The sequence below is a fragment of the Xyrauchen texanus genome, chromosome 32, assembly GCF_025860055.1.
Source record: "Xyrauchen texanus isolate HMW12.3.18 chromosome 32, RBS_HiC_50CHRs, whole genome shotgun sequence".
NCBI lineage: Eukaryota > Metazoa > Chordata > Actinopteri > Cypriniformes > Catostomidae > Xyrauchen > Xyrauchen texanus.
Window position 1 is genome coordinate 3,937,975 of NC_068307.1, and position 144,179 is coordinate 4,082,153.

The window sequence follows — 144,179 nt, forward strand, 5'->3', positions numbered from 1 at the left end:
AGCTCAATTTAAAATTTATTTCACTAGTGAAACCCTCAGTGATGTTGACTTCAATCAAACCACTTAATCTAAGTGTAACTACATTTTTAGGTTAATTTAGTGTAGTAAATATGAAATGAAACTAATTGAAAATGTTTGTATAAGCTAGTCAACAATGTTTAGAATTTTAAAAGATTTCTGGAGCACACTAAACGAAGGATATATATATATATATTATTTTTTTATTTATTTTTTTTTTTTTAACGAAATTAATTGTTAGGCTACCTGTCCGCTGCCAGCGCCGTCAGCGTGAACACCGACACTCCGACCGACGTCAACTGGATGAACGGGATGAGTTTACAACCCAGCCGCCCGAAGAGCCACTCATCCGAGAGAAACTTGCTGGCGTCCACGGGCGCGCAGGTGACCAGGAGCAGCACGTCCCCGAGAGCGAGGTTCGACATAAACAGATTGGGGACACTGCGCATGGATTTCACGGTGCAAAACGTCCTAATGAGCGTCACGTTACCAATTAGTCCAACAGTAATAATGAGCGCGTAAACGGTGGCGATAATGATGCCCGAACGCAAGTGCTGATGCTCCGGAGCGGCGCTGACGTTGTTGCGCTCCGGAGAGTCGCTCAGAGACAGAAACTTTAAACCATCAGGTGTCGGTGTTTCGTCGAAAGACATGTTACCATGAGTGCATGTTGTATCTCAATAGTCCGATGAAGGCGATTATGACCATAAACACAGATAGTTCACACTTCGATCCTTTTTCTGCTCCTTCCGTGATATCGCTCTCTAGCGCGTCTGCTGTGAACTCTGTGCGCAAATGGAGAGTCCATATGAGGTTTCGTTCGTATATGTCAAACTGGTGCGCCTGCGCTCTCGTGCTCAGGTTCACATATTAAAAAGTGTGTTTTCAAAAGATACATTTAATGATTTAGTTGTTTTGTTGTAAAGATGGAGCACACTCTAAAAAATGCTGGGTGCATTGTTCTACACAAATGCGGGGTTGAGGCTGTTGGGTGAAGAAGTGGGTTGATTGACCCAATCTGTGTTCAGAGACAAGATTCTGCACTTTGCCAACCGACAGAAGTGGCTATTCGTGTGCTTCCCATTGTGGAAACTATCACAGCATGTATTGGGGACAAAGAACCTTATACATATTTGAGAACAGGAAGACAGTGCTGTCATTTAGGTTTAACTATTTCAATGATATTAAGGAAACAGATCGCACAGTGACCAGTCTGTCAAGCTCCAAATGGTTATAAATGCACCAATAAAGTCTTTATGTTTTGTGCACTATATTCCAAGACTTCTGAAGACACAAGATAGCTTTGTGTGAGGCACAGACCAAAATGATGCAGCTTTAACTATGCAAATAGGCATTATGCTGTTCTCAAATAAATGATGCTGCAGGTTAGATGTCAATACCATCAAATGTCATTTATTTTTTTGTCTCACGATCAACCGTTGTGACCTCAAATCTGTGACATTGTTATTGTCATCATGTTCCTCATACTGTACAAATGTATTATTCAGCTCCAGAAGACTTGAAATATAGTGCATATAAAACATAGGCGCGCACATGCTCACACAAACTCAACACACAATGCTGGTGCTTCATTTTCATGCAGTGTGTTTTGAGTATAACACCCCCCGTAATCAATCACACTGTGTCGGATCTTAATGGTTTTCAGCATTGCATGACATAGTTGATGTGTTTAAGATGCTTTATCATGTTAAAAGCACTTTGAAACTAAAAAACACATCTGGAGACCCTTCTGTTGTGCTCTTTCCAGCGGTCAAAAAGCTCCCTATTCTTTTCATGCTGCCATCAACAGACATTATTTAAACAATTGTAAATTAGTAGTACTAGTAGTTCAGTAGTAGTCCTGTTCTTAACATGGGCATGAAAATGGGCCTTAGGTTTGCCTTGGGCTGGTGTCATGGGGGGTGTTTGGTTAGGATAGCCTTCAGAAAGAAATACAGTAACACTACAATAAGGTTCAAGGCCTATTTGTTAATGTTAGTAAATGCATTCCTTGCACTTGACTCATGTGCAGAGCGCTGTATAAATGATGAGAAAATGTTATCATTTTTTAGGTGAACGATTTTAACAATATTCGTTAACATTAGAAAATGCATCGTGAACTAACAATGGTGCTTTTGATGACCAAGAATTCTAGTATAAATTTTCAACCCAATTTGCTTATATTTGAACCCAGCAGAATAGTAGTTTTTAACTAATAGTTGGGTTAAAAAACTAAAAAAAAAAAACGTATGCTGTGTCAAACGTCCAACCCAACCCCAACCCCAAGCGCTGGGTTGATAAAATTACCCAATTTCAGCATGGCATGATAGTTGGTGACTAATACTATTTTTTATTTTATATATATATATATATATATATATGGAATTATATTTGGCCAATTGTTTTGAACATAACTTTTCAAGAAACTAATAAAAATATTAAATAAAATGAATTAAAGCAATCAGAAATGACTCTCTGTGGTCACTAAAAATCCCAAATTCCCCCCATTGGCCCCTATCTATCATGGCCTTGTATTACTCTCCATCCCTGAATTGGCTACATCACTCTACTCTCTCCTCCCCACCAATAGCTGGTGTTTGGTGGGCGTTCTGGCGCACTATGGCTGCCGTCGCATCATCCAGGTGGATGCTGCACACTGGTGGCGGTTGAGGAGATTCCCCCTATGCTATGTAAAACGCTTTGAGTGCCTAGAAAAGCGCTATATAAATGTAAGGAATTAGAAATGTAAAAAAAGGCCCAATTTTAAACTCAGTCTTCAAATAAACAGCATCCTTTGTTAATGATATTCTCCGCTTGCGTTTGCTGATCAGGATTTACGAATGCGCTGCTAAAGTTTTCAGTTTCGCTCCCTGAATTTCTATTTGCAGTTCTGGCAAAAAAAAACTCACATATGGGCGGAGCTAACTGAGCTGAGTTCTCATTGGCTAGTGAGTTTTTGATTGACAGCTCTTTGACCTGGAAGAAGAGGTCACTGATGCAGCACTGACGAATGCTGTCACCATGAAAACACACTTAATTACCCCATTGTCAGCGCATGCACTCAAACCATCACAATTCCCACTTTATTATTATTAATATTAATTCTGAAGAATTTAAACAGATTATGAAAATCGCAATCAAGTATGGAGTTTGTTTTCACAGGATGTAGACCTTCAAGGGTATTGAATAGCACGGGTATTCAATCCAGATGTTTTTGTTGAAAGACATTTTAAATAAAGCTTCAAAATGTGAACTTTTAACAAACCAGCTTAGTGATTGATTTTAAAGTTTGTTAAATTTGATTAAAATTGATGTGGGAATCAAATCACTTTATTAGTGTAGATACAAGATATACAGAATACACAACACTCACTGAACAACATATTACATAATACACACATTGTACACAATATACAGACATATATACATATTTTTTAATGGGTAACACCATTTATAATTTCACATTCATGAGGAACACACTAGGGGCTTGTTTCTTTTTATTTATTCAGTGTTCCTGTACTGTAGATCTATTAATTAAATTGTAATGTTACTGTACATTTTAATTAATCTGGACAAGAACTCATTTTATATGTCTTCACCTCAAGTATCGATTAGTGCACAATCAAGCTAGAGAATGATTATTCATGTTCATTTTCAGACATCAGATATACAATCTATAAAACTCACCTGTTTCTGGTCTAGAGATAAAGTTCTGTACAAATACACTATTATAATTGGTCTATAATCTTCAAGTGGTCTCAGATATGTTTTATAAGCATAAAGGATGTTAATATAATGTAGCCTGAAATCGAATGTGCCTGATGCAAAGGTCCTTTCTAGTGGTGTATCTGTAACATAAGATTTCCTTTCCGAGTATGCATTCTAAAGTATGTGGTAATGAGTGCAATATCAGGCATTAATATTCATTTCTTTGTCAGAATGCTAGTCAGAGACTTCTGCATGTAAAGTGTCTAATGTAGTCTAATAAAGTGTAACTGTTTGTGTACTTGTGAATTGTGTTTGTTTGAATCTAGAACGTAAAACAAATTTAGTAGAACATAGTCTGCATAATATCCCAGTATACACATGTCTGGAGCTCCAGGTCATTCAAAGGGTATGTCAGGGAATGTAACAAATGGCTGATCTAAATTATTACTGCATTTGTTTTATATTATTATATATATATATATATTTTACTAAATATACTAAAACGATCTTCTAGAATGTGGCTACTCTTAAGACATTGTTAAAGAAATGGCTTATGTCATTACTCACAGCCTCATTTTATTTCAAGCCCATATGTATGATTTCGATAAAGTACTTAAACTGAATTATAACATTCTGACTCATGGAAGAAAGTCATACAAGTCAATAATGACAGAACTCTCATTTGCAAAATCCATACAAATAGAAGTCATTCCTTAAATGTCCTTACAACTAATGTACAAATACACATAATGTAATCAAAGAACGGGCTAAACCAAGATCAAACTGCCTTATACTGTTCTGCTCACTAATGAGCCTCTTATAAGACAGGGAGGGATTTATATAGTTGAAATAGTCTGAAATAGTTTTTTTCCCCCTTGCAATTCATTAACAATGGTTTTACAACCGTAACCAAGGTATTTGTAGTAAAAACCATATTAATCACAATATTTACCAAGGTTTTACTATAGTAACCATATTTTAACCATTATATTAATAGTCAAACCATAGTAATAATATAGGGGGAAAACTATATGGTAATAAAAATCATAATTTTGTGGTTACTGTGGTTTTACAACAAATACCATAAAAATGGCTGTCGTTTATTTATTTTTGTTTTATTTTTTTTATTGCAATATAACAAGAACAAAAATAATTTACATACAAGAGTACATATAACCATACATGTCAAGGTTTTTTTTAAAAAAAGGCATTTTACAGAAAAAACATATACCTATTAAATAGCTGTAAAGTTTTCCTTGCTTTCAAGTTTGTACTTTTAGATATTCTTTCTAAACAGATTTTAACATCGATTTTAAATTGTTCAAAATTTGGCATTTTTCCATTCCATTTGACTTTATGAATATAATAATGGGCAATTGTAATAATTAAATCAAATATAAACAGAATATTTTTATCACTATCAAATGAGAAACATTTTAGCATAACATCAACTTCTTCAAAGTTAACAAGAATCATAGCTTTTCTTTGTAAATAATTATTGAGTTCTTTCCAAAACATTTGGATCTTGGGACACTCCCAAAATAAATTAACCATAGACTCAGGGGAAATTTTACAAAAAACACAAATATCTTCCATGTTCACTTTAAAACGCTGCACCACAAGTGATTTGCTGTGTGTCGTTTATAAGGCTGCGTCCTCCGGAGGTCGCATTAGTCGGGCGCATACGTCATCGAGGCTATCTCGTTTAATTATATTTTTTGTCTTTCTTTTTCTTATTTTTTATCTATTGCCAATTACTTTTATGCATATGCACTTACATTTATACAAGTATTAACCTTTTTTGCATTCCCGTTAAAAAAATTAAATTAAATAAAAATGAAACGAGACAGCCTCGATGACGTAGACATATGCGACCTCCAGAGGACGCATCCTTCCAAACGAGACACAGCCGTGGTTACTACATTCTTTGTTGCTACAATATTACTACAGTAAAACCATGGTTTCCGTCCAAAAAAAAAAAAAATCCCTCCCTGTCTCTAAGGGACTCGGCCTAGTTTTTTGTCTGAAAAGGCAATAACTTTTATTAGACTTTAAGATAATTACACTTAATTATACTGACTTACCTAAGCTAAACTCGAGTGTCCTGTTGATGACGACGACGATGCATTCGTCAGTCCTGCTCCTGAAAGCTTATTGCAACAAAGTATTACATACAAATTACAGATATAATACAAAAGATAATACAAACGCCTAAATATACATCACTAAACATTAATTAATTATGAAGACGCTTGCAGATTCTCGCACTTTTACACACAAAACTGAACCAGAGACCCTTCCACTGTCTGACCTCTTCATCCAGGTCAAAGAGCTGTCAATCAAAAACTCACTAGCCAATGAGAACTCATCTCAGTTAGCCCCGCCCATATGATAGTTTTGTGCCAGAACTATGCCAGATTAGCAAACGCAAGCACACAATATCATTAACAAAGGATGCTGTTTATTTGAAGACTGTTTAAAATTTTGCCATTGGTTAATTTTTTTTTCCATTTCAGATTATTTTTATTCATTCTTATTTTATATTTTTATTTTTTCTTGAAAAGTTAAGTTCAAAACAATTGGCACAAATGTAAACCCATATATATATATATATATATATATATATATATATATATATATATATATATATAATTTGTAATTATTTAAATATAACTATTTATAATGATTTCATCATTATATATTGAACTATTATTATTTGAGGTGCTTTCTCAGCAAATATTTACATATGCGATTAAGTAGATTAATTAATCGGCACACCAAGTAAAGCATTCGATTAAAAATGTTAAACGAATGACAGCCCTAGTTTTGACATGTGCCAACCAACCACACAATCTTTTGGCACAAATGCACAACATAACTTTAATAATTAATTAACAAAATTCAATAAATATTTGGTGATGTTAAAGGTGCAGTATGAAAGATTCAGAAACCCTTGTTATTAGTGACACCTGTGGTCATTAAGTGAACTGCAGCAGCTGCCTGTTGCTGGCGCTCGTGCACACACTCCATAGGGACGCGAGCATCGACCAAAACAATGACGTAATGTGCAAAGAGACTGAACGTGATTCACAGGCATCATGCTGACAGATGAGGTAGCATAATTGGCACAAATGTGAGTGGTGGTGGTGTAGTGGCTAAAGCACAGGGCTGGTAATCAGAAGGTCACAGGTTCTAACCCCACGGCCACCACCATTGTGTCCTTGAGCAAGGCACTTAACTCCAGGTTGCTCTGGGGGGGATTGTCCCTGTAATAATTGCACTGTAAGTCGCTTTGGATAAAAGTGTCTGCCAAATGCATAAATGTAAATAATTAAAGATTGTTTTACAACAAACTTTGGGACTAAACTAAAACTACTTATCAGCTAACATAGCATACTGATACACACATACAGCTACATACTAGCGAACTATACCAGACAGTTTACAGCTATGTTGCACTATTGTATGTTTTGTATGTCATATGTTGTACTATGATCAAGAAACCAGCGAATTTGCTTAAATTTATCCTGTATACCTGACATTTGTTATAAAGAGAGGATCGTTGAAATTATTTGAAAGTTACGAAGCAGGTAGCTTGCGATTCGTCAGCGTTAGCAGGCAAGATCAAGTTAGCTAAAATGACACCGATCAATCCTTATGACACTATATTTCACATGCTTTGCAGTTATGTAAGCTTACCTGTCCAATAAGAAGAACACCAATTCAGGGTCGGTTTTGATCCCCAAAACCGAACGAAGGTCCCTCCAGGAATCAAATGCCCTGCCGATGTTCACTCTAGTTTTTCGCTCGATCACGATCACGTACCCGCTTAACCAGACGGGATTCAGTAGATAAATGTTTTTGGTTTTTTGGCTTCCTCAGAGTTCGTGTAGGAGTCTGTGCTGTACTGGGAGCTGGACATTTGCTGGATTCATCTCTAAGATAACGTTACCTAGTGTTGCAGTTTGTTGTTGCTTTTGAATAGAGGAAGAGAAGCAATGTCTCGTTTTAAAATTTTTTACCTAAGAACTTAAGCTTCCCTTAGAGATAGGGTGAGGAGCTCAGTCATCCGTGAGGATCTCGGAGTAGAGCCGCTGCTCCTTTGCGTCGAAAGGAGTCAGTTGAGGTGGTTTGGGCATCTGGTAAGGATGCCCCCTTGCCGCCTCCCTAGGGAGGTGTTTCAGGCACGTCCAGCTGGGAGGAGGCCTCGAGGAAAGACCCAGGACATGGTGGAGAGATTACATCTCCACACTGGCCTGGGAACGCCTCGGGGTCCCCCAGTCAGAGCTGGTTAATGTGGCTCGGGATAGGGAAGTTTGGGGCCCCCTGCTGGAGCTGCTGCCCCCACGACCCGACTTCGGATAAGCGGTTGAAGATGGATGGATGGATGGAACTTAAGCTTCATTTGTACCTATTTGTGGTTTATTAAGGTTTGTTCCACCATAGATATTCAACAAAGAATGCAAAGTGTGCCAACCAACCCCAGTCTCCCCTACTGTACTTTAATTGTCAATCTCGTTGAAAGATCAAGTCAGCTATATTTGAAAAACTAGTGAACCTACAGCATTTTTCAGGCATGTAGATTTGACAATGATCTTTGACCTCTAAAAAGTTAATAGAACAATGAATCACATCACATCAGTGTAACATTACTTTAGACTGACCTCCTGTCAATACTGGTAATGTCAAATGATATTATTTAGATAGTAGTAATACTGTATATTCTGCAGCAGTGTAGCCTGGCATTAAAGGTCAGCGAGATCCCCTGGCGACTGCGAATCATTATGTTCACAAAGACTTTAAAATCAAAAGGGCTTATGATGCAGATAACAGACTAAAAATTTAGAGAATATCACCAAATGTTGTTTCGGTGAAGTTTGTTACATTATTACTCTTATATCAAAACTTCAAAGATAGACCTGCACTCTGAAATCTGCCGTAAACATGGATAGTCTCTGTTTAAGTGAACTGTTGAAGCTTGCTTATAGCCATCTACCCAAGTGCTCTGGAAGGAAGCAAAGCACATCGACTACTACCACAGATTGACCAAAGATACATCCAGTCTCCATAGAAACAGAGTTAGAATGGTTCATTGCGAACAAGAAAGCCAGATAGTTTTAATGGAGTGCAGATATTAGCGCACCAAACAAAACAGGTCCCAAGTGATTTATGGATGGAAGAAAAGCTTCGATTTTACACCAAGCACAACATTACACTTACATTTATTAAATAAGCGACTTTACAACAGAGACATGGCAAAGTTTAGTTCATTAGATAAAAAAATACAAGTACATATAAATGAATTTAAATTGGCAGACGGCAACACCACACGTTAATTAGCTGAACCCAAATGAAATTAATCAGTATCAGGGATGCAATCTTGCACTACTACAATTAAACCGTGATTCCATATAATGAAAGCCAGTGTGCATTTATTATAAAACCACTCCATAATACACCAGATACCAGGGCATATCAACACTAGACATAGCTGTGCGTGTAAAGAGGCTTCAAGTGCAGCTACTGGATGAATGATCTGCCTATAGTGGCACGGTGTTGCTTGGTAAGAAAACAGTCAACAGCTCTGCCCCTGAAACTATTAATGCCACCGTCATATAACTTCCTTCAGCGTTATGAGGTACCTGTGAGCACCACTGAAGAAAGATTACAGCGAGGTATGAGTGAGTGGGTTTTTCAATTGGATGATGATAATGGAGTCCCCCTGTTGTGTGAGCAAATAATCCTCCATTACATGAAGAAAGAGGATGACACACAATTGTACTTTCTTCAGGCCTCTTGCACTTTTTCTTTGATTTGGCCATCAAAGGGTATGGCTAGACTGTGGTGTTGTTTGCAACAGCTTTATGATTACCAATGAATCCAAATAAACATGTGAAAAACATGTTATATGCAGTTCTTACCTCATTTTAGGCCTGTCTTTTTTTCAAGTGCCTTTTTGACAGTGTTTATCATAGTCCTCTTAACATTCCAGTGTCTATTAAAACTATTAAGAAAATTGTAAGATTTAAAGTTGTAATCAAACAGTAAGTTTACAAACTGTAATCAAAAATTTTTAAATGAGAGATCTTTAAAATTGTGTTTGTTGTTTTATTTAGTACTGCCCTGAAGAAGCTGCATAACAAATTTAAAAGAATATTTAGGGTTCACGTTAAAGGGACAGTTCACCCAAAAAATGAAAATTCTCTCATCATTTACTCACCCTCATGCCATCCCAGATGTGTAAGAATTTCTTTCTTCTGCAGAATACAGATGAAGATTTTTAGAAAAACATCTCAGCTCTGTAGGTCCATACAAGTGAATGGGTGCCATCAGGCTGCTGGTGGTTTGATGCAAGTGAATGGGTGCCATCAGGCTGCTGGTGGTTTGATGCAAGTGAATGGGTGCCATCAAGCTGCTGGTGGTTTGATGCAAGTGAATGGGTGCCATCAGGCTGCTGATGGTTTGATGCAAGTGAATGGGTGCCATCAGGCTGCTGGTGGTTTGATGCAAGTGAATGGGTGCCATCAAGCTGCTGGTGGTTTGATGCAAGTGAATGGGTGCCATCAGGCTGCTGGTGGTTTGATGCAAGTGAATGGGTGCCATCAGGCTGCTGGTGGTTTGATGCAAGTGAATGGGTGCCATCAAGCTGCTGGTGGTTTGATGCAAGTGAATGGGTGCCATCAGGCTGCTGGTGGTTTGATGCAAGTGAATGGGTGCCATCAGGCTGCTGGTGGTTTGATGCAAGTGAATGGGTGCCATCAAGCTGCTGGTGGTTTGATGCAAGTGAATGGGTGCCATCAGGCTGCTGGTGGTTTGATGCAAGTGAATGGGTGCCATCAGGCTGCTGGTGGTTTGATGCAAGTGAATGGCTGCCATCAAGCTGCTGGTGGTTTGATGTAAGTGAATGGGTGCCATCAGGCTGCTGGTGGTTTGATGCAAGTGAATGGGTGCCATCAGGCTGCTGGTGGTTTGATGCAAGTGAATGGCTGCCATCATGGCTGCTGGTGGTTTGATGCAAGTGAATGGGTGCCATCAGGCTGCTGGTGGTTTGATGCAAGTGAATGGGTGCCATCAGGCTGGTGGTGGTTTTATGGTCCAAAAGTCATATTAATGCAGCATAAAAGTATTTTGCTATGTAAAATCCCTGGGCGATTTATCTTCCCAGTCCAGTCCTGCTCTGAAGGTCCATTCAATGTAAGTTAATGGGTGACAAAATGTTGACGCTCCACAAAGCACATAAAAGCAGCATAAAAGTAATACATGCAACTCCAGTGATTTAATACATGACTTTTGAATTGATATGACAGGTGTGGGTGAGAAACAGATCAATATTTAAGAAATTCTTCTCTCTGTCCAGTAGGTGGCAATATGCATGAAGAATGTGAATCACCAAAAACACAAGAAGAAAGGGAAAGTTAAAGTGGAGAATTAAACATTAATCATATTGCTTCTGAAGACATGGATTAAACCACTGTAGGCACATGGCTTATGCTACTCTTATGCTGATTTATGTGATTTGTGGAGCGTCAATATTTTAGCACCGATTCACTTTCATTGTATGGACCAAAAGAGCTGAGATATTCTTCTAAAAATCTTAATTTTTTATTAATTTGTGAAAGTCACACACATCCAGGATGGCATGAGGGTGAGTAAATGATGAGAGAATTTTCATTTTTGGGTGAATTATTCCTTTTTAAGCGTGATGTAGCCCCTGTACCAAACAACTTTTCCCATGCCTGCTCTACTTCCTCTATTGTGCAGGACATGACGTGCCAAGTGACCCTGTTTATTTAGCATTTTTTTGCATTCCTTGCATTGTTTGAACATGTTTTATGCATAACAATAACACTCTGTCGGCATTAAGGGAAATTTAGACCCTACACATAAACTGATTTTAATGTAATTGTTTCATACATTACGATTTAAAATGGTGATCAGTGTATTGAAAATAACTTACTGTTATCATGTTTCCTTTTTATTTTTTTGGAATCAGGTTCATGTTTATCATAAGTGATGTAGTTTAAAGGTTGGCATAAAGTGTTCATTATAAAGGGGTATAGATTTCGCAACTCAGCACTCAATACTCACTACTCACGAGTAGCCTACTTTTAAAGGAGCTACTCTTTTACTCTTACTCGAGTAGTTTTTAGGACAGCTACTTTTACACTACTCACACTACATTTTTGGGGAAGTAACAGTACTTCTACTTGAGTATGATTTTTCAGTACTCTTTCCACCCCTGGTTCTGAGTTGTCGCTACCGGCAATCCTTCAGGGTCAGACATCCGCAGTAGCATTTCAATTATTTATTTTATTGTTTGACCTCCTTGAAATGGTCTGTATACCTCCAACCTAATCCAAAAGGAGGTTTTATCAGAGGATATCTTTTCCAAATGAATCCACACAATACAGCACATTATGAGGGTCTGAAAAATACTTTTGAATGATTAATGGGAGTCTCAAAATAGTATATTTCATTATGAGTGCAATATGTGATTATATTTCAGACATTACAGATACAGGGGTTGAATCAGAATACCATGGTTAAAATTAATGAAGGAAAATATAGTTCTATGGAATGAAGGAACGGAAGGTTATGCAAAAAAGTATTATAATATTACATTTTACCCAATGAGTGCAAAGGCACGAATAATAAGGAGGAACCTTTTGAGACAAGAAGGAGTATTTGTGTTGTACAAAGTTTTGAACTTTGTACAAAGTTTCTGCTGGAATTTAATCAAAAGTTATAAAGAATTCGATTTAAAGAGCTGGTATATTGTGAACTGAATATATTTTCTTTATTTTTTTCCCCCGTGAAGAACAAGCTATTTTTTTGTTATAATATTGATTCATTTTACAGCCACCCTAGGCTGTGAATACCTTTTCAATGGCCTGTTATTCAACAGAATGTGTTTGTTTTTCTTCAATAACGCCATTCCACTTCAACGTGGGAATTTTATTGGTTTCCCTAAATGTCACACCAGCTGAACGTCTCATCTTTTGGACATTATCTTGAATACGCACCGCTCCTTATTAACAGGATTGGAAAAAATAAACTCCAGCGCAATTTTGCTGCAATTATTGTGCTGGATTAAATGTTGATTAAATGTCATTCCTTGATGTAATTCATAAGCAAGCAGATAAAAGGCTAATTATCTGGCTGTGAATCCATAATTACATTATTGTCAATCGTTTGAGAAATTATGGAGAAAAAAAAAAAGGAAATTTGCTGGCTGAATAAAAGAACACATAAATTATTTTCAAGTAGGCTATAATTTCAGATTCGGCTGTGACATAGGACAACTTCCAGGCAACTTGTTACCTAGTAACAATGAACTCTGGAAGGGAGAAAGATGAATCATGGACCGTGAGCAACAGAAATTCATGTCAAAGGTCATCAGACATGCAGAAAACTACTGCAACCTTTTCAGAGTGACTAAAGATGAAAAGGTTTCCATGAGACCTTTTCTTATCAACTATAGTGATAACCACATAATCCCAGTGCTGCGTTATCAAAGCTAAAATGTATATTGAAGCTTAGAGCCGTGTCCAAACAAAACCTCAATATGGGTTCATGATAATGATGCTTTATTTCTCGACACATTTAACCTGGACACTTTTTAAAAAATATGGGTAACTTGTGAATGTTGTTCCAAAACCTGCATGACTCTCCTGTGGCTGTGCACTGAAAAAATGACAAGAAAGATTTACAGCGTGAAACATTTACCCATTACCAACATCCGTTTCCATTGATTGATCATGGTACAAAAAATGGGGGTTGTAGTTGCTTTTTTTCTTGGGGGTGGGGGGCACACACATACTCAACACTTGGACAAAAAATAATAATAGTAATAGTTAACAGATACATTTTTTGATCGTGAATGGGTTATTCTGAGTAGAAAATTATGTAAAGTTACTCACTTGGCAGATGCTTTTATCCAAAGTGACTTATAAAAATAAAGAGGAATAATGCACCTTATTCTTATTCCTATTCATCTTTAGGAGACAGTAGTACAAAAGTGCTGCATTACAAAGTTTAAATACCATCAGGATAATAGTATCCAAGCCAGACTAGTGTGTAACAAGAATAATATATATATATTTTGTGTGTATGTCAAGTTCTTATAAAAAGTTGTGTTTTTTAACCATTTTTGAAGACAGAGATGTCTACTTCACAGATGGGGGTTGGGAAGGTCACACAGTAAAGCCAAAAATGTCAGGTTCTTGCCAGAAGAACCCAAGTGCAGGCAGTCAGAGCTCTTAAAAGTCTATATTTAGGTAAAAACATAAAACCGGATACAATCTAAACAAAAAGACCTGGACAGTGGTCAACAGGTACAAATAGAAAACTCCCATGAGAGGGCAAACAAGAACAAAACAACAAATGAATCTAAAACACAAATTAAAATCACTGAAGCAGAATCTAAATACAGAGAGCTGGATAAGAACACGAGGCAAAACCAAGACAGACAGACCGACCGACAGACAGACAGACCGACCGAACGAACGACCGACCGAACGACCGACTGACAGACAGACCGACCGACAGACCCACCGACCGACAGACCGACCGATCGTCCGACAGACCAACAGACCGACCGACTGACAGACCGACCGACCCACAGACAGACCCACCGACCAACAGACAGACCAATCGACAGACCGACTGACAGACCAACAGACCGACCGACTGACAGACAGACCCACAGACAGACCGACCGACAGACCGACCGACAGACCGACCGACAGACCGACCGACTGACAGACCGACCGACCGACCGACCGACAGACCGACCGACAGACCGACCGACCTACCGACCGAGAAAGGAGAGTCCGACACAAGACAGAGCACACAAGGGAAATATAAAGGGGGAGAAATCAGAAGGGTAACAAGGGAACATAGGTGGGGACCATAAACTAATAATAACAGGGCAAACGAGGGGGAGGGGTTATCAATTAATAGCTATTATTATCCAAAACAAAACCACGCACTCACACAAACTATAGACATCAGTTCATGCTGCCAGAATGACATAAGAGAACACATTACAAAACCAAAAGGCAAGCCATGTATTCTCCACACAAGACACAGAGCAGACAAAACATGAAATCACATCACAAAAGTCAGGAAGACTAAACTAAGGGCAGAACCTTGACAGAAAGTCCAGGAAAATTATTTGGTGCCTGATGAGACTTGCAAGTTCACAAAACAGCAATTTACCAAATGTAAAAAAAAAAACGGTCTTAATTAACTTGCAAAATGTGAAACCACGCAAGCTTATGAATAATTCATGCCTGGTGCAAGTGAATCAATATGACAAGGATTTCTACTTTAGTATTGATGCACTGTAACAAATAACAAATAGTCATAAATAATAATAAATAATAAATCAGTTTTACATATTTTAATTAAAAGCAAATGTAGAATTTACTTAATATTTTCAAGTTCATGCTTATACGAACTTATTCAATGTAGAAAGTACTTAAAGGTGCCGTAAGCTATTTTTTGCATTGAAAAGTATGTAAAAAAAAAAGGTAACACTCCCTGAAAGACAAAAATGAAATAAGTGTCGTGAGATATCTCACAGACCAGACAAAACATGAAATCATATCACAAAAGTCAGGAAGACTAAACTAAGGGCAGTCTCTGTGACAGCTCTAGACTTTTATCGGTGCAGTGTTTTGAAAAGAGGGGGCGTGGCTAAATCAACGGTTCAGTCTAGTGGAAGTTAAAATGGCTGAAATCGTTCAGCATGGAACACAAAATGAGGTGAAAAAACTACAGCTACAAAGAAAGTATCAGCTCCAAAAAGGACAAAAAAAAGCATGCACTTGTTACCAAGTCTTCTGAAGTGACTTTGTGTGATGTACTGACTATTTAAGTTGAGATACTTTTAAATGGAGGTAAATGTTTGACATGTTTTTGCTCCTCATTCAATATTTAAAACAGCAAGATAATGCAGTTCCTTGATTCAAGATCCATAAAGATGACTTCAGGTAAATCTACTGTATGAAATGAAGTCTCACACATGTTTCGACAGAACATATATTTCTATCAGGAAGACTCGCAGACTTGAGTGAAATTTAAGATGACATTTATTTGATGAATATAAAACAGAAAAGTAATGTCTCTCTTTGGCGTAAGCCCCTTCTGGCGGTCCGAAGAAGTCCTTCATATCCTGCTGGAGATAGGAGGCAGGGGCGAGGAGCCTACCCCCGTGCAGGACGGGGCTCAACAGGTGGTGGTGGGGTGGAGGAGGTTCCCTGTGTTAGCACACTGAAACAGCAGTGTGATAGATTGTGAGCAGACTTATAAAGCAACGGCTTACATGTGATTGGCTGGGAATTACCTAGCTAATGGTGCGATGATGTACAGCTGCGAGTCTTCCCGCTAGAACTACGCTGCGTTTACATGTCTACTTGTTCACACTGTGCAGAAATAGACTGAGGTGCTGTTGATTATGTTCTGTTCTCAGTACCGATAGAAAACATTGGAGGGATCTCTGCTATGTGGTTTTATGCTGCTCATGTTACTCATCGATTTTCAGTAAGTCTGCTAATAAATGCATTGAGCTTTTGTCATGCTGTGAAACAGTGAATTGTACTTGAGCAAAGATCAGATATGTCTAAATGTCTCTCTTTCTTATATAGACAAACACAAATGTGCACACACTCACACAGTGACATGGTAAGGGAACTATAGCAACCTCACAACCAATTTTTCATGCCAGTAATTCAGTTTCTTAATCAAACTTATTCATGTCAGCCCGACTCACACTCAAAGACTAGGTGTAGGCTGCCTATTTATCTTATTTGTAATTACATATGTGAATTATGGAACCAAGTAGGCAAAGTACAAGAATAGCAGTAATATTCTGGGAAATACAGTTCATTTTCTCAATGAGAGGTCAACAGTGTTGGATGATGAAAAGACAGCGGACACCTTAAAGAAATATTCCGGGTTCAATACGAGTTAAGGTCAATCAACAGCATCTGTGGCATAATGTTGATTACCACAAAAGTGTATTTCAACTTGTCTGTCTTTTTCTATAAAAAAAACTACAATTTGGGATACAGTGAGGCACTTACAATGGAAGTGAATGGGCTAATCAGCAAACACAAGCCACAAGACGTAAAGTTGTGTGTTAAAGGGGTCATGAAATGTTCTTTTTTAATATGTATATATATATATATATATATGTTTTACCTTCCCTGAGGTCCACTGATAATGTTAGTAAAGTTTTTTGGCATTAAAATGTAATAATTTGTTTTTGGCCCTCTGTCTGAAACGCTCAGTTTTGGCCTAAGCGCCTCTTTAAAACTTAAACGTAAACGTCCACCGTTATGATTAGCCAACATCATGCGGCCCCTCGAATAGAGCCATTTTTGGCTATTTGGTCCTTGTGACTTCACAAGTTCCACGAATTCCAAACGAGCTGTTTTTGCAGCTTGGTTTAAATAAATGCTCTTTTTCTTTATTTTTCTCCCCAGTTTGGAAAGCCCAATTCCAAATGCGCTCAAAGTCCTAGTGGTGGCGTAGTGACTCGCCTCAAACCGGGTGGTGGAGGATGAATCTCATTTGCCTCCGCGTCTGAGACTGTCAACCCGCGCATCTTATCACGTGGCTCGTTGAGCGCATTGCCGCAAAGACATAGTGCGTGTGGAGGCTTCACGCACAACTCTCCACGCACCCCACCGAGAGCGAGAACCACATTATAGTGATCATAAGGAGGTTACCCCAAGTGACTCTACCCTCCCTATCAACCGGGTCAATTTGGTTACTTAGGAGACCTGACTGGTGTCATTCAGCACGGCCTGGGATTCAAACTCGCACCTCCAGGGGTAGAATTCAGCATTTTTACAACTGGGCTACCCAGGCTACCCTATGTTTTTATAGTACAATGACCTCTTATATGCCAAAAGATCAAGGACAATTTCATTCCTCATGTCATAACCCCTTTAACATGATTTTAGTGTGTAAAATCTGTGTAAAGTTAAAGCCAATTTTACAGTTTCTCTGCCAAGACGATGGTAACGCTGCCAAACCCTCCAAAAATTGGCCCCATTCTCTTCCATTGTAAGTGCCTCAATTATTTTTGTGGTTATCAACATTATGCTACAAAAGCTGTTGATTGAGCTTAACTTGTATTGGACACACTGTATGTAAAACACATACTGATATGTCGTATAGCTTAAATGCACTGCACGACACTTCGGATAAAAGCATCTGCCAAATGGAAATGCACAAATTTAGTCAAATGATGATTGCCATAATCTATCCAAAGGTTAATGTGCACATTATGTACATACTTTTATACTTCAACCACAGTTGCAATATATGCAGTAAATATTATTTTCTATCCAGTTGGGTTCAAACATTGCATTGCTTTGAGCAAAAAAGCCTTTTTAGTGAGGAAAAAAAAATCCATTCAATTTGTTTTAATACAGTCTTTCTTAATAAGCTGGTTAATTACAATGGCAGCTGTAGCTAACAAAGCGTAAAATCTATCTAATATTTGGTTGGGTACCAATTGTCGACAATGATTAATATGACAGAGTTCTGCAGTTCCACATTAATGTGAACTATAAAGATCTGATAAACTGAATCACACTGACGATGGCGTATATTGTAAAGCCTGTGCTGTACTGTGTAATTTAACACTTGGATTATCAAACTTGTGTTCAATGTGTGCTCTATTTTTGTCCTTTTTTTGCTCTGTTTTGTTCTCAATATGAAAAAAAAGCATGTTTCCAAGCACCCATCTTCTGGGTTTGTCCTAAAAGTTCCCATTTCTTTTCCATCTGTGTTCTTTACCAAGGCCAATTAAGGAAGATTCGGGACCATTTGATTTCGCCTGGAAACCTTGACAAACATGACTGCAGACAGGAGTGTAAAGTAACTTGAGTAAAAATACTTAAGTATTATACTTGAGTATTATTTTGGGGATTTGTACTTTACGCATGTGCAGTTTAAAAAGAATACTTGTACTTTTACTTAATTACATTTCCAAAGAAAATATTTAACTTTTACTCCTTACAATTTTATGTAAACTCGCAAAGGACTCATTCAATTTTTGCAGATCATCTCACGCTTTCTCACTGCATCCGACAAACGAAAGATTGACAAATGAGTGTCGCATGGCAGCTGCGGTGGCGGATTCAGGCATGGACGACATGTGGCAGCTCCCCCATGTTGCCCACATGTGACTGTGGCAACATAAATAATTGGGCAACATTATGCCCAACACACACACACACACACACAAATATATTTCAGATTTTGATTTGCTCATTTCAATTTCATAAAAAATTTCCATCAAATTGAATTTTGTGATTTTTAACTTAATTAAATTAGACAAAAAAAAATGTTTCAATTAATTTTTATTTTTATTTTTTTTATATTATGTTATTCAATTGAAATATGTAAATCTTGAAATACGTAATGTACACCTTTTACTCAATTTATTGACTAAATTTTCATGTATTTATTTGATTTCCTTTGGTTTAAATGTGCAAACATATACATAACTTTATACATACAGCTTATACATGTTTATACATTTGAAAACATTTAAGTGTTAGTCTTAACCATAAACTAAAGAAATTTGCTTATAGCACCAGAATAAGTAAATAATATGTTAAATCTGTACACACACAAACACAAATACACACGCACACAAACACACACACACACACAAACACACACACACACACAAACACACACGCTCACAAAAACACACATACAAACACACACATAAACACACACACAAACAAACTCACACACAAACACACACGCACACAAACACACACACACACACACACACACACACAAACACACACACACACACACAACACACACACACACTCACAAAAACACACACATACAACACACACACACATAAACACACACACACAAACAACACACACATACACACACAACACACAAACACACACGCACACAAAAACACACACACACATAAACACACACACAAAAAAAGTCACACACAAACACACACATACACACACACACACAAAAAAAACTCACACACAAACACACACACACAAACACACACACACACGCACACAAACACACACACACACACACACACACACAACACACATGCAAACACACACACACACACACACACACAAACACACTCAAACACACATGCAAACACGCACACAAACAAACACACACACACACACACACACACGGAAACAAACACACACGCACACAAAAACACACATACAAACACACACATAAACACACACACAAACAAACTCACACACAAACACACACGCAAACACACATGCAAACACACACACACACAAACAAACAAACAATTCAATTTATTGACAAATTTTAGCAAATTGAATTGAGTAATCTTTCACAAAATAACATTGTATTTAATTTTGTTAAAAATTACACAATTCATTTAAATTGAAATATCTTAAAAACTGGCTAAAGTATTTATTGAGTGTATTGATGTTATTGTTTGATTTAATTATATGCTAATACGTAATTTACATATCAAACAAGGAATAAATATAAAAAATAAAAAAAAGTTGTGTGATGGCCAGCAAAACGTTTTTTTGGTCATTAATCAGGTGTCCAAGAATTGTACAGGGCCAAGATGGCAACTCAACCATCATCACTTCTGTAGACTAAAGCTAAATGTGACTCGGCAGAGTGACAACGTCAGTCAGTTAATAAAGGGGGAGGTTGTAAAATGAAGGGGTGTGTTATGATTTACAGGTAACATGTTCAGAATAAGAGTGATTCTTAGAGTGGTTCTGTGTTCCACACAAGCAAGAATGTACAGACCATTAACTGCCCCTGAAATATTTGCTTTGACAATTGATGATTAATTATGACCTCAGCTAAAGAAGTGAACCTCTTTTCCATCCTGTTCCACGCAGGGCACAATTTCAGTGGATGAATCACACTGAGCAGGTTTGACAGCATTTCATTTTCTTTAGCACTTCTGTAGAATATCAAACTCCAGCAGGATTACTGCTGGGTTTTATCACATGCCGCTCAAGTTAACGCATTGCCTGAACTCACCAAATGGAAATTCAAGTTATTTTAGCATGAAAACGTTAGATAATTATTTGTTAGATAATTGCATGCTCAAAATTGAAACAATCGATACCTAATTTCCAAATATTCCCTTTACCGAGTCCATCAATTGAAGACTGTATAGGCTTGGAAATTCATAATTTCTCCCTCACTCCTGGTGCCTTAATGATAGAGGGATTCAGATTAACCCTTTAAGAAACCATTTCTTTAAAAATTCAGTGTTATTGCCTTAAATTGGTGAAATGTTTTCAGGTGGTTTCTCCTTGTGACCTTGTGCAAAGCATTACAATGCACTTAGCATACATTTATTTTGTGCATTATTAGCAAAAACTTGAATATCTTGTAGGAGACTGAACTGGAGTCTTTAATAAAAGAAATGGCACACAGATTAGAATGGTTTGATGTACTGCATGTAACACCATGTATACAATGAAGATCCCTAATTTTCACCAAACATAGAACGATTACCACTTTGTTTTTTGCCACATCATTTGGTATTTGTGCCTGCACAAGGGTCACTGTACGCAACCACCACATTTCTTTGTATACACAGTACGTTGTGGTTGATGTGATAAACCACCTAATGTTCCTTATAAAATCTTTATATTATAGTGACACATGGTCGCTATCATTTTACCCATATATATATATATTATTTTTTTTTTTAGATTTACAATTTCATAACAAATTTCTGTATAATTTAATTGTGTAATATTTAAGCAAAAATTACATTAATAAAACTAAAAGAAAAGTGTATTTTTTTTTATTTACTTCTAAATATTACTTAATTAAATTTGAAAGAATTTTGTAATTAAAAGGCTTTTTTTTTTTTTACTGTAAAAGGGTAAAAAATGATATTGATGTTTTATTCAACATATTTCAACTTTTTTCCTTTTGTATTATGAAGGTCTCCAAAAAACCCTAAATGGTAAATATTTTACTAGGCTTTCATCATTCATTTTCTGTACTTTCAAATGCCTTGGATGTATAGCGTTTATTGTTTTAGCCTTGTGACAGGCCCAGACTTTTAATATTAAACTATTAAAATCCTATAAAAAAAATCAAACATATTACATATTTAAAACTATGATCATCTAAACAAAGAGAAATAAACAAATAAACATTAAACCATTTCAATTTCTATTGTGTGAAGAAGAAACGTCTCGTAACTTCAAAACTTACGACTGTCCCACAGTTGTGGCGTCATTTCCACCCCACCGAACAATTTTACCCATAATAACGTTTTTTAAAAGTTAGTGTACTTGTACTTAAAGTCAACAAAAGTGTCAGAGACGAGCATACTTGATAAGAAAACTGAAAAATCAACGTTTATTTTAATTGTTGTTAATTGGGTATTATTTCCAATAAAAAAGGGTGAAAATTTAAATTAAATTGTGATTAAATATTATACATAAAATGTTGAAATTAGACTTTGCAAATGAAGCAATTTCAATTTTAATAGCTATTTAATTTCAAAAACATTACAATTGCAATTTCCATTATTATCATTTTCACTACAGAATTAAACACAATAACTGAACAAAACATAATACAGAATTTGAGTAGTGCCGGAAATGGCACTGTGTTGGGAATTGTCATGACTTTCAGGAAAAATGAAGAATAAAAAAAAACGTTTTCACAATTTGAGATTTTACTTTTTAGAAAGTGCTATATTGTCTATTTATGGCCCCTGTATCGAAACAGTATATCTCTATAGATCTATGTAGATGTTGATATAAAGTATTTGTGATTTTACTCCAATTGCCATTTTGCCACTTTTCTGCCCACATCCCCACAACTCTCCTCTTGCACATCCCTCTCTCTCTCTTGAGGCTAAAACTGTGTGTGTGTTAGTGTTTGATGGTATTTTCTATCACACTCAAACAAGCGCCAATACTAATCTCATTCTGAGAGCTCGGAGGAATGTAACAGGGCAAAGTGAAATGGGGTTCCGTAATCATCGCAGAAATCAGTGCCTGAAAAACTGTCAATATACACAGAAAGGGGATCCTATTACGGTGCATTTTATAGATTGCCCCCCTCACAGCTTTCATAGCACTCATGAATGTGCAACAGATGTCAAGATTTGCACTTTAAAATCACGTGCGTACATACACCAAAACCTGTCATATGTCTTCAGAAGACTTGGAATATGTGGACTTGGAGTTGTTTTGAAACTGTAACCCTTGTGTTGTCTTCGTTTGTGCCAACACATTGTGTGTTCCTGGTCAAAAATGACCGGCCCACTAAGGTTGTTTATAAATCTCTCATATTGTATATACATTATCACAAGATATTGCATTAGATCTTTTTATCAACTTCTTTTTAAGTAATTATGACAGGTTTTGTATTCCTTTCTTGAACATATGTAATATATTGATAGAAGGATTCATTGAACTGAGTTCATAATGGGGTAGTGGGGGGCACTCAACAAAAAAGTCGTTGAGCGGTGGGGTTGAGCCAAATGTTGAGCGGGGGTGTTCGCTGTCATTTTCTGCATATCGCTGCACCGTTTTGTTGTCCATTCTGCATAATGCTTCAGCTCATTTGCGCTTATAGTGGCCCATTCGGCCCCGTTCGCGCTCGGTTTTCCCAATGGCCAGTCCGCCCCTGATCGGCCCCAAAGTGCATCGGCCCACCGGGAAAATGCCCGGTATGCCAGATTACCAGTCCAGACCTGTTTACTATGCATACTGTATAGCTGATCCTACCAATTATTAAATAATGCTTTTTAATGTGCTAACCAATAAGAACATTTTCATTGTCATCGTTTACAAATTTGTTATCACAACAATTATATTCAGAGTTGGTCAAAACGTTAAAAAGATGATATAGCCATGTGTTATATATCGCTGGAAAGCTCTCAATTTGTAGAATGCAATGTGCAAATTTGTTTCACTCAGAGTCCAAACTGCAGTGAGATTTAGTGGATGAACATTCCCACTAACACACATAAATTAGTCTTTTTGTTAAATGTTTCCAGATTACTTCCTGAAACATACATATAACATATAACGTAGAAAATGACATAGTAACTTACAGCAGACTATTCTGATTAAAATGAGCCCAAACTCAACATAATATGATGTAGATCTTGAACTGTTCCTCAAAGAGTGAAATATGATGCACAAAAGGGCCCTAAACACACATTGGGTGTGTGTGTGTGTGTGTGTGTGTGTGTGTGTGTGTGTGTGTGTGTGTGTGTGTGTGTGTGTGTGTGTGTGTGTGTGTGTGTGTGTGTGTGTGTGTGTGCGCGTGTATGCGTGCGTGTGTGTTGGTTTCTGTGGATATTTTTCAAGTAATTACAGGAGTATTATGCTATAAATGTGGTTTATGAGGACACCTCCACTGTCCCTGTAATTCAAACTGCTTAAAATAACGTACTAAACTATGTTTTTTTGAAAATGTAAAAATGCCAAAAGGTTTCACACATGCACACATGTGCTCGTCTAAAGGATTGGGATGCTCCTGAACACTTAATATTTCTGTATTTTGTAGTCTAATCTATTCACTTCCAATGGCGGGTCATTTTTGACCGGGAACACAACAAGTGTAACAAAGTGAATTAAAACCAAAAAAAATTTAAGAAAATGGTCAAAACAATTTTTGTATATTTTCAGATACCAAATGTGAACGAAGTCAAGGAATTGTATTCCAGTTGGATTAAAAAAAAAAAAATAAGAATAAAATGAATAAGAAAAAAAAGATGTCCGTGTCAAAATGACCAGAACACAACATAAGGGTTAAAGTGAGTTGTACACAAATGGCATTGTATTGAGAAGATGGACATGATATTTCTGTGTTCTGCATAAGAAAGAAAGTCACCTGGAGACCAGGGCTAGTTGTCACCAGAGCAGGCACCCTCTTTGTTTTTTAAAAACAGCATCAAAGCATTTAATGCTGGTGACGTTGGGATCAGCATTTACATTTGACTATTGTGCTTCATTGACATGCAGACTATGGGCTACAGAGCATTGATTACCGTATTCATGTAAATTGGAAAGCCATAGACCTAAATACTATGCTACTAAGTACAGAAACATAATGCTGTGGTACTTTATGTATTTAAGTGCTTTCAGGTACGGTAAGTGTTTTGATACTCTTTTAGCTTGGAAATGTCTTTGCAGAGTCCTCAAAAGCTGCACATGCAGGAGTTGAACTTAAAGGGACAGTTCACCCAAAAATAAAAATTCAAGCATAATTTTCTCACCCTCCTGCTATCACAGATGTGTATGACTTTCAGTCTTTTGCTGAACACAAATGAACATTCAGCTCCAGTGGTTAAACCCATGTCTTCAGAAGTGATATGATAGGTGCAGGTGAGAAACAGATCAATATTTTAGTCTTTTTTTACTATAACTCTCCACTTTATCTGTCACATACTTCTTATTTTGTTTTTGGCTATTCGCATTCTTCATGCATATCGCCACCTACTGGTCAGGAAGGAGAATTAATAGTGAAAAAGGACTTACATATTGATCTGTTTCTCAACCACACCTATCATGTCACTTCTGAAAACATGGATTTAACCACTGGAGTCGTGTGGATTACTTTTACGCTGCCTTTATGTGCTTTTTGGACCATCAAAGTTCTGGCCACCATTCACATGCATTGTATGGACCTACAGAGCTGAGATACTCTTCTAAAAATCATTAGAAGAAGGAAAAATCTGTTTTCAGACGGTCCCTTGCCACACCCTCCACAGTTTTAGCATTTTTTTAGCACAATGTGTAGCCTTTTTAGACGGTCCCTAACACACAGTTGGCAAAATGTCCAACTAATTTCAAAGTTAAATTAACGATCTTGAAAGATTTCACTGTGGCGCCTTTGGACCAGCTTTGATATGGGCTAAAACTTGTCCCGTATTGATTCAAACCGGAACGCATCATTTCATTTTTAAATACGGGATGGGTGGCAAACCGTTGCAGATGCCTTTTTAGAAATTCACTATTCGCTTGAAAAAGAAAACGCAATCTACAGAATGTGATGCGTGAGTAATTACACAATGGTTTCCCACCAAACAAAACTTATTTTGGGGGTTTCTGTACTTCAGTAATGCGGTAAGTTAATTTTCAGTAAATTACTCTAATATACCGTTTGTAGATATTCTTCGGTTTTGTTTATTTTTATAACTTTACAGTGTTTATTATAGAAAGTAACAATATTCTGAATAAATATTAGCTGGCTAGCTTCAATCATATTAACAACTTTAAAAACAAAACACTATCTATATCTATTCAATATAATGGATACATTATGTAAATATGCACAGCTTTTAGTGCCATTGGGGGCTGAGCCCTCCTAAAACTGAAACCCTAGACTCGCCCTTGGAATGGCTTCTTTTTTTTCTTCTTCTCATGACCACATCAGGTTTAATGAGTAAAACAGTCCTCCATGACCACAGAAATAGAGATGATTGATAAAGTAATAAACATTTTTATTTTGAAATAGAAATGACATGTAAATGACACGTGAAGACGTACTACTGTCGCTGGCGAGAGATGACTACATGTTAAAAATATTTAAGTACACAAAATAATGTTAAGAATAAAACTATAAAGGCCAGAACAAAACTTAAAAGAACGACGCAATCGTGAAACTTTTGTAGTGGCCACATTTTTTTTAAAAACACTGAACAATTATCAGTGCCTCTATTGTAGGTAAGGCCTAATTATGCAGGACTCTGAAACATTTTTTTTAAATATATTTAAAAAAAATAAAAAATCTGAATGAAAAATAAAACCTAAAAATAACTATTAATAACAATAATAATAATAAACATTATAAAAATAATAATAAAAATATTAGAAATTGTTCTGTATCCATTATTTTTTCTACTGTCCCACAAAAACCTCCCTGCAACGTTATGGGAAGGTTAGTTTATGGTTATATATATATATATATACATATATATATATATATATATATATATTGTTTATGGTTAGATAAGTGTTCAGTAAACGTTATTTGTAGGTTGTCACACAAAAACCTCATTGCAACATTCTTGGAATGTCTAAAGTTATAAAAAATAGAACCTAAAGAGAACATTCCGAGAACGTTAGGGGTTAGGAATTGGTTCCCCCAAAAATAACTAGTAATGGTTACGTTTCTAAAAAAAAAAGTTATCTACTACAAATGACTAACTACTTCTCTAAAATCATTTACTGATAACTTCATTGAAAAAGTAATCGCATTACTAAATAATTTACTCTTAAGTTACTTTCTAAAACATGAATGAATGTCTATTTTCTCCTTGTTCATTGTTGCACAGAAATGCAAACAGACGGATTTGGATTCGCATTTTAATTGTATTAAAAATAAATAATATTTTTTATAAATATTTGTAACCCAAGTAATGCTCTTAAAAGTACTTGCATTGAAAGTCAGTAACTGTAATCTAATTACAATAATTTAAAATGTAACGTTTTACACTACTTTTTGTGCCTATAAGTAATTAGAGTACAGTAACTAAGTAACCTGTAATCCAATTACACCCAACACTGAAAATAACCAAACGGGAACCATACTGTAACGTTAGGGAAACGTTATGAGTTTTTTGCTGGGTATTAAGTGTATGCATATTCGACATGCATCATTTTATAATTGATTGACATGTTTGTATATCAAGTAGAAGTGGCTACATAATGTAAACAAGCTGCTTGCTGCTGACGAGTCAAGAATTGATCTTGGGCGCCTCCTGCCGGTTGCAGTTGCCACACCGTTATTCGCCTCGATCAGCTGTGAGGCTGCGTCTGGTGGTTGATGCTGCCACTGGAACTTCCGAATGTATGCATACGAGAACGCATAGCAGAAAACAAAGATGGATGAGTGAGGATGAGACTCCCCAGCTCAGTCCTAGTGTCGGTCTCTTTTTTTACGGCCGAGACGACGGCTGCTATTTATCTGAGCACCACTTATCGCTCCGATGGTGATAAGATTTGGCAGTGTTTGACGCTCCTCTTCACGCTTGTGCCATCCGTGCTGGTCCAGCTCACACTGATCTTTATTCACAGAGACCTGAGCAGAGACAAACCTCTAGTGCTGCTGCTTCATATATTACAACTAGGGCCAATAATCCGGTAAGTAGCCAACGAATTAAAATGTATTATTCTGATTTAATGCGTTATAGGATGCGTTTCTAGTTGTTATAGCGATTCCAAACAATACATATGGATATGAATGACTGATCTATGCACATAACTGCCACGAACAGCAAAATAATGTGTTTAGTGGTTAAATTTAGGAGCTGCTCCTGTCGCGTAATTACGCACTCGCATATGCTCGTTTTCAAAGGCGCGCTGCAAATGAGCAAACTGCTATTTATTTTGCACGCGAGCGTCAAACCAGTTTGTATCCTCAAATTGTACTCAAATTATTTGCAAATGCTTGCAATAGTTATTGGTGTTATCGACAGCTTCTATTTCAGTCAAGGCCTCACAGTGAACTGTTCCATCTCCATCTGTCTGTATGTTGTTGCATTGACCGTGTGCATTAATGATGCATCGATTTTGCCTTCTCTAATAGTACAATTTAGCAACGTGACCTGAGCCAGCTCATTTAGTTAAAGCACTGTTTCAGCCCCGAGTGCATCATGCATAATGCAGATGTTTATTTCACTGAATTTGTGCGAATGGCCTGTGGAAGATCTCTTAACACACTGCCATCCATCACATTATCATTGGGGCTGTTTGACGCCATACTGTGCAATGACACTTGTTTTGAGGGGAAACCAAGCTTGCTCAGTGCTTGGCACTACAGAACAGCCCACCATTTGAGACCTAGCATCTGCATTTGAAATGAATGAGATGGACAGATTTCCCAAAAAGGCCTCACAGAAGCTAGAACTATCCTGGTGTAATGTGCAATGCTCTGAACTCTGGCATGTTCAAATGTGACTAAATGTGGATTAATACAATTCGGATGCAGATTTCATAGGACGTCTGTGTCAGTAGTTTTCAGTAGGGTTTGTCAAAGGCTTTTAGTAATATTTAGTAATATTAACAAGTGAGCTCAGATGACAGTATTTGTAGCATAATGTTGATTACCAAAAAAGAATAATAATTCTGACTCGTCCCTCCATTTCTTTAAAAAAAAAAGTTAAAATTGAGGTTGCAGTTAGGCACATACAATAGAAGTGAATGGGGCCAATCAGTAAACGTTAGAATACTTACTGTTTCAAAAGTAGAGACAAAAGGCATAAACAATATGCCTGTTAACATGATTTTAGTGTGATAAAACTGCTCATTATACAGGTTTCTGGAATAGTCGATTCTGATTAGTCAATGGCGCCATCTAGTGGTCTGATATTTCTAAGTAACAACCGCACATCAGGGGATTAAAACATATTGCGAGTCATCATTCCTACTTCTTGTTTCACTCTGTAATCGCTATAAGTAAGGTAATAACATAAATTCAACACAAATCAATACCTCATATCTTTTTACTTGTTTATTTGGCAGGCAGTCTTGTAATAAGCTGGATAACGAGCAGTCAGACGGTCATTATTCAGATTAACATTTTTATTGGTTGCTCCTCAACATGACACATAACAAAGCAAAACATTCATATTCAGTGTCAACAATTAAACCCCATTGTTTCCCTTCCCCCCCTCCCAATCCCCAACCTCACCCGACCCCCAACAAACATCCCTGTGGCCAAAGTCTGAGTACACACACAGATAAATAAAAAAACATATATATATTAGGGCTGTCAATCGATTAACATTTTTAATCGAATTAATTACATGGTGTCCCGATTGATTAATCGCATATACAAATATTTGAGAGAAAGCCCCTCATATAACAATAACTCAATATATAATGATTATATATATATATATATATATATATATATATATATATATATATATATATATATATATATATATATATATATATATATAATTATACATAGTTATCTTTAAATATTTAAAAATTATATATATACTGTATATTCACATAATTAAAATGCATTACATTCCTGTAGCAGAAGAGTTAATCATTGAAAAGTCAATACAAAAATTTGCTTTAGAATACAATGTATTGTTTACTACCATATTATTGATCATAAGTCAATCATTGGCACACAGTTCACAGCAATCCATTACACAAGTGAATTTATCAATCAGTTGGAGATTTATTATGAGGGACTGTTTAAGGACCCGTCAATGTACACCTGCGTCAGACATGCTTGTGTCTCGGGTGTGTTGCGTCATAAACATAAAATGTTTAGGTCACTGTGTCAAGTTAAATATAGTTTAATACTCAATCTTTAAACACATCTTTAAATCCCTTAGATCGCATTTGCACTGTGTGTTGCGCATAGAGCTGAAATTTCACTTACTGTCCCCTGGAGTAAACAGGAGGTACTACAAGCTTGCTTTTCTCAGGAATCTTCCTTATTATGGTCCGGGGGGCATGCGATTAATTGTTTTAAAGCGTTATTTTTTGTCAAATTAATCGAACTGAATTAACACATTAAATCGACAGCCCTAATATATATATATATATATATATATATATATATATATATATATATATATATATATATATATATATATATATATTATATATATTATATATCCATCCATCCATCTTCAACCGCTTATCCGAAGTCGGGTCGCGGGGGCAGCTGCTCCAGCAGGGGGCCCCAAACTTCCCTATATAAATAAAATAAATAAAAATAATAATATTAAATATTTACTTATCAGTGTAATGACTCACCTGCTGTTACTTGAGCCAGCACTAAAGAAAACATGTCCACCCTATATCTTCCCAAATGTTCAGCTTCATATGGGGAAAGATGCATTTCATGAAGAAACACAATATCATATTTCCTACATTTAAGAAAATAAATAACCTTACTTTTTATGGGGTGCCCATAACATAGAACTGGCACAAAAAGAAACAGAAAAGGTGCCCAGTTTCCTCGAACAGTCAAGTGTTTGTTTAATGAGCTGGTTTTCTAGGCGGCAACAAGAAAATCACCAAATGGCTTTCTCACTCCAATGTTTTTATGAAGGACAGTGCTTGCTGTGGGCATGTAAATACTTTACAGCCATCCTTAGTATCTATTCTCAGTTTGGACGGAAACATCAGAGCAAAAGCAATCTTCCGTTGATGTAAGAGTTTCTTGCATTCCTTGAATCGATCACATTTCTCTCTTGTCGAATTCGCAAAGTCTGGGAACAAGAAAATGCTGTGGTTATTCCAAGTAAGTTTTATCGGATGATCTCAGAAATGTGCCGACCCTTAGCCGATCTCCGAGGCCGGGACTCACGAGCTCGCTCGATTTCCAGCTTATGGCCTGTTATGTCGAGCAGACGCGGAAAGAGCTGATCTAGGAATTTTACCACATCTCTGCCTTTCTCATGCTCAGGAATTCCAACAATTCTGACATTATTTCGTCAATTACGGTTTTCCAAAGCCTCCAGGTTTCCCAAACGCATTGCAAGTCTGTCTTGGTCGCTAGCAAATGATTTCCTCTCCGATGACTCCAGATATTCGATCCGTTTCTCGACCTCCTACAGTCTTGTAACCAACTCAGAGAACTTCGTCTCCATGGAAGTAATCGGTCGACGTATTACAGCCAAATCCTCCAAGTCTGCAACAACCTTCGTCAGCATTGCCGACACATTCATCAATTCATGCCGGATTTCTTTCAGCTCACCATCCAAATTGAGTCCGGGGCTTCCGTCCTGTTTCTCAAGGGAACATTTAATCTCCTACAAATTAAAATTGAGTGAATCATGATCATGCATTATTCAGCATTGTTGATTATCGATGTCATTTTCAATGTCACAAAAGACAATAGCTCATCCTCACTGTTGTCATTCAGAAGAGCTAACTGTGCACTCTTATTGGTGTTTCCAACCTTGTCCATTTTATCTGAAAATAATACAAATCAAAACCCAGGAGACAAAATCAAATGTCAAATGCGAATTTTACTTCCAACAATGCATTATGTTGTGTTTTTTTTCTGAATGGGAGAAATTTAAAGAAAATAAATAGTTGCCAAATGGCTACACCACACCATATGAACTGTATACTGTATAGGTAACATGTAACTGGTTATTGGTAGTGCAATCGTTACTGAAAAGTCAATGACAGATGCAAAACCTGTGTTATATTTGATGATTTTCGTGAAAAACCGAAAAGTGTACTCTTTGTTAAATCGATTCAAACTGCTATTTTACTCTTCATGTGTCTTATATTAACATAATTACATCAAAACATGAACTTCTCCAAACTATAAAACTCAATGTTTTTCCTCAGGTGCCTAGATGCCTTCTGTATCTATGGCAGTGCTGGAAAGGTGGAGGAGCCATATGTCACCATCACCCGAAAGAAGCAGATGCCCCAGGAAGGGCAGACAGAGGAGGTGGAACAGGAAGTGGGGCAGGTAGAGGGGAAGCTAGTCACTCACCGCGCAGCTTTCGCCAGGACCTCCGTCATACAGGCCTTTCTGGGTTCTGCACCCCAGCTCACACTGCAGCTGTATATCTGCGTGCTGCTGAAAGGGGTTTCTATTGGTAGAGGTGAGACAGAGAGAACACACACTCACACACACACACACTCACATACACACACATACAAACACACACTCACATACACACACACAGACTCACATACACACACACACACACACACACTCACATACACACACATACTCAAATACACACACACATACACACTCACATACACACACATGCACACACAATCACATACACAAACACACACTCACACTAACACACACGCACATGCACGCACAAACACACTCACACACAAACACACACACACTCACTCACACACACACACACACACAGACTCACACACACAATCACATACACACACACACTCACACACTAACACACACACACACACACACACGCACATGCACGCACAAACACACTCACACACACACACAGACTCTCACACACACACACACATGCTATTTAAAATGTTCTATTTATAGAATAGTTTTGGGTCGCTTGTGTACAGGAATACAGTGGCAAATCAGAGGCGATAAAATTAATCTAAATGCATAAAAGTAATGCTCACTTTCAGTGTATAAATTATAAACAAATTTGAATTACACTTGTGTTTTTCATGCAGTTAGAATAAGTAACACAGTTTTAATGGTTCAATGAAATGAGGAAGCGGGAGACGGCGATTCCAACTCAGGAATGTCACTTTTTATTGATGCAAAATAAAATATGTTCGCTTAGAGCGTAACGTTGAAGCTTCAATTTAATGGCAGCGGCCAACACACAAACAGCTTCTCAGCTGGGCTCTCTCTGCACACTCTCTGGGCCCCTTTTATCACCCCCGTCTCTCACTGCGAACACAGAAACAATTACCAGCAATTCATCTCAGTTGAGAACCCTTACTGCCTTCTCTCTTTCCAGACGAATGCTTGACCATGCCCTCGCCTCCACAACAGGATAAATAAATAGAAATTAAGAATTGCAATTACAATAACAAGAATAATTGACAATTAGGATTTCCGTCATAATCTTGCTGCCCTATTCTCTATGAAAACATGTGCTAGATTGGTCAAATTTTTTTGAAAACCCCACAAAAAAAGAAAATAATCTAATTATTCATTAATTATATTGTATGTGTTTATAATGTTATGATAAACAGATAGTATTTTTGAGAGATTTTTTTTTTTATTCTAATTTCTTATTTTAAATAAAGTCTTATTTTATTCCACTAGATGGCAGTAAGCACTAGAAAATAAAAATCTCAATCACATTCCATCACAATATACAGATCTGAAATGTAGGTGGCGCTGTAACGCATTTTAGCCCTCACAGATATGCTCGTCCGTAGACATTCAGTCTAATTTTCAGTTCAAGCACTACCCCCGTTGTTTCATTGAATTTCTCGGCCTCTGAGTGGACTAGAAGCTCAATCTAGATGTCATCAGAAAGATGAGATGATATATATCCTTTTATTATGAATAGTCAAAAACATATTTATCTGATGATTTGTTTAGCATGCTTTACCTGCTGAATGTCATATTTTACATCTGAAGATATAACAAGATATAACATTGGATTATTAAGCCAAGCAAGTTCACAGACAAGTAAAAAAATGGCAATTGTTTTTAGAAAACTGCCTATTTGGCTACTTGGGGCATACAGCAGCAGATATTGGAGCATAAAGGAGATGTTTGTATTTGATGACTTACAGAAATCATATTTCACTTTGAAATGTGGTATTAGGGCAACAAAATACTATAAATAACTATAAAGTCCCCCCTCAAGACACCTGCATCCTGTGTGAACGGCCCCTAGACCCTAACATGCCGTTATCTGGGCGTTTAATGTACTTCTTTTCAATTGTATGTCATTGAGGCATGTCGTGTTTTCGACCTTATATATACACCTTCTATTTTGCGCATATTCTACGCATACTCATGTATAGAATATTTTGATCCCTCTTTGTAAAGATGGAGCAGCTCCTCACTGTCACCCATCTAAATTTAACAAGGTCTCCTCAGTGATACATTCTACACACGAGTCTGAGTTGCATACTAGTGCCTTGGGAATGCATGTTTCCTCTTGTTATCTCAAGGACGCACACTTTGTTTCAGAGACTAATAGCTAGAATAGATAGTGCTGAAGTGTCAGGCAGTTAGATACTGAGAGAACATTTTACAAACCGGCCCAAAGATCACTGGTTAAAGTACATTTTTGTGCAGCGTAAGAAGCTGTTTATATGCTATGTTTAACCTAATAAAGTCAGGTTGATTCAGTCATATTAAATAATATTTTATAAATGTCACCACATGAAGCAAGACTTAGAAAAGCAAATAAACACAATATCCTGAGGCATGTGGGTTTGCAAGCTGTCATTTGGTTTAATGACAGTTTTACTATATGAGTCATACGGTATCTACTAGTCACAATAGACTGAATATGTACTCTTGTATGCTGCCGTACAAATGTGTAGTCATTCACAATGCATGAGGAATGTGTTGCCAGCCTTGCGGTCTGTCCTTGAAAGCAGCATTGCAGATCATATTGGACAGTGAATCAGTCTGACCCGAATAATAACAGATAATATCAGAAATAAGGCTGACGGAGGCCATTTGTTTGAGCTGCTGGTGGATTTAAGCCTTCAGGGTGTCTGCATTTGCTATTCTTTTATTACTTAACAATAACAGTAAACAAAATAGTAAATGATGCAACTGTTTTTGCATCACAGTAGAGTTGTATTATGAAGGGATGGATGAGGCTGGTGGGGATTGTTTGATTGTGTTTTTACCATTTATAATTTTTTGTAGGATTTATAGGATGGCTTCCAGTCTTGGGGACGCTACTTTGATACTGTAGTTTTTCAAGCTACTAATAGATGAAGTTCCAAACTTAAGTTCAGGAGGAGCTTGTTCATCTAGGCCTGCCAATTATATTCCAAGTACATATTAGCGCCTACTTCCCTTACAACGGTAAAGGCCAACGTATACTTCAATACACAGTATGCATAAGGCAAATTTCGTCATCATCACAGTGCGTCCTCATCCGTGCGCATCACAAAGCAGTTGTATCACAAAGCAGTTGTAGTGCGCTCGCCGTCAAAAGAGTATACTTTGAAAGGCATGCAACTTTTTCAGTGGTAAAATACTTTCTCCCATCCCAGCTTAATATGCAGAGACAGCCATAAGTAAGCCATTCATCGGTTCATTTGGGGGTCCAAGCACAGAAGGTGCTGGAGCCCTATTGTACTTGTACTGATTTACTTATTATTATTATTCTTTTTCTGCCCTAAGAGTGTCTTGGCGTCAGAGACCGTAAGTCATAGAAATACCATATTTGGCAGGGTGGTCCCAAATTGTCTGGGTTTGAACTGTAACTTCTACTATGCCTTTATTTGTGTGCACAAGGTCCAAACATGACAAAATGTAAAAAATATAGTCACCAGAATATTCTGAGGATATGTGCTAAATTTAATAAATTTCCTCTCATCAGCTACAAATAAAAATATTCTTTATTTAAACGGGAATTGACAGATGAAGGGTACACTACTTATTTTGTCCACTAGGCAGAGCAGTGAGTTTAGATATTCCGTTTAATCCTCTGACTTTGAGTTATTGCTCTTGTAATTTAATATGTGTGCTGTAAAAATAGCAACAGCTATCCAACAAATGAAGAGCCCTATGAAATCTGTTTAAGTTTTTCCTGATTTAATTGTCCAACAATCCAAAATCGAATTTATGCATGGGAAATCAAGGATGTATTACCAAGTTTGTCCACTAGATGGAGCGCCAAGATTCAAAATCCTTGAAAATCTTATTTTACTTTATTTTTTGCTCGTTTAATGTGCTGTTGTCCAGCAATCCAAATCTATTCATCATCATGAATTGTCATTCTGTTGTCATTCTAATAAAATTCTAATTTTGCAACTGATCTACAGGATCTGTTGTGTCCAATTTAATTATTTTGGCCATGTCCTGGCCGTATGTGCTTGGACCCCGATGACTGCCACTTGCGGCTATATTTTTCTTGAAAAAGGGAAACCCTTTTTTTTTCTGTGGTGGTATGAAAATTCCTTTGTTTTGAACGATCCGTCTCGAGAGACAATAACATTGGCTCGACCAGTGGCGTGAGTTGGGGGCGGAAATATCTGTTTGTTTGATCAATGGCTGAAGGGGGGCGTATTCAGAACGCTGTTTTGAAAACATTTGTATCAGAGAATATTTGTTGTTGTTACGACAAAGCAATCAACAGTTATAGCATTACAAAAATAATTGATCATAGTGTCCAAAAGCCAATAAAACTTTATAAATGTACATAAGAACTAATTACACACACAAACACAACATTGACTAAAGGTTTGCATAGCATGGAGACATGACTATAGTAATGAGATTTCACAGAATGAGTGCCTTTTGACTCTATTGAATGCATATGACTGCCTTGTGTGTGGGCTCGTTTGAAAGATAATCGCCTCCTCTAAGTAATGGTGTATGATATTTTGACAACCCCCCCCCCCCACCCCACCCCACCCCCATCCGAGCTTAAACAGTTAACATGCATAACAATGAGCAATTCTTTTACAGAATTTTTAAATGTTTCGGTTATTTTTTTATGTCTAATTTAATGCGTCGAAAGGAGTCAGTTGAGGTGGTTTGGGTATCTGGTAAGGATGCCCCCTGGGGGCCTCCCTAGGGAAGTGTTTCAGGCACGTCCAGCTGGGAGGAGGCCTCGGACTAGGTGGAGAGATTACATCTCCACACTGGCCTGGGAATGCCTCGGGGTCCCCCAGTCAGAGTTGGTTAATGTTGCTCAGGTTAGGGAAGTTTGTGGCCCCCTGCTGGAGCTGCTGCCCCCGCAACCCAACTTCAGATAAGCGGTTGAAGATGGATGGATGGATGGATATTAGTAGTATACAATAACATTTTTGGAGTGTAAAGTTAACAAATGGAACCTTATGTTAAATTTCTAAAGTTGATGTTATAAAGTCAGAGACATAGTGATGACTGCAGCTATGCACTGAATATTACAGCTTCTTCTATGTTGTCCAAATGTACCAATTCTCTCGAGTGCTTTTTTTTAATTCTATGGTTGACTCATGTTTTCTCTTTCTCTCTCTTGTTCTCTTCCTTCCAGGGACATTGATGGTCATTTCCCTTCTCTCTATTGTATACGGAGCCTTGCGTTGCAACATTCTGGCTATAAAGATACGCTACGACGATTATGAAGTCTCCGTCCGGCCGTTGGCGTACGTGTGTGTGTTCCTGTGGCGAGGGTTTGAGATCGCAACACGTGTGGCCGTGCTGGTCCTCTTCAGCTCCGTGTTGAAGGTGTGGGTGCTTCCGGTAGTTGCAGCCAATTTCATCCTGTTCTTCCTGTTCCCGTGGGTCCTCTTCTGGAGCAGTCGTTCTCCATTTCCGGAGAACATCGAGAAGACGTTGACGCGCGTGGGCACCACTATCGTACTCTGCATGCTTACCTTCCTGTATGCGGGCATCAACGTGTTCTGCTGGTCCGCCGTTCAGCTCAAACTGGATGATCCTGAACTGATTGATAAAGGCCAGGTGTGGAGGCGGGTTGCAGCGTACTACTCCCTCCGTTTCGTGGAGAACACGGGGCTGATGGTGATGTGGTATGTCCACCGGACTGAGTTCTACCAATGGGTGGACGCCCCTGTGTTGGAACTTCTGCTGCTGTTGGGTTATGCCATGGCTCTATTCTTCATGTTGCTGTTTTACCAGTTTTGCCACCCATGCCGGCAGCTGTTTTCATCCAATCCAGCCCAAGGTTTCTGGAAGTGCTGTGGATCCCTTTGCCTGCTCTGTGGACCACTTTCCCAGTCCAGCTCCATGAGGACCAAGCCAGGGAAAGACGTTGGAGACGACCCACCCTGTTTGACAGTCTGAGTAAACAATTTAAGCACATTGAAAAGCCAATGAAAATTTGTTGAATTCTTTGCCTTGTACTTGATGATAGAATGTAGGAGGCAACATTTGTTGAACTTGGAGATTAATATATTTTTCTCTTCTTTGGTTTACAAGGCAGACAAGCCAGCATGGTCCATTGAAGTGCATGTGAAAATCCTTAACATGATGAGAATGAAATTGCTGCTTTCGTCATGTGATGTGGGAGCGAACTTTCTCTCCTTCTCTCTGTGCCTGCATTATTTGTCAACCTGGTCTCGTTGAATCACATTTTTGCAAAATAATTTTTATGTGGCTCGTTCTATGTATCATCGTGCAACGACAACAACTTTTATTTACTTTCATACAAATCACAAGGAAAATGGCAGATTATCAGTTCATAAACGCTAACTCTTCACCCTCTTCCTTAAACAATGCTTTCTTATGACGTCTAAACGCTATAATGCGTGACTTGAAAAGCGACGTATTACAAAATTTACATTCCATTCCATCCATTACAAAACTGCAATTACAAGCTTATTCAAATGCAATAAAGTTTCTCGAAAGCTCAATTTATAGAGTCATGTACTTGCAATGCAAAAGATCGGGGTACGAGTCCAGCAAAGCACACGAGTCAAGGCAACTGTCATAGATGTGTCACAAAATTATTGCTTTTTACATTTCACATTTGCTCTTTATTACACTATCTGTTAGATTTAGGTTAACCTTTTAGCAAGGTTCGGTCATTTTTGACCGAAATCAATTTAGTTTCTGTAATAAAAATGGTATCCTCCTTCTGATTGGCTCGAGGCTTGGTTACTTTTCCAACATTTGCCATATGAACACGAATAAATATTTCCATTTGGACTGGATTTGATGAGTTTAGGCCACGTGACAAAAAAGTGACACTTGTGTTGTTTGTGGTCAAATTTGACTGACCATAGGAAATTAATTGGGTGAGAGTACAACACAGAGCAATCATTCAGCCACAATGCAGAACACACACACACACACACACACACACACATGTTGTGTTTCCATGTTTTATGGGGACTTTCCATAGACATAATGGTTTTTATACTGTACAAACTTTATATTCTATCCCCTAAACCTAACCCTACCCCTAAACCTAACCCTCACAGAAAACTTTCTGCATTTTTACATTTTCAAAAAACATAACTTAGTATGATTTATAAGCTGTTTTCCTCATGGGGACCGACAAAATGTCCCCACAAGGTCAAAAATTTCGGGTTTTACTATCCTTATGGGGACATTTGGTCCCCACAAAGTGATAAATACACGCACACACACACACACACACACACACACACACACACACACACACACACAAATGAATGGGTGAGACCACAGCACAATCACAATGCAGAACACACACACACACACACACAAATGAATAGGTTAGACCATAACACAATCACAATGCAGAACACACACACACACACACACACACACAAATGAATAGGTTAGACCATAACACAATCACAATGCAGAACACACACACACACACACACACACACACAAATGAATAGGTTAGACCATAACACAATCACAATGCAGAACACACACACATTAATAGGTTAGACCATAACACAATCACAATGCAGAACACACACACATTAATAGGTTAGACCATAACACAATCACAATGCAGAACACACACACACACACACACACACAACTGAATAGGTTAGACCATAACACAATCACAATGCAGAACACACACACACACACACACACACACACAAATGAATAGGTTAGACCATAACACAATCACAATGCAGAACACACACACACACACACACACACACACACACAAATGAATAGGTTAGACCATAACACAATCACAATGCAGAACACACACACACACACACACACACACACACACACACACAAATGAATAGGTTAGACCATAACACAATCACAATGCAGAACACACACACACACACACACACACACACACACACACACACACACACACACACACACACACACATACACAAATGAATAGGTTAGACCATAACACAATCACAATGCAGAACGCACACACACACACTCACACACACACACACACACACACACACACACACACACACACACACAAATGAATAGGTTAGACCATAACACAATCACAATGCAGAACACACACACACACACACACACACACACACACACACACGCATGAATAGGTTAGACCATAACACAATCACAATGCAGAACACACACACACACACACACACACACACACACACACACACACACACACACACACACACAAATGAATAGGTTAGACCATAACACAATCACAATGCAGAACACACACACACACACACACACACACACACACACACACACACACACACAATCATCTTGGTACAACCAGGAATTAATTAGTGGATCTTTTCTGCCATCTGACGGTTATTTTTGTCATTACATGATTTTCAAGTCACGTAAATGTTCTTTTTTTTTTTTTTGCACCAGATGGCAGCAATCTGCCCCAGTACATGACACGTCTTCATATTTTCTTTATGTATCATCGTATAGAAGTGTAGATTTTTACTGTATTCACATGTATTATATACAAATATATATAATATATTTATTTTTATAAGCAAATTAATGGTGTAATTGAGAAATTTAAAGGTAGATACGTTCTAGATAGCATAAAATTCCCCCAAAATGCACAACGTTAGTGTTTTTACATTATTGAAGTTGTTATTGTTGTTGTTATTTTATTATTGTGTTATTATTGTATTTCTTTCATAAAATATAAAAACAAAACTAAACATTTTTTTTTATACATTTATTGTTTTTGGTCAAATCTGACAGCAAACAATACAAGTGTGAGTCTAAAACAAACAGTTCTCTAAGGGATCTCAGCAGTTTGGAAAAGTGGAGAAAATGACCATATCTGCCAAATTAGGAAATAATCTGTCAGGGGCAAAGTAATTTCATTGCTAAGTACTTAAGTAGGTATTCTATCAAGAGAAAATGTAACTAATATTTAGTACCAAACACGGGACTTTTCACCTTGAAACTGCTGCGATACATGTGATGAACCACGTAATGTCATTTGCAAAAATGTTGCCACATTCACAGTAATCTTCCTTAGATTGGGCTGTTATTTTAGGAACTGATTTGTTTAAAAGATTGTATTTGTTTAAAGGTGCTCTCAGTAACTTTTGTCTTTGTGTCATCTTGGATTTACACCAGAGCCGGACTGGCCATCGGGAGAACCGGGACTTTTCCCAGTGAGCCAGCCACGAAACGGTGTCGCGATATGTCAAAGTGAGCCACGATATGATGAAGGGAACATTAAAACACATTGCTCCAGGGCTGATTTTTGTTCCTAGTCCACCCCTGACTTACACTGACACCTAGTGGCTTGGATGAAGCATAATTTAAAATCAATAGTTTCAGTTTCAGATGCCATTGTAGATATGTAGTATTCACAGTGAGCCATGATTACTTTAATCAACGAGTGAAAGTGTCAAATAACAGGACGGTTACTGAGATTAAGCAAGTCCTATTCAACTGGTCATGTGATTCCAACATGGCCGCCCCCATGTGCGGACCCTCTCCATATAGAATAAAACAGCTTTTAAGAGGTTACTGATAAGACCAGAGTCTTCATTTATTGTGATTGTTCATGATTTCCTACATATATTGCAAAATTACACTTCATGTCGTTAGAAGTTAAACTTTTTGAATGAGTAAAAATTTCCTGAGAGCACCTTTAAGTTATAAGCCTTTTGTTTTCAATCTTTTCTTCACTTTTTAAGGGAGTTGCCCTCTGGATTATTTTGACAGCTTCTGAGGTTCATTTTTAATGCTTCCTTTAAGTTCATCTTGTTATTGTTGCCACACTCATACACACAGAATACCGATATAGTATGATTATTGTCATATGATACACACAAACTTGTTGCCTAAATGTAAGTAATTGCCTCAAATGCTTTTAAAATGTGATATATTGTGGAAATTTTTTTAGTTCATTACTGGTTATTTTTTCCTGTGGAGTGCAAAAGGAGAATTTTCCTTTATGTAATTTTTTTACTTTTTGTTTACAATCACATTTTGTATTCTTTTCTACAAGGAGTACGAAGAAAATCTTATTTGTTTTCACAGCGGGAAGTATATGATTGTATCCAGGGCTGGACTGGCAATCTGGCATACCGGGCATTTTCCCGGTGGGCCGATGCACTTTGGGGCCGATCAGGGGCGGACTTGCCATCGGGAGAACTGAGGGGTCTGGCGGGTCGACCGTGAAACATGCCGAATGGTCCGCGATAAGAGTGAGCCGCCACGTTATGCAGAACGGACCACAAAACGGTGCCGCGATATGCAGAAAATGACAGCGAACAATTTTGCCCCCCCCCCTTCCCGCTCAACAGTTGGGCCGGTTACCATGTAAAATCCCAGGCCGATTTCTCTTCCCAGTCCAGCCCTGATTGTATCCTAACTTGGGAGCTGAATGGCTTGAGTTTATAAATTTTGCACGACTTTGTGATCAGGGTTTGTTCTGGAAACCCCCTCAAAACATCTCCATGAGCACTGTATAGAGCACATCACTGCTTCTGATATGTGCAGCTGTGGGCAACATCCATACTAAATAAAAGGAGAATGATGTTTTATCCATGATATTCCTCACAGTTTCTTTGTATTCTTTTATTTCGTGTTGACGTGAGACAATAGGAACTACATTTCCAAACCCACTTTTATAAATGTATAGTTAAATGTACAGTTAAAGATGAAAAAGGAAACATAACCATGACAGATCTCCAAAACGTGTGTAGAATTAAACAGAAAGAAACTCTGATAGTCGTGTCTCTTGTCACACACCAGACCCACCCTCTTTAAATTGAGGAAATTTGCTGGTTTCTAAATGGCTTAAATTTGTGAGGGACATTTCCTGGCTTGCTTCTCTATTTTATAAACCAAATCTGTTTTTAGTAACTTTCTTCAAACTGTCTCTTTCTCCTTCTACACAAAGAGCTCAACATCATGGGAAATTTTGCTGCCAATGAAGGACTATCCATTTTTGTCATTGTAAGCTTCTCAATTGCACTGTAGTTCAATTCAATAATATTGTTATTATCTTTAGATTATGAAGTTTTTAATTTGACACAATTACCTGTGCTGAAAATGCCCATCTTGTGATTTACACCTTACTCTGTTCCTCCTTTCTGTTTTTTTCAGCTGGTATGGCTTGGCATCAATATCTTTCTTTTTGTGCATTTCTACATGGCATTTTTAGTTGACAGATACTACTACACTAGAGTTATCCTTGGGGTGAGTGCTGAAGCATTTATACTGTTGTATCATATTCAGTAATTGTTTATGAGTTACATTTGAATGTATATTTTATCATATGTGTAGTTCTTGAATACAACACTCTACAAATTACTGATATATTTGTAGTACACAACAATAACTTAAGTCTTATTTATATAATCATGTGTGCTAATATTGTTAAATTATACGCTTTATTTCTAAGTTTACTGTAAATTGTAAGTTTATATATATATATTTAGAATGAAAATATACAATATAAACAAAGATCTTAAGAGTAAACTTAACAAATTAAACAATATTAGCTATAAATATATGCAAAATAAGTGTACATCTAAGTGTTAAACTAGAAATAAAGAAAATAATCTAATAATATGTTACAATAAATATATACAATATAACAAATATTACTCTAAGATGCATGTTTATATTGCATATATTTATAGTAATATATCATTAGATTATACTGTTTAGGTTTACTTTAAATTTTATTTTTATATTGTTGATTTAGGGTAATAGAACATTACAAATATTTTAGCGTATTTTTAAGATTCATAACAAAATCCATCAAATTTAATTGTGTAATGTTTAACTAAATTAAAATAATAAAACTTAAAATATTTAGTTTATTATTTATTAAAGATTATTCAATTGGGGTCTGGGTAGCTCAGCGATTATTGACACTGACCACCACCCCTAGAGTTTGCAAGTTAGTATCCAGGGTGTGCTGAGTGACTCCAGCCAGGTCTCCTAAGCAACCAGATTTGCCCGGTTGCTAGGGAGGGTAGAGTCACATGGGGTAACCTCCTCTTGGTCGCTATAATGTGGTTCTCGCTCTCGGTGGGGCGTGTGGTGAGTTGTGCGTGGATGCCATGGAGAATAGAGTGGGCCTCCACACGCGGTATGTCTCCACGGTAACGCGCTCAACAAGCCGCGCGATAAGATGCGCGGATTGACAGTCACATACACGGAGGCAACTGAGATTCGTCCTCCGCCACCTGGATTGGGGCGAGTCACTACACCACCACGAGGACTTAAGAGCTCATTGGGAATTCCAAATTGGGGAGAGAAAAAAAATAATAAAATAAAAAGATTGCTCAATTAAATTTGATGGAATTTTGTTTTGTAAATGAAATGTGAAAAATAGGCTAAAATATTTGTAATGGTATATTAGCTTAAATATAAACTATATAAAAATACAAGTTAAAGTAAACCTAAAAATAAAGAGGATAATTTTATTATGAAATTTATATGCGTTAATTTTTTAATATTGTTTTAGTGTATTGTTAGATTATAATCTTTAGTACAGTACAGTACTGTGAAATTGTATCTCTAACTATTGCATCATTGGATATGTTCTTCATATTTCTGAGCCAAAAAAAGGAAATGAAACTCATTTTCTTTCTCCTGTCTGTCTGTCTGTCTCTCTCTCTCTCTCTCCTCAGCATGCTCTCTCATGGGCCAGAGCTCCAGCTGCATGTCTCAATTTTAACTGCATGCTGATTCTGCTGCCCGTCTGCAGAAACCTGCTGTCATTCCTGCGAGGATCCATACAGGTCAGTAAAAGAGCAACAGAGTGACAGAAAAACATTTATCATCTTCAGATAATGAGAAGTAAACAATTATTCGATGTGTTTTGACAGTGCTGTAGCCGCACCGCAGCTCGTCAGCTGGACAGAAACATCACTTTCCACAAACTTGTAGCCTACATGATTGCTTTCCACACAGGTAAGAGAGACACTCACTCAAATGTCACATTTTTAAAATCTATTTGAAGGTGAAGTGTGTCATTTTTTGCACCACAAGCTTCCCCAAATGTAATTGCAAAAATAAGTACAATTATATGCACAGCAATACTCTCAGACGATTTTATTACAAGTATTATAATTGGTGTACGGTTGTTTCAGTGAATACACCCCCTGTCTTCCATTGGTCATCCTAAACAGATGGTCCCGCCCCAAACTCACACTGTTGGTTGAGCCAATGTTGTTGTGTTGGGCTGGTTGGGATGCTCAAACAAACCGAGCAATGTTTTGATCACAGGGTGTGTCACAATCAGCTCCTTAGCACCCTATGTCATGAATCAGTGTATCGTGAACACAAATTTGGGCACTAGCAAGGGTGTTCATCCGCTGAACATTGGGACACTTATGACTCAATCACCTCCGACACGATAACGAGCTTGACATTCAAGCGCAGCTGTTATTAATCAGCACCATCACTGTATAAATGACTCTGTCGTTCATTTTCGTTAAAGATATTTAACCGCGCTGAGTGACTCCAGCCAGGTCTCCTAAGCAACCAAATTGGCCCGGTTGCTAGGGAGGGTAGAGTCACATGGGGTAACCTCCTTGTGGCCGTTATAATGTGGTTCGCTCTCGGTGGGGCATGTGGTGAGTTGAGCATGGATGCCGCGGTGTGTATGGCGTGAAGCTTTCACACGTGCTATGTCTCCATGGCAACGCCCTCAACAAGCCACATTATAAGATTGACATCGTTGCCTTCAGAAGACATGATTATGTTCCCGGTAGGCGAACATAGTGAGCAACGATGCTGGAATGATTTTGCGATTGAATAGCCCTTAAAACTCCCTGATCAGTGCCCTAGGGAGCTGACTGAGACCCACAGTGTTCACACTTTTCGGGGGAAATCAACCTACAAATAGCTTATTTACAGTATACTGTAAAAAAAATAAAAATAAAGAAGTGGCCTGTCACAAAGATTTCCAATGGTAACTGAGTTTTGACCACATCTTGTATATTCGCACAGCGATCCACATCATAGCTCACCTGTTTAACTTTGAGAGATTCATGGATTCCCAGCTCATGGTCAACAGTAGCCACCTGCCGTACGTGCTCTCTCAGATTGGTAACAGTGGCAACACATCCTACCTGAACCCCATCAGAACCAATGAGACGGTGAGACTGTCCCGCCTATCAACATTACACATTATTGTTTAAATATTCTATGTCATGCAAAAAAAGGAAGTTTATAGTGTTTTTAGCAATCTCTGTCATGCTGGATTTCATGTAGGAGTTACACAGAAACAGTATTTTCTGAAGTTTCCAGTAAAACACTGATGCTGAACCAGAATCCCTTGAGCAAACTAAAGGAAGCCGAATATTACAAAAGGAACCTCTAACTGATTTCAGTTCAGTCCCGTAGGATACCACCCAGTTTCATCACATGGCAACCGTGCTGCTGTCTGTGGAGTGATCACTTCATTTTAAAATTCTGTTGCCATGGTGTTGACATGATGACCCTCTGGACAGTGGCCAGAAATAGCACACTGAGAGGAAGACCCATGATTAAAATAAAAACATTTATAGTGCCATGTTGAAACAATCATCATGCATCTGTGTAATCCACCGTATTTATGACTACTATTGAGAAGGTTTAGCAACTAAAAATTCTAGGAATTTGGGCTTTTGATGTGCAATATTGATTTAGATCTGATTTTGGTATGGGATTGTTCCCCGGGCAACTCCTCTATTCAACAGTATCTGAAAATCTGAAAATTTCACAGCATTTGATTTTTGAAATCTTGTCAAATTTGTGGGGTTTTTTTTGGTCACGCCCCCTTTGAAACAAACAAACAAAAAAACATTTGTTTGAATTGAACAAAGTGTTTAAACAATATATCGCGCCTCCTGATCCATATTTAAATTCCACTTTTTATTTTGTATAATCAATTCTTTACTCGTCTGCTGCAATAATGGAATATATTTCAATATGAATATCTAAATACATGTATTAATTATGTATACTGTAGTTATCATTTCAATTATTGTTTATTATATTAAATTATCTTTATTTGGGAGCCTTTTTTCAGCAAATATTGATATATATATATGTGATAAATTCGATTAATGAACTGGTGTATCATACAAATAACACATATATATATTTCTATTGGGAAGACTCGCAGACTTGAGTGAAAGTCTGAAGACATTTATTTGATGAATATAAAACAGAAAAGTAATCTCTCTTTGCCATAGGCCCCGTCTGGCAGTCCGAGGAAGTTGTACTTGGAACTGTCATTTCCTGCTGGAGATAGGAGGCAGGGGCGAGGAGCCTACCCCCGTGCAGGACGGGACTCAACTGGTGGTGGTGGGGTGGTGGTGGTTGCGTGTTAGCACACTGAAACAGCAATGTGATAGATTGTGAGCAGACTTATAAAGCTATGGCTTACATGTGATTGGCTGGGAATTACCCAGCTAATGGTGCAATGATGTACAGCTGCTAGTCTTCCCGCTAGAACTATATACATATATATGTATGTGTGCCAGGATTAGACTGACATTTTATTCTTAATTCACTGAAAATCTTTCCATTCAGCCATCTAATCTTGCTAGCACTTTGATTACATACTGTAATCAAGCAATTGAGTTAGTGTACCTGACACCATATAAGGAGATGGAGAAAAAATAATTGGACAAAAATGTCATTGGTTCTTGTGTGCATTGTCGCTGGGGCAAATTCGAATAAGTGAATGTGAGACCTGAGAACAAGGGCAGTCTTTCGCGCCCCACAATATAAGAACCACTGTTTAAGAACCACATGTTTCTTTTGCCATTAATGTTGAATCGCTTTTGTGTTTTGGATCCCTCTATAGAACCCAACGATAGTGATGTTCACAACAATAGCAGGACTGACGGGGGTGGTCATCACCCTTGCCCTTATCCTCATCATCACCTCCTCTATGGAGGTCATCAGAAGGTCATACTTCGAGGTGTTCTGGTTTACTCACCACCTGTTCATCGTATTTTTCATTGGTTTGGTGCTGCATGGAGTCGGGTGAGGTTTTTATTTTAATCAGTGCTTCTACATTTGGGTAACCAAAAGTCAAATCAAATCTGTCATTTAGAAAATATTAAATGTAATGTACCTTTTTAAACTCAACTAATGCAGTGTTTGTCATTCAGCTAAAGAAATACTGATTTCAGACAACTATTGTATATTTTAAAGGTGAAGTGTGTAATTTCATCAGCACTAGACAGAAATGGATTTGAAAAAGTATTGACTGTTTTCAAGCAGGTTTCCCTGAACAATCTGCCCAACAATCTTCCATTAGTCAGCAAACAGATAGCTCATTGGGGGCCTGGGTAGCTCAGTGATAAAGACACTTGCTACCACCCCTGGAGTTCACTAGTTCGAATCCAGGGCGTGCTGAGTGACTCAAGCCAGGTCTCTTAAGCAACCAAATTGGCCCGGTTGCTAGGGAGTGTAGAGTCACATGGGGTAACCTCCTCGAGGTCGCAATAATGTTCGTGGTGAGTTGAGCATGTATGGCGTGAAGCCTTCACACGTGCTATGTCTCCGTGGCAACGCACTCAACAAACCACGTGATAAAATGTGCGCGTTGGGATTCATCCTCCGCCACCCGGATTGAGGCGAGTCACTATGTTACCACAAGGACTTAAAAGCACATTGGGAATTCCAAATTGGGTCCCCAAAAAACAAACAGATAGCCCCGCCCTAAACTCACATCACTGGTTGAGTCAATGATAGCATTTACATGCATTATATAACACCGATTATACTTAATAAACCACCACCGACAACATGTAAGGTCATGTTAATTAAACAGCTTTCATTTATCAGGGTAAACTCATAAACGGTTTAGGCATAATCTGATTTCATGTTGCATGTAAACACCTTTTTTTTGCTGAATGAAACACATTATTCATGGAAGTAAACATTGTTTTCAAGCAACATTTGATTGATCATATGTGTAGAATTCTATCATTTTATGACACATCTCAGTCATAACATAATTACGTGTTAATGCAGGAAACACTTATGCAATATGTATGCAATAACACTGCATATGTGTGTGTGTGTGTGTGTGTGTGTGTGTGTGTGTGTGTGTGTGTGTGTAAAGGCGTATTGTGCGAGGCCAAACGCTTGAGAGTATGAATGTGCACGACCCAATAAAATGTCAGAGCCACTTTGATACCTGGGGTGAGAAAGGCACACACTGTCCTGAACCGGAATTTGCTGGGAACCCTCCAATGGTAAATCATATTATCATCTTTTGAAAAACTGTTGAAGAAAATGTCAAATTAATATTAACAAAATATGAAATTATATTTTGCATTAAGAAAATAAAGTCTGCCATTAGAACCATTAAGATTTTTTGCATTGTGACATTATTTTCTGGACATTCAAGCACATTTTACCCCTATTTTCATTAAAATAATTAAACATCCGGACGTTTTACTTTCACTATTCCCATTGTTTACAGTGATGATTCTTATTACTGTAACACAGTAAACTTTTTTGACAGTTTCACATAATCATGCATGTTTCCCCATGTGCTTTGCTTACAGACATGGAAGTGGGTAGTTGGCCCCATGTTTCTGTATGTCTGCGAGAGACTGGTGCGATTCTACCGCTCACAGCAGAAGGTGGTCATTACCAAGGTTAGTGATTATATCATGTTTTCAAGCTTCACCATGGTCTCTTGATCCAGTCCTGGTTAACCGAAGTCTTCCCCTCTCTCAATGTCACTTTACAGGTTGTCACGCACCCTTCCAAGACTCTTGAGCTGCAGATGAAGAAGAAGGGCTTTAAAATGGAGGTCGGTCAGTATGTGTTCATCCAGTGCCCGTCTATCTCTCAGTTAGAGTGGCATCCCTTCACCCTGACCTCTGCCCCCGAGGAGGACCACTTTAGCGTGCACATCCGTATCGCAGGGGATTGGACGGAAGCCCTCTACACGGCCTGTGGAGCTGACAAGACCGCGGTGCTGGATGCTTGGACCCTTCCGAAGTAAGGTTCTAACGGTATACTCTGTACACATGTTTTATCAGGTAACCTCAAAATGAGTTTCATGTGGGAACATCTAAATCACTATGTGGTTGTTCATATTATACATTTATACATATACATTTTATTTTTTTGTAGCTTATATTTTAACTGTTTTTGAACTCACGTTACTGCGTTAATTCAAACACCATGAACGCATTAGGTTACACCAACAAAAGTAATTTGTAAAGGTTAGATCAGGCAGAAATGGATCATTAAGGTAACATTTGCACTTAATCGATTATTAAAATCATGCTGATGTTGTGCGTAAACTCAGTCAAATCAAATGTCATATTTTGTATAGTGCTGGTAAGAGCCTTTTGTAAAGTGGGAAAATACGTGTGTAAAAAGGGGATGTGGAGGTGCAACTTCAGTTGAAAAAAAGAGAAGTGTGCATCAGAGACCAGCACAGATTAAGGTTCCAGTTTGAGAGGATGCTTAGCAATCATCTATTTCAACATTAGTGAATTTCCTATTTTGTTACATTTTCTAATGACTACAGCACAGAACTGAAAGAATAGAAATCACTATGATCGAGCACAATGCTCAGTTATTTCTTCAATGAAAACAGCTTGTTTGTGCCTATGCGTGCAGGATGGCGGTGGATGGGCCGTTTGGGACGGCCAGTGAAGACGTGTTTCGTTATGAGGTTGTGATGCTGATTGGAGCCGGTATTGGAGTGACACCTTTTGCCTCTGTTTTAAAGTCTGTGTGGTACAAACATGTCCAAGAGAACAAAAATGTCTTCACTAAAAAGGTGATCAACAGCATCAAGTTTAGCAATTTAAGCTCTGAGTGAAAGGTTGTAATATGATATACAACACCAAATGCTAATAAAAACAAAAAGGAGTGATTTGTAAATTATTTTCACCCTTTGCTATATTGAAAGCACTACAACTACACATTATATGATGTTTTAACTTGTGAATTTCATCGTTTTTTTTGAAAATGTACAGTAATTTCAAATCAGAGGATTTCAACACACTCCAAAGCAGTTGAGACAGGGGTAATTTAAGACTAATAACAATTTGACGAGTTGATATATCAAGGCGAAGTGAAACAGGAGATGTTAAACAGGGGAGGCAATCGTGTCATAGTACTGTATACTGTATAAGGAGACTCCAAAAACAGCCTACTCCTTCAAGAGCAAGGATCATTCAAGACTTGTCAATTTGCAAGCAGATGCTTCAGCAAATAATCCAGCACTTTGAGAACAATGTTCCTCCTCTTCAGTGTACATATATTTAAAATGGTCAAATCTCGGTGCGTAAAGGGCAAGACGAAAACCACTTCTGAATGCACGTGATCTCTGATCCCTAAGACATCACTGTCTTAAAAAACATCATTCATCTGTAATGGATATCATGAACATGGGTTTGGGATTACTTTAGTGAACCTTTGTTAGTCAACACAACTCGCCACTGCATCCACAGATGTGAGTTAAGACTTTACTGTGTAAAGGAGAAGCCGTACATCATCACTGTCCAAAAGCGCTGCCGACTTCTGGTCTCATCTTAGATGGAAAGTAGAACAGTGGAACTGTGTTTTTTGGTCCGAAGAGTCCACATTTCAAATAGCCAATTCAATTAGCCGTCGTGTTCTCCAAGCCAAATAGGAAAAGGATCATCCAAGCTGTGATCAGCTTCAGGTCCAAAAGCCAGTGTCTGTATGGGCCAGGGGTGTGTCAGTGTTCATGGCGTGCGTAACTCGCACATCTGTTAGGGTACCATTAATGCAGACAGATATTTAAAATTTTGGAGCAACACATACTTTCATCCAGCATCTTTTCCAGGGATGTCCGGGCATGTTCTATCAGGACAACTTAGAACCGCATACTGCCTGGATTACAAGTGCATGTTTCACAGTGGTAAACACTTGACTGTCCCAACTTTTTTGGAGCGTGTTGCAATCATCTGATTTGAAATTACTGTACATTTATTTAAAAAAAAACTATGAAATACTAGGGAACTAGGGAAGGAGGTATTGCCCCAAGTCAAGGAGTTCAAGTACCTCGGGGTCTTGTTCACGAGTGAGGGGACAATGGAGCGGGAGTTTGGCCGGAGAATCGGGGCAGCGGGGGCGGTATTGCACTTGCTCTATCGCACCGTTGTAACGAAAAGAGAGCTGAGCCGGAAGGCAAAGCTCTCGATCTACCGGTCAATTTTTGTTCCTACCCTCACCTATGGTCATGAAGGCTGGGTCATGATCCGAAAGAACTAGGTCGCGAGTACAAGCGGCCGAAATGGACTTCCTCAAAAGGGTGGAGGGCTTCTCCCTTAGAGATAGGGTGAGGAGCTCAGTCATCCGTGAGGAGCTCGGAGTAGAGCCGCTGCTCCTTTGCGTCGAAAGGAGTCAGTTGAGGTGGTTTTGGAGGGAGGTGTTTCCCTAGGGAGGTGTTTCAGACACATCCAGCTGGTAGGAGGCCTCGGGGAAGACCCAGGATTAGTTGGAGAGATTACATCTCAACACTGGCCTGGGAATGCCTCAGGGTCCCCCAGTCAGAGCTGGTTAATGTGGCTTGGGATAGGGACGTTTGGGGCCCCCTGCTGGAGCAGCTGCCCCCTGCGACCCGACTTCGGATAAGCGGTTGAAGATGGATGGATATGAGATTCACAAGGTAAAACATCATATAATGTGTAGTTGTAGTGCTTTCAATAAAGCAAAGGGTGAATATAATTTACAAATCACTCTTTCGGGTAATTTTATTCTTCTCTCCTTATCTCTTCCAATTTGGAATGCCCAATTCCCAATGAGCTCTTAAGTCCTCGTGGTGGTGTAGTGACTCGCCTCAATCCGGGTGGCGGAGGATGAATCTCAGTTGCCTCCATGTCTGAGACCGTCAATCCGCGCATCTTATCACGTGACTTGTTGAGTGCGTTACTGCGGAGACGTAGCGCGTGTGGAGGCCCACGCTATTCTCTGCGGCATCCACGCACAACTCACAACACGCCCCACCGAGAGCGAGAACCACATTATAGTTACCACGAGGAGGTCATCACATGTGACTCTACCCTCCGTAGCAACCAGGCCAATTTGGTTGCTTAGGAGACCTGGCTGGAGTCACTCAGCACACCCTGGATTTGGGGTTGTATTACACTTTGGTTACTCTTCATACATCCACTAAAAATCACCTTGGGACCAGTTGGTTAAACTTAAAAGTCATTGCAAATTATTTCCAAGGTCATAATAACTTCATTTGATACCTTTTATCTATTGAAATGAAATGATAGGTGTTCAAATACTGCAATGACTCTGTGAAACATTTCAGCTTTGGCACTCTTCTGAATGCACATTTTAGCTGAGAGGCAGCATTGGTGCAGGGTTACTAATGTTATGTTCTGACCTCTGCAGATCTATTTCTATTGGCTGTGTCCTGAGACTCAGGCATTCGAGTGGTTTGCAGACCTGCTGCAGAGTTTGGAAAGAGAGATGACAGAGAAAGACATGAGTGACTTCCTCAGTTACAACATCTATCTTACGCGCTGGAAAGACACTGAGGTGAGACTGAGAGAAAAGATGTATTTGTTTATTTTCAACCCATGAATTGACCTCTTAAAACAGCTTTGAAATAGCAAAAGTGTGTTTACATCTGGTGATACGTGCATGGTAGTGTCTGACACTCGGCTTGTTTTGTTGAATGCAGGCCGCCCACATCAGAGTTCAATATGAGGCAGAGAATGACCCCATCACCGGGCTAAAGCAGAAGACTTGCTACGGAAAACCCAACTGGGACAATGAATTCACTGCCATTGCTACCCAACACCCAGGGTAAGTAATAGTCTCTGTTTAATATGATCAGTAAAATGCTCATTTCGCAGGCTTTATTGACTATTATTTCTGTCCACGTCTTTCTCTTAGTTCAAAAGTAGGAGTGTTTCTATGTGGTCCAACGGCACTGGCTAAAACTCTGGGGAAACAGTGCCGTACACACACCGAGTCTGAGTTTATATTCAACAAGGAAAACTTCTGATCGACACCATTTCGACAACATTACAATGTGTAATGTCATGATACATAATACAAGTCATTATGTTGTGTTATAGGTCTCGCTATATCATGTCTATGAGCATATTGCTTGGAACGAAGTGTAATTTTACAGTTAGGATGTGAAAATTCCCTACTTGCTAAATGGTCTTCCTCTTTTTCAAGTGGAACTTAAATAAACCTTTTGAAATCCATTGTTGAGTAACACAATCAAGAATCAAAGACATTTATTTTAAAGGCATATTCCAGGTTCAAACATGCATAATGTGTCATAATGCTGATTAGCACAAAAAATAATTGTAACTCATCCCTTGTTTTCTTAAAAAAAGCAAAAATCGAAGTAGCGAGGCCCTTATAATAGAAGCCAATGGGGCCAGTCTTTGGAGGGTTTAAAGGCGGAAATGTGACGCTTGTAATTTTATAAAAGCACTTGCATTAATTCTTGTTAAAACTTGTGTATTATTTGAGCTATAACGTTTTTTAAATAATCTGGGATTGTTGACATTACATCATCATGGCAACGAAGTTGTAAAGTTGGCTATAGCTTTACACAGAAAAGGTTAGTAAGCTATTATATCACACTAAAATCATGTTAACACAAACAGTATATTGTTTGTGTCTTGTGGATATACTTTTGAGTCTTTTAATGTTTACAGATCGTAATTGCCTCACTGTAACCCAGACTTTAGCTTTTTTTAAATAACAGGAGGGACAAGTCAAAATGAATTGTTGTGGTATTCAACATTACGCCACACATGCAGTCGATGGCGCTTAACTTGTATTGAACCCGGAATGATCATTTATTAATTGCTCGTCAATTAAATGTTCCAATGCAAAACAAAGTCAGCTATTGAATTCAACAAAGCATTCAATTTCAGTGCTTTTTATTAATGTTAATAAGGTGTAATGGATAGTGAAATTTCCATGTAATACTGTTCAGACCAGCTTTGTTTGTGCGTCTTTAAAAACGTAATCTTCTGATATCTTATTGTTTCTATTTTCTTTCTGTTAGCAATTTACTAAAACCAGTTTAAGTGTTGTTTGATTTCAGAGGTTAATGGAGGGAAATAAACCTATTTCAGTTCCTAGAAAAACTGCTTAACATGTTATTATGTGTACTGTTTGTCAGTTTCTCCTAATATTGTGGTTTTGAATATGCTTTTACTTTTTCAGGCTTTGAATATTGTATGTGTAAATCCTCAAAAGACAGAAGACTAAACTAAAGGGGTTCCTGTAGCTCAACTGGTAAAGCATGGCGCTAGCAATGCCAAGGTTATAGGTTCGATTCCAAGGGAACATAAACTGATGCAATGTATACCTTCAATGCACTGTAAGTCTGCCAAATGCATAAATAAATATAAACCATGATACATTTACTTAACACTGGAATATTAAATCCAAATCCGACAACTTTAATAATTAAGCATCAACACATGTGCAAGAGCAAAAAAATAAATAAAATGGCAACTACAGGTACAATGTGTGTATGATTGAAAAGCACTTGCAATACAGTCGAATCTTTGTGAATTGGGCGTAAACAAAAATGAACCTGGTTTTAGTCATTTCTCATGAGGTGTGTTGCAGCAGACAGCTTTAAAACAGACTTTAGGACGTAAACGTCAGGGTGAAGATGGCGTTGCCCTTCTATGCCAGCGTTTGTGCATGTATCAGGCTTGGTTCCTTCATAGCCCATTAGCCACAGCAAACACACTGACCACACAGTACATGGTGCGGTTCTCCCACCGGACTGTGCAACTTCCTGTTAGAAGACACACATATTTAGTTAAATATCTGTCCCAGTCGTGTGATGTGCCACCATGTTGCCATACTATATTGAAAACAGGTTTAAAAGGGCTAGGAAGAACAAAATGTAACTGCATTACAAATTCGATGAACATATTTAAAGAGGCAAACAAAACTGACATGTTAAAGCTGATGTATGTTCTGCTATAGACTTATATTGAATGCATCTAATTAAACCTTGGCAAATAAAGTATGTGCACTGTGTCTCATTACAGAACCAAAGGATCCTTTTCACAGACTGTGATGATGCAAAAGCAAACGTTTTATATTTTAATTATTATTATTTTATGTAAATTATAAAATTACTCTTTGAATTTTACCCTGGCATTAAAAAATAAATAAAGTCAACATTGCTGCGATGGGGTTTCTAATACTGCGTAACGTTCAATTTAGTATCTTTCTCGACACTTTTTCCATTAATTTATTTTTTTCTTCATTTGGAAAACTGTGGAAACATAATAGTGGATCATTTATTTAGCTCCTGAAGCAAAAATCTATGCAAACATATTTGCAAATAAAAGAGTACACCACTATAGTTTAAGTGATCACAACATATATATATATATATATATATATAAAAAATGGACATTTATTTAATAAAAGAAATAAGAAATGGCACAGCTGCTTTCTCACGTTTGAGATGATATAAAAATAACACAAAGTTTTACCGTCAGTGGTAGTGTCCCAGTAACACGAGTTTGCTGTGTGAAGACCTGCACCGCTTTTCTGCATCACGGCACAGTTAACTGAAAAAAAAAAAATACATAACATATACAATCAACAACAACAATTTAACTGTAATCTTTCAGGCTTGTGCAATACAACAAATAAAATATAACATATATAAACATATACAATTTATATAAGAAGGGCTGTCTTTTTAACGCTTTAATTCACTGCAAGTAATTGTATAAAAAATAGCGTAATTAATCATGTCCCCGGACCGTAATAAGGAATATTCCTTTCATTGGCGCAATTTAAGTACCAAGTGTTTTCAGCAGGGGGCAGTAAGCGGAACTCCAGCTGTATTGACAACAAACCACACTTGTGACAGCACAAGATGAGAACGTGTTCAAACACACCTGGACAGAGCGCAAATTTAAATGCAGGGATCCCGAGACATGTTTTTCTAAGTTTATGATGCGACTCATCCAAACTGAGATGCTCCAAAAGCGCCTGTCTGATGCATGTGTACGCCTTCTGGCAGCTCCAAAAGCTATTGGCTATCTGGCAGCTATTTTGCGAGATGAGTTTACGCTTAAAACGTTAAACTCTCTTTAAAACTTAAAGTCATGTGTACGGGTATCATTTGAAAGCTTAGAATCTGAGCTTTTCAAAGATACCATCAATTCTGCATTTATGTTACATAAAATAACAAAATAATGCCAGAAAACATCTGTATCGCAAATAAGCACCACCTAGAGGTAATGAGGTACAAATATCAATATTAATATAAAAGTCTTTCAAATAGCACCTAAGTTGACAAGCCTATTGTTTATTTTGTTGCCCTTATGCTACAGTTTGAAATATTTTAAAAAGAATCACAAAGTCAAATATTATTTCTGTAAGACATCAAATACAAATGTCACTTTTACCGATCAATGTTGCTGTCAGCCCCAGATATCTAAAATGTATATCTATTCTTACCTTTCTACAAAATTAGCCATTTTTTCCTAGTCTGTGAGCTTATTTGTGTGAATAAGCCAATGTTATATAATAAATGTCCAGAACAAAATATGCAATCTTACAGGAAAAGCATGCTAAACAAATCATCAGAGAAATATGTTATTGACAGAGCTTTCTAATGACACCTAGATTGAGCTTCTAGTCCACTCAGATGTTGAGATATTCGATGAAACAATGGGGAATTAGACTCAGTGTCTATGGACCAGCACATCTGTGAGGGCTGAGAGGCATTAGAGCACCACGTACATTTTAGATCTGTATATTGTGATGGAATATTTTTTCTAGTACTTGCTGCCATCTAGTGGAATAAAATGAGACCTTGCATGTAGATAGAGTGAACAGAACCAGAATTACACTGGTGGCCAAAAGTTTGGAATAATGTGCAGATTTTGGTCTTATGGAAAGAAATTGGTCCTTTTATTCACCAAAGTGGCATTCAACTGATCACAATGTTTAGTCAGGACATTAATAACATGAAAAATTACTATAACAATTTGAAAAAAAAAATCAGAACAGATGGCCGCCTCGGTGTGGAGCTCTCCAATTCTTTTTTTTTTTTTTGTTATATAGTCCTGTGTTTAGTAATCTTTTTCCAGTCAGTTTTACCAGGGACGAACTGCTGAACATTCGGCAGCACATACCAGATAATCTTTTCCCGGTTCTTGAATATTCTGACGTTTTGCAAAGGGAATGTTGGATAATTACAGTCAGGACCATAAATATTGGGACATCGACACAATTCTAATCTTTTTGGCTCTATACACCACCACAATGGATTTGAAATGAAACGAACAAGATGTGCTTTAACTGCAGACTTTCAGCTTTAATTTGAGGGTATTTACATCCAAATCAGGTGACCGGTGTAGGAATTACACCAGTTAGTATATGTGCCTCCCACTTTTTAAGGGACCAAATGTAATAGGACAGATTAACAATCATAAATCAAACTTTCACTTTTTAATACTTGGCTGCAAATCCTTTGCAGTCAATTACAGCCTGAAGTCTGGAACGCATAGACATCACCAGACGCTGGGTTTCATCAACCGCAACTGTCTTCAGTTCCTGCTTGTTCTTGGGCATTTTCCCTTCAGTTATCATCTTCAGCAAGTGAAATGCATGCTCAATCGGATTCAGGTCAGGTGATTGACTTGGCCATTGCATAACATTCCACTTCTTTCCCTTAAAGAACTCTTTGGTTGCTTTCACAGTATGCTTCGGGTCATTGTCCATCTGTACTGTGAAGCGCTGTCCAATGAGTTCTGAAGCATTTGGCTGAATATGAGCAGATAATATTGCCCGAAACACTTCAGAATTCATCCTGCTGCTTTTGTCAGCAGTCACATCATCAATAAATACAAGAGAACCAGTTCCATTGGCAGCCATACATGCCCACGCCATGACACTACCACCACCACGCTTCACTGATGAGGTGGTATGCTTTGGATCATGAGCAGTTCCTTTCCTTCTCCATACTCTTCTCTTCCCATCACTCTGGTACAAGTTGATCTTTGTCTCATCTGTCCATAGGATGTTGTTCCAGAACTGTGAAGGCTTTTTTAGATGTTGTTTGGCAAACTCTAATCTGGCCTTCCTGTTTTTGAGGCTCACCAATGGTTTACATCTTGTGGTGAACCCTCTGTATTCACTCTGGTGAAGTCTTCTCTTGATTGTTGACTTTGACACACATACACCTACCTCCTGGAGAGTGTTCTTGATCTGGCCATCTGTTGTGAAGGGTGTTTTCTTCACCAGGGATCCACCACAGTTGTTTTCCGTGGTCTTCTGGGTCTCTTGGTGCTGCTGAGCGGTGCGTTCTTACTTTTTAAGAATGTTCCAAACAGTTGATTTGGCCACACCTAATGTTTTTGCTATCTCTCTGATGGGTTTGTTTAGATTTTTCAGCCTAATGATGGCTTGCTTCACTGATAGTGACAGCTCTTTGGATCTCATATTGAGAGTTGACAGCAACAGATTCCAAATGCAAATAGCACACTTGAAATTAACTCTGGACCTTTTATCTGCTCCTTGTAAATGGGATAATGAGGGAATAACACACACCTGGCCATGGAACAGCTGAGCAGCCAATTGTCCCATTACTTTTGGTCCCTTAAAAAGTGGGAGGCACATATACAAACCGTTGTAATTCCTACACCGGTCACCTGATTTGGATGTAAATACCCTCAAATTAAAGCTGAAAGTCTGCAGTTAAAGCACATCTTGTTCATTTCAAATCCATTGTGGTGGTAGAATTGTGTCGATGTCCCAATATTTATGGACCTGACTGTAAAAAGACTTAAACTGTGTACTGCACATAATTATTGCTCAATGGGGCAATTTAACTGTTCATGAGATGGATAGCCTGAGGGAAAAACTGTTCCTGTGCCTGACGATTCTGGTGCTCAGAGCTCTGAAGCGTCGGCCAGAAGGCAACAGTTCAAAAAGGTAGTGGGCTGAGTGAGTGGGGTCCAGAGTGATTTTACCAGCCTTTTTCCTCAATCTGGAAGTGTATAGTTCTTGAAGGGGGGCAGGGGGCAACCAATAATCCTCTCAGCAGTCCGAACTGTCCTCTGTAGTCTTCTGATGTCTGATTTCATAGCTGCACCAAACCAGACAGTTACTGAAGTGCAGAGGACAGACTCAATGACTGCTGAGTAGAACTGTTTCAGCAGCGTCTGTGCAGGTTGAACTTCCTCAGCTGGTGAAGGAAGTACAACCTCTGCTGGGCCTTTTTCCACAATGGAGTCAATGTGTGTCTCCCACTTCAGGAGTTCTTGAGCCGGTGCATATTCTCAAACTGTTTCAAGCAATTCCACTGCTGAAAAGGCTGCTCCGAGGCCATAAACCTGGTTCTGCACCGGCCCCAAAAGCTTGCTGGTCTCTAGGCAGGAACCGATTACATCAGGGGATGGAAGGCGGGATAATGTTTCATCATCATGGTAAAGTTTTCCCAAACAACAACAGTAGCTACCGTCTGCAGCAAGGAGTACTTTTTCGCTTTTTTTTGGAGCATGTTATGGGACACCGACCAGCCTGCTAAATAACCGAGGCATTGAATCCAGTAACGCTAGAGATAAAAAGTTAATCGCCGGTGTCCTCTGCAGCTGATCTCAGTAAATTGTTATATTTGCCAACTTTGTCAACTTTTCTTACACAGTTGTCATCTTATTTTGTGTAAAGCTTTTTTCTGTAAGGGGATTTTTGACCAGCAACTCACTAAGTCTGGAAGATCACAGCTATGCTTTAAGTAAAACTGTGGGATTCTCAATCAATAATATTATATGCTATGGCAAAAATCCAAATACAACCATCTGCTACACCAATTATAATAATGATTCCACTGTAACAGTTTACAGAACTTAGCAATTTTATACAAACACATGATGCACCATGTTTGTTTATGTTTGTGGTAGTCACATGAAACTACCACGTAGACAGTAACCCGTTATGCCACCGTTTGGAAAGCACGGCCGGTTTACAATAGGTTCCAGATTGCACCGACAGCGAATCAGCAGAGCACAGGCTCGGCATGAGACCATTGCAATTTCGGTGGAAATATATATATACACACGTCTCTAAAAAGTCAGTAAACACACCTTTTAAAATAATTGTATTAAATGTTTTTCAGATATTTTTGGAAATTAAATTAATAGTGAGCTTTTAAATTAGAGTGTGAAAAATTGCAAAAATGTTGCCCAAAAATGCCCCAGTTGAAGAGGTTAATTTGATTAAAAAATATTGTATAGATTGACAGCCCTAGTTTTAAAATTACACAGGTCATTGACAAATAAGGTTGTCCGAGGTGATATAAAATGTTAAATATTTTTAAAAATCTAGTTTAAAACATGTGTCAGGTCTGTAGACACGTAATCTTTGAGTTCATGTTGTTTTTACAAACATGAAAATGTTAAACATTTATAACATTTTGGACAAAAAAAAATTATAAAAATATGTAATTACTTTAAAAATTGCATGTGGTGCAAGCATCAATTAAAAGGTATTAAAACAGATTCCTTACACCTTGAAAACATGAGTGCGCACACAACTTCCTCATTCATTTAAAAAAGTTTTCAAACATATGTTTCAAGGTGAAAAATATATTTTTTTACATATATTATGCATTATTCAGTAAAGAATATCAAGAAATGTTCTCATGGTTGCACCAAATGTGTCTTGATATTTAATGATATGATCAAATAATGATTCATTATTAAATCTTCACACTCAGTCTCCATAAATAATTGTGATAAACAATATTATTGTCATTATAAGTCAATAACGTAATTATCGTGACAGGCCTTCTCATGACAACGTTTATTTTTATCAAGAATTTCTGCTTTTAATGAGACTCCGGACAGTTGCACCACATGACATTATTTTAATTTAAGCCCCACAACAAATAACAAAATGACTTTTTAATGTCATTTAAAACATGTTCATCATATAAGAGGTGTATTCAAGTCATTGTTATGTGTGAATTGCATTTGCACAGTTTTTTTTTTTTTTTTTTAATTAATTTTTTAATTAATTAGACCATGACAAACACCCATAATCTATTTGTTTATAGGATGAATATAAGATGCAATCTAATATGCAAACGTCATACCAATGTACTTAAATGGCTTTCCCTGCTTGACTAGCTGAGTGAGAGCATGTTCGACTATGCTGGCTGTCCACTGGTTCACTTTGTTCTGGCTGTAGTCCACACCTCCAATTATACCCTCGATGCACTGTCAAATAAACACACAAACAGATTTAACCCTTGTGCATCAATAAAACAAAAAGACAAAAATGTCCACGGCAAAAAACTGCCATAATATTATATATTTATATTATTTTCTACTATCAATGAGTCCATTTTTTAAACCAACATCAGTCCTGATCATAACTACCAAATATTCATTCATTTTCAGGATGTTAACCCTTTGAATGCCAGTTTGTTTATATAATGCCACTGTTGTTTTTCACACACACACACACACACGCACACAATTTTAGCTCCATTGTTTATTCAACTGGCCTGCAGTGCTCTATAATACAGCAAACAGAAAATAGGAGAAAAGCAAGTATTTGCTCCATAGGCTAAACATGTAAATTTTGAAGCCAGGGCTCCAGAATGAAAGCATAATATCAGATGTCATGCTTTAATGGCACTGGGATCAATACTGCAATTTCAATGGGTTTCAATGGGGACATTTGTGTCCTGAAGGTCCAGAGTGTATCCCAGAGTGCATATTTGATCCCATTGGCATCAAAAAAATTAAAAAGACAAAAATGTCCCGAAGGTCGCACAAGGGTTAATAAAGCATGCTTACACCCAAAAGAAAATAGGCTAGCATTAATCCTGGAGGCATCAGCAGCAACAAAGCAATTAATTCATGTGAAACATCAATAGAAATTTATGCTTCTATGTGCGTGATCATACAGTCATTGGTTTTATACCTCTTTCACGACATTACTTGATTCATCTGGGCTGAAAGACACCTAAATGGAAATATGAGAAGAGATGAATTAGCTGTCAAACCATTTAGTTTCCCAAATCAACATTTCAGAGATAGAACTTTGGCAAAACCCTCAAAACATTGATAAACAAGAGCTTGATAACGATATTGACATATTTAGGCCTGATTTGTGTTTTGCTTATGAATTTTATAATTTAGCCACACCCAGAAATATGGCATGCACAAAATAAAAACACAATAATGTAAAACACAAAGTGAAATGCAGTTTTAGCTGATCTATGTAGATGTACAGGATAGTATAAGGATGTAAAACTGGTGTTTGATGAATTAAAGCTTTTGTTGTTGTCTGGATGAAGCGGTTAGCAAGCTAGCAATAAAAGCCGGTCTGTAGTTTCCCAGCACTAAACATAATACACAGATAACACGTTGTAACCATTTGCATCATGTCATGCCTAATGTAACACACTTCTTCTCCAGAATGGTACTCCTCCATCTTTTCTTCTTAAACGCGAAAAACCTGGACACAAGAAACTCCTCAGTTCTGATAGAAGTAGCGCTTTTCTCACTGACAGTTTAAAGAGCGAATAACAGTGAGTGCTGCCATCTAATGATCCTCCTCCGAGTCACATCTATCTATCTATCTATCTATCTATCTATCTATCTATCTATCTATCTATCTATCTATCTATCTATCTATCTATCTATCTGTCTGTCTGTCTATCTATCTGTCTTCCTTTCCTTTCTATCATCAGTCTTTCTTTTCTATCTATCTATCATTATTTTCTTTCTATCTGTCTATCATCAGTCTTTTCTATCTATCTATCATTCTTTTCTTTCTATCTATCTATCTGTCTATCATCAGTCTTTCTTTTCTATCTATCTATCTATCTATCTATCTATCAATCTATCTATCACTTTTCTTTATATCTGTCTAACATCAGTCTTTATTTTCTTTCTATCTGTCTATCATCAGTCTTTCTTTTCTATCTATCTATCTATCTATCTATCTATCTATCTATCTATCTATCATTCTTTTCTTTCTATCTGTCTATCATCAGTCTTTCTTATCTATCTATCTATCTATCATTCTTTTCTTTCTATCTGTCTATCATCAGTCTTTCTTATCTATCTATCTATCATTCTTTTCTTTCTATCTGTCTATCATCAGTCTTTCTTATCTATCTATGGAAACAGCAAAGACAAAATGTTTGTGTGTTGATGTTTTACTTGTATCATGTCAAATACAAAGGTTGTGAGATGATTCTCATAAAAATGCCATTAACAAAGACATTTTACATCACTGAAACAGTACAAGATGTTCAATATATAAAGTGCACAGGTGCCTTGAAATTGTTTAAAGGAATATTCCAGGTTCAATACAAGTTAAGCTCAATCAACAGCGTTTGTGGCATAATGATAATTACCACAAAAAATTATTTTGTCTCGTCCCTATTTTTCTTTAAAAAAAGCAAAAAATCAGTGTTACAATGAGGCACTTACAATGGAAGTGAATGGGGCAAATCCATAAACATTAAAATACTCACTGTTTCAAAAGTATAGCCACAAGACGTAAACAATATCCATGTTAACATGATTTAAATGTGATACATTTGCTTACTAACCTTTTCTGTGTTACATCATATCCAGTTTTAAAACTTTACTGCATGATGACGTAACACCTAAACACTAAAATGACCATAAAAACATGATTTAAAAAACTTTACCGCTAAAATACTACACAAGTTTTAAACTGATACTTTTATAAAATTATAAGCTTTACATTTCTCAATTTAAACCCTTCAAACATTGGCCCCATTCACTTCCATTGTAAGTGCCTCAATGTAACCTCAATTTTGGCCTTTTTTAAGAAAATGAGGGATGAGTTGAAATGACTTTTTGTGGTAATCAACATTATGCCACAAATTGAGCTTAACTTGTTTTTAACTCAAAATATTATTTTAATAAAATAAAATAAATAGGTTTTAAAACACACACACACACACACACACACTCACGCACACAAACACAATTATATTTAAGATATACGGCACATATCAGTAATTTAACTCCTAAGTAATGACATTGAAATAAAAATTTCATAGAAAAGTTGTACAAAACTCACACACAACATACATGAGGGAAATAGCATTATATAATGTAATACCAAGATCTATGTTAAAGCTACTTATTTTGAGGCACAGTCCCATTAACACCAACAATATGCTGCAGTTTAAACCATTGCCTAATTCCAGTTTTTGTTCCAGTCCCAGTTTAATATTCAGTCAAGGTTGTCAACATACACAGCAAGTCCAACCTGAGGGTCCGTACACTAAACCAGCTGGAATGTGTCAAAGCAGACTGCATGTGGCTGAGCGTGACCGACTGGCCCCTGTGGTCCGGGTTCCTGTCTGGGGTTCACTCTCTGACCCTCGAATCTCTGATCTTACAACTGGGTCTTCAGCTGTCGGTCTGCCTGTTGAGGTGCTCTCTGCTAGACTTTCAGCATTCTCTGCTGCCTTGTTGCCTTTGTTGGAAGATCTCATCTTGAAAATAGAAAGCTGAAGGTAGCATAGAAGATATGGATCAATTAATAGCCATCCAAATATGCACACAAATATATTTATGTGGTGCTCGCCCATGAGCCAAACTCATGAGCCAATAGCAAACATAACACTCTTTGTATATATAAACTATGTTTAGTACAATGAGTAAAGAGTTGGAGAGTTCAGATACCCTGGTTTTAGAGTCAGAAAGAGTCTTTGTTTTGTCTTGTTTGACTCCATTCTTGTCTAACTGTGTTTCTTCCTTTAAAGGAGTAGCAGGATCTGTTTGTTCTTCAGAATCCAACAGAATAAAGAGAGAGAAAAAAACAAAACAAGCTTTTTATAATCACTGTACATTACCGGTACATTAATGTACAAAGTAGACGCTTATGGCAACGTACAATACAGCGCACAACCACTCTACTAAATAATGCACTTAACTGGACCACAACAGGAATGAATGGTTGCTAAAATGAGAAACACCAACCTATTATTGGTCCATCAGGGACAGATCTCTCTTTTATGGTCTCGTTTTTCTGCATGGTGAGATAATTATGTCAATCAAACAAATCAAAACACTGTGTAAAACTGCAGAACTTTATTGGCATGATGCTAAATTAGTTTGTTCATTATAAATGATCATTAAATAAATATTCGGGGTTCAATGCTCAATCGACAGCACAAGTCGAGGTTATGGCACTTTTCCACTGCACGTTACGATTCGACTCGCCTCAAGTCTACTCGCTTTACATTTCTCAACTTGCATTTCCACTGCAGTTTAGTGTCATCTCAACGTGGGTGGGATTATAGGCTGATCGTAATAGCTGCGCCGCCTCTACTGCCGTGACATCATCTTAAATACGACACAAACTGACCAAAACAATAACACAGCCGCTAGCTGTTAGCTACTAGCTCATTGTGCTGCATAAAGCAGTTGTTGCATTGTGATCTTACACAAGGGTAACAGTTAAATGGGCCTGGTTGTTTTAGAAGCTTTTCAGTAGCTTGTCAACTAAATAAAGTGAAGCTTTCAAGCAGAGTATAGAGTAACAAAACGTACCATCCTCCATCGTGGATCAACGGTTGTCCAGGGCACTCTCCCTCCCATTGCACACTGGTTTAGATGGCGTCCATTTGGTCGAATCACTTCCACTTTTCCTTGATGGTTCTGTAGTCACTTTTAAGCTTTTATAACTTTTCCCTACACAGTTGGTAGGTCCGGTGGTAGCCGTGTGCTGCCAACAGCTGAGACACTTCCTGAGAGACTTTTTCATTTTGCTCATCGCTAACACCTCGTCAGCACCTCGTTTATTGACCACGGCGTGGTTTTGCGCACAGCCATTTCTTTTTTCACAATTCTAATGTCGCGTGAACAAATGATACTGTTATCATCATCGGAAATCCAGTGACGCTGGTAGTGACGATTCTCCCTGACCAATCAGTGATCTGCAGGATTTTGAAGTCACATTTAATATCGGTTCGGCTCGCTTGGAACCTCGACCGAGGTGGTACTAAAAAAATTTATCAGGTACCAGGTACTATCCACAGTGGAAGACCTAAAAAAGCGAGCAGAGTTGAGTCGAGTTGTACCGTGTAGTGGAAAAGCCCCATTACAGTGAGGCACTTACAATAGAAGTCAATGGGGCCATTATTTGGAGGGTTTAAAGGCAGAAATGTGAAGCTTATAATTTTATAAAAGCACTTACATTAATTCTTCTGTGAAAACATGTTTATTATTTGAGCTGTAAAGTTGTTTAAATCGTTGTATTTACGGTCATTTTAGTGTTTGCGCCGTTAAGTCGTCAATGCAATGAAGTTGTAAAATTGGACATAACTTTACACAGAAAAGGTTAGTAAGTGATTTAATCCCACTAAAATCATGTCAACAACGCATTTTTATTCACGTCTTGTGGCTATAGTTTTGAAACAGCGAGTATATGTTTAATGTTTACGAATTGGCTCCATTGACCAAAAAAAGTTTTAAAAAAAGTCCCAAAAATTTTTTTTGTGGTAATCAACATTATGACACAAATGCTGTTGATTGAGCTTAACTTGTTTTGAACCCGGAATATTCCTTTAACACAGGTACATTCCTAAAAAGCAATAATAACATCAGAGGCACTGTATTTCAAAGAATTATTCACCCAAAAATGTTTTTTCATGAAACAAAAAAAAACATTTTTTTTATTTGAAGAATCTATTTGCAGCTTTTGCCATAAAACTCTCAATTTTCACTTGTGTGTGATTTATTCCATAAATAAATGGTTCGTTTCAGGATACCTGTAAATCTGGCTCTATAATCCTTTGCTCCTGCTTTTCCGTTTGCTTTCTCCTCTCATCTAAAACATCCTCATTCTCCTCCAACTTTCCCCCTTCTTCTACATCAGCCTCCTGTTCCTCATCCTCCACATCATCATCGTCGTCGTCATCATCATCCGCTTCTTCCTCCTCATCTTCTTTCTCTATGTTTCCTTCCTTTCCATTGGTCTCATCTGTGCAAAACTCGAGAGTTTGGTGACCTTTATCCTGCAAGAAGTGTGAAAAGAGGTAATCATTTAGTAACTAATGCAGACAGGCTCCTGTATGTCAAAGTAAGGTTTGAAGAACTCAAACTACACACATAAACACAAGCACTTGGATACAGGAACTATGGCTCTATTTAGGAGGACTAGAGAACCACAAGTAGACCTGGTGTCTAGATAGGGAGTATCCAGTAAGGCCTCACCTGTACGGTGAAGGGTTTTCTGTGATCTGCATAATTGCATCTGCCTGACTTTCTATATTTGCATATTACAATGCATACAGTATGTACCATGGATCTGGTTATTCTGCTGCGGAAGTTCTCTGGTACTTCTTGAGATCATACATAGTATCTTTCATGTCAGTATGTATTGTTCTTCATTTAATGCACATGCCATTTTATCATGGATAATCTGTGCTTTTGTAAAAAAAAAAAATGTAAAAGACAAAAATACTAAATAGGAAAAAATAAAACACCAAAGTATTAGCTTGAAAACAAATGGGGATGAAAGTTTTATTGACTTCTTTTAACATAAAAAACATCGTAGACCATATAACAAGTACATGTCGCAAAGTTTTATTTAAATGCTACTTTTTTGACAAACCTTGAACTCTTTTTTGTTTTCTTAAAATATTTTCTTCTAGTCATGCAGATCATCAGAACTGCTATTTTACTTGACAGTTCTGACTTAAAGGGACAGTTCACCCAAAAATTAAAATTCTCATCATCATTTACTCACCCTCATGCCATGCCATCCCAGATGTGTACGACTTTCTTTCTTTCTTCTGCTGAAAACAAACAAAGATTTTAAAAGAATATTTCGGCTCTGTAGGTCCATACAATGCAAGTGAATGGTGACAAAAATTTTAATGCTCCAAAATGCACAAAAATGCAGCATAAAAGTAATCCACTGGTTCCAAAAATATCTCCAGTGGTGATATATAATATTGATCTGTTTCTCACCCACACTTAAGTCCTTTTTTTTACTATAAATTCTTCTTCCTGCCCAGTAGATATGCACCAAGAATTTTAATCGCCACCAAAATCAAAAGAAGAAGAATGTGAAAGTGAAAGTGGAGATTTATCTTAAAACAAAAACAAAAAATATTGATCTGTTTCTCACCCACACCTATCATACTGCTTCTGAAGATATAGATTTAACCACTGGAGTCTTATGGATTACTTTTATGCTGCCTTTTTCAACCTTCACAATTTCGGTCACCATTCACTTGCATTGTATGGATCTACAGAGCTGAAATATTCTTCTAAAATCTCATACACATCTGGGATGGCATAAGAGGGAGTAAATGATTATATAATTTTCATTTTTGGGTGAACTATCTCTTAAAAGACATCTTCAAATATGCCTGTTTTATTGCAAAAACATTTTAGTGTTGATTCAAGGTCACTTTAAATCGAGCACAAATGGTAGTTAAAGAACATAGTTGTCCATAAGATCCATACATCCCAAGGCACATCATGAGGTCCTCATAATGCAAGAGCAGATTATTACTTTTGAAAGCGTTACAAAAAAAAAAAATATGAATGAAATAAAGTTAAAAAATCTAAAACATTTCCGTAAAAATGTAAAATAATATTTTTTTTAAATGAAATGCAAGAATATTATTGGTGAAATAAATATTAAAAAACAATAAATACATGAAAAAACATAATCAAAGTTGTGAAAAGGCCTTTAGCACAAAATAAAAAGCAAAACATCCACATAATGCTGTTGTTCGTACTGTAGCTATAGAAGCAGACAAGAGGTTTGAGCTTGCAGATTTATTTCAAATTGAGGTACTGAGGCAGCACATCATCCCAAAACTGCTGAGACTCATGGGATTCATTGTCTGACATGTCGCCTTTTGTTGTGGGCCGTTTCATTTTCGTTGGCTGCTTTGTCGTTTTCACATTTAGCTTTGGTTTTCTACTCAGCTTTCTTTTATTCTTATCTTCTTTCTCCTCCTCTTCTTCTTCCTCATCACTCTCTTCTTCCTCTTTTTGGTCCTCCTCTTCTCCCTCATCCTCTGCTTCTTCCTTCTCCTCCTCTTCTTCTTCTTCTTCCTCCTCCTCCTCATCATCTTTTTCTTCATCTTCATTTCCATCTTTGCTTTCCTCCTCTTCCTCTCTTCCCTCATCACTCTCCTCTTCCTCTTTTTGGTCCTCCTCTTCTCCCTCCTCATCCTCTGCTTCTTCTTTCTCCCCCTCTTCTTCTTCTTCTTCCTCCTCCTCTTCTTCTTCTTCATCTTCATTTCCATCTTTGCTTTCCTCCTCTTCCTCTCCTCCCTCATCACTCTCCTCTTCCTCTTTTCGGTCCTCCTCTTCTCCCTCCTCATCCTCAGCTTCTTCTTTCTCCTCTCTTTCTTCTTCTTCCTCCTCCTCCTCTGCGTCCTCTTCCTCATTACCTTCTTCTTCTGACTCTTCCTCCTCATCTTTGCTCTCCTCTTCGCCTTCCTCTTCATTTTCACTCTCATCTTCTTCCTCATCATTCACAATTGTCGCTTCATCGTCTTCAGTGTCATCACAACTTTTGTCTTCTTCTGTTTCATTCTCCTCTTCCTCCTCCCCTTTATCTTCCTCACTCTCCTCCTCATCATCATCTACCTCTCCTTCATTTTCACTGTCCACTTCTTTATCTTCATCTTTCGATGAATCTTCTGTCTCAATCTCCTGCTTCTCTGAATCTTCCTCCTCTCCTTCACTACTTTCATCTTCCTCTGCCTCACTCTCACTTTCTTCCTCCTCTGATTCCTCATCCTCCTCATCTGATTGCTCACTCTTGCTTTCTGTCTTTGCATCTGATTCTTCTCCACTCTCCTCCTCTTCTTCATCAACACTCATTTTGCTTTCATCCTCTTCTTCTTCTTCACTCTTTTCAACTTTTCTATGCGTCTCACTGGTTTCATCTTCCTCCTCATCTGTTTGTTCACTCTTGCTTTCGGTCTTTGCAACTGATTCTTTTCCATTCTGCTCCTCCTCCTCCTCCTCCTCCTCCTCTTCCTCTTCCTCTTCTTCTTCTTCTTCACTCTTTTCAACTTTTCTATGCATCTCACTGGTTTCATCTTCCTCATCTGTTTGTTCACTCTTGCTTTCGGTCTTTGCAACTGATTCTTTTCCACTCTCCTCCTCTTCTTCTTCATTCTCTTCAACTTTTCTATGCATTTTACTGGTTTTGTCTTCCACCTCATCTTCTATGCTCTCACTCTCTTCTTCCTCAGACTTGGCCTCACTCTCTATATCTTGAGTTCCTTCACTTTTATCCTTACTTTCTTCATCCTCACTAGAGGCTTTGATTGTTGTATCATTGTTATCTTTGTCCGAATCACTATCATTTTCTACCTTGTCAACGGTCTTGCTTTCACTTTCATCCTCTTCCTCAGTTTCATGCCTTCTGTTCACTTTGCCCTCGCTTTCTGTGATAGCAGAACTCCCCTCCACCCCTTCATCTGTCATCCTACTTCTCTCATCACTCCATTCCTCCTCTACTTTCTCAATCCTCGCTCTGTATGTTTCCCCCTCAGTTTGAGCCTCTGTTTTGGACTCAGAACTGCTTCTTTCCATTTCCCCATCTGAAGACCCTACTTCTGGTTTAACGTTGATGGTGACATCTGTTCTTTTAGCCTGTCTTGTCATCTCTTGTCTTGGAACTTCATAAGACTCACTAATGGAAGAGGAATCAGATAGAGTTCTCTGTTTTTGAGGAGGTTTGGGTATCTTCTGAGGTGTGGATTGGGAGAGAAACTGACCGACTGCTGCATCTCTAAGACGACGAGCAGGACTTCTGATTCCCACATCCTGGATTAGAGATGCCACCATGGTGAGAGGATTTTCCTGCATTTGCTCTGATGTGGACTCTGATTCAGATTTGGAAGCAGCTTCAGAGACCATGGTTGGTCCCTTAGATATGTCTTTTGAGTTTTTTTCTGTCCTAATGTTATCCTCTAAGAGCGACTGGCTTTGTTCTGGTCTGGATGTTGTCTTAATACTTTTAGAGTCTTTTTTTGGAACTGATTTCTTCTCTGTTGTAACAGAACTTTTGCTTTGTGTTTCAGCAGTGTTGGTTTCAACTTTTACCCTCTGAGCTTTGGGTGGGACCTCTTTTGAGACCTTTTTACTTGTGTGGACTAGGTCCTTAAGTGCAATCTGTTCGAGATTTTGTTCAGCAACAGCCATTAGTTTCATTTTTGCTTCATTTTCCTTCCCTTCAACCTTTTGAGGCTGGCTTCTGACTTCTCGTAACTGATCTTTGGATTTTGCTTTACCTCCTTCTTCTTGGTTTGGTTTTGTACTTGCTTTTGATTTGTGGGTGGCCTCTACCTTCGAACGTTTCTCCTCAACCAATTTTGGTTTATTGGCAGCTTTGGTTATGCGGTCTTGACTCAATTGGACCTTTCCTTTTGACTGTTTAGCATCTGATTTAGCTTTGGCCCTGGACTCTATCAGCTGTGTTTGATGTGTAGTGTGTTTGGAACCAGCTCCAGTTCTGGTTTCACCATCCCCAGGTTTGTGATGTCCAGGCTTTCTGTCCTCTAAAGCAATAAGTACATTCTCCTTGTCATGACCCCAAATTTTAGGGATCCTTTGGGGACTGCTCGACCCAAGACTCTCCCCAAGCAATGAGCTACTACTCGAGCCTCTAAGTAGCTCAGTGGGAAGAGCTTTGCAGGGGGAAAGCTCCGCCCTCTTACTATAAGGGGCGGAGTCTTCTCTTGGCTTGCCCATTTCCTTACCATGCTTTTTCACAACCTTAACTTTCTTCTATCCCAGGAAGCAGAGGATAAAAAGAGGGAAAGTGTTAGAGAGAAACGAATGAACATGCAGAGCAGGATGAGCGTTAAGGCTGCAATGCAAATGAGAAAAATGATAGTCAATGAAGAAAAGAGAGAGACAAGCAAAAGGGAGACGTCTAAAAGAAGGCTGCACCCACCACACAATGGAGTTTTCTAAATGAGCTCTTACCTTCTGCATTGGAGACAATGTGAGGGTCTTATCCAAAGGATCCATTTTCATTACATGAGTCTGAAATAAAATACATTTGGGAGGTTTTTAGCTTAGCTCACACTGAAAACAATAATATCTCATGAACAAATTTCAATAAGCCAAACCATTAAATATCTTATACCACATACGTGTGTCCAGTAGATATTATAAAAATGTATGGCAAGCTTCTCCTACCAGGTTTAATAAATCAGTGGTTTCTCCAAGATCTTTTACACTTTCATTATCCTCCGTACTGCTTCTGTCATGGAGAGACGTCTTTCTCTTACCAGGAACTTATTAGGAAAGACAGACATAACAATTTGAGCATTCTTCTTAGACTCAATGATGAGTGAATGATGTCCTTTTTTAAATGACAGCTCGGTTTTCATTTTGGTTTTCATGGAAAGACCCATAAGTTAATAAAATCTCCAAAATGCACTAAAAATACAAGACCGTTACTCTGGAGGCTGTTGCAAGGGATCTTTCCGGGTTGGTCACTCTGGGGGTGCCAGGTCTGGTTTGGAACGGTTAATGATGCACTAAGCTGATTGCCACTCAGACTTGGAAGAGTTTGGAACATCGGTCCAAACTGATCTGGTGAACGCTCCTGCAGATCAGAAAAAACACATCACATCCACATTTACTCTGTTTATACTAGCAAAGCTTTATTTAATAAACATAACCGTAATGTCTTAACTTTTAACTTGTTGAAAAGAATATACATCGAAAACAGGGTTTGAAATTCACCTTTTCTCTTATGAGACAAAGTGGCTATTTTTAAGTTACCAACCATTCTGGAATTCTTCTAGCCAAAACTAAAATATCAGAAATGTATCTAAATTTGATTAGTCTATCACTTTGCACTCTGTGCTTTTTTTGCTAACTGCTAAACTTTTAAACAGGAAGAAATCACTAGTATCTTTGAAAAATATGTTTAAATTGATGTACACTCACATGAGATGAAGACTTGTCAGTCTTAGAGAAAAAGCTGATTTATTCTACATATGGTGCTGGGCGCACATTCATGACCACCACCATGTTGAGATCACATGACCACAGGAATATTACTCACTTTATCACAATACTGATGCGTTCCTGGTTCGATACAAGTTAAGCTAAATTGACAGAATTTGTGGCATAATGTTGATTTCCACAAAAGATAATTTCGACTCGTCTCTCCTTTAGAGTTTAGAGTAAGGCCGTTTTTACACCTGGCTCGTTTGGAGCATTTGTTTTGGAACCTGGTGAGTTTTCTCCATTAGTTTGGTTAGTTTATGCATATATGAACACGGTGACCACACTCGGATCAGCACCAAAACAATCGGTCCAATTGCAAATGGAATGTTTTGCTTGTGTTGAGAATGCAATCCAACCCAACGGACAAATATTATCTGTATAAAAACCTGATGGATCTTTGAAGACATTTGGTGACTATATTATATATAGTTGCGTGTTTACATTTTCTTTGTTTTATTATTGGAGGTAATTTTAGAACGATCGCTTCTCTTGGATAGCGGCAGAATACAGGTAGGACGGCGTCAGCAACTTTTTGATAGATAAAAAATAATAATAATAATTACGTGGCTTCTCACTGCTGTTTGTGTGTGTGCGTGTGTGAGTGTGTGTGTGTGTGTGTGCGAGAGCCAGAACGGGCCATAAAAACAGGCACCTCTCAATGCAGAAATAATGTAAAAGCAACTAATGACGGATAAAAACAGCCATGACGCAAATTTTACATCGCATATCATTTGTGTGTCGGATAAAGATTCTTTGCCGAGCAACCTCTGACTGGAAAGCACATTCTGTCCCATGGAGTGACATTTTGCATAAGCGTGACATAAACAACACTTGAAAATGTGTTACGGTTGAGACCATTTTACAGGTATATAATTTTAACAGGTATATCAATGGATTCTGACCAATAAGGGGACAGTTTGCTTTCATGTGACTTTTATTGACACCGTTTTGGTCTGTTTTGAAAAGTTGCCTGGTGAAAGTGAACCAAACCAAGAAGAAAATGCAACATTGTAACAATATTAGTTTCGGAACAAATCAAATGAGCTACAGGTCTGAAAACGCCCTAAGACAGTTACAATAGCAGTGAATGGGGCCATCCGATAAACATTAAAATACTCATCGTTTCAAAAGTATAGCCACAAGACATCAAATTTATATGTGTTAACATGCTTGTAGTTTGATAAAATCACTTATAATCCTTATATGTGTAAAGTTACATCAATATAACAACTTTGCTTGGTTGTCATGACAACGTAATGCTAGTAAAACCTGTTAAAACACTCTAGTAAAATGCACTTATGACGGTAAATAACTGCTTTGGTCTAAATAAAATCATGTCGACACATATAATGTTTACATCTTGTGGCTTTAATTGTGAAACAGTGTATGTTTTAATGTTTCTGGACTGGCCCCATTCACTTCCATTGTAAGTGCCTTATGAACCCAGTTTTTGCTTCTTCTATTTGCACTAATATTGATATCAACAGTTCAATTTAATGCAGCATAAAATCATTAATGAAAGTAGACTTTGAAGTGTATTTTCACTAGGCGTCAGGAATTACCCACCCGTTCTCTGCGTCTAGACCGAGCTGAGAGACTTCTCTTTAGAGTGGTCTGATTGTTTGTGTCACCCTGTATCACAGAATAGGACTTCTCAAAGTAGTCTTCTGTCACATCATCTTCCTCCAGGAACAAATCCTCTGAGGCTTCAACCCTGGGCTTGGCCAACACAAGCATGTGACATCCACCACAGGTCACCTGGAAATAAATAAAAACCTAATCAAATTAGAGTTTTGCGACTTTAGCCCATGTCTGTGGACATCTAAATGCTAGTGTACTCCTAAATGTTTACTATATAAACTATAAGCATTTACAGTCTTTCTGTTCTGGGATGATGGACCTAAAATAATGATGACATCATCTTCTTAGGGGCATTTACACATTTATGTCCCATGAAATGTTCTCTAGAATGAGAATGTCACCACCTCCTGATACCACCGACCAGCAAATAGCAAATCACGGTCCTGCCGGGCAGCAATAAGGTAAACGCTATTGGCAATTTAAAAATGTCCTACCCCAACTTCCTGTTTCAATAAGAAATATGGAAATACAGGAAAGAAATGTATTTTCCTCAAACCATTTCATTGGGGCTTTAGGTTTACATATGTAGATATTATAAGATGTAGATTGTGTGGCAATAATACATACAGACTCTACGTGGTAGTTGAGAAATCTTGGACACAGAGTTGGCTTGAACTGGTTGGTGAAATTCTCTTCTCCAAGACCTAGTTTGCCATGGCGACCATCGCCAAAAGTGTACAAAAGGCCACTGTCTGAAACCAGAAAAGTTATATATATATATATATATATATATATATATATATATATATACACACAGAGGCAAGAAAAGTATGTGAACCATTTGGAATTAGCTTGTTTTCTGCATTATTTGGTCATAAAACGTGATCTCATCTTCATCCAAGTCACAAGTATACTGTAGACGAGGCACAATGTGCATAAACTAACAACACACAAACGTTCTAATCTTTCATGTCTTTATTAAACACATCCCATTAAAAATTCAAAGTGCAGTGGAAAAACTATGTGATTTAATGACTGGTCGATCCTCCTCTGGCAGCAATAACCTCAACCAAATGTTTCCGGTAGCAGCGGATTAGACCTGCACAACGTTCAGAAGAGATTTTGGACCATTCTCCCTTACAGAACTGCTTCAGCTCAGCCATATTCTTAGTATGACTGGTGTGAACGGCTCTCATGAGGTCATTCCACAGCATCTCTCTTGGGTTAAGGTCCACTTTCCCTCCAGAATTACCTCCACAAAGATTTTCAGTTGTTAAAGGTTTGTTAAACCGTTTAACCATGATTTTTTTCATACAACAACTTACATTTATATAGCGCTTTTCTCAAATTCAAAGCACTTTACATAGTATAGGGGGGAATCTCCTCAACCACCACCAGTGTGCAGCATCCACCTGGATGATGCAACGGCAGCCATAGTGCACCAGAACACCCACCACACACCAGCTATTGGTGGAGAGGAGATGGTAGAGTGATGTAGCCAATTCAGGGATGGAGATTATTAGGAGGCCATGATAGATAGGGGCCAATGGGGGAATTTGGCCAGGACACTGGGGTTAAACCCCTACTCTTTACGAGAAAGTGCCCTAGGGATTTTTAATGACCACAGAGAGTCAGCACCTCGGTTTAACGTCCCATCCGAAAGACGATACTTTTTTTTTTTTTTTACAGTATAGTGTCCCCGTCACTATACTGGGGCATTAGGACCCACACAGACCGTAGGGTGAGCACCCCCTGCTGGCCTCCCTAATACCACTTCCAGCAGCAACCTTGTTTTTCCCCAGGAGGTCTCCCATCCAGGTACTAGCCAGGCTCAACCCTGCTTAGCTTTAGTGGGCAACCAGTCAATAGCTGCAGGGTGATATGGCAGCAGCAATCTCTCCATCAAAAACTCACACGCTTACTACTTGTGAATAGCAAACTCAAAATGTTTGAGTGCTTTTTATAAGTCAAAGAAGCTCTAACTCACTGCTCCAATTTTATTTCATTAATTGGATGCCAGGTTTGCCAACTCTTGACTCTAATTAGCTTTTGTTGATGTCTTTAGACTAGGGGTGTGTCTCGTTTCGAAGGCTGCGTGCTAGGTAGGACACGTCCTTTGAAGGCTGCAGTAAACTGAGTGTCCTCCTTTAAACAAGTATCATTTAAACAAGACGGCATTCCTAGGACAAACGGAAACGGAATGTAACATGGTTGCTATGACAGCACGCCACTCTTTAACATGCGCAACGCTTTGAGTGAGAAGGGATCAAAGTCCCTTTAGAAGGTAATGTATGAGGTATATTTTAAGAGAGTTATAATGATGTAAAGAGAAAAGAAAATAGATTTTACAGGTGTACTTTTAGTCTAGTACTTAATTGTAATTATATATTAATATAATTATACGTAGTATATACAGCCATGGCCAAAAGTATTGGCAGTGACATACATTTTGAGTTTTGCAAATTATTCTGCTTCAGTTGTTGTGGTGTTGATTCACATTGTTTCTAGATTATTGTGCAGAGTGATCAGATGCATTTTAAATAATTGTAAAAAGCTTAATTGGCCAAAAAAGTTACTTTATCACAAAAACCCAAATGTCACTGTTTTTTGGCCCTGGTACAAAATGACCAGCTAACATCATTTCACTAATCATATCAGCAGCACCTGGGAAAGTGTGGACGAGTACTAGTCCGGTGAAATCACTCTATCATTCTGATTGGATTATAAAAGCAGACTGATTGCTATAAAAGGAGGGAAGAAGTGCTTACAAACATTGTGTTCTTGTTTGCAATGGTTACCTCTAAAGAAAGACGTGCAGCCATCATCGCTTTGCATCAAGATGGCCTCACATGCAAGGAAATTGCTGCAAAGAATATTGCACCTGAAAGAACCATTTAAGGGATCATCAAGACCTTCAAGGAGAGAGGTTCAACTGCAGTGAAGAAGGCTTCAGGATGTCCCAGAATGTCCAGCAAGCGCCAGGATCGTATCCTCCTGAGGAGTCAGCTACGGAATCGTGTCACCACCGGTGCAGAGCTTGCTCAATATTGGTAGCAGGTTGGTGTGAGTGCATCTGCACGCATAGTACTTTTGTACTATGTCTTGGTGTCAAGAAGGGCAGCAAAGAAGCCACTTCTCTCCAAGAAAAACATCAAGGACAGACTGAAATTCTGCAGGAAGTACAAGGATTGGACAGCAGAAGACTGGTGCAAAGTTATTTTCTCTGATGAAGCCCACTTCCGACTCTTTGGGACATTTTGGGACAAGGTACTGAGAAGAAAAGGTGAACGCTACCATGAGTCCTGTGTTGTGCCAACAGTGAAGCATCCTGAGACCATCCATGTGTGGAGTTTCTTTTCATCGAAGGGAGTGGGCTCTCTCACAATCCTGCACAAATACACTGCCATGAATAAAGAATGGTATCAAAACGTCCTGCAAGAGCAACTTCTCCCAACGAACCAGGAGCAATCTGTTGATGATCCGTGCAATTTCCAGCATGATTGAGCACCATGTCACAAGGCAAGAGTGATAATGAAGTGGCTCAGAGATCATAACATTTAAATTTTAGATCCGTGGCCAGGCAACTCTCCGGATCTTAATCCCTTAGAGAACCTGTTGTCAATCCTCAAAAGGCGAGTGGACAAACAGAAGCACTCCGAGCACTAATAAGTCAAGAATGGATCGCCATCAGTCAGGATTTGTCCCAGAAGCTGATATCCAGCATGCCAGAGCAAATTGCAGAGGTTATGAAGAACAAGGGTTGACACTGTAAATATTGGCTCTTTGCATAAATTGAGTTTTTTTTGCAAATAAAAGCCTTTAAAACTTATAATTGTTTTCCAGTATACCATAGAAACATGTGAAAAAATTATATACAAATACTGAAGCAGCAAACTTTGCAAAACACAAAATGTATGTCACTGCCAATACTTTTGGCCACGTCTGTACTCTGCATCCGTCTACTTAGGTACTTCAACTTGGGAATTACCAATACTTACATTTGAACATCATATTTACGGGCAAATCGGCATCATTTTCTTTAGACATTTCCATTTAAGCAACGAATTGTGGGTTATGAGTGCCCACGAAGTATACGCCTCATGCATCCTTCATATTCCCACGAAAGAAGGTTGCATTCAAAGGCTGCATTCGAAGTGTCCTACTCACTTTTCTGAAACAAGACGCCTCGATGACATAAGCGGCCGACAAATGTGACCTCTGGAGGACGCAGCCTTCCAGGCGAGACACAGTCATACTTTTGTTGTTAGCTTAAGCACATTGTGTTTGTCTGAAGATAAGATCACATTTTATGACCAATTAGTGCAGAAATCAAGCTAATTCCAAAGGGTTCACATACTTTTCCTTGCCACTGTATATTCTGTATATATATTTATAAATATTCATGTATATGCTGTATATCTACATATAAATATGAAACCAAGAATATTTGTGAGAGACAAGACAAAGACAAGGAAATACATCAGAAGCATATAATACATTAAAGGAGATTGTTAGGTGATGTATTGTGTGTGTTACCAGTTATAACCGCTGTATGATTCTCTCCACACTCCACATGTTTAACTCTGCCCCTTCTGAAATGCTCCACCTCTTTGGGTAAACAAGACTCGAATATGAAGGTTCCATGACCAAGCTGCCCAAACTGACCCAGGCCAAACGAATACAGTGTGCGCTCTGCATTAACAGACATGCACAACATGAAGTCTTCTCCAAGCAGGATGGCATGGAAAGGAAATGGGGAAGCAATGGATGCTCAACTACCTGTAAGTGCCACAGTGTGACCTCCTCCACAGGCCACCTGCACCACCCTATCAGAGATGCCTGTCACCTGTTGAGGCACTTTATGATTGGCCAGCTTCTTGGTGGACAACCCGAGCTTCCCACTGTCCCTTTCTCCAAATGTGAACAAGGCCCCATCCACTGGAACAAATAAAACAAGCAGCACATAGCATCAAAGCAAAATTAGGAAAATGTCATGAATTCAATGCCACCATACTGTACATTAAGGATAAAGAGGTAATGGGAAAGTCATGGATAAAAGGACTTCAAATGTCCATTCCAAAGGGATCACTGTTCTAAGAATCACCCTTCTTAAAGGGATAGTTCACCCAAAAATTTTAATTCTCTCATTGTTTACTCACCCTCATGACATCCCAGATGTTTATGACTTTCTTTCTTCTGCAGAACACAAACTAAGATTTTTTGAAGAATATTTCAGCTCTGTAGGGCCATAGAATGCAAGTGAATGGTGGCCAGAACACTGAAGCTCCAAAAAGCACATAAAGGCAGCATAAAAGTAATCCATAAGTCTCCAGTGGTTTAATCCATGTCTTCAGAAGCGATATGATAGATGTGGGTGAGGAACAGATCAATATTTATAAATTCTCCTCCTTGCCCAATAGGTGGCGATATGCCCGAAGAATGCGAATAGACAAAAACATAAGAAGGATGTGAAAGTGGAGATTAATAGTAAAAAGGACTTACATATTGATCTGTTTCTCACCTGCGCCTATCATATCGCTTCTGAAGACATGGATTAAACCACTGGAATAATATGGATTACTTTTATGCTGCCTTTATGTGCTTTTTGGACCTTTAAAGATTAAGACCCTGTTGACTTGCATTTTATGGACCTACAGAGCTGAGATGTTCTTAGAAAACTCTTTGTTTGTGTTCTGCAGAGGAAAGAAAGTCATACATCTGGGATAGCGTGAGGGTGAATAAATGATGAGAGAATTAAAAAAAAATATATATAGATAATAATTTTTTTTAAAAATGTACTCGCCCAAAATATGAATTAATTAAGTAATATATTAATAAATAAATAGAAATATTATACCATTATACCACTATAATAATGTAATATTGCATCATTAAAATTGTATTAAACAATAATACTATAATTAATATATGTAATTTATTATAAGTTGTAATATTAATATTAATAATATACTATAATATGTAACATAACAAACATTAATAATATATAAATGTGTAACAGACATAGAACTGAAATATTTTAAGATCATTTTAAGATTGTAACTGACCATAGTATTACATGAGGTTGCAATGCCATACATACCAGTGACAAAGGCAGAATGATAATAGCCACAGGACACCCAGGACACCCGTTTCCCCACAGAAACTTCACACGGAGTCAGTGCATTACTCTCCTTTCCCAAACCAATCTGTCCCTCGGAGTTATCGCCCCACATATAGAGCCTTCCATCCTCTGAGACAACAAAAAATTCATATATGCATTTATACAGTTTCAAATATGATAAATGCCACTACAGACAATATAAATATTAAGTAATGGTATACTTTAAAATATACACGCAGGGCAACATCCAAACTAAATTGTATAGAATCTGATTCATTTAAATCTCATGAAAGCAATAGACACTGTTGGACCCGGAGGGACAGGACACCCTTACGTGTGAGGGCAGCAGAGGTATTGGAACCAGCAGCGAGCATTTTGATTGGTCCAGCCTTGCTGAAGAAGTCCACCAGGTGGAAGGAGGTTCTGTCATCACAGTCACCAAGACCGAGCTGCCCCTCATTATTCCCTCCAGAGGCATACAGGTTACCACGGTCTGCAAAGTGAACACAGCCAAGAAAACTATTTATAAATACATACATTATACATTTCTAGATTAACAATGTTAATGTTTCACAGTGCACACATCTAATGGCAACTGTGCATTTAAAACCAAAATGAACTATGGAAGAGAATGAGTGAGGCCAAAGGAATGGTACGAGAGTTAATAAAACCATTTTAAAAACAATCATTATTTTTGCCATTGTGTTTGGTTGCCATGGTCTTAAAGGGATTTAAAGGGACAGTTCACCCAAAAGTGACAATTATGTCATCACTTATTTTCCTTTGTTTTGTTCCAAACCCTTATGACTTTCTATCCTCTGTGGAACACAACATAAGATGTTAGGCAGTATGTAAGCATCAGTCACCATTCACTTTCATTACTTCATTTTGTCAGACAATAAAAGTGAATGGTGACTGAGGCTTTCAGTCCCTAAGCTTCTGCCTAACATCTCCTTTTATGCTCCATGGAGTAAAGCAAGTCATACAGGTTTGGAACAACTTGAGAGTGAGTAAATGATGACAGAATTTTAATTTTGGGGTGAACTATCCCTTTAAAAGCAACTCCTTTCATGTCTGCATATACTTACACGTGTAAACAAGTGTGTGAGTTCTTCCACAGGCCGCAAGCTTCACCCTCTCTGACTTCAGACCTTTAAGAAAACAAATATTATCACTTAATGTCTGAAAAACGTGGCCTGAAATGTATTCAGCATATAATAAACAGATTTATACATGCTGATTATTTTTTGTTTGTTTGTTTGTTTTGTTTGCAAGCTCATTTACACACAAATCCTGTATTTTTTTTCTAGTCCCCACAGACACTTCCCCTCTGGTCTCTAATGCGGATTATGGACCACTCCAGATTGGGATTAAGAAGATTTTGCTTAGAAAAAAAACTCATTTTCTTATTGTTACTTAAAAACATTAGCCAATATATTGCAACTAAATTCATGGTTGTCAATCGTACAATTTTGTATTTAACCTAACTACATGATATGTCATTTATTTCATTATTTTAATCAGATATTTAAATACTTGTTGCCCTCATGAAAGGCCCTCAAATAACAATAAATTAATCTACTGTATAATGATTAAAAATGGCACATAATTACATTTAAATAGCTATATATAACATATAAAATAAGTATAATAATTCCGAAAATTAAAATGCATTACATTATTGAGGCAGACGAGTAAAGCATTGAAAAGACAATACAAAAATTGTCTTTTATGGCAATATATTGTTTATTTTACCGAAAATAAGCCTATCATTGGCCAACAGTTCGCAGCAATGCATTTTGCAATTGAACTCATCAATCTGGCCGAGATAGATTTATCATAAGGTCTTTTCTTTGGACGCGCCAATGTACACATGCATCAGACGGACTTTGGTTGCATCGCTTCATAAACACAGCATATTTGGGTCGCGGTGTCAAGTTAAACGTAGTGTGAAACTTAGAAAACACATTTCGAGATCACTGCATTCGGCATTGTGCTCCGTAGAGCTGTGTTTGAATGTAACATCGCGTTTTCATTCTGAGCTGTCGCTAGTGTGGCTTGTTGCCTATACAGCTGGAGTTTCGCTTACTGCCCCCTGCAGAAAACAGATGGTGCTTCAAAAGCTAGAATTGCTCTGATGGTAGAAATATTCCTTATTACAGTCCAGGGACATGATTAATTGAGTAAATTTTTTATATACTCAATTGCACCAAATTAACGAGTTAAATCAACAGCCCTAAATAATACAAATATATATATTCCTAAAAACAGCTAAAATGGCATGTAAATGGTCTTTATTGTGTAAAACTGTGTGTGTCTGATTCAACAGCTGTCAATGGCAGAAAGCATACACTCAGTATTGCTGAAAATCTGTAATACCTTTCACACGAGTGGGTTTATTAACAGTGGTCTTTGTTCCGAGGCTCAGCTGTCCCCAGTTATTGCTGCCAAACATAAACAGCTTCCCATTTTCTGAACAGAACAGGAATAAATAACGACAGTGTAAACACATGAAATCATGGCGTAAAGTATGCCTGATAAAAATTAAATTATTATTTACAGTTAGCTAGCCAAAAAAGCCCATAAATCATACCTGTTACCAATGCTGTGTGCTCATCACCACAGGATATTCTCAAAGGAACGTCATTTTTTAGCCAAAATTTACTGGGGATGTTATCTGCAAATTTACTCTTCCCAAAAGTGAAGACGGCTCCCGTTTCTAAAATATAACAGAATTTTTATGAGCTCATATTAATTGAGAGTCTACATGGAATATGGGTATTTGACCAGGACTGCACAAAAGTGATTAAATATGGTGTAAAAACGTATTGGTGACCTACAACCTACGTACACCGTACAACAACATGTTCTTAATGTTATAAAATTATAAAATTCATGGATAAGTTTCTCTCTGCACTGTAATGCTTTATACAGTAAGTTATTATCAGAAAATATTACTGTTGTAAAATAATCATATCATATCAATATATCATAAAACATAACGTATTATATATAGATACATATGTATTTATTATTATGCCAAATGTTATTATTATCAAACTCTTTTAGCTCTTTCTATAAAGGCATTCAGATGCTTAAACTGAGTTGTTTACTTAATATTGTAGCATTGCATTTTTGCAGAGTGAAAGAGGCGTGACCACATGGCGTGGTTGCCTTGGTGACAGGTAGTAGCGGGACAGAGTATTCAAAGAACAAAATATAAATCACAAGTAGCAATTTATACCCCTAAACCTTCAGAAATATATACATGCAGACAGAGGAATAGTTATGACGTGTTCACATCATAACAACATGCTATCCGCGTTCCCTTTAAGCGCTGGAACCGTTACACACTGAACGAGAATCAAGCACATTCAAAATAAACGATATTATTTACTTCGAACAATATCGTACTTCATAATATCTTACCGGGGATCTCATCCTCTGTCTCTCCAGCCATCTCCTCCGGACTAATCCGCTTATTTACGCCAGGGCTCCAGGCAATGTGCCCAAGATGTTTACAGGACGGAGGGGGGAAAACTTCCACTCTAGATTATTTTCTTCTGCGTTGAGGTTGCCAAGTCACGTGTACAAAAAGCGATTCTCCAATTGGTTACATGATTATAAATATTGAAGTATTTCTGGATACGTGCGTCTAAGTAATACGTTTTATTAAACTAACGATATTAAACTACTGTATAATTAAAGTGTATTTCAAGTGTTCTTTCAAGTCTATCTATCTATCTATCTATCTATCTATCTATCTATCTATCTATCTATCTATCTATCTATCTATCTATCTTTCTGTCTTTCTGTCTATCTATCTGTCTGTCTGTCTGTCTGTCTGTCTGTCTGTCTGTCATTCTACATTTCTATTTGTCTATCTATCTGTCTGTCTGTATGTCTGTCTATCTATGTGTCTGTCTGTCTTTCTATTTATCTATCTATCTGTCTGTCTGTCTATCTATTTGTCTGTTTCTCTGTCTATCTATGTATCTATCTCTCTGTCTATCTATTTGCCTGTCTATCTATTTGCCTGTCTATCTATTTGTCTGTCTGTCTGTCTATCTGTCTATCTATCTATCTGTCTGTCTGCCTGTCTGTCTGTCTGTCTATCTATTTGTCTGTCTCTCTGTCTATCTATGTATCTATCTCTCTGTTTATCTATTTGCCTGTCTATCTATTTGTCTGTCTGTCTGTATATCTGTCTATCTATCTATCTGTCTGTCTATCTATCTTTCTGTCTATTTATCTGTCTGTCTATGTATCTATCTATCTATCTATCTGTCTGTCTGTCTGTCTGTCTGTCATTCTACATATCTATTTGTCTATCTATCTGTCAGTCTGTTTATCTGTCTGTCTGTCTATCAATGTGACTTTCTGTCTATCTCTCTGTCTGTCTGTCTGTCTGTCATTCTACATATCTATTTGTCTATCTATCTGTCTGTCTGTTTATCTGTCTGTCTGTCTGTCTTTCAATGTGTCTGTCTGTCTGACTATCTGTCTGTCTATCTGTCTGTCTATCTATCTGTCTGTCTATCTGTCTGTCTGTCAATCTATCTATCTATCTATCTATCTATCTTATTCTTAAGCGATCCAGTTGGTTTTGGGTGTGAAACGAAGCAAGATATCTAATTTTTCACTCTACATCTTGCCATTAAAGTTTCTAGACACAATCGTGATTTCAAGCTTGATTACACTTGACCCATGAGCAGAGCTTGAAATCATGATCACATTGGTGTCTGCTGTCAACATGTACAGTGAAAAAGGAGTTATATTTTGCTTCGTTTCACACTCAGAACCAACTGGATCGCTTAAGAAGACATGAATTAAACCACTGAAGTCTGTTGGATTATGTTAATGCTGACGTTATCTCCTTTTTGGAGCTTCAAAAGACCTAATCACCATTCACTTGCAAACGGACCTACAGAGCTGAAATCTTCAATTGTGTTCAGCAGGAGAAAGAAAGTCACACACATCTGGGATAGCATGAGGGTGAGTAAATGATGAGAGATTTTTCATTTTTGGGTGAACTATGCCTTTCATTTTTCCAGGACAGAAGAAATGGGCGGGCACTTTTGTGCTCTATTGAGCAGCAGTCTGGTTCCGGAAGTTAAAAAAAATTAAATGATTTTAACGATAACAAGAAAGACTGACCTAACCTGAGCTCAGAGGTTGTTCATCGATGGTATATGCTTCCATTGAAGACATCCGTCTTCGTTACGTCCACTTCATTGTTTGAAAATCATATTTAATAGTGGAATTCATGTTAAACAACTACATTACCCATGGTCCACCAGAGAAAGATCCACCAATCAGAGAACTGTGTCCAACGAAGCCCACAAAACATGCTTCAGTGTGACCGCCCACTTCCATAATGCACTGTGAATGACGAAATTGAGTCAGTGTCTCTTCACCCTTAAAGTCGCCATGAAACTGAAGTTATGACCGGCTTTTTGAACGAGAAAAAAAAGTGTAGGTCAGGGACTTTGTTTACATTTGAACAAGGCTGGAGCCATTGTGCCCTCATGAAAGACAGTAAGTGTACAAGGCTGTGTACTTACTAGGGGTGTAACTATACATCTATCATCGATGCGTCGATCCAATGACCAACAATCCAACGTTATCGATACAACGAGAAAATATCAATTGACATATGTTTAAGATGTACCTTTATTTTAATACTTTCATGTCAGCCACGTCCGTTCACATTTCTGTCAGTCGATGATGTAACCTTATTACATTCTTTTGACTTTAAGAGCGCAAAATATGCTTTTCATTTGGGACACATATGTGCGTGGGGTCTGTGAAGCCAAATTTGTGCTCTGCTATCCATGCGCATGCATCAACCGGGCTTCCCGAGCTCCATTTTTGTTGTGGATGTCCCAATGTGAATACAGAGAGCTGAATAAAATAATCAAATTATATTTTGTTTGCATTTGAGGGCAATTTTTTTTATTGATTGTGTAAAATAGGCACATAATATCGGTATATCGATCACAGGCCCCTGAATCGAATCACAGCAGACTTTGAAGTATCGGCAAATATCGGATCGCAGGCCAACAGAATTGATACAAGATCGTATCGTGATGAAACCTCCGATTTACACCCCTAGTACTTACTATTTTTCATGAGGGCCCAAACTAGTTGTACCTTTGTTTTTTGACCGATTTTCAAATACTTTTAGCCTCAGAACAAAGTTTGAGATGTTGTCATTTACCTCGGAGCTGGTTGTTTTGGTTCATAACATTCAAGTATTTTATAAAGGATTTAATGAAAATCCTATGGGGAACATTAATGGAAGAAATACTTCCGGAACCCAGCCGGCTGAAAAAGTGGGCGGGCACTGTTGCGCTCTATTCGAGTGGATTGGCTCGACAGGAATGTAGCTTTGCTAAATAAAACGCCTCTTCCTTTTCGGTCTGTAAACAGAGTTATCTCATCTCTCAACTGCCTCCGTCTCGCTTTAGAAGAATTTCCCCAGAATGTGCGTCGACCCTTATTGACAGAAATGAGCGTAAAACAAACAATTTCTATCGTTTCCTCTCGATTCGGCCCTTTATTTGACATGATGATGATGAGTAAGTGGAGATCTTTGAGTTAGCCTGGAGGCTAGCATGCTAATTAGCCTGTAAAGGGGGCAAACAAGCAGCTGCCTGCAGCAAACTCCGCTGCTTTAAAGTGTTCTCACGGGGTTTTCTGCGTGAACAAGAATGGAAGGAGTGCTTTACAAATGGACAAACTATATGACAGGTAACGGTGGCACTGGTTAACTGACTTTGGTATGAGCTGAATTTTAGCAGGACACACTGCAAGCATGAACAAGATTAGGATATCTTTATATGACGTTCAGCTGCAGATTTATGCAACTTTTTGTTGTTTTGGATTGTGTTGTTTTATGCATTTGTCCCCCCCCAGGTTTAAGGTGCACTCAGTATTTTTTTCCTCATTTAAAAAGTTTAACTTCTAAAGACATGAAGTGTAATATTGCAATATATGTAGGAAATCATGAACAGGCTCCAGTCATATCGGTAACCTTATAAATGTTGTTTTATTCTATATGGAGAGGGTCCACACATGGGGGCGGCCATGTTGGAATCACATGACCAGCCGAATACTACTCACTTAATCTCAGTATCCATCCTGTTATTTGACATTTTCATTCGTTGATTAAAGTAATCATGGCTAACTGTGAATACTAAATTTCTACAATGGCATCTGAAACTGAAAACTATTCATTTTAAATGATACTGCATCCAAACCACTAGGTGTCAGTGTAAGACCAAGATGACACAAAGACAAAAGATACTGAGTGCACCTTTAAGTGACAGCAATATCCTAAATATGCCATTTCCTTTTTATGTGATATTATGAGATCTGATTGTGTGGAATAATAAGACTTAAAACAAGTCAGAATTTGCACATTTGTTTTGATCATGGCCTGTTCTGTGGTAGGATGGCAGCCAAGGTGGTTTGTGTTGGACAACGGCATTATTTCATACTTTGATTCTCAAGATGACGTATGCAAAGGCAGCAAAGGCAGTATTAAGATGTCAGTATGTGAAATTAAAGGTGAGCACTTCCTGTGTTTTTGAAGGGTGTTCAGTGATGCATTTCTTGCCAAACAAATCTGTACTTTCTACGCTTACAATAAAGTATCCCTGTTTTTCCTATTTAATTTTTGACTTCCTCGTTTGCACCAGTTCATCCGACTGACATCACGCGACTGGAGCTGATCATACCAGGCGAGCAGCATTTTTATGTGAAGGCTGTAAATGCGGCGGAGAGACAGAAGTGGCTGGTGGCTCTTGGGAGCTCGAAAGCTGGACTCATTGACACTAGAACCAAAAAAGAGAGGGGTGCTTTATACATTTTGTTACCGCTTTATTCATCTTTGGTCTTTCTTTTGTTGTCTTATCATGTCTTCTTATAGTAAAAGATTAATTGGTAATTTTGTGTCAACTCAACCAGAAATCCTCGGCTCAATTATGAAATATAAATAATGCTAAATTGCTAAATGTGTATTAAATAAATTCCCTGGATTAATATTTACTAAATAAACCATTATTTTGTAGAGGGGTGTCAAAATGACAATATTCCCCTATTATTTGGGTTATTTTTTGACCTGTTGATTCGCTCCAAAATCACATGCGAAAGTCATTTTGACCCCCCTCTACAAAATAATGGATTACTCTGTAAATATTGATACATAGCATTTAATATTTTGGCATTCATTATCATTTGTTTATCTTTTTTTTTCTTTACTTTGCACAAAATAAAAACTAGGTGTTTTTCAGATTTACCGATAATGATAGTACAATTCAATACTTAAGTAATAGGTTTTATTAACATTTATTAATTATATTATTTAAACATTAATTAATAAAACTAAAATTATTATGTAATATTATTATAATATGGTTTAATATTATTTGTATTATTATATTGATAACACTTTACAATAAGGTTACATTTTTTTAACATAGTAACAGTTAACATGAATTATCAATAAACGAGTTCTTCAGCTTTCATTCATTTTGCTTAATGTTAATTTCAACATATACTAATACATTTTTAAAAAGTTTAGTTATTTAAAAAACGTGTTAACATTAATGCACTATGTACTAACAATGAGCAGTTGTATTTTTATTTTCTAACATTTACAAAGATTAATAAATGCTGTAAAACTATATTGTTCATCGTTTGTTCATGACACCTAATGCATTAACTACTAATGTTAGTAATGTTTATGTACTAATATAATTATATTATAAAAAGTATTATTTAATAAAACTAAAATAAGTATCTAATTTTATATTATTATTAATGAAAAATGATATAATCATTTATATCTTAAGCACTATGTAACATAATAATAAATTGTTATTGCTATTAATATAAGTTTTGTTTTTGTTTTTTTGTTAATTGAGCCACAATGGGAAATTCAGGGAAGCGGTGGAAGGCTTTCATATACTGAGAGCTGGTGAAAAACATTTATCTTGACAGCTGTACAATATTCAAACCCATTAACAAGCTCGTTTCCTCTCCTAATGGATTTTTGCAGAATTAACAGAAACCACAGAGTCACTGAAAACCAAGATGTCTGAGCTGCGTTTGTACTGTGACTTACTGATGCAGCAGGTGCACACTATTCAGGAGTCAGTGCAACAGGAAGAGGAGAGTACGGTGGCCAGCACTGAGGTTAGACACCTGACTCAGATAGTCAGTAACCATCGGATATATATATATATATATATATATATATATATATGTATATATATATATATATATTATATATATATAATAAAATAAATAAATAAATACAAACATACACTGGCGGCCAAAAGTTTGGAATAATGTGCAGATTTTGCTCTTATGGAGAGAAATTGGTAATTTATTCACCAAAGTGGCATTCAACTGATCACAATATATAGTCAGGACATTAATAACGTGAAAAATGAAATTAATGTACAGAATTTCAAAGAGTTCTCATCAAAAAATCCTCCACGTGCAGCAACGCCAGCTTTACAGATTCCTCTAGCTGTTAGTTTGTCCAGATCCTCAGGCAACATTTTACCCCACACTTCCTGTAGCACTTGCCATAGATGTGACTGTCTTGTCGGGCACTTCTCACACACCTTACATTCTAGCTGATCCCACAAATGCTCAATGGGGTTAAGATCCATAACACTCTTTTCCAATTATCTGTTGTCCAATGTCTGTGTTTCTTTGCCCACTCTAACCTTTTCTTTTTGTGTTTCTGTTTCAAAAGTGGCTTTTTCTTTGCAATTCTTCCCATAAGTCCTCCTGAGTCTTCTCTTTACTGTTGTACATGAAACTGGTGTTGAGCGGGTAGAATTCAATGAAGCTGTCAGCGGAGGACATGTGAGGCGTCTATTTCTCAAACTAGAGACTCTGATGTACTTATCCTCTTGTTTAGTTGCACATCTGACCTTCCACATCTCTTTCTGTCCTTGTTAGAGCCAGTTGTCCTTTGTCTATAAAGACTGTAGTGACACCTTTGTATGAAATCTTCAGTTTTTTGTCAATTTCAAGCATTTTATAGCCTTCATTCCTCAAAACAATGATTGACTGATGAGTTTCTAGAGAAAGCGGTTTCTTTTTTGTCATATTTGACCTAATATGACATGCCAGTCTATTGCAAACACAAAGACAATGTTAAGCTTCATTTATTGAACCAAATAGCTTTTAACTGTGTTTGATTTAATGGCAAGTAATGTTCTAGTACCAAATGATCAATTTCGCATGATGACTCAAAGGCTGTTGGAGTGATGGCTGCTGGAAATGGAGCCCGTCTAGATTTAATAAAAAATGACTTTTTTCAAATTGTGATGGTGCTGATTTTACATCAGTAATGTTCTGACTATAATTTGTGATCAGCTGAATGCCACATTGTTTAAGTAAAGTACCAGTTTCTTTCTGAAACAGCAAAATCTGTACATTATTCCAAACTTTTGGCTGCCAGTGTGTGTATGTGAATATATATATATATATATATATATATAAATATAAATAATTGATAGGCAGGTGTGAAATAAAAAATAAATGAAATGGTTATCACTAGAGAAATCTACTCTTTTAAACATACTCGTTCTGTTTCATGTTTCCTAGAAGAGGAACGAGGCGTCCTCATTACTGAGCGCCACCTGTGAAACCTTCATCAAAACACTGGAAGAATGTATGAAAATTGCCAATTCCAAGTTCACGACTGACATGTTGCAATCCGGCCCCTCTGATTCGATCATGTCCTCTGTGTCGCCCTCTCCCGTCCAGATGTCCAGGGTAAAGATACAAGCAGAAGTTATATACTCTTATATTACAATTTACCTTAAAAATAAAATTCCAGTGCATGTACAGTAAATGGTAAATGCTTTTAACCTTTAGCTTATACAATGTGACTCATTCACACACACACACACCAATGACCATATTTTGATGATATTTAATTCTTATTAATGTACATTTTTTTTTTTTTTTAGGTTGTTTTTTTTATTTGCATTATTTTAAATAATGAATCTTATTAGATTCTCATTAGTGTAATAAAATAATAATTTATTAAAATAAACACAAGCAAAACTTATATACTCGTTTAATACAATTTACCTTTAAAAAAAAATATTTGTTACAAATGAATCTCATGTCTAAGACATATTTTACCCTAAAATAAAAGAATTAATTATATTTTGCATTAAAAAAAAAAAAATTTACCAAATTTTTCAGACCATGAATATTTAAAAATAAAAAAGTTTATGGAAGTATTATTTTCATATGAGTCTCATTAGATTTTCATTAGTTTAATACAATAGTTTTTTTTTTTTATAAAATCAGCATAAATTAAACACAAACTGAAGTTATGTACCGGTACTATTATAAAGCAATTTTCCTTTTAAAACAAATGCCTCCATTAAAATAACGTCACATTGCAAAATAGGCTTGCATAATTTTATTAATGGTTTTGGGATGAAATGTGATGTGGACATTTTCTTGATTCATGAGATTCACTGACTTGCTAATAAGATGTCTAGCATGTAACAAAAGTTTTTAAATGTTTTTTTGTGTAGATGAAGCGCTCGATCAGCCATCCTGGCACATACAATTTTGAAAGGTACAGCACATTTACAAAACACAGCCTTCTTGTTTGCAGTCTAGACAGCTTATGCTGTTACTTGAGTGCCTATAAAAGCAGCTGCCGTTTCCTTTCAAGGTCGAACTTACCAAAAGAGTGCGTGGCATTGCAGAAGACAGCCCAAAGACGCACGCGGACATGCTCCGATACAGAGGCTCACAGTGACAGAGGGGCCGAAGAGATGGAGCGTGAGTCTCGCCCTCAAACACACAGATCACTTTCAACCGAGTCACCGAAACTTTCAGCTTGTTCCAAATTTTGCTGCTCGGGCAGTCACTGAATGTCAAATGAATAAATGTGGCAGTCCAGGTTTTTGAGTGGCACTAAAAGTGTTTTCAAGTCATACTTGGAATAATCTGATATATATAATAACATAAGCATGTTTTGCACAGGAAGTGAGTGTCTCTTGTTTTTTTATCTTAAAGGCTTGATGTTTCACAGAGCCAACATCAATGGTGACTCCACTCCAAGTATCCCTGAGGAGGTTGGAATGAGCACAAAGTTTCAGTCGGAAACTGACACTCCGGAATCTGACCTTTCCCTCTGATCCATACACCAGAGCTTATTAGATGGGGGGAAAAAGGATGGTGCGTACTGCTGTGCAGTTAAAGATTGCAGCATTATATAGTCCCATTTTACAACGCGTTGTTGCATTTCCTGATGAAGAATTTGGTTGCACTTTATAAGAGATGACAGAAAAACATTAGTCGGATTTGAATGTTTATACTCTTCCAGGTATTTGAAAATATTTGTTAGCATTGATGCTACTATGTTTTTTGTGATAATTATTGCTGTGTATCCCTTCAGTGAAGAGTTGAGAATGTTTGTACTGGGTTTTTGACGTGTTGTGCAGTTGCCTTTGTTAAATGGGAACCTTGATAAAAAGGTTTTTGGTACTGTGCCAAGCGGTGGTGCGTGCGTGCTGACATTAATTTTGTTTTTTTTATTCACTCGGCATGCAATGTTGTTCATTAGTTTGATGCAAAATACATTTATTTATTTTTGTATGTTACTAGAGTCCCCCCACCACCCCCCTAAAGAACTGTTTTTGCCTTAATTCTTCGCATGGAGAAATTTGATCTATTAGTTATTGTGCTGTTTAGAAAAAAAATATTTAAAAAAACGTTATAGCAAGATAGAGATACTTATTTCTTTATCTCATAAAATAATAATGCAAAAGAAACATTTTCACATATACACTTTTCTTTTTTTATTCAAGACAAAAACAGATTGGTGTTGATAAATCACATAAAATATTTTAAATAATTTCCAGGAAAATATTGAATAATATGCTGAAATGAATGAAATCAATTAAATAGTCATGTAAAGGTCTACAATTCATAAACTTTTTTGTAGTTATGCTCTGCTCTAAAGTATTTAATTGGCTAGAAATGGCTCTTTCTGGGTGAAATCTCTATAAATTGATTTTTAAAAATCTTTATCCAGAAATTCAAACAACTGACGTGACTTAAAATGTGTGTAATTAGTGCTTATGTGTTACATTTAGTGGGGTTCAAAAGTCCACATTGAGCCACTTTGATGAGCTGTGGTACAAAATCGAATATAAATCTGGAAATCGACAACATTTTAGGATTTTAAAATAAGAAAATAAATAAATGTTGTGACGTAAAATTATTATGAAATTTTTTAAATTCTGCACTATTTATAGGTGGCTAATCAAATAAGCAAATTTGTGACATGAACCATATTAGAGGTAGACCGATATATCGGTATATTTTACAGATTAATTGTGCCAATAGTTGCTTTTTTGAACTATTATCGGCAAAATTCTACGGTGATAGTCTTTCCATCATTTCAAAGTAAGAATCCCTTGTGTGTTTCAGGCTTGTTTATGCTGAAAAGTCCCACGTTATGCACCAAATCATCATTTTTTCTGGTTATTATTGGGATTTTGGTTGAACAATAAACTGCATCTGGGATTTTATTCATTTTGGACTCTTCGTTTTTGCCCGCCATGGTAGAGGTGTTGTACATTTTTTTTACATTCAATCAATTTTAAGAACCATTTGTCGATTAATTGGTTATCGGACTTCCCCCACCACCTTAGGTATCGGTATCTGCAAAATCCACTATCGGTAGTTCTGTACACCATATTAATTATTTTGTACAGAAGTATTTTTTTGTATTTTTGTTCTCAAATCAGGTTTAGTTCATGCCAGCTCGAGTGTTTTGACATGCAAAATGTTTCAATTCAACATTTCACTCAAATTGTTAAACTTATATTAGAATTTGTAATGAAACAAAATGCTAAATAGACACATTGCACCAGAAAACAGATCCTAGTTGACCACAAATGAGCACTTCACTGCTTATAATCCGTATACAGCAACCATATATTTATCTACCTTTGGTCATCTGTGTTTGCCATCTGATTTCCACATGGATACAGTCCACAATGTGGGATTCATTTCTCCAGTGGGAGATTGGCTTTCCTAGTGGGGTAGGCCTACTGTCAGCCAAGAGCAGGTGCAAATGAACTGCACCGGGAGAGCTGGGAATCAGCACAGAGACGTGCCTGTCCCAGATGACAAATCTATGTCCACAAAGCAGAAATCCCCAACTGTTTCTCAAAGAACTGGGAAAAACAGTAATAACACGCCACACAATACCCTAGAGCAGTGGTTCCCAACCCTGTTACTGGAGGCCCCCCAAAACTGAACAATTTGTAAATCTCCCTTTTCTGACACACCCAATTCAGGTCTTGGAGTCTCCACTAACGAGCTGATGAGTTGAATCAGGTGTGTTTGATTAGGGAGATATCCAAAATGTGTAGTGTTGGGGGGCCTCCAGGAACAGGTTTGGGAACCACTGCCCTAGAAAGAGCATGTGTGGTACTGTGTTGATTTGTGGATGGATAGAATAAAGTAGGATAGAAATTCGTTCTTTTTTAAAAAGAAAAAAAAAAACTTGACTTCAGAGATGTCTTTCTAAAGTATAGAGCAGAACTTAGTACTGAGGCTCTCTGAATGAAGGCCGTTGTGTAGATGTTTTAAGTCACTGTGACTGTCATACGCTGGAGTGACATCAAACTTAATTAAACTATTGGGAGAGATGTTTCCTGGGTGGAGAGATGGTGATGTGTTATTGTTCCCGTTCATAACCTCTTTCTCCTCTTTCTGCGCACCATTTGTCTCTTCAGGGCTTATCTCTGAAATTGACAGTTTGAACATTATACAAGAGTGTTAACATCATACGTAAAAGGGTGACATCATATTCATGTTCATGTTGTTTTGCCAAGTTTAATATATCAATATTAACTATCAAACAAACACACTGTCATACAAAGGCAAAACGGCAACTTCGCCAACATTTCTCTGAATCTGAGCAGAGTTGAGCCAAACCCATCTGTCTCAGGACAGATCATAATTTAAAGCTTTCCAAATGACGTTTGAGTTACAGTTATCTACATGGGACGTCTGTGAATTCATGTACTGATTCCGATGGGTTTTGGATCTCTGCAAACATTAAAAGTATATGTGATATTATAACATTATGTAAATAATGGAACATATTAAGGTAAGGGTAATACCTGACACTGCTAGAGTGGAGAACATTCCATGATTAGACTCTTATTCTTGATTTAACATTCTTAGAATGTACAGTATGGAATGGAATGCCAGTGTTCTAAAAATGCATGCAGTACTTGAACAACCAATAATTATTTGGCTTGAAAGATGGCAAAAAGTTCTAAATCCATAATGAATTTACATCTAGTAGTGTAACAAGACATTTATATGGTTTCTTATATGGAATAAATAAATTTAAATTAAATTTTGACTTTATAACTCAACTGCAGGAAATAAAGTCAAATTTGCGAGTTTACTGCATACATGCAATTGCAATTTTAACCATATTTCTTGCAATTTCACATTTAAAGTTGCAATTCTGAGAAATTCAAAAAGTTAAAATTGTGAGATACAGTCACAGTTGGGAGAAATAAAGTCTGAACTTTGTGATATAAAATTGGAGTTGGGAGGAATTTAAAAAAGTATAAATTGTGAGATATATGGTCGAAATTGCAAGATGCAGTTTCAATTGCGAGAAATTAAGTAAAGAATTGCGAGATATGTGGTCAAAATGACAAGTTACAGTGATAAAGTCGGAACTGAGTAATATAAAGTTGCAATTGCAAGAATTTTGAAAGTAAAAATGATGAGATATATTTTCGAAATTGCAAAAAATAAATACTGCATGATATAAAGTCGCAATTGTGAGGAATTTAAAGTCAAAATCACGAGTTATATGGTCGAAATTGCAAGATATGGTTGCAGTTGTGAGACATACAGTCACAACAGATATAAACTTGCAAATTTGACTATTTTCTGCATTTGCGAGTTATACACTCAGAATTACCAATAAAAATAAATTTCATTCCGTTGCGAGATCAAGGAACTGCTTGTTTAGGTGCAAATGTATTCTTTTATTGCCACTACATCTCGCAATTTTGACTTCTTGAATTTCTCAGAATTGCGACTATTTCACACAGTTTTGACTTCCTCGCAATTACAACTGCATCTTGCAATTTCTACCATATATCTCACAATTTTGAATCTTTATTGTATTATTTCTCAGATTTGTGACTATATCAAGCAGTTATGATTTGAATTCTCACAATTGTAACTGTATCTTGCAATTTGGACCATATATCTCATAATTTTGAATTTAAATTTCTCACAATTGCGACTTTATATAATGCAGTTTGATGTTATTTCTTGCCATTTTGAAAATATATCATAATTTTTACTTTCTAAATTCTTGCAATTGCAGCTTTATATTATGCAGCCCCAACTTTATTTCTTGCAATTAAAACTGCATCTTACAATTTCGACTTTATAATTACTTGGAATTGTGAAATGATATCATGCAGTTACGACTTTATTTCTCGCAATTGTGACTTTATTTCATGGAATTGCGACTGTATCTTTCAACAATATACAGTATCTTGCAATTTTGACATTTCAAAGTTTATTTGAATTGTGACTAATTAAACTATAAAAAGAAAGACCTATAAAGTTGCAGTTGCATGATATAAACTCTCATTTGTGGAATTTAAATCTCAATTGTGAGATATAAAGTCAGAATGACCTCTTTTAATATTTTTAATCCCGGGGGGGGTTATGGATCACATTTATTTAGCTTCGGTTACAGTATTTGATAAAGGTCAAAATAAATGAGAAGTGTTTGTGAAAAAATAATATGCCACAATCACATTCATTCCAATTCGAGAGGGATTCGATTTCTCAGAGGTCCTCTGAACTATCACAATAATTTTAACCAAGGTTGTCTGAGAAAAACACAGATTTGTTGGATTTAGACAGGATTAAAATCATAAAGCTCATCTTTGAAATTCGATTTCAAATTCGAATTTTTCCTAGCGTCTTCAGGAAAACTTGTCCTGTCTGAAAAGAGACCAGATTTGGTCTACATTTGGACAAAATCTGTAGTACCTGTGTTTTGCACTGCAGTATAGTCCTATCCCTACCTATTCCTATCAGAGGAAATGCCAAAAATATGTTGATAGGATATTTGCTTACCCCAAACCTTAAACTATAACCGAAAAGTTTATTGGTCGATAAGAATGTTGCTCCAGGAACAACAAGGATGTTGATTGAGGAATATGTCCTACTTGGCGAAGTCAATGGGGAAACTTTGATCAAAGCTGTTTTTGTATTATCCAAATATCAACTTGATAAATTTTTTAAACAAAATAATGTAAAATGTCCTCACCCTTCAAATTTTCAATCCCATTCTCCAGGCCATCCTGGTACACACGTGTCTCTCCATCGACTCGGCCCATGATCTGGTCATCACTCATATGCAGGTTCTCCAACAGGAAATATGTTTTCATCAGCCCTTTGCCTTTCACCTCAATCTCACCCCTCTCTCTGATCTCAAAGATCCCTTTGTCCTTCAAGACACTGTAGACAGGAAGTGTAGAAGAGTTACTTTTAAGTAAATTTTTTTATGCTTAACATTTGTGTCTATTTAGACTGCATTAAAATTGGCAGTAATAATGATGATGTTTTTATTGTTTGATCTAATGATCATTTAGTTATTATTGTGTCAAAAAGGAGAAATTAAACAATAACTAAAAATCGGTCTGTAAAGGGATTAATGGAAAGGAGGAGGTGAGAACCGGAATCACGACCCGGCCCCCGCCCTCCGCCCAGCCACATTGTCCCTTGTTCTCTCAGGCCGGGGAGCCCCCGGCATGACGTACCCCCACCCCCCCCCCTTTCCCTGGGGAGGGGCGTGCCTTCCGCTCCATCTGCCAGCAGGTCATCCCCATCTACCTGGATGAGGGAGGGGACAAGGGGAGGGAAACAAAATGTGGCACCTACACGCCGTAACTGCGATCGTGCCAAATTGACAAAACGTTTTTAAAAAAGGGAAAGGCCAACATGGAGCAGCAGTGGGAGAGAGAGAAAAAGAAATTCTCCGATGTGCCGTAGCTTGGTCCTCGGCCACTCCTCCACCCTCTAATGGACGACAGCTGCACCTTCCAGGGCGGATCGGAAGCAGTCCTCCGGCCCCTGGTGGACGGAAAGCCCTGCTGTGTTATTGGTGGACGGTAGGGGTCTCCCCTGCCCCTGGCAGCGGTATCCGCTCCAGGCGGTTGGCCGTGGCTGCTCCTTTGGGGTGGATGGTAGTGCCGAGAACTCCACTACAGTGCATCACTCCTCCTTCCCGGATTTCAGCACCAGTGTAAAGGGATTAATGGAAAGGAGGTGAGAACAGGCTTGACAGCTGTCAAGACAGCTCTCCGTAAATCTCTCTCTCACCGCCGTCTTCGGTCGGCCTTTATCCCTCTCGAGGGTTAATTAGCCTAGTGTGAGGAATCACGGCCCCGCCCTCCGCTCTGCCACATGGTCATATGTCATATGGGTCATAAGTCATATGGGTTTGGAACAACAAAGTATATAATGAAGTTTGTTGTGATTTTAAGCTGATGTGTGCACATTTTGTTTTTCTAATGTTGAAATACAACTTTACATAAACCATTTTTAAGTTGCCTCCCATTAACACTGTCTCTCTCTGTTTGTATTATTGGTCCAATATGCCAACCTTTTACTAAATTAATAGAGTGAGTTGTGGGCGGGGCTATCTTTTTGCTGACCAATGGCAGGCGGAATAGTACGAACAGGGGAAATCTGTCTATATTGCAACTCTGCACACTTCAACTTTTAGGCCAATAAAAAAATGTAGGTGTTCACCTGTAAGTGAAAGGGCTCACGTGAATGTGATCTGGGGCTCCGTGGCTCTCCATCCTAGAAGCTGTATTAACTGTGTCTCCAAACAGACAGTACCGTGGCATCTTCTCACCTACCACACCGGCCAAAACTGGACCAGTGTGCAGACCAACTCTAATCTAGAATATGACAGAAAACCCTTCAGTTTTACATCAATCTCATGTTAGTAGCCCACCCACAGCTTATATTACCATACATCTGTCTAGTCACACACATACACTGGATTGGCACCTGTATTGGTTGTCCTGTGATAGGGTTAGTCACTTCCCTCGCAGCAATTCTCATACCGAGGGCAAAGTTTGCCACCTGCTCTGCATGTGTTTCTGTAGGAATGGGCACACCGCCAACCACCATGTAAGCATCGCCTATGGTCTCCACCTGGTGTAAGGATGGTCAATTCTGTTTAGAGCTCTACTAGTTATATCCAGAAGTGAAATACCCTCTATTTCCTTGAATGTCCCTTTACTTGATTTTACACAGATGTGATATTACAGTGTGCAATACAAATAAATCTGGAATCAGATTTTAGGCTGTAAACTGGTTGTTTCACTAACATGGTAAAAGTTTGGTATTTTTGAGGTATTCCTTGAAGTACATTTGAATACCATGAAAATATGTTGATGGTTTATGAATATAGTAATCATTCAGTACCATGGTATTAACTTCTGATACTATCACTGCACCGTTTATTTTTTAGTTGGCTTTTACATTTTTTAAATGACAAAATGTGCTGATATTGTTCAAGTGGACTTGCTTGAACAGCATCTTATCTCATACCTTATAGACGTCATGGATGTTTGTGAGACGATCAAATCTGGAGTACATGGCATTGAGCATGTTGACTATCTGAATGGGTTCGCAAGCTGCACAGATGTTAGTGAATGTGACCACATCACTGAACAGGATAGTGCACACTTTGAACTCACCTGAAAAGAAAGAAAGACTTCTGCTTACCTGCATTAAAAGACCATTTTCGGGTTTGACACAAATTAAACTAAAATTGACAGCTTAATGTTGCAAAAATCTTACAAGACGTAAAAAATATGCATGATAACATGATTTTAGTGTGATAAAAAGGCTTCCTAATCTTATTCTTATAAAATGATATCCAATATTACAATGTTGTAGTCATTGCGCTGTTACAGCAGTAAAACCTATAATCTGGTACCCGCTGTACTGTTGCTAAATTCCTGTTTTTATCTCTCTAAAATAATTGTAACACATATAATGTTTATTTCTTGTGGCTATACTTTTTAAACAGTGAGTATTTTGGGGGTCTGGGTAGATCAGCGATTAAAGACGCTGACTACTACACCTGGTGTCGCAAGTTAGAACCCAGGGTGTGCTGAGTGACTCCAGCCCGGTTGCTAGGGTGGGTAGAGTCATGTTGGGTTAACCTCCTTGTGGTCGCTATAATGTGGTTCTCGCTCTAGGTGGGGCGCATGGTGAGTTGTGCGTGGATGCCACGGAGAATAGTGTGAAGTCTCCACATGCACTAGGTCTCCGCAGTAATGCGCTCAACAAGCCATGTGATAAAATGCGTGGATTGATGTCTCAGATGCTGAGGCAACTGAGATTCGTCCTCCGCCACCTGGATTGAGGTGAGTCGCTAAGCCACTGTAACACGGTTAAAGATGGGCAAGGAGGAGGCGAGAACCGGCTTGTCAACATAAATCATAAGTTAATGCAAACTGAACTCAAAATACACAAATATTAAACACACACACACACACACACACAGACGCAACGCGTCATAATCTGAAGACCATGCCCACCGTCTCCATTGACTTTGCATGGCATATAACAAAAGACAGAAAAATGCGTAAAAGCTGCTGTGTGACAAGGTGTACAGCAAACAAGTTAAACAATCCTGGCGCTTGCTGGACAGTCTGGGACGTCCTGAAGCCTTCCACACTGCAGTTGAACCTCTCTCCTTGAAGTTCTTGACGATCCGGTAAATGGTTCTTTCAGGTGCAATATCCTTTGCGGCAATTATAAAATGCCATTTTGATGCAAAGCGATGATGGCTGCACGTCTTTCTTTAGAGGTAACCATTGCGAACAAGAACACAATGATTGGAAGCACTTCTTCCCTCCTTTTATAGCATCAGTCTGCTCTTATAATCCAATCAGAATGATAGAGTGATTTCACCGGACTAGTACTCGTTCACACTTTCCCAGGTGCTGCTGATATGATTAGTGAAATGATGTTAGCTGGTCATTTTGTGCCTGGACCGAAAAACTGTGCAATTTGGGTTTTTGTGATAAAGTAACTTTTTTGGCCAATGAAGCTTTTTACAATTATTTAAAATGCATCTGATCACTCTGCACAATAATCTAGAAACAATGTGAATCAACACCACAACAACTGAAGCAGAAACACAAAATGTATGTCACTGCCAATACTTTTGGCCACGGCTGTATATTATTGGACCTGTGGAACATTTATTTTACACTGTTATAATTACAAGAAAGGTTTCCAAACTTTTTTTTCTAATTCACAGATTTGTCTAAATCTGACAAGAGTCCTTAAAGTGATACTTTAGCCAAAAGTTAATATTCTATCATAATTGTCCAACCTTCATTTTGTTCCAAACACGTGTGCGATGTTTAGAGATTGACAGTCTCAGTCACCATTCCCTTTTAAAACACGCAGTTAAAGTAAAATGGGACTAAGGCTAACATTTTGTCCAACATTTCCTTGATTGTGGTGCATGGAAGAAAGTCATATTGTTTGGAAAACCATGAATGATGAATATTATTATTATTATTATTATGAAACATGTTAAACGTGTATTATGTAATGGAATGTTGGTGAGTAACTAGTTACTCGCTACTTGAGTATTCTTTCAATTGGATACTTTTGTACTCTTACTCAAGTAATTATGGAGAAGGGTTAGGTTAGGTAAGATTAGGGTTTAGGGTTAAGGGTACGGTTCACCTAATTTTAACTGTGTCCATAAAAGTAACTGTTGACTTTGCGTCATGGCAAAGAACCCCCGTGGATTTTACCGGTGATAAAAACACTGGCTTCTTCTGGCTTATTGCTTTATTCTGGACTTTGAGTAATAATGAGCTTATAGCTTTATAAGGTGTGTCATTGTTCTGTTGGGTGTTTCTCTAGTTCCTTTACCTGCCTCTACTCTTTTGCCCTCTTTAAGCCGGTTGGCAACATGTGTTGGCAGCATGGCATAAAGAAGCTTTTCCGATTTCTGTTTCTCAATCTCCAAGTTCCGTGAGAGGATCCGCAACTCCTCCTTCTTCCTTTCCAGCTGATTGGAGAGCTCGATCTCGGCCAACCTCTGCTGGTTGAGAAGGATTAAATCTCGCGTGGTGTCGTGCGGGGCGATGTCGGCCAGGTGGAGCCCCCTCTCCTCTAGCTCCTGGAGGCTCCGTAGTTTAGGAGAGCACAGATAGATCATGGAGTTCAGAGACTCCATCCACATCATTTGCCCTGAAACACACACACACCAGCACATTTGTGAGACTATTAAGGCTGCTTTTAATGGAGCTGATTTCTGTTTAGAAAAGCCTAGTACCAAGTGAACATAAAGTACATCAAGTAACCTGATTTTTACATTTTCGAGAAAAAAACTTGTCCCTACAATGCCAGGGTGTTTGCAAGGGTAATGTGATCTGGGTGGCTGCTAGCTAGGTCCATCAAAAGTCCTCCAAGTCTTTATATTCTTGCCCAACAGTCAGTTTAAGTCTGTTGGATTCTTTCTGTCATCATATGCCAGGTGAAAAACAGTAAGTCCAATAGCTAAGAACAGTAATAGCACACCTTTTCTCAATAAGCTGCATCATTTGAGTATCAATCGTGTCCATAGAACAAATGGTGAGGGACTTAGCTAACCATACATTAGGTATGCGGAATAACCAAAAGCAGATTCGTTGTTGTTATAGATATGCTGTACCTCGTAGTTTGAGCATGGACTGGTTTTGCTGGATCTCTGGTAACATCTCCCTCCTGGTTTTCAGCACAAACTGGCTGTTGATGAACTTCTTGATGCTCTGGATGTTGAAGATGACCTCTGGGTGAACGATGGTGAAGTACTCATCCAGACGGATGCCAGCGGTCTGCAGTCCAGGAACAAACTTCTGAATGTTCACACCTGTGTGCTTCACCACGAGCTGAACATATAGGAATCCAAGTTAACAAGGTTCAAAATCATTGCTTTGTGCCAAACTGATTTCAACTGGCTCAAGGCGTTTTAGTGTATTTTTCAGAGCTGTTAAGAGTGTTGCACTTATAGTGCCTTACATCTTGGTCAAAAACGATGTGAAAGGGAAAAGCATTACAGAATGCTCGCTCGTCAATCCACAGTCTGTTAGGGTAGCAGGGGGTGAACGAGTTTCGCAGATTGCCTTAATTAGGAGAATAGACACAAATGTCAACTCTCACTGCAGAGTATACAGTAACATGCTACCACCAGTAAACTTCCCACTACACATTTCATATGTCCTGAGTTGTAGATTTTGGAACAATTTTGTTGTAAAGGATTAAAACTAAGGCTGTCATTTGATTGTATTTTTAAATAAAATAATAACATGATATGATTATTTAATTATATCATAGAGTATATACTGTGTATAACGCGATGCATACTGTGGTAGCGTCACGTTTCACTGTTGTTTGGTAACAAAGTACTGTTCTTGGGGTAAATTGAAATTTTCATAATCTGTACTTAAGTATAAATATTTCTGGTGCCCTTCACTTTTACCTTACTACATTCTGAAGAGAAAATTAATTACATTTTCAAGACCCTTTCATTACTTTTGTGATTGAATACAGCAAATAAATAAATAAAAAATAGAATAAATAAATAAACACAGCTGAAAATGTAAACTGCATGTGGCTCGATTACAGGTGATGTCCAATTCACAAATTAATCATTTTGTCGAATATTTTCATCAATTCTATATTTTTTTTAGTTTGAAAATCATCCATCCATCTTCAACCGCTTATCCGAAGTCGGGTCGCAGGGGCAGCTACTCCAGCAGGGGGCCCCAAACTTCCGTAACCCGAGGCACATTAACCAGCTCTGACTGGGGTACCCTGAGGCGTTCCCAGGCCAGTGTGGAGATGTAATCTCTCCACCTAATCCTGGGTCTTTCCTGAGGCCTCCTCCCAGCTGGATGTGCCTGAAACACCTCCCTAGGGAGACGGCCAGGGGGCATCCTTACCAGATGCCCAAACCACCTCAACTGACTCCTTTCGACGCAAAGGAGCAGCGGCTCTACTCCGAGCACCTCATGGATGACTGAGCTCCTCACCCTATCTCTAAGGGAGAAGCCCGCCACCCTTCTGAGGAAGCCCATTTCGGCCGCTTGTACTTGCGACCTAGTTCTTTCGGTCATGACCCAGCCTTCGTGACCATAGGTGAGGGTAGGAACAAAAATTGACCGGTAGATCGAGAGCTTTGCCTTCCGGCTCATCTCCCTTTTCGTGACAACGGTGCGATAGAGCGAGTGCAATACCGCCCCCGCTGTCCCGATTCTCCGGCCAACCTCCCGCTCCATTGTCCCCTCACTCGTGAACAAGACCCCGAGGTACTTGAACTCCTTCACTTGGGGCAATACCTCCTTCCCTACCTGGAGTACGCACTCCATCGGTTTCCTGCTGAGAACCGTGGCCTCAGATTTAGAGGTGCTAATCCTCATCCCAGCCGCTTCACACTTGACTGCCAAGCGATCCAGTGAGAGCTGAAGGTCACAGACCGATGATGACATGAAGACAACATCATCTGCAAAAAGCAGCGATGAGATCCCCAGCCCACCGAACCGCACACCTTCCCCACCCCGACTACACCTCGATATCCTGTCCATGAATATCACAAACAGGATTGGTGACAAAGCGCAGCCTTGGCGGAGACCAACCCTTTGGACGTACAGGGATTGGATTGCCCTAAGAAGGGACCCCCCCACCCCGTACTCCCGCAGCACCTCCCACAGTCTCTCCCGGGGGACCCGGTCATACGCCTTCTCCAGATCCACAAAACACATGTAGACCAGATGGGCATACTCCCAGGCCCCCTCAGGATCCTTGCGAGAGTAAAGATCTGGTCCGTCGTTCCATGGCCAGGACGAAAACCGCATTGTTCCACTTTGAAAATCAGTCGTAATTATTTGTTTTGCGAATTGATTTGCAAATCTAAATCACATGGGAAGCCTGAAAATCATTTGACAAAGTTATGCGATTTACTTGTACTTTTGATACTAAAGTACTTTAATACATTATTAAGTAGTTTAGTCATGAGCTACTTTAACGATGAATTATGTCATTTCCAACCAAACGGAATTGCAAAAATACATTTTGTAAGCTTTTTTGTAAAGTTTCAGGAATTTCTTTCTTCATTAAAAAGTTTAAAGACATGAATTTTAATTTTGCAATATATGTAGGAAATCATGAACACTTGCATTAAAACGAAGGCTCCAGTCATATCGGTAAACTTGTAAAAAGCTATTTTATTCTACACGGAGAGGGTCCGCACATGGGGCGGCCATGTTGGAATCACATGACCAGCCGAATACTACCCACTTAATCTCAGTATCCATCCTGTTATTTGACACTTTCACTCATTGATTAAAGTAATCATGGCTGATTGTGAATACTACGTTTCTACAATGGCATTTGAAACTGAAAACTATTGATTTTAAATTATGCTGCATCCAAGCCACTAGGTGTCAGTATAAGTCCAAGATGGCACAAAGATAAAAGTTATTGAGTGCACCTTTAAATTATAATTTTTTTGGTTAAAAAACAAAATTTTATTAATGAAAGACTGCAACAAACATCCATCTACCAAACCATGTCTTTTCCCAAATACGCATTAAAAACCAATAATAAGGATTTATATTTTAGAGCTGTTGGGACGGATTTCACAGGAAATTGCATATATACATCATTCGCCCGTGCATGTCAAGTCATATCAGTACACAGAGAAAATAAACGTAGCATTTTTAGGACACTGTCTCAAATTAAATGCAGTTTGAAACCTTAAAATATGCATCTCTTGACCCATGCTTTCTGCTCCATCAGCTGTCATTTGTTGCCTGTTCAGCTGGAGTTGCGCTTACTGCCCCCTGCTGACTGTGAATCGCAAAAACATGAAGGTGGCACTGCAAGCTTGATTTGATCTGCTGGAGAAGAATTCCGGTGTGCTGTATGGTCAGGAAGATTACGTTTTTAACATGCTATTTTTTAATATAATTAATCGCACTAAAGTAATGTGTTAAATTGACAGCCTCGATTAAAACTAATTCAACAAGCTGCATGTGCTTGTGCAATAAGTTTGAAAGGTCAAAGGCAAAAAAAAGTGAACATCTGTCAAACCTTGGCCCAGTATGACAATGCTCCTCACAATCTCCCATGGAGATCGTTTCCTTGGACAAAGCTGCAGGTTGGCATTCCGGGCCTTCATCTTCAGCATTGTGGCATCCTTCTCCTGTTTGTATAGCAGTTGTCATGGTTACATACTTTCACACTCTTTCTTAAGAGGACTTTACTCATGATTTAAATAATACAGAGAGCAGACAGTGGAGTGTCTCAGCCTACTTAAACATTCATCATGTTTCAGACTGAAGTGCCTAATCTTTAAACAAGTAAGACTAATTGAATATGTGGCACTCGTTTCTTAATCGTGTTACATGTAATGGATTTCTTTTTTACTCTTTAACTATACAGAGGCTAAGAGGGACCTTAAAACAGAAGACCAACTGCTTCAAGAGACGTTCAGGTCCCATTTACAAAAACAATACAGTTAAAGGTGGTGTGTGTAATTTTGTTATCTTAAAGATAAAATCTTACCTCATGTTGTTCCAGACCAGTATGACTTTCCTTCTTTTGTGGAAGACAAAAGGAGTTGTTAGTTAGACAGTTTTGAGTTCCACTAAAAAAAGAAAGTCATACGGTTTAGGAACAACATGAGACTGAGATAGACCTATATGGACTACCCGACCAATGGAGTGTTTGGGGAACCCTGTATGAAAACTTCATTATTGCAGTTTGCGAAATTACAAAAACTCATGAGAGTCTTGATATGCTCTCCTATACTTACACACCTCAATCTCCTTTTCATTTACCTTCTGTCTTGGATGAGACTTTCTTTTGGACACCTTGTCCTTCTGTAGCATGTGGAAAACCACATGTTCCTTCTTCCCGGTGCGTTCGTCCTCTTCGGTTTGGTTCAGAATAGTCATGGTGACTTCACTATCGAAGAAATCCTTTGCCACAGCCTCGATAATGCCTGACCAGCAGAGATGGAGACATCAACAAAAAGCAACAAAGTCTCACTCAGGAGGTTTTAGAATGATAAATGTGTCCCAATGCAACTTCCTCAATGTATTGTAGCTGATAACATTTGTTCGCACCTGGGACAATGTGATAGAGTCCTTTCCTGTCTGAGTAATAGTGAAGAAGAATGCGACTATCATCTGACCGCTCCACACGAAAGGATGGAGCGTTCATTGCCTTAATGGAGAGTTGTTGAAAATTAGATGTGATCTTTATATACAGTGGTAATATAAAGGGAACCCTTTGGAATTCACTGGCTTTCTGCATTAATTGCTTATAAAGTGGGATATTATCTTCATTAAATTCACAAATATAGACAAAGAACAATGTGCTTAAGCTAACAACACACAAAAAAATCATAAACATTCTTGCCTTTACTGAACACATCCCATTAAACATTAACAGTGCTGTGTAAAAAGTATGTGAACCCCTAGGCTAAAGACGACATACAAATCTAATTAGAGTCAGGAGTTGGCAAATCTGGCAACCAGTTAATGAAACAAGATTGGAGGTGTGGGTTAGAGCTACTTTAACTTATAAAAAGCATTAGAGTGACAGCTAAAGACTTGAAGGAATCACTGGAATTGGTTAATATCTCTGTTCATGAGTCTACTATATGGAAAACATTAAAAAGGCATAGTGTTCATGGCAGGACACCACGAAGGAAGTCGCTGGTTTCCAAGATAAACATTGGCGCATGCCAAAGACCACCTTGACACTCCACAACGCTACTGACAAAATGTTTTGTGTATTGAATTGTTTGGGAAGAACAAACAGCACTATGTATGGTAAAAATGGCACCACAAACAAACATGAAAACATCATTCCAACAGTGAAGTACGGTGGAGGGAGCATCATGATTTGGGGGTGCTTTGCTGCTTCAGGCCTGGACCACTTGCCATCATTGGGGGAAAAATTTATTTAATTAAATATAATTCAATTATATCATAATGGATAATGTCAGGGTGGCTGTGTGCCAGCTAAAGCTCAGTAGAATTTGAGAGATGCAGCAGGACAATGACCCTAAACATCAAAGTAAATCCACCACAGAATGGCTCCAAAAAAAGAAAATCCACCTTTTGGAGTGTCCCAGTCCGAGGCCAGACCTTAACCCAAGAGAGATGCTGTGGAATGACCTAAAGAGAGCCGTTTACACTAGACATCCTAAGAATTGCCCCCATATGGCTTAGCTGAAATAGTTCTGTGAGGAAGAATGGTCAAAAATTCCTTCTAAATGGAATCCGCAGCTACCGGAAAGGCTTTTTTGAGGTTATTGCTGCTAAAGGAGGATCGACCAATTATTAAATCCAATGGTTCACTTACTTTTTCCACAGCACTGTGAATGTTTAATGCAATGCTTTCAATAAAGACATGAAATTGTTTGTGCGTTGTTAGCTTAAACACATTGTGTTTGTCTACAGTATACTTGCGACTTCGAACAAGAAAACAGCTAATTCCAAAGGGTTCACATACTTTTTCTTTCCACTGTAGTTTTCCACTGTACAGTGCATGTTACTGAAGAGACTGTAAGTTTAACCCTCACAGCCTCGTTTTCATACCCTTTAACAATCAAATGTGTCACTACTTTGATTAAGGTTTATAAAGTAAGAGCATTCTGACCTCATAAGATAGTGCCAAATAACTGTGCAGAGCATCAAGATTTTCTATGAACTCCACCAGGTTTCCGCCAAGCGTTCGCAACATGGTGTCATATCCCGACATCTTACAGAAGCTGAAGAAGTATTCTCCAAACAGCTTCAAAACCACCTCCGAAGAGACCTCTGCAAGAACAAACCAGAGCAGTCTGCAATTCAATTTTAATTGGGAGCTGCTGAGTGGATTTCAGGTGCGTGACACACCTGACTTTGTCCGACCACTCTAAGGGACAGATTGAAGGATAGGTTAGGACATCAACCGGTCTCGGGGGACATTGTTAGCACTTTCTTAGTCACTTTGATCAATGTCTCCAATTCCCAGAGGACATTGCGAATACAGCTATGAGTTTGCATAATCTGCCACTCACTCTTTCATATGTTTTCATCTACTCTTCAAACAATAACAAGTGGGTCCATTGAAAAACAGGCTTTTTAACCTCACGTTACCCCACGTACACGCCTGGACGTTGTATTTTGGCTTTGCTACAGTATATGCAAAGCATAATTTCAATGCATTTAAACCAACTGTTCTGAGTTCAGGAGACTCTGTGCCATCAGTTAAGGGTGAGAGTTCATGTGACAAAACTACATGGCGCCGATCACAGCCGAATTTGTCTTTGGGAGATACGGCAACAAAAACACATCTGGTAAGAAACCTAATTACATTTTTACATTGAAACCAATTTGAGTCCAAATATTATAGTCTCTAGTTTCATTCGATATGCCATTTCAAAACTGTGAGCAATTTATCGCATCATACCAAGCTGCTAAACACAATGCACACTAATGTGTACTTTAGTGCATCATTTCCTTAGATATCCTATATTTACTGTGCATTATCACATTGAGAATCAATGGGCTCATCCAAAAGGTGACAAATGTTGCTTTCAGAGGCTTTATATGGAGTTAGGATGAAAATAAGGTGCATTTCAAACTGTTCTGAGACCAGTGCAGACAGACGGCACACTGGGGGTTAATAATAATAATAATAATAATAATTCCTTACATTTATATAGCGCTTTTCATAGCATAGGGATGATGCGACGGCAGCCATAGCGCGCCAGAACGCCCACCACACACCAGCTATTGGTGGGGAGGAGAGAGTAGAGTGATGTAGCCAATTCAGGGATGGAGATTAATACAAGGCCATGATAGATAGGGGCCAATGGGGGGAATTTGGCCAGTAGTTAAGTCATTCACTAATATAACTCTATGCAATTAAGTGCATTCACTCCTAAAATCTGATCAAAAGTTCAGTTACAGGCTGCAGATGAGGTTTAGATCACTGAACATAATTGTCAGAAATGGGACAATGATAATCAGTACATAGATTCACAATTTATAATGGATCATTTTATTTTAACTTTATTGGCAGTGATTGGACGATGCTGGCCATTACTTTGAACATGAATAACCAACACGTCTGGAAACATAATAAACATTTTGTTTAAAAAAAATCTGACTTTCCACAACTTAGTCCTGCTGTGCACATATGTTGACAAATATTTGCTCTAGAATTGTATTTATGTATTGCATGTTTATTAGGTGCTACAACTAAAAAAGGGAAATGGAAAATGCACACAGCAGTCACGCTCAGATCTCGGAGGTTAAAGAAGTGAAAAATACTCATGAATCTGACAAAGTCCCTAAACAGATGTTGAAGAAAGAAAATAACCAACCATAACTAGGAGAAGCCAAACACATGCACACTGACAAATACACACATGCAAATAAACTCGAGTATATTCAGATGCTTGCAGTTACACAGTACATCTAATATGTAATATAAACTGATGCTCACCCAACATATTACAGGCCTCTTGTACTAAACGAAGAGTGATGACATCGTCATAAATTTCATAGGTCATGAATGTGTCCTGGACCCCCGCCATTAACCTAAGAAAGATTTCCTTTAGTTCACAAACATTTGAACAACTGTCTTCCGTGAGTTCTTCACACTCTGCACATGTACAGTACATGCATGTTTCACAGACCTCAGTTTCTCCCATGCGTCTTCTCCAAACTTGTCGATGACCAATGACTTCAGACAAGTGTTAATAAAGCCGTACTGTTGGAGCACACAATCACATACATGGATTACACTTTGCACTAAAAAGTTTTAAATGTCCAATGAGTAAAATGAGAGTTGAAATGCCATAAAAACTACAATATGTATAAAAAAAAAGATATGCACTTACCATTTCTCCAATATGTGTTAAATGTAATATACTGCACCAGACCTTCTGTACTTTATACTCTCACATGCATCTCACATTTGTGATGCACGGATCAACAGGAGATGCTCTTTAAGTTTTCTCAGACAATCTACACACAGACACTCCCACTCAACCATAATCTCCAACACATGGTATAATACCCAGAAGCACACAGGTACCCTGTAATGGGGCTAAAGGCACACCTAAAAGAAAACTGACTTTTTTTCTGGTTACAAAGTGCATCAAATATTTTAATGAATATTGATAGAGCAACAACATTTGTATAAAAGTAAATAATAATGGAAAGTTGTTTGGTGGTGAGAGAGCGTTTTAACCCAGGCTCCCCATTAGTGATATCATGTAAATATAGGCACAATAGTTATTAGACAAATTTTGTCAACTTCTGCAAATACTTTTGAGAGAGAAATATATTAACTAATTAATATAATGCTTATTCAAAATAAGCACTTCAAAGTTTTCCTGTTAATATCAGTCACATTTGGCATTTAATATCATCTTATGTATTCTATAATCAAATTAATCACGATTGTGATTGGATCAGTCAGTGTGAGCTCACTTTAAATATTATTTTTAAACAAAACAATGGGTTTTATCGGGGCCAGAAAAACTAAAAACATAAACAAACAAACAAATACATTATTATTTAATAGCCTGGAACAAAACTGAAAATGGCAAATAAGTATTCTGTCTTAAAATAAATGTGATCATTTTAGGAATCTCATTAGCTACATCAATTTTCAACATTTAAAAAAGTATTAAATATGAGATCAAATTACCTCAAAATCAATCTTTAGACATTGCATGCCATGATCTCATGGATCAGTAGTATTTTGCAGTGTACGGTGACAAACAGGTGTTTACAAACGTGCTGTGGTACCTTTTGTTGCTATTTAGTGTTTTAGGAGAAAATAAAAAAAGTGACTTTTACCCCAGGGGGACTTTATTGAACACACACACACACACACGCACACATGTTGGGTTTCCATGTTTTCAGGGACTTTCCATAGACAATGGTTTTTATACTGTACAAACTTTATATTCTATCCCCTAAACCTCACCCTCACAGAAACCTTTCTGCATTTTTACATTTTCAAAAAACATAATTTAGTATGATTTATAACCAACAAAATGTCCCCACAAGTCAAAAATGTCAGGTTTAACTATCGTTATGGGGACATTTGGTCCCCACAAAGTGATAAATACACGCTCACACACACACACACACACACACACACACACACACACACATAAATAAATAAATAGATAGATAAATGTTTAGCCTTTTTTAAGATTTATGCATTTTAATTTCACAACAAAATTCTATCAAATTAAATGGTGTATTTTTTTTTACAAAATTCAATTTAAAAACGTAATATATATATATATATATATATATATATATATATATATATATATATATATATATATATATATATATATATATATATCACTCAATTCAATTTGATGGAATTTTTGTTATGAAATTCAAATGTGCAAATCTAAAATATTTTATTTTTTGACTTTCTATTCTTGATTACACCAGAGTTAAAAGCTTGCAGTTAACAAAACTATGCATTGAAACCTAACTTGTTAAATTAGAGAGTGAATTGTGTGTTTCAGTAAATGTATTGGTGCCCTGTGTAACCAGTTCTTAATATGTGGTTTCTCCTATTGGTTTGTTTTGAGGAACATTATGAACTTTCTTAACCTAGTTTTGTTGTTCGCATGTAATAATGCTTCCTCTTTCACTTTTCCCTCAACAAATAGAATACCTTGTTTACAATGGAAAGTACGGTGCATTGCCAGTCTCAGAACCAAGAATGAAATAAAATAAATAAGACTGTCTAAGACCAATTCTGTTTTTTAAATATCAATTAATTTTAACTTTATTGTTTGAAAATACATTTGAATGTGTGCAATAATCAGAATAACATATGAAGTGCATTAAATATAACAAACATTGCTTTATATATATATATATATATATATATATATATATATATATATATATATATATATATATATATATATATATATATATATATATGAATTATCTATGAAAAAACATCTTTCATTAATCTCACCTGCATAATCTATGATTATGTACTATTTTATGCACTAAAATAATCTGAAATAGTTGGAAGATCTGGGGAACTTCTGTGGAAACTCCTCAAGTAAAAATTCCTCAGGTTGATCCAATAAAAGCCTGCACTGGCACAGATAAACTGGCATATCCTTGAGAAGGCACCTTAGTTCACTTTTACGAGCCTATAGAAGACAATTGGGGGGTTATTTCAACTTTTTATGGTTTGGTGTGAATCTACCTACAGGTGCAATAAAGACTAGTTTAAAAGCTAAAGGGTGCTGAAGAAAGGAAGTCAGTGTTTGAACAAGCAACGCATTTACAGAGAGACGACAAGAAGCCAGACAAAATCAAGGTGAGATTTAATTGGTTTTCCAGCTATTATTATTATTTTTTACTGCTTTATTTAAATATGATAAATGCGCCTATTTCCAAATGCAATGTTCCTAAAGTAGATCAGATTTTTAATTTTGGGAAATATGCTGTACAGTTTGTGTTTTTAATGGATCAGGAACGATTTGTCTAAACAATAGTCAAATTTTTGCTCTACACTTTGCTTTTTCCAAACGAATGGCTGTTTTAGTCTTCCGGTGCCATTGTAGTGACGTGCAGACCGCGGCAAAACTGCATTGGCGACGGTGCCATGTTGAATCTGTTACTTTTCTCAGCGTTTGTCATGTTGGACCAATCATAGTTGTTTGAGATTACTGGATACGCATTTATTAAAGTTTTTTTTTTTTTTTAAAAAGATTAATAAGGGGGATGTTTCAAATTTATACCAGTTACTAATCCTTGTACTCAACCGATTTAAACGATTATACTTTTTGGTGTACAAAGGCAGAGATTATTTGGCAAAAACGGGTCACTTCTATTAATGAATGAGAAAAATTGGAACATCCAACGGTCAACAATTTTCAGTTAATGTAGAAATTAAGTCCCGCCTTCTGGAAACAAACAAACGAAACTGTGTGTTTTATCGTGTCCAGAAAATAATAATAATAATAATAATAATAAAAAAAACATATATATATATATATATATATATATATATATATATATATATATATATATATATATATATATATATAATTTTTTATTTTCATTTTTTCCAAAAAAAAATAATTTAATCATCTTGAACAAAACTGTATTTTGTCTTAAAATCATTGCGATAATTTCAGGAATCTCATTAGCTGCATATTTTCAAACATTTAAAAAATGATTAAATATTAGATCAAAATCTCTAAATCAATCTTTAGACATTGCATGCAATGATCTCATGGATCAGTAGTATTTTGCAGTGTACAGTGACAAACAGGTGTTTACAAAAGTGCTGTGGCAGTTTTTTGTTGCTATTTAGTGTTTTGGGAGAAAATAAAATCCAAAGTGCCTTTTACCCCAGGGGGACTTTATTGAACACACACACACACACACACACACACACACACACACACACACACACACACACACACACACACACACACTACACATGAATACATGTTTAGCCTTTTTTAAGAATTACGCATTTTAATTTCATAACAAAATTCTAACAAATTAAATAGTGTAATTTTTAACCAAATTATATTTTAAAACGTCAAATATTTTTTTTTTGTTTTTTTTTTTTGTTAAATATCACTCAATTCAATTTGATGGAATTTTGTTATGAAATTAAAACATGTCAATCTTAATTTATTTTTGCACTGTGTGTGTGTATATATATATATATATATATATATATATATATATATATATATATATATATATATATATATATATATATATATATATATATATATATATATATATATATAATATAATATAAATAAATATATGAGGCAATTGTTTCTTTCCTTAGATGTTTTGTGAAAGTACTTTGTTGACCATGAGATACAGCGAATATGTTCAGAAGACCCAAAGGCACTCCAGAGATCCAATAAGCCTGGTGGATCTATCTTCGGGCACATCCATGTCAATTGAGGACATAAGTGGAGAAGGATGGTTATCTGAACACAAGACTTCATCCGAACAGGATCATCAGGGATTGAGTAAAGCTCAAATGTCAGTCAAGAGGCGAATCTTTCACTCAGTAATGTTCTGGACTTTACCCCAGATCAAGACAAATACATCAATGACTGAAAGCAAGCGTCTCTCTGCTGAGTGTCTGGGATAAAAAGGGACTTTTAATGACTTGAACCTATTTTCATTACAATTAAGTGTAAAATAACCTTATTTTGAAGTTGTAAATTAATTGTAAAATTTTAATTGGAATTCTATTTATAGTGGAAACTTTAAGGCACTTATTTTTAATGTTGTTTAATAATGATGTAAATGTTTGATGTGTTGTTGCCTCCACACCAGTTTCCACCAGAGGGCAGTGATGAGGTACTGCCGCTCCTGCATGTGAAATGCTCCCTTACCTTGTGTAGATATCAATACAAATGTTCAACCTGCTTCAATACTTCGAAGTCTTATAGTAAATCAAAAAACAAATAGACCCCTTCCAGGTAAAGCAAAAAAAACAAAAAACCCTGCATGAATAAATTACAGCATCTTGAGGACCTTTCGGATGGCTCAATTTCATACAAATAAATGAAAAAATTAGATTTTGCATATAAAGAACAGCAGGAAATATAGAGGCAGATTATTAAAATGGTATTGAGGACGCCAGATTCAATCCAAAAGGGATTTGTTTGGCCCAAGGACTCTGGATACAAAGCGTGCCTTCTCTGATCATTTGCATTGTGGCCTTGGGATCAAACTCACACAAGCTCTGATCTAATTAATCCAAATCCAAAACCAGTTTGTCACTTTTAACTTCTTATGTGGTCCTCATTAAATCAAATATTGGCAGAAGAATTACTGAATATGTAACCACATATTCTCTCTTAAAGAAACAGTTTACTATTTAAATAAAAACATCTGTTTTATAGTTAAAAAAAAAAAAAAAAAACATTTGACTTTTCAAATTTCTTGACCAGATGAATGAATAGGCTGTTTCTGTTGCTCCGAACACTTGCTGGTCAGTCATCCATGATTTTGCATCTTTAATCTTCCCCTTCCGTTAAAATAATGGATAATGATTATTTGTAGCGTAACCTCAAAGTGTCTAAAAACATCAAGACAGGGTGCGACGTCTGTTTAGTGCAAGTTTGCATAGGAAAACAATTTAAAAACGGCGTGAACAGACACAAAACGTGTTCGATGTAAACAGCCCCCTTGACAACTGCCATCCTCAAGCGGGCCATTGAAGATTTCAAACGGGACGGATTTGGCCCATGGGCCACCAGTTCAATAGGCCTGCACTTGTACATGAATGCATAAAGTAACAAAAGTGACCATCACGTTACCATTGTTTTTTTTAACATGTACTTTAAAGTATAATGTAGTGCTAAGCATGGTACATCTTTTAAAATACCATGTTATTACAATTTTACCAACGTAGGCTACTTTTTAAATTTCTTGTATTATTTTGAATAACTTCAGCTAGGTCGTGTGAATAGGCCTATAGATGCTTTTTACCCCATATGCAGGGCCGTAGCAGGGTATTCTGGGCCCCCTGACACTATGTTGCTCTGGGCCCATTTCCTATTAAAAAATACTGTTTAGAATTTGTTATGGGGCCCCCCTGGACCTGTGGGCCCCTAGAATCATTAACACTTTTCACCCCAGTAGCTACGGCCCTGCCAATATTAATGCTACACATGTGCATTTTCACATCAATCTACTCAAGAAAATGGGTAAATTTTTTCTGGGGTTTAGACATAATAATAATGTTTGCATGAGTAAAAATCTTTTATAAATATCATATTTTGTAAAAAAATTAAAAAAAGCAGACAAATGTGTTTTTTTTTGAACTATGTTTAATTTTAGAAATCCTTTTGTCCACCAAATCAAAGTCATGTGGTGTAACCAACATGTGGTTGCCATTTTGTTGCATGTGACAAAACCCCCCAAATAAAACTCAATAATAAAATAATACAAATAATAATTATAATAATAAATATACATATATAGCATTCAGAGATGATATTCTTCTCACCACAATTGTACAGAGTGGTTATCTGAGTTAATGTAGACCAGTCTGACCATTCTCTGTTGACCTCTCTCATCAACAAGACATTTCTGTCCACAGAACTGCCCTCACTGGATGTTTTTTGTTTTTGGCACCATTCTGAGTCAATTCTAGAAACTGTTGTGTGTGAAAATCCCAGGAGATCAGCAGTTAAAGAAATACTCAAACCAGCCCATCAGGCACCAATAATCATCCATATGATTATCATGTAGATACGGGTCAGGAGCTTCAGTTAACCAAAAATGACAACAACACCGAGCAGTTCAGCTTTGACGACATGTTGCAGATGCACTGGAGTATTTAGTGGTATGTCCAATGCAATCTGTAAGTGTCTCTCAGATACTCAATCGCAAAAGTCCAATCCTGATCCCAAAGAGACACTTACAGCCTTCATTGGACACCTTTGCGCTCTGTGGCAATATACTGAGATGTAGGAACTCTGTAGGAACAAAAGCTACCGAGAAAATATATCAAGGCAGAAATGTTCGAGCCTTCAATGTGAGCGACAGATGGAATCTGGCAGAAGAAAATGAGAGTCTTTCATAGGTTCATAAAGTAATTTTCTAGACATAAGGTGATATTAACACAAAGGTGAGGAGAGCAAGGACTGAGGACATCAAATCACACAGAAAGAGACCATTTTCATTCTCATTACAGCCGTGTTTTCTTTCCCTGGTCTTTCTCGCCGTCAAATTGAGCCTTGGACGCGCTTGAAAGGAGAAACAGACTCATTACAAGGTTTTTTCCTTAAACTGTCAATTTTCTGTGTTTGCCGGGTCCGTCTACAATGCGTGCTGTCCTAAGGGATACGAGTATGTTCAAGGTTGCCATGTGTATAGAAGTGCTTTCTTCAAGGAGAATTCAATCAAAACTCTGCCTGTGTTTATTTTCATGCCTTTTATGCAAGACTGGAAGAGAAAAAGAGAATATGAATATAGAATTAATATCAGATCAGTTCATCATGTTACAGTACAGAGCTCCCCTTCCGCCAGCGTCCAGCCTTGACCTTGTCTGTCCGTATTCACGTCCTCAGTTCGGCAAATGAGTTTTATTACAGGTGACAGCTCAGATTCATGCTTCCAAAATGCGATCAGAGACAAAAAGGGACAGGCTCAGTTTAGCTCTCCATTGAATCTAATGCTTTAATGCAAAAGCACATAAAACAGACTCAATAGTTAACATGCAGCCATCATTCAGAAAATGTACTTTCTTAAAGGGACAGTTCACCCTAAATGAAAATCCTTCAATCATTTACTTACCCTCATGTTGTTCTAAACCTGAATGACTCATTTCTTCCATGCAGCACAAATGTTAAGCAGAATGTTAGTGACCGCCTCAGTCACCATTTACTTTCATTTCATATTTTTTTTTCCAAACAATGAAAGTGAATGGTGACTGGGCCTGACACTCAGCCTAACATCTACTATTTTGGAAGAATAAAAGTCAAATGTGGGCGAGTAAATGACAACAGAATTTACTAAGCAACATCTTTGGACATATGCAACATTGAAAGTATAGAGATGTAAAGACAGCATATCTTATTAAACAGTTTACTGCAGCGGTCTTGGACCAGAATTTTGTTTGACATTACATCAGCAGAAGACACAGCAGAAGAAATAATTGCCGTAGATTATCCTGCCTGCTGACATTGAGAAGTGCGAGAACAAAGCGCACACTTTCTTAGTCAATGAGGACTTCAAGGCTCTCTCGGCTACCTACAGTAGTGTTCAACCTTCGCTAAGAAGTGAGGCCTTGAGACAAATGATTATTCAGATCTCACTGTAAAATGCATCTAGATCTAAAACACAATAGTGCAAAATATGTCACTGCACAAAGGAGCCGACGATTTCTCCAAATTATTTTCACTTTTTTGCGCTGAATATGTTTTGGGTTTTTTTTTTGTCCTAGAAAACTGGGTTCATATTTAAAATGTATGAGATTAATTTAGTTGTGCTCATTTGTGTGTCATATCTGTCTCCATGACTTATTACCGATAGATACAATTGACAGAATACCAACTTAAGCACAATATATGACAAATCTAACACGGAGTGTAATAAAATATTTTTATTTTTATTTTTTTTTATTTAGTTTTTGTTCAACAGAATATTAGACGATTTGCATGTCCCCATTTATAACTTTTACATTTAAATGGTTTATTTGGAATAAATAAATATATATATATATACACTCACCTAAAGGATTATTAGGAACACCTGTTCAATTTCTCATTAATGCAATTATCTAATCAACCAATCACATGGCAGTTGCTTCAATGCATTTAGGGGTGTGGTCCTGGTCAAGACAATCTCCTGAACTCCAAACTGAATGTCAGAATGGGAAAGAAAGGTGATTTAAGCAATTTTGAGCGTGGCATGGTTGTTGGTGCCAGACGGGCCGGTCTGAGTATTTCACAATCTGCTCAGTTACTGGGATTTTCACGCACAACCATTTCTAGGGTTTACAAAGAATGGTGTGAAAAGGAAAAACATCCAGTATGCGGCAGTCCTGTGGGCTGAAAATGCCTTGTTGATGCTAGAGGTCAGAGGAGAATGGGCCGACTGATTCAAGCTGATAGAAGAGCAACTTTGCCTGAAATAACCACTCGTTACAACCGAGGTATGCAGCAAAGCATTTGTGAAGCCACAACACGCACAACCTTGAGGCGGATGGGCTACAACAGCAGAAGACCCCACCGGTACCACTCATCTCCACTACAAATAGGAAAAAGAGGCTACAATTTGCAAGAGCTCACCAAAATTGGACAGTTGAAGACTGGAAAAATGTTGCCTGGTCTGATGAGTCTCGATTTCTGTTGAGACATTCAGATGGTAGAGTCAGAATTTGGTGTAAACAGAATGAGAACATGGATCCATCATGCCTTGTTACCACTGTGCAGGCTGGTGGTGATGGTGTAATGGTGTGGGGGATGTTTTCTTGGCACACTTTAGGCCCCTTAGTGCCAATTGGGCATCGTTTAAATGCCACGGCCTACCTGAGCATTGTTTCTGACCATGTCCATCCCTTTATGGCCACCATGTACCCATCCTCTGATGGCTGCTTCCAGCAGGATAATGCACCATGTCACAAAGCTTGAATCATTTCAAATTGGTTTCTTGAACATGACAATGAGTTCACTGTACTAAAATGGCCCTCACGGTCACCAGATCTCAACCCAATAGAGCATCTTTGGGATGTGGTGGAACGGGAGCTTCGTGCCCTGGATGTGCATCCCACAAATCTCCATCAACTGCAAGATGCTATCCTATCAATATGGGCCAAGATTTCTAAAGAATGCTTTCAGCACCTTGTTGAATCAATGCCACGTAGAATTAAGGCAGTTCTGAAGGCGAAAGAGGGTCAAACACAGTATTAGTATGGTGTTCCTAATAATCCTTTAGGTAAGTGTATATATTATTCAATATAAACATATGTTTAAGCAAAATGTTGCTTTTGAAATTCTGCATCAGTATTTTCACTCGTAAAAAAAAAGGAAAAAAAAGCCTTAATTAGTAAACGCATAGTTACCTTAACATACACAGTAAAAATTATTTTAACCAAGACATTACAGTATGTATGTAATTTTAGGGAAAAATATTGTAAAAATGCATTTCTTTTATATGTAAAAAAAAAAAAAGAATGATTTTACCGTATAATTAACAGTAAAAATGTATGTTATGATTAACAAGAGAATACATTTTCTTTTAACAGTGACGTATTGTTAAAATTACTGTGAAATATAATAATCGGGCATTCCAATGCCCACCACAAAAAAACATCACAGAGCTTGGAAAATCTGACATATTGTTTTTATAAGATATATTATATGTGTGAACTAATATTTCTGTGCATTTTCATACAGTATATGCAGCCTGTCATTATAAAGATCTCAATATAGTGTTTGGTGCGTAAAATACTTGTGATAAAAATGGTTTATTGAAAAAAGGTTGTTTTATTTATAATGTATTTGATGTGTTGAATTGAACGGTGATACATTTACATCCATAATAGACCAAGGAGAGGAAGTTGTCATGGCCAAACTCTCAACTATTTGGTATCTCCGAAAAGCCCAGGGAGTCCTCTGCCAGTTCACAGTGAGATCAGTCTGAAAACCCATATATGTTCATACAAATCTGAATATGATGTGAGAAAACCGTTGACAGTCATTGTCATTGGTAATCAACCATTTCACATTCAGCTCAAGTTCATCGTGTTTCAATAAAAGACAGCATATATTTCTGAATTTCAATTCAATTCGCCCACCCAATTCACCTCATCTGCTACCCTCTCCATAATTTAGCCTTTAATGCAAACATGACCCTGTTCCACTCACCTGTGAAGGCAACGTATACATGCCCCGTTTAAATGGGCCTTACTAAAGGTTATGAAGTGGTCATAAATCATAGAGAGAGTGGCTTTCATCTCACGGCAAATAGCCCGCCCCCTCCTCCTCTCTCAATTACAACCCTGCAGAACATAAATTAATATGTAAAATTGTTGGACCGTGGTGGCAGAGTTGCAGCAGCTAAGGCCATGGCAATCAATCTCTAGCAGGCGGAGCGGCACCCACTGACAGATTTTCCACCCGCGAAGATGGCTGGGTGATTGAGAGGCATAGAGGCAGATGAACTGTGGGTAACCTGCTTCACCCATACCTGAGCGGAAGGGAACAGACACTCAAGACAGAGAGGGTTGATAACAATTTAAAGCCTTTAAAGGAATATTCCAGGTTCAATACAAGTTACAGCATTTGTGGCAAAATGCTGATTATATAAAAAATAAAAATATGAAACTCTAATATATACCTCATTTCAAAAGGATAGCCACAAGATGTAAACATTATACGTTTTAGGATTATTAAGTGGGATGAAATCACTTACTAACCTTATATGTGTAAAGTTATATGAACTGCAATGTCGGTAAACCCTGTAAGGGATTTTATCACACTAAAATCATGTTAACATGAAAAACAAGCTGGTGACAATTAGTGATAATTCAATAGATGAAGCCAAAAATGATTTTGAAACTATTCTGCATTCTCAATTCATTCATTCGTCAATGTTATATTTATAATAATTATTTGAAATGCAGTACACATACATGCCATTGGTCGAGCCAATGTTGTTGTGTCGGGCTGGACGGGTCTCTTAAAAACAACAGAGTAATTTGTATAGGGCCACAGAGACACAGTGTTTGCAGTTTTCGAGAAAATGAACCTACAAACTTATTGTTGTCTCTGCATTAGACGGGCATAAGAGAAAGTATTCTCCACCTTAGCTTCATATTTAGCCAAAATAATTCTTGTGTTGTCCCATGTCTCAAGAAATCCCTGTTTTTGTCCCATGTCTGATTTTATGATTTTTATTTTGGAACCTGAGAGTGAAATGATGCACTTTGTGTCACGTCTTTGGCTGTTTTAGTTCTTGTCTTTAATTTTGAAGTTTAGATTTCATGCTTCCTGGTCCTTGTTTGTCATGTGATTTCCTGTTCGTCCTTCTTCTTCTTGTGTTGTTTATTGGCAGTTGTCAAACCAGCTTATGGTGCATTACTGCCACCTACTGAACTGGAGTGTGGAGCTTCAACGTCATATTCCAAAGTCATATTCGGTACCCACTTTCCTTGTATTTTTGTCTGATTTCGTGTTCCCTTCATGTGATCCCATCTAGTCATGTGTCATGTTCTATGTTTATTAGTCTTGTCTTTTCATGGTCTTTATTGTCTTGTTATCTTAGTTATTGGTTCTGTCTTTTCATTGGTTGTCTTGATATCTTGTTACCTACAGTATGTCTATGTATTTAAACCCTCTTGTTTGCCTTTGTTCCCTGTCGAGTATTATTGGCCTGTAGCATTGTTGTTGATACTGTAATGAGCTTGTAATATCGCTTGCATGGTCTTGTTCTTCCATGTCTTGTTCATGTCTTAGTCTAGTTTAGTCATGTATTTTGTATCATTTGTTTCAGATCAATAAAACTGCATTTGGTTCAGTACTACACTGCATCATCGCTTCTAGTCTTGTTCCTGTTCAGCCTGTCTGTTATGATCTTACTGTCAGATAACCCCAGGCAACCATGTCCCTAAATCATTAAGCTAACAGCTGTCTGGTGAGAATCTGAATGAATGAGATTCTAATTTTCCCATAGAAATTTAGTTATTCAAATGTGCAACTGGAGCATGTTTTTACACTGAAAAAACGAGAATGGTGAATTATTTACGTGGCCTTGGCGCTGTGTCTTGTTTGTTTCGTCTAGCTTTTACTAAATGCGGTTGATCCAAGCAAAAATAAATAAATAAATACAAATAAAATACCTTTCTTTTCTAACTATAAGCGTGTGTTTTTTTTCACACGAATGCATCAATCTTGTGTTTAAGTACATTTTAATTCATTTCAGTAACCTATTATGATTTCTGCACTCTATATTATTATTCATGACTTTACCCTTAAACGCACACCTCTAGTCTTTAGTCACCCGGGACCTCATTCCACCCCCCTGTACTCGAGCAGTTTTTGGAGTTGTGCCCACACCTCTTTAGTATTCCTCAGTCTCTCTCTTATAAATAGTGTAACACAAAACAAAGACAAAATGCAAAAATTCCACACATTTTCTTTTTATAATAATGGTTTAAGTATGGAAAGTGTATCTTCAATAGAGACCCTAGGTATGTAAGCGTGTAGGTTAATTTCTTAATTTTTTTGCACTTCAATAAATGATATTTTTATGATTATTTCTATCTATATAAGTTTACTATCACAGGAAATCTATTTCTTTATTAATTACAAGAGGAAAAAATGCTATATTCATACAAGTAATTACTATATCACACTGCTTTTCTGTGCAACAAGGAATTAACAACAATGTTAAATTATCAGTACTCCATATGCGTGCACACAAACATAATATACATGCTATTGTTTCAGTGATTGAATTGATTTATATTTGACATTGAAATTTGACGAAGTAACAACATGGAAGTAAACTATAGCAAGTGTAACACATGAACAGTATGATTTGACTTTTGTCATTTGAGTGTACTATTGAAATGATGTAAGTTGTGCAACTATTTAGACTCAATAAATGCCTGAGAAAAGACTTACGTGATCTTAAGTGTTATGTGTAGCTCAAAATGCTTTTGTCAGCCAGTTGCATCTCATGAAATTTCAGTGTGAAAGTAACGAATCCTGTTCTAGATTTGTCCTGATTTTTTGCATTTTCTCTGATGTATGAAAAATAAAACATCAAAATACATCAAAATATATTTTATTCTATATGTTCTAATCGTCTTGAAAATATTTTGAACATTTGACACAATATGGGCATTTTGTGGATCCATTTGTGATAGATATAAGTGCCGGTCTCTAAAGACCCGAATATGTAAGAGCGTTTGGTGAAATTCCCATGGATTTAAGGGTTCAATTAATAAAACCGTCTATTTGTTTTCTATTAACTGTGATGATTATGTCAGTGATATTTGCAAAGCCAATGACTGCATTCACCACATCATTATAGCCATTTATTCTTTTTTTTAAACCAATATTATCTTTCATAATTTCGTATTTAGGCAGGCAACAATGAAATTTAAAACTAAATAAACTAATAAAAGAAACATTAATTGTACTTTCAACTTCAAGCAGACTTAAAAGTAAGAGGGAATTTTTGTCCACCGTCATTAAAAAGTTGTTTGCATATTTGTTTATTTGTATTTATTATTAATAAATGCATTATTTAGTATTAAAATGTTAAAGGAATATTCCAAGTTCAACAAAAGTTAAGTTCAATCGACAATATGTGTGGCATAATGTTGATTACCACAAAATATTTCGGCTCGTCCCTCCATTTCTTTAATAAAACAAGTTACAGTGAGGCACTTACAATGGAAGTCAATGGGGCCACTTTTTGGAGGGTATAAAAGCAGAAATCTGAAGCTTTAAAAGCACTTACTTTAATTCTTCTGTAAAAACGTGTGTGTTTTTTGAGCTGAAAAGTTTAAATCATCATTTTTAGGTTTTAGGGTTTATGTCATTACATTCAAGGCAATGAAGCTGTAATTATTGGCTATAACTTTACATAAAAAAGGTTAGTAAGTGATATTATCACACTAAAATCACATTAACACACACCCTGTTTACGTCTTGTGGCTGTACTTTTAAATTATTATTATATACATTTTTAAATTCATCTTTTCTCCCAATTTGGAATGCCCAATTCCCACTACTTACTAGGTCCTCATGGTGGCGCAGTTACTCAATTCGGGTGGTGGTGGCTCAGTGGTTGAGGCTCAGGGTTACTGACCAGAAGGTCGGGGGTTCAAGCCCCAGCCCCACCAAGATGCCACTGTTGTGCCCTTGAGCGATGCACTTAACTCCAGGTTGCTCCAGGGGGATTGTCCCTGTAATAAGTGCACTGTAAGTCCCTTTGGATAAAAGCATCTGCCAAATGCATACATGTAAATGTAAGTCTTAGTTACCTCCGCTTCTGAGACAGTCAATCCGCGCATCTTATCACGTGACTCGTCGTGCATGACACCACTCAGACTCACAGCATGTGGAGGCTCTTGCTACACTCCGCGATCCACACACAACTCACCACACGCCCCATTGAGATCGAGAACCACTAATCGCGACCACGAGGAGGTTACCCCATGTGACTCTACCCTCCCTAGCAACCGGGCCGATTTGGTTGCTTAGGAGACCTGGCTGGAGTCACTCAGCACGCCCTGGATTCGAACTTGTGACTCCTGGGGAGATAGTCAGCATCAATACTCGCTGAGCTACCCATTTTTTTTTACTTTTACTTTTTTGAAAATGAGGTGCAAGTCAAATTGTACTTTTGTGGTAATCAACATTAAGCCACAAATGCTGTCGATTGAGCTTAACTTGTACTGAACCTGGAATATTCCTTTAATTGATTTAATAGAACTAACTAGTGATATATAAATCAGTTAGTAATTGTATTAACTATGTTATACCCATACGTATGTGTTATGTTTTTTTTATTTATTTATCTAAACTGTTTGTCCTTGCTTGAAGGTAATGTGAAACAAGTTTTCCCACTTTCAGTTCTATTGTTGCATCTTCAGTTAGAAATACAATGCCAAGGCCAAGCTTTCAATCCTCTAAACTAGACCTAGAACAGTAGAAAAAGGCCAGATAATAATTATTTTGAATGATTCACACAAAAGCCAGAGGATGGGCAAGCTTTGTGCACTCAACAAGGTCTCCAGGTTGTTTTGAGGAAGAAAAGGTCCATTTGATCAGCTCTCAATGGACGATTCCCACCCACATACACACCCGCGCACACACAAACACAAACACATCACTCAACCTCTGCACTAACCCTTTTGGTCCATTAAAGGACAGAAGCCATCAGGCCAGGTTGTAAAGCCAGTGGACGTGTCGCTGCCGGCTGAGTAACGTTAGTTCTAGAGGGAGGGATCCGTGTGTGTTTGGCATCTGTTCCTTTATGTACTGTGAACAGACCGACCTTGTGTTTGTATGCCTGTGTGCTGACCTTGAGCTGGGCTGAAACAGCAGACACTGCTGCTTCTGAACGACCCTGAAAACCAGCGTGTGTATGTGTGTAAATGCATGTGTATGTGAGAAAGAGAGAAACATCAGAGCAGCTTTCAAGCACCTAGTTTTCAGAGAAACATTTTCAATGTCTCAGGGTTGTGATAAACTTCCCACAAACAATCATAGAGTAAACAGGCCCAGTACAGGCCGTGTCTTTATCGTACGGCAACATGCACATTACACTTTGGTGTTTTAAAGCGAAAGAGACACAAATGCCATGTTTTTTTAGTTGTGAGAAATATTACAGATGTCAGATAAGCTGTTATCCCATATTGCAGATGAACTTGGCCCGAATGTGGCCTCATGTTGGCAATGGCATGCGTCCTGTCAGCCAAAGACGGGCCATGTCTGGCAATTGCGGCACTGCATACATGACGTCAAACAAATGGTAAATGGTCTGCACTTATTTGAATGTTTGAGAAACAGATCAACATTTTTACTGTATATGTACACTTTCACATTCTGGTGTGGAAGTGACTTCCACACATTCAGGCACATACAGGTCGGGCTGGTCAAAGGTGTGGATTTATTGTAAAAATTGACTTAAAAATGGATCTGTTTCTCACCCACACCTATCATATCGCTTCTGAAGACATGGATTTAACCACTGGAGTCTTACGGATTACTTTTATGCTGCCTTTATGTCTTTTTTGGACCTACTGAGTTCTATTCACCATTCAATTGCAATATATGTACCTACAGATTAAATATTCTTCTAAAAACCTTCATTTGTATTCTGAAGAAGAAAGAAAGTCAAACATATCTGGGATGCATGAAGGTGAGTAAATGATGAGATTTTTTCCAACCAACTATCCATTTAAACCATTGACAACATACTGAGTTGTTCATGACCGAATCAAGTGTAATTACACTTTATTAATATTTGCATGTCTATAAATCTGCCAAGAGAATTTCGCAGTGTTTAAGCATGATAAGAGTTTTCCCACAAATCGAAACAAAGCATATCTTTCATTTTGTGAACTGCTGTGCATGACTATACAATAAAGAAAACAATATGGCCCAAAAATTATTCAAAGTTCAATTATGTCCTGATGTAATTGTAATGTCATAAGTTACTTTTACTCAAAATGTATCCAGCCCCTTTCTCTTGTTAAACAAGATTGCCGAACTAAAAGAACGACTTGTTCAGTCGGTCAGCAGATCCTCATCTTTGCTGTCCTGCACGTGACCCTACTGAAGCACCCCTAAATAGCCTATGTTTTAATGATTTGTATTTATTAATTTTGTGTCCTTAGCTACTGTGAGGAATAAAAAATATTGCCTGACATGCAACACCACCGACCAGGAGACTGAAGGTAATGTGGAGAGATGGCTTCAGTTTGCCCTTGAAAGAGATTGAGGAGGGAGAAAGCGGTTGAGGAGAAAAGAAGGGTAGGACACTTTTAACTCACTTGTTTAGGACAATTCTGAATAGACTGTCTCTCTCTCTCTCTCTCTCTCTCTCTCTCTCTCTCTCTCTCTCTCTCTCTACACACACACACACACACACACACACACACACACACACTAGTTGAATAGTTGTTTTATGTATATGATTTGGGGATTTTATGGCTGAGAAGAGATTCTGTGCAGGAATTGGGTTTGATGAGTCTTGGGTGTGGCTCAGTTATGGGGTTTCTGGTTAAAGGCTGGTTTTGATATGGTCAAGAGATTCGTTAATGGTATTATACAGGTTCTGGCCCAGAGCAGGGCCGGTTATGGGCTACTATTTGGCTGAGATTTGGGCCAGTTATGGTTCAAGCGTGGCCCTTGTCTGAAAATCCAGATCTGGGCCACTGCAGGGCTGTAATTCACTGCTGTGGGCCGAGGGAAAACAGATTATGTGGACCGGAGCTGGGCCAGACAAAAATTGCTATGTGCCTAGTGTGGTCATCTTTTACCAAAAACATCATATTTAGCTGTATCCCACATGATTTCTACCCTAAAATCGGGGTGCTCCTCCTGGATAATTTTGCTTGTGTTGGTCCCCATTAATCATGTTTTGGTACAGGTCAGGTGGGCATCAGAATTTTTAGGTGGGCACAAGGAAATTCTAGGGAGGCAATGCCGTGATTTCTTACAACTGTCCCACAATTGTGGCATAATTTTCACCTCAACAAACATTTTGCTCATAATAGAGTTTTTTTAAAAGTGGTACTTGTTAAAGGGATTCACCCACAAATTACAATTCATAATTTACTCAGCCTCATGCCATCCCGGATGCGTTTGAGATTCTTTCTGCAAAACACAATTGAAAATTTCAATAAAAATATATTTCAGTTCTGTAGGTCCATACAATGCAAGTGAATGGTGGCCAGAATTTTGAAGCTCCAAAAAGCACATAAAGGCAGCACAAAGTGTGGGTAAGAATTCTATTAAACTCTATACAGAATTTGAGATGTGCTGGAAATGACAGTGTGGTGGGAACTTTCAGGACTTGCAAAAAAAATTACAAATGAGAGAGAGTGAGAGAGAGAGAGAGAGAGAGAGAGAGATACATGAACACCCACTGTTGGACAAATAATAATAATAATAATATTTACAATAAAAAATTTTAACAAGACTTTCTTGAAATTCTTTCTGCTTAAAGTGCTCGAAGTTGAAGAAACACCAATTTACACATGTCCCAAATTTTTGTAAAAGAGTCGGAAGTATAATCTCACTCAGCTCTTGGGGTGAAGCTTCATAACTCACGTCATGTTCGGAAGTCCAGTGACTGACAGCGCTGACCTCTTATCAGTGTCAGGAGAAGGGGGCGACCGAGATGCTACTGGTCTTTTTTATGTCAATGTCCTCCAGATTAACTCTCCTTTCGCACAACCACCACACCTCACAGAGCCAAGGCAAACACAGGGAAGCACTGCAGTTTATTTATTTACTGAGGGTAATGACAGCCCAACTGGAGGAGGTCAGTGCTCAGAGTTTGTTCTACTTGAATGAAGTAGTCCATCAGCCAATGGGAGATTCCAGATAGACAAGCACAACATTTTCACTAAAGAAGCAGAATAAACTGAATGTAAGGTGATATGAAAGATATAAAACGGGGCAATCTTTCAAAAGCACCGAATGTGACATTTGAATGTCTTGTAAAACTATTATGACCTTTTTAATAGCCATATAGGCAACAGCATATCTGACCACTTAATTTAAGCCCTGTCTAGACTGGCAAAGAAGTTAAACATACACCATAACATTTATTTACAAGCCATGCCATTTGTACAAGCCCTCTTTAAATGTCCTGGCCTGTAGAAGCACTGTGTGCAGGGGCGAAAATTTCATCAAAATGTTGGGGGGGACCATAAACAACAATTATCAAGAGCAATTTTTGAAGGGGACACCAAGGGGTTTTTTGTTGTTGCCCCGTTTGCATTTGTATCAATTTATTTCTTAAACAATTATTTTAAGAATATATCATTATATTATTTACAATACACATATTTTAATGATATTTTAGGGGGGACAACCATCAGATGGGTGGACCCCCCCGCGATTTCCGCCTATGAACTGTGTGTAATGTCATCCTTTCATTGTTCCCTTTCAAGTAATACCTTTTGCATAATTTGGCAAAAGTATGCAAAAACAAAACATCACTTTCAAACATTTAAACACTTCATCTCGAGAATGCTCTTCACTGACATTGTTGTCCACTTGGTTAACTTGTGTACTAACATTTGAACACACATTATCAGAGGCAAAATTGTTTGGTGTGGAGGAAATGAAGCCACAACTGTGGGACCAGGGCTGGATATTGATACAAATTTTGATTCCATTCCATTTGATATTGATTCATATGGGTATGTTTCAGTTATAATGTCCCTTTTTCTGACATATTGAATAAATTCTGTCCCGCAGCTGATGCTGTTAATTACACAGGTGTCCCTCTAACTAGGTACATAACGAAAATGTTAATTTTACAAATTATTTTTATTAGTTTTTCATCATTTTGGTAAAATATTTGCTTTTTATAAATAAACAAATACATGCATTCAATCAATAAATATGATAATATATTGCATATATAATTTTTTTGTTACATATTTAATGTTAAACCATAATTTGTACTATTTGCAGGTATTTACATTGATCGTACTGTCTCTTTAAGAAAGATTGCCATTTCTGCAAACAGGGTCTTTAAATTAGGGCACGTTAAACAAGAGAGACTCCAGCTTTACCTCATGTGTTAACATTAAATGTTTATTTTTTGTCATTTTTAATCAGAAACTGACTGTAGAGAACAGAAAGGTTATTAGAGACATTATTCAATGTCAGGACACATATCTCATCTGTGAACACACACAGAACAGCTTTTACTCTCAGGATCTCACTGCTGAATACTTTGCCACTATAGTCTACTACACATGCACTGGTAAGAGAAATCTAAACATTTACCATCTAGTTGCCAACATACATTTTAGTTGCATAGCATTAAGTTTGGTTGAAAATGCAAGTGATTTCCTCTGTTGTAGTTGAGGGTTGCACATAGAGTAAAAATCGATATTGGGATTTTAGAATCATGTCGAGATCGTTCAAACGAAAATCGCGATGCATCGGGATATCGACATTTTTACCCTGCCTTATGTAGGATAGTCCTAATTTTTGACAAACTGATAGAAATCACACAATTCACACAGTACATATTGAAATGGTTTGTGTTTATTTCACTCTTTGTTTACTGTAGATGAATAAACATTGTCATGTTTATTCTGGTGATTCCTGTTTTTCATGTCTTTTATTATGAAAAGTTTAGTTCCTGTTTCCCTTGTCATGTGATGTTCTGTTTTCCCTCCATGTTCATGTGTCTTGTTTTCATAGATTTATTGTCTTGTTAACTTGTTAGCAGTTCTGTTATGACATTGGTTCATGTTTCATTGTCTTGCTATGTTGTTTTCTGTCTTGTATTTTCATTGGTGGTCTTGTTAACTTGTTACCCATGTCAGAGTATTTATAGCTCTTATGTTTGCCTTTGTCTTTGTTAGGGATGTCCCGATCCGATACCTAGATCGGTATCGCATCGATACTGACGTTTTAAGACGGATCGGGTATCGGTCCGACCAGCCCGACCCAAATCCGATACTCTGTGTTAGTCATGTTCGTTACTGTCAAGCTTAAAAAATGACATAAAAGAACTGTTAAAACACCATTAAAGCGGTTCATATGACTAGTGTATTTTATTCAAAGCCACTTGAAGCCACGTGATAGCTCTGTGAATTGCAATAGGCTGTGTTTAATAAGTAAACATATGTTCTTGCACGCGCAGCTTCAGCGCGGTAGTGAATGGTGCTTTTACACACACGCGCACGGCTATTTATAGCCTTCACCCGTGCACAATATTTGTGCGCTACAAACGAACATCTCAGATGTAGATGCTCAGCAGTTCGGTTCACTTATAATATGGACTTAGAAAGGCACTGGAGATGCATTTAACCAGAATTTAATAAAGAAGCGAATTAAACTGTGAATAAAAAGGGTGAGGGTTTAAAAGTTAAAGCTGTCATGGGAGACTCACGGAGAGGCAGAGATATGAACTCTGCAGGGTTTATTGAGCAGAGGATTGAAACAGTGATGTAAATATTGTGAGTAAATTCAGTTAAGCAGAGTGGCAAACAGCAGGTAAGTAATATCTAGACAGTGTATAGATATGATGAAAGAGATAACTCAAAACAATTTTATGATACTTGCAGGCAATAATGAAGACACATGATTGACATAGTAGAAAGTTCTGGAGTCTCAGAAATACTATCGATGAGAACAGGCACAGAGTGAGAAAGTGAGTGTGTGTGAGAGAGAGAGAGAGAGAGAGAGAGAGAGAGAGAGAGTGAGAGTGTGTGTGTGTGTGTGTGAGCGCGTGCGAAAGCGGGGTATTTATTTATGCAGTTATTGATTAGCCACTAATGATATGCAGGTGCGTGTAATCAGAACTCAGGGAGTGCCAGTATGCTAGAAGTGTTTCTTAAGCTATACATTTATATTGAAATAATGTGTAGTTAACACATTAACTCTTTACATAGCCTATTAAAGAGTACACCCTATTATTTCCACACAATACTGTAAAGATATTATAAACTGATTATGTAAAAAAATAACACTGTATCGGTTCGGGATCGGTATCGGCCAATACTGAGATTTCCGATATCGGAATCGGATCGGAAGTGGAAAAAGTGGTATCGGGACATCCCTAGTCTTTGTCGAGTATTGTCAGTGTAATGTCCTTTCCAAGATTCATGCTAAATCTAAGCATAGCATAGCATAGCCTAGCCTAGTATAGCATAGCCTAGCCTAGTATAGCATAGCCTAGCCTAGTTTATGCCAAGCCAGATTTATGATTAGCCATGTTTTAGTCATGTTCATGTTCATGTCTAGTTTACTTCTCATTTATAGTTAGGGTTTTGATTTCACGTTTATGAAAATAAACTGCATTTGGGTTCCCATCATCATCGTCTTCGTCTGCTCCTGTGTCCTGCCAGCCAGAAACGTTACAGTGATCATATATTTACAAATGTAATAATGTATTTTTATGTTTCATTTGGGGGCAGACTTAAACCATAAAATCTATACATAAAAGGCATTTGAAAATTGCCTAAAATAAATGATAAGGGGTCTGTCTAATGTTTTACAATTCATTTTTCAGACCATAGAAATACAGTTTGAAAATTTTCATTTCCTTTAAATGAAATTACTTAAAGAATGGATATTTGATCTTTTAACAAATTTTCTTACATTTTACTTTTTCCAAATTGTGACTAGAAATTGTTGGAATAATTTGAAATAATTGACTCCTCAGCAGTTTCTATTTTTTCATTTTTTGTGTCCTGCAATTTGCGCTGTGGGCTGTACCATTAGCGGGGGTGTGGGTTAGGGAACGGACTGCATAATACTGCATGGATAATAATAATAATAATAATAATAATATTTATGTATTAAGGCGTTTATACCGAGTGTAAACTTGCAATTTACCAGATCAATTTTTCCTTTTATGATATTCACTGGGAGAAAAGTGTTGCATGGTGGCTGGCTATAAGTGAATAAATCCCAACTCCAAAAAGGAATTGTAAGTAAACCCCTTATAAATGCGTTCATTCATTAGAATAGATCCATACCAATCTATTTATGTAGCCTGATGACCCATGTGATACGTCAGTGGTAGCTTCTGCCAGCCAGCGAGAGCTCAAACCCCTATCATTAACTGCGCGGAGCCAACAACGCAAAGCCGAGCCCTTTATGCTTGCACGAACCACATAAAGTGTAGAGATGTGCTTGGCACCAAATTGGCACTCAGTTTGTGAACTTACTTGCTATTGCCTGCATGCCAACCCCTCTGTGTGGCAAAACGTGTGCCTTCAGTTATCAACCCCAGGGAAAGCCTTTTAAACTACTCCTCAATGCACATACAGTCCGTACCCTAACCACACCCCTGCGCTAATGGTACAACCCAGAGCTCAAATTGCAAGACAACATTTTTTTTTTTTATCTAAAATGTATGATGTCAATTATTTACAAAAAAAAGTCACAATTTAGACAAAGTAAAATTTAAGAAAATGAGAGAAAAAGACAATTATCCATTCTTGAAGTAACCGGAAAAAAAACGAAAAATAAAAGTTTAAAACCGTTTTTCTATTTTTGCATTTGGATTGGTATGGTCTGTATAATGAATTGCAAAGCGGACACAGACCATAAAGCATGGCAAAGACTGTCCAATTCATATATACTGTCCAATATAACAACATGAAAAAAGTCAAATTAAAATCAACCCCTGGGACATGAAAGTGCCCAAAGTTGGAGAGTCAAATAACTGTGTGTCGCAGATACAATTTTCACAATTTCTTTACCAAAAAATAACCCAACTTGTTCCAGTGGTGCCAAAAGTAACACATATTCCTATACATCAACATCCATGTTGGACCTGGACAACATTTCTGTCAGCCAATCATATTTTAGGGTTAGATTGAGGGTTAATGGCTCAGGGCTAGCTAGGGTTTGGTGCTTGTAGACCATTCTTATCAACCTATCATTTCCCTCTAATTGTTTCAAGTTGTTTCAGGACCAACAAAAGATATTGATCCAGGAACACGTCCTACTTGGCAAAATTTCGGTGACCCAAACAAATCATGTGTTAAAAACACTGTGAGAGGGCGGGGCTGGGTCGTGATTATACACACCCGGTCCCTTATCAGGCTAATTAAGCCTACGAGAGGGAACGCTGCTACATTACATTGTGTGTGTGTGATTTTGCAACAGTTAATTATACAAAAAATAAAAAAGTAAAATAAATAAAACTCAATATGAACAGTTATTTCTATGTTTTTGTTCGGCCAACAAGAATAGTTCCACAAGAAGCCAAAGCAGGATCAAACGCAATGTGTCACCAATAAGTCTTTTATTTGCTGATGTCATCTCAATGGGCCTGAGGTCTGGACTTTGACATTTCCATTTGAACAGCTTTATTCTTTCTGTTCCAGTCCTTCAGCTGTTGGTGTGCTTGGGATCATCGCCCTCTTGCATCACACAATTTCACCCAAGCTTTAGCTGTCAGTGACCTTTAATTTCTCAGTAGAATTCTTTGGTATGAAAAGGAGTTCACGGTCGAATTGATGATTGCAAGGTGTGCTTGTCCTTTGGCTGCAAAACAAGCCCAGATCATCACTCCTCCAATGCATGCTTGTTGGTATGACGTATTTGTGCTGATACAGTGTATTTTGTGTTCACCAAACATGGTGTTGTGCATACTGACCAAACGTCTCAACTTTGGCATTACTAGTCCAAAGGATAGAAGTCAAAGCAAAGCCATGCATAGGTTTGCAACTGCCTTGATTATGTTTCAATTTGCACGATGCAAACATATACCTGAATGCTCCAGACCACCAAACTGCTAAAAGTTCTGCTTTTACAGAGGTGGTAACACTTCTTCTTATTTTTTATCTATTTATTCATTTTACATTATTTATCCCCTTTTCTCCCCAATTTGGAAAGCCCAATTCCCACTACTTAGTAGGTCCTTGTGGTGGCACGGTTACTCACCTCAATCCGGGTGCTGGAGGACAAGTCTCAGTTGCCTCCAATTCTGAGACCATCAATCCGTGCATCTTATCACGTGACATGTTGTGCAGGACACCGCAGAGACTCACAGCATGTGGAGGCTCATGCCACTCGCCCCATTGAGAGCGAGAACCCCTAATCATGACCACGAGGAGGTTACCCCATGTGAATCTACCCTCCCTAGCAACCGGCAATTTGATTGCTTTGGAGACATGGCTGGAGTCACTCAGCACAACCTGGATTCAAACTCACAACTCCAATACTCGCTGAGATACCCAGACCCAGGTAACAATCCTTCTTATTAATTTGCATTCGACTTATGGATTGCATTTGGGTGCTAATTATCTTATCTACTAGCAGTATTGTGGGAGCAGAGTAAAAATGTAAACTACTCAATTTCTTACAAGTGGACTCTGCATTTGCTTACAGACATGGAAGTGGGTAGTTGGCCCCATGTTTCTGTATGTCTGCGAGAGACTGGTGCGATTCTACCACTCACAGCAGAAGGTGGTCATTACCAAGGTTAGTGATTATATCATGTTTTCAAGCTTCACCATGGTCTCTTGATCCAGTCTTGGTTAACCGAAGTCTTCCCCTCTCTCAATGTCACTTTACAGGTTGTCACGCACCCTTCCAAGACTCTTGAGCTGCAGATGAAGAAGAAGGACTTTAAAATGGAGGTCGGTCAGTATGTGTTCATCCAGTGCCCGTCTATCTCTCAGTTAGAGTGGCATCCCTTCACCCTGACCTCTGCCCCCGAGGAGGACCACTTTAGCGTGCACATCCGTATCGCAGGGGATTGGACGGAAGCCCTCTACACGGCCTGTGGAGCTGACAAGACCGCGGTGCTGGATGCTTGGACACTTCCGAAGTAAGGTTCTAACGGTATACTCTGTACACATGTTTTATCAGGTAACCTTAAAATAAAAATTCTCATTATTCACTTACCCTGATGTCCCATCCCAGATGTGTATGACTGTCTTTCTCCTACAGAACACAAATGAAGATTTTTAGAAGAATATAGAGCTCTGTCAGGCCCTTATAATAGATGCACATGGGTGCCAGCACTTTGACAGTCCAAAAGTCACATTTAGGCAACATAAAAGTAATCCACGCGATTGTAGTCGATCAATGAATGTCTTCTGAAGCGAATCGATAGGTTTACTGTATGTAAGAAACAAGTCAATAATTAAAACGTTTTTAACTTTAAATCGGCACTAACATCCAGGGCTCTGATAATGTTTTGAATTGGCCGAAATCTCACGTGAAGTTCATTCTTCTGTTGTAAATAAGTGCCGCTTCCGAATTGTCGGGTGAACTCGCCGACGCACCAAAGTCATGCTTTGCGTCCGCTGCTGGCAGGAAGCACTTTTTAAAAGTTAATAACGTTTTAATTATCGATTTATTTTTTACACAAATGTATCGATTTGCTTCAGAAAACATTTATTGATCAACTGGAGTCCATGGATTACTTTTATGCTGCCTAAATATGACTTTTGGACCATTAAAGAACATATCTTCTTCTAAAAATATTCAATTGTTTTCTGCAGATGAAAGACAGTCATACACATCTGGGATGGCATCGGGGTAAGTAAATAATGAGAGAATTTTCATTTTTGGGTGAATTATTCCTTTAATTCCTCAAGTTTTGGTTGACCCCATTCGGTTGAGGGGACGAGTTTACTTAATCAACTGAGTAAAGTCAACTTATTAGGGTTTCTTTTAAGGAGCTTTTTGATAGCTTTATATAGTGTATGTCACTGAGGAGACAGATCATGTTTACATGCACTTAATAAAACGTTCTGGAACTCCACTTATTGGCAAGATACATCCTTACGCCATTTAAGGGATTAAGAGAAAGTGGTTTAACGCACCTATTTTTCTCCCGGGGAAAGCTGCTTTTGTGGCCATGTAAACACATACGCGCCATTCGAACAGGTTTTTGAAGAGTTTGCATGTGCGTGGAACAGATCGAATGACAAACGTCACAGGATGGAACCCAACAACAAGTCAATAAAACATTTCTGCGAGTAAAAGCACATACACTATAAACTATACTAATTTATATACACCACTGTAAAATATCAACAGTCCCTCACATTCACGTATATGCACGGTTGGGGGAATCCCAGAGTTTTATGTAAAGGGAAACTGCAGGTTGCGATAGAAAGTTAAGGAAACAAACACAGCAACAACTCTGGAATATCTGGAAATAAAGTGAAGCAACAGAGAGGTCTTCCTCGGATACCATGTTTGTTATTTACACAAGCATCGCAGGGTAATTATGTTGCTATGGAGAAAGCTGCTTACTTATATATATATATATATACAGGTGAAAATAGTATGCCGTTTATACAGTGTATGTAAACATGAACGCTGCTTTCTTGCAATAACCTGCTTTCTGGTGTCCATGTACACATGGTCAGCAAGTCTATCCCTCAAAGACTCGTTTTCATTCCTGTCAAAAATCAAATATGGAGCTGCTTTGAATAAGGTCTATTATGTGTCGGTTTGCTTAGCTTGCTGTGTGCACAATACAAAGTGACAAAAAGCAATGCCATGTTTTGTCATGGGGTACACGGACCATCATGTTACACCATTATTCATTGGAAAAGTAGCTTGTTGCTGGAAAAAAATGTGGACGCCGCTGTAGCTAAATTAGCTATTCCGTTATCTGAGTCTGAATTTAAGAAAAGGACCTTTCAGTGATTTATGCTCTATGTATTCTATGACTGAAATTGAATAGAAATTGAATGCCAGATACATTCTCTTTTATACTTTTGCGTCTGTAAAATGTTTGTTTGTGAAACAATAAAACATTAAACTTTTTTATTAGATATTGAATAGTTATTCTTTACACACACACACACACACACACACACACACACACAAAGGTTAGCACGCATACCAGTGTGTCAAATGAATTTCCTCTCCCATACCTCTGAAAGCTACAGACAGAATGACAGAAGCCCTTGAAAAAAGGAGTATTCAATTTGTAATTCTCTTCGACACAAGGCCATATCACTTTATGGGTAAAGTCATAGAGGCAGGCAGGAAGAAATTCGATTTATAGTTACTATAGTAACAGACCGAACTAGTCATTGCACAACAAGGAAGCAGGAACAATTTGCACAAGAAAGTTCATGTTAATTATTTTTGCAAAAATATCTTTCTTTCTTGCAGTGCGTTGTCTTTAAAAGTAAAGAGCTTTTTCATTCTCTTCAAGGTTGCTGTTGAAAAGTTGAGCCAAATTCTTATTCTCTTTGGGTCATGACAACCTGGTGGGCTGTTTTCTGTCTTCTGTTTATGCTTGTCAGTGAAGGGAGGCTGATCTACGCTGAGACTGGATTTAGTTTCCACACAGAAGTTTATGTAAACATTAGCACCAGACTGTACCAATAAACCACTGACCATGAAAACAGCAGTTCATTTGAACTTTAGCACAGTGGTCTGCTATAGGCTGTATACCGCGTATGTGCTATTTGTTTCACAATCCTGAAATCAACACTCATGTAGTTGTATTGAGATACATATTGGGCACTAACCCAATTTTTGTAAGAGTGCATCTCAAATGCAAAAGCCTATTTTTATTTAGTTTTTTATACTAGCTTAATAAGGCTGCCAACATATGCCATTACATTTATTAAATTAGGGATAAAGAAATATTCCGGGTTTAATACAAGTTGAGCTCAATCGACAGCATTTGTGGCATAATGTTGATTTTGTGACAGTGAGACACTTACAATGGAAGTCAATGGGGCCAATCTATAAACATTAAAATTCTCACTGCTTCAAAATGATAGCCAAAAGACATAAACAATATGCGTGTTAAGAAGATTTTAGTGTGATAAAATCGCTTACTAACTTTTTCTGTGTAAAGTTATTTCCAATTTTACAACTTTGTTGCCATGATAACATAACTTTGTAAACCCTAAAACCCTCAAATGACCACACAAATGACTATTTTAACAACTTTGCAGCTCAACTATTTGACAAGTTTAACAGAAAAATGTATATACAGTAAGTGCTTTTAAAAAATTATAAGCTTGACATTTCTGTCTATAAACCATCTAAAAATGGGCCCCATTGACTTCCATTGTAAGTGTCTCACTGTAACCTGTAATCTTTTTTTAAAAGAAAAGGAAGGAAGAGGCAAAATATTTTTTTGTGGTAATCAACATGCCACAAGTGCTGATGATTGAGCTTAACTTGTATTGAACCGAGAATATTCCTTTAACAAGGTAAAAATGATTAAAAAGGCTTATAAACATGATAACTTGGTTGGTTTTAACATCTATAAATCGCTGCCCTAAAACTGCCTTCTTTGTCAAATTTATTAATCATGATTCATGCGTTCCAGTCCATGAAATTAGGATGAATCTAGAAACCAGAAATAGTTCTCACACCGCACACACACACCACAAATCACAAATCGACCAGCTTGACCATGACCTTGCAATGAAGGGAGCCATTATGGGAAATGCAGTAACTCTGGCTTTTGATGAACTCGAAATTCAGTTCTGAATGGTCAGTCTTCAATTTAAAGTGTACAGCATAGATTTTAAAAGTTTGAAAGAAGGAAAAACTTAAGGCTGAAGCATACTCTATGCAACACAAACACTGAGGCATCAGTCAGAGCACAATTCGTAACCCAACGCAAGTACACGCTGCATTCTCAGCATTGCTTTAGTGAACTGAATATTGCTGAGCAAGTAAGTTAAAGTCAAATGTTATTAGCAACTTTCCGTGATAACATCCAGTGTAATGGCACAGACTTTTGAGGGTAAATCAATCGCCCTCTTGAGAACTGAGGTTTGTTCCCACCACAATAACACACAAACGCACGTTAAGCATGTTCAAAGCGGTGGCCAAGCGTTCGCATCTGCGCTCACGTATTTGATAGGGTATTGTGGCAGGGCGGAGGGCGGGGCCGGGTCGTGATTCTACACACCCCATCCCTTATGCTAATCAAGCCTCCGAGAGGGATAAAGGCCAACTGTGGAGGATGGTGTGGGAGAGAGAGATCGTTTATGGACATGTCCGTCATGTGTGGGTGTTTGTCTTTTGTTTAAGTTAATCATTAAAATATTATTTATGTGGTCAAGCCGGTTCTCGCCTCCTCCTTTCCATTGAACTGTGTTACACTGGTGCCAAAACCCCGGAAGGAGGAGGGATGGTAGTAGAGTTCTCGCCACTACCGTCCACCCCAACGGAGCAGCCACGACCATCTGCGGGCGGACGAGGAGCCCGGCTGCCTGGAAGCTGAGGAACTGCCGCCAACCGCGAGGGGAGAAGGGGCTGATAACCGACCGCCTGGAGCAGTCAGGGCCGCTGCCAGGGGCGGAGGAGTCTCCTACCAGCCGCTGAAACGCGCCGGGGTCTGAGACCGCCGACCGCGAGCGGGGAGGGGCTCGCTGCCGACCGCCTGGAGCGGGGGAGACCCCTTTTGTTCCCCGAGAACGCGGCAGGGTGTTCCGTCCACCAGGGGCTGGATCCGCCCAGAGAGGCGCGGCTGTCGTCTGTTAGAGGGTGGAGGAGTGGCCGAGGAACAAGCTACGGCGTATCGGAGAACCGGGGTCTGTATGTACTCTGAGGTTGCTCTCTCCAAGAGTCACCGGGCCTAAAAGTACCTAAATCGAAAGAAGCATAACTATTGTGACCACACAATATTATCAAGCTACACTGCTCACTATCAGCTAGATAAGCAAACATTTCGTTCACAGTACTGTTGCAATTACATCAATAAAACAAACATTTTGCAGGAAATAGGACACGATATAAACTCAAACCCTAACCTACAGGGCCCCAATGCCCTCTTAAACCTAAGACCTCACGTAATAAATGTAGGTCTATGTAAAAAAAATATGTATATATTTTTTTATTTAAATAAATAAATAAAGGTTCTAATTTCAACATTATTTGTACTTCAGACAAGAAGTTGGTTTGTTTGAAGTTTGTTGGACTAGAAAACTAGCTTCTTGTGGCCCACACTTGGTTTTTAACCATTGACAATGGGTAAAATTGATCAATTTACAGATGGAGCCACATTGAGAGCCCCGTATCTCTGGGATTTAACCATAAAGGGTCTTAAAAATGAAGATACAAAAAGGAAAGTTTGCTCTGATCCATAATCATAAAGAATGTTAATATATCTTTAAATTGGCTCTCCAACTTTGGAAAAACTAAAGAAAAAGTGTTTTATTTCCCCATATTTGGACTCCCATTGGCATATAATACAATAAGGGGTGATGAGGTCAACTCATTTTAATAATAGTCCCACCTATTTCTGTGTAATAATAAAATAATAACACTATCATAT

The 144,179-nt window shown here is 37.8% G+C and overlaps 7 protein-coding genes across 9 annotated transcripts in view; 3 read left to right on the top strand and 4 right to left on the bottom strand.

Moving 5' to 3' along the window:
* Nucleotides 1–788, bottom strand: part of LOC127626206 (gastrin-releasing peptide receptor-like) — a 4,728-nt gene extending 3,940 nt beyond the window's left edge. The window contains exon 1 of the mRNA XM_052101824.1: nt 265–788. Within this exon, the coding sequence (XP_051957784.1) occupies nt 265–671 (407 nt within the window). The 5' untranslated portion in view covers nt 672–788. The remainder of the gene's footprint in view (nt 1–264) is intronic.
* Nucleotides 789–27,552: 26,764 nt separating this feature from the next.
* On the top strand, nt 27,553–42,781 carry LOC127626205 (endoplasmic reticulum membrane adapter protein XK-like). 2 transcript variants are annotated; one of them, XR_007968418.1, is made up of 4 exons: nt 27,553–27,884; nt 32,079–32,341; nt 37,421–39,784; nt 39,962–40,011. XR_007968418.1 is itself a non-coding variant. In XM_052101823.1 (4 exons), exons 1-3 carry the CDS (start codon nt 27,640–27,642, stop codon nt 38,188–38,190), a joined length of 1,278 nt encoding a protein of 425 aa, XP_051957783.1. In that variant the 5' UTR covers nt 27,553–27,639; the 3' UTR covers nt 38,326–42,781. The 2 variants fall into 2 exon arrangements, 1 of the variants encoding a protein (XP_051957783.1); XM_052101823.1 differs by having other exon boundaries at nt 37,421–38,190; nt 38,326–42,781.
* Nucleotides 42,782–43,057: 276 nt separating this feature from the next.
* LOC127626204 (cytochrome b-245 heavy chain) lies at nt 43,058–54,307 on the top strand. The gene is made up of 13 exons (XM_052101822.1): nt 43,058–43,254; nt 43,405–43,497; nt 44,943–45,053; nt 45,141–45,225; nt 46,267–46,415; nt 48,113–48,294; nt 49,382–49,514; nt 49,830–49,922; nt 50,018–50,271; nt 50,902–51,064; nt 53,659–53,805; nt 53,951–54,075; nt 54,166–54,307. Exons 1-13 carry the CDS (start codon nt 43,210–43,212, stop codon nt 54,275–54,277), a joined length of 1,692 nt encoding a protein of 563 aa, XP_051957782.1. The 5' UTR covers nt 43,058–43,209; the 3' UTR covers nt 54,278–54,307.
* A 1,596-nt stretch (nt 54,308–55,903) lies between these two features.
* On the bottom strand, nt 55,904–63,822 carry LOC127626215 (dynein light chain Tctex-type 1-like). Its single transcript, XM_052101839.1, has 5 exons — nt 63,706–63,822; nt 63,220–63,261; nt 62,384–62,507; nt 56,763–56,840; nt 55,904–56,050 (listed from the first exon to the last, which is right to left on the bottom strand). The coding sequence occupies exons 1-5, from the start codon at nt 63,730–63,732 to the stop codon at nt 55,974–55,976; spliced, it is 348 nt and encodes a 115-aa protein (XP_051957799.1). The 5' UTR covers nt 63,733–63,822; the 3' UTR covers nt 55,904–55,973.
* Nucleotides 63,823–69,701: 5,879 nt separating this feature from the next.
* LOC127626202 (X-linked retinitis pigmentosa GTPase regulator-like) lies at nt 69,702–85,562 on the bottom strand. Its single transcript, XM_052101819.1, has 17 exons — nt 85,432–85,562; nt 84,596–84,721; nt 84,382–84,474; nt 83,091–83,153; nt 82,337–82,495; nt 81,982–82,131; nt 80,661–80,819; nt 80,418–80,573; nt 76,509–76,633; nt 75,867–76,058; nt 73,743–73,890; nt 73,479–73,576; nt 73,263–73,322; nt 72,674–73,061; nt 71,570–72,616; nt 70,832–71,437; nt 69,702–70,780 (listed from the first exon to the last, which is right to left on the bottom strand). The coding sequence occupies exons 1-17, from the start codon at nt 85,460–85,462 to the stop codon at nt 70,086–70,088; spliced, it is 4,296 nt and encodes a 1,431-aa protein (XP_051957779.1). The 5' UTR covers nt 85,463–85,562; the 3' UTR covers nt 69,702–70,085.
* A 2,846-nt stretch (nt 85,563–88,408) lies between these two features.
* On the top strand, nt 88,409–105,045 carry plekha3 (pleckstrin homology domain containing, family A (phosphoinositide binding specific) member 3). Of its 2 annotated transcripts, XM_052101830.1 has the most exons (9): nt 88,409–88,755; nt 89,458–89,574; nt 89,706–89,861; nt 91,067–91,203; nt 92,635–92,805; nt 93,585–93,628; nt 93,728–93,837; nt 94,075–94,236; nt 104,901–105,045. In XM_052101830.1, the coding sequence occupies exons 1-8, from the start codon at nt 88,716–88,718 to the stop codon at nt 94,194–94,196; spliced, it is 897 nt and encodes a 298-aa protein (XP_051957790.1). In that variant the 5' UTR covers nt 88,409–88,715; the 3' UTR covers nt 94,197–94,236; nt 104,901–105,045. The 2 variants fall into 2 exon arrangements, with proteins under 2 accessions (XP_051957790.1, XP_051957789.1); XM_052101829.1 differs by lacking the exon at nt 104,901–105,045 and having other exon boundaries at nt 94,075–95,594.
* On the bottom strand, nt 96,531–115,197 carry gucy1b2 (guanylate cyclase 1, soluble, beta 2). The gene is made up of 16 exons (XM_052101116.1): nt 115,192–115,197; nt 112,865–112,938; nt 112,672–112,766; nt 110,836–110,996; nt 109,293–109,392; nt 108,980–109,168; nt 108,798–108,811; nt 108,256–108,367; nt 105,184–105,287; nt 104,837–105,053; nt 104,053–104,373; nt 101,698–101,846; nt 101,152–101,298; nt 100,885–101,039; nt 99,398–99,588; nt 96,531–96,818 (listed from the first exon to the last, which is right to left on the bottom strand). Exons 1-16 carry the CDS (start codon nt 115,195–115,197, stop codon nt 96,598–96,600), a joined length of 2,256 nt encoding a protein of 751 aa, XP_051957076.1. The 3' UTR covers nt 96,531–96,597.
* Nucleotides 115,198–144,179: the final 28,982 nt, after the last annotated feature.

What these genes read in the sequence shown, in the direction of transcription:
- LOC127626202 (XM_052101819.1), bottom strand. Translation starts at nt 85,462, where the DNA reads ATGGCTGGAGAGACAGAGGATGAGATCCCCG. An exon ending in TCATTCTGCCTTTGTCACTG is followed by an intron (nt 80,820 to 81,981) that starts GTATGTATGGCA and finishes TATTTGTTCCAG; the next exon opens with TGGATGGGGCCTTGTTCACA. An exon ending in CATTGTCTCCAATGCAGAAG is followed by an intron (nt 73,062 to 73,262) that starts GTAAGAGCTCAT and finishes TTCCTGGGATAG; the next exon opens with AAGAAAGTTAAGGTTGTGAA.
- LOC127626205 (XM_052101823.1), top strand. Translation starts at nt 27,640, where the DNA reads ATGAGACTCCCCAGCTCAGTCCTAGTGTCGGTCTCTTTTTTTACGGCC. An exon ending in CAACTAGGGCCAATAATCCG is followed by an intron (nt 27,885 to 32,078) that starts GTAAGTAGCCAA and finishes GTTTTTCCTCAG; the next exon opens with GTGCCTAGATGCCTTCTGTA. An exon ending in AGGGGTTTCTATTGGTAGAG is followed by an intron (nt 32,342 to 37,420) that starts GTGAGACAGAGA and finishes TCTTCCTTCCAG; the next exon opens with GGACATTGATGGTCATTTCC.
- plekha3 (XM_052101830.1), top strand. Translation starts at nt 88,716, where the DNA reads ATGGAAGGAGTGCTTTACAAATGGACAAACTATATGACAG. An exon ending in ATGGACAAACTATATGACAG is followed by an intron (nt 88,756 to 89,457) that starts GTAACGGTGGCA and finishes GTTCTGTGGTAG; the next exon opens with GATGGCAGCCAAGGTGGTTT. An exon ending in GTCAGTATGTGAAATTAAAG is followed by an intron (nt 89,575 to 89,705) that starts GTGAGCACTTCC and finishes CGTTTGCACCAG; the next exon opens with TTCATCCGACTGACATCACG.
- LOC127626204 (XM_052101822.1), top strand. Translation starts at nt 43,210, where the DNA reads ATGGGAAATTTTGCTGCCAATGAAGGACTATCCATTTTTGTCATT. An exon ending in AGAAGGTGGTCATTACCAAG is followed by an intron (nt 49,923 to 50,017) that starts GTTAGTGATTAT and finishes GTCACTTTACAG; the next exon opens with GTTGTCACGCACCCTTCCAA. An exon ending in AAAATGTCTTCACTAAAAAG is followed by an intron (nt 51,065 to 53,658) that starts GTGATCAACAGC and finishes TGACCTCTGCAG; the next exon opens with ATCTATTTCTATTGGCTGTG.
- LOC127626215 (XM_052101839.1), bottom strand. Translation starts at nt 63,732, where the DNA reads ATGGAGGAGTACCATTCTGGAGAAGAA. An exon ending in AGTACCATTCTGGAGAAGAA is followed by an intron (nt 63,262 to 63,705) that starts GTGTGTTACATT and finishes ATTTCCATTTAG; the next exon opens with GTGTCTTTCAGCCCAGATGA. An exon ending in CAAGTAATGTCGTGAAAGAG is followed by an intron (nt 62,508 to 63,219) that starts GTATAAAACCAA and finishes TTTATTTGACAG; the next exon opens with TGCATCGAGGGTATAATTGG.
- gucy1b2 (XM_052101116.1), bottom strand. An exon ending in ACATCGTTTTTGACCAAGAT is followed by an intron (nt 105,054 to 105,183) that starts GTAAGGCACTAT and finishes CTATATGTTCAG; the next exon opens with CTCGTGGTGAAGCACACAGG. An exon ending in TGGGATTGAAAATTTGAAGG is followed by an intron (nt 96,819 to 99,397) that starts GTGAGGACATTT and finishes TGTCAATTTCAG; the next exon opens with AGATAAGCCCTGAAGAGACA.